Genomic DNA, 144,179 nt, shown 5'->3' on the forward strand with positions numbered 1-144,179 from the left:
ATCGCTCAAGACCACCTCAGATAAAAGAGCACACCAGACCCCCATTTTGTTGCTGTTCGTACTCGCTACTTGCTTTGCTATCCTTGTGTATTGTATTAGTTTTTATGTTTTGTCACTTGCCACCACGTGTGTTGTTTTTTCGTTCCCTTTTCCCTCACAGTGTAAAACATCACACGTTATGTGAGGCCGGGGAGAAGTGGACAGGTAAGAACGTCACGTGACATACGCTACAACACGTAGAAATCTGCCATTGTATATAGTACATCAGGTTAGGGGCCCGTGACACCCCATGTACTCTTGTTTTGCCTGAGCAGGTGTAGTTTAGTCAGGGCGTCTCGGATGCTGAAGACATTTTCCTTCCATATATTTCAGTTTCTTTATAGCTTAGGGGAAATTAAGTAGCTGGAGGCTGTTTCGATTTGTTATTTTCTTTGATTTAGCACCGCCCTCGTCTCTTCTTCCCGTTCCCTCCGTCTCGTGTATTGTTCATCTAAATACTGTCAATAGTGTACATCTTTATAAATTTTCCTTTTTGTTTTGTCACCTCTAAACTTTCAGTATTTAATAATCACAAACAAAAATAAAAGCATTCTCTTGCACTTTAGCTTGAGGTGTTTTCTTTGTCCAGCACACTATATGCGCGTTCTTTACTGTCTGTCTTTTTAAATGTTATACCCCAGTACCCCTAGACCTACTCGGGGTCGTGGCATCTACTGAGATACATGTAAAAGTCTCCATCTTATCTCAATTTCTTATCTCGGATGAAAAATTTAGATATGAAAGAGATCTCATTAGTGATTTTTTTTTTTTAATGGAAGACAATGCAAAAAACAAATGAGATATAAATGAGGTCTCATTAGGGATGTCGTTATTAATAGTTAGTAAGGCACTTGTTAAGTTTGGGTATTGGGTAGGATTGGGGATGTAAAGTCATGTAGAATAAAGCATTAATATGTGCTTATTTACTGATAATAAATGACTAATGTTCTAGTAATAGTTAAGAGACCTTAAAATAAAGTGTTACCGTGATTTCTTACGAAGACACATACAAAGGTCTCCATTTGATTCCACTGTTATCTCTTTCTAGGAGAAACAACTGAGATATCATGATTTTCATATTGTGGGAATGTGACATAGTTTGAAACGTGAATTTATTTCACATGCTATTAAAAAAAAACCCCAAAATGCAATACGCCAGCAGTCCTTTCTGAATGTAGCCCACCTCTCTCCCTCTCTCTCTCTCTCTCATTTGCTTTTGTTCTTCCTCTCCTTTTTGTTGTTTGCTGGTTCTACAGTCTCGGTTTGCCTCCAGACACTCTATCTTTGTGTTTCTCTAGGGAGTATCCGACTGAACCGAAGGGTCTGTTGTTCACAACTCCTCCTCGGCGCGAGCACATTTAGACTTCTGCTCTGATCAGCTGCTAACAAACACACAATGCTTCACACAATCCCGCTGTACGTATAACAGAACACACACGCAAGCCGCCTGTTTTAATAACAAAATGGTGTACAGCGCAACGCCTTCAAAGCTTTGTGTTTCCAAAACCATTTCCTGCGCAAAATCAGCCGTGAAAGGCAATATATTCTGATTTCCCAGGACAGAACGAGCTATTAAAGAGGAATGCAGACAAAGTTTCTGTAATTTCAAGTTTCCCCCAACACATTCAGGCTTATCTTAGCTAAAAATTCCCTTTAGTTCGAGCTTGTGTGTGTGTGCGTATGATTTGGTGTGTGTGTGTGTACTTGCAATATTGTTTGCGCCGATCCATGTTAAACGTCTACAAATTTAAATACAACTCACTTTCTCTACTTTTCTCCCCAGAGGAAGAGAGAAGCTGTGAAGTTCAAACAGCTAAACCCCTGCAAAGCCCTGATGGGTTGCTTATCAAGAGCTAAGAGAGGAAAGAGTGACACTGTGCTCTGGCTCTGAGTGTGTGTGTGTGTGTGTGTGTGTGTGTGTGTGTGCGTTACAGTCTGCAGAGATATTTTCAGGAGGCCTGGGAGATTTCTAGCGCTCACTCACGGGGATCTACTCCAAATGATGAACAGAAAACGCTGCTCTCCAAACGGCCCAAAACCCCTTGAAGTCCCTTCAAATAAACTCCAGTAGTTGTTTCCCTAATACTACTTTATTTGATCAAATTGGGGATAGCACTTAATATTTATTCTCAACGTGAGTAAAAAAAAAATATTCAAGATGCTAAATAAATGTCAGATGCTAGGTATTAGCATAGCATAAAGCTGGATATATTTAAAAATTATTATAAGAAAATGCATATTATGTGTGGACATGCCACTACTGTGTTTTGATGCTAAAGTGGTAGCATAGCTATAGCCTATAAATTACCTTTTAGGTTCACAATTTCCTTTTCTACAGCACCCCCCAAAAAAACCCCACATACTACTTACTCTTTGTGTCTGTATGTAAGCATTAACGTGGGTAAAACTGCACCTTGAATAATTGTCATAGTATTTTTTATTACTTATGCTAGCATGCTATCGTGTTTGTCATATTTGTTCTGTTTGTATGTAAGAATGAAGCTAATTTGCACCTTTAACATGTCATAGTATTTTTAAACATTTTTGCTAACGTGCTTCCATATTTTTATACCGTCCCTGTTTTTTGTACGCATTAACATAAAGCATTAACATTAAATTTGCACCTTGTAATGTAGCACATCTGTCATAGTATTTTTATTTTTAACACTTACATTGACTTCACAGTTGAGTTCAGGTTTCTACAGGTATGCATTAGCAATCTAAATTCATTGTTAGCTCTGCCCTTATGAAGTATTCTTTAAGTAAATGCATTATATATATATATATATTATGTTAATGAAGGTAAGAGCATATAAAGTATTAACTATAATGACCTGAGCATACTTTAGTAAACCACAGTGTTTGGTAATATAATATTGGGTAATGTAATTTGCTTATATTACTTATTACTATAGTCGTTGTCTTACCAAAGCACCTCAAAAATGTATTAATAATTAGTATAGTATAGTATAGTCTAACTATAGTATAGTTCAAAAACACTGTTGTATTTACTATGAATTACTAGTACTAGTACTTGGGTACAAGTAATTGCACCTTGGGTAATTTTTACTATAGCAAAGGATTATAGGTAAAATTATGTTGGTTGAATCTCACACAGTTTTCTCTTTGGAATGCCATGCTGTGCTGAATTGTGCACAATGACCGGGCAAAGTGTTTTATGAAAGTAAACTGAGTTTTTCGAATGTGATTTCCTGTTGATTTTAAATACATATTACCTTGCTGAAGGGCTTTCTTGGGCAGGTCTCCCTCAACAGTACACTTAGGTGTGTCCTGGTAAGGTAAATACAGAGAAAGAATATGTTCTCATTCTGTCTCTCAGACGTTTGCAATTTTCCCACCAAGGTTTTGACTCCCGGAGGGTACCTGCAAAATTGACTGAAAGGAGAAGATAGGACCTTAGATGAAGTAGAGCTGTCAATCACGCAGCCCGACCAATCAGTTCTCACTGATTAAATTCTGATTACCACCCATTTACTTCCTGTGACTACACATTTCCCCTCCTCGTTGCTGCTCGGCTCCAACCATCTCTCAAATGTTGAATGCTAAGAGCTATTTGGGAGTGTGAAATCATGCTAAATATCCTTGAATTAACATTTTGAACGCTAATTAGCATAGGAAAAGTTGCCTGCAGCAGTGCTAATTAATATAGCTGACAGGTTTTTATTATTAAACAAGCTGTCCATCTCAAGCTGGAGGCAACTCCATCAAAGCACAAGTCAATAAAACTGTCCAAATCCGAATTATGTAAAGATGTTCCTGTTCTACAAGATTTTCATGATGTTCCTCTTCCATTTGATCAATTGTGGATGAAATAAGCTGCTACATTATCATAACTCAATTTTTTGCCCCTTGCTTGGAGAGCAGGTTGGCCAACTGATATTCAATCTTGCTAATCAAATTGGCACAATCAAATCTTTCCCTTGTATGGCCATCTAGAACAACCTCAGGCTAGTTGTTTTTGTATGATAAGCGCTAGAGTGAAATAAATAAATAAATAAAAATGAAAAAGAAGAAACTGTTCTGGAGGCGACAAAATATGATGGAAAGTGGGTAATTTTGTCTTGTGAACACAAAAATTAACTTGGTTTGTTGACTCATTTACTGTTGGATCCATCAATCAAATTTCCCTGTTTTTCCACTGAAATGTTCATTAAATCATTCAGAGTCCAATAAATCACGTTTTTTATGTTTATGCAATAAGGTTGTACTTTATTGTATGGTCACGGCTAAAAGACATTGTTAGCTAGGAAAATTAAAAGTTTCTGCAGTCACTTTAGTTTTGACTTTAGTTTATTCCCAAATATAGAACAGCCATAATGGCCTTATTATTTAAGCATAATAAAAATACCTATAATAAAAATAGTAAGTACATTTTTGTATTAGGCTAATTAAGTGTCATTCGCTATAATTCTACAACTATAGAATTCTATAACTACAAACTAAGATTTTGAACACTGTTTGATTTCTAAGTACATATTATCAAGATTTATCTTGCTATATAGTACTTATATAGTACCATCTTGAACAGATTTTTTCCCCAGAGTTTGTTGCAGTGCATTATGAGGCCTTCTATGCAAATAACTCTTGCAATTATGCCTTAGAAGGTATCCAAAAAAGGTATCTTACACTTAATCATACTTGCTTGCTAAGCCAAACTGCAAATGACGTACAGTACTCTGTTAGGATGTTGCTAAGCTCATATGGGGATATTCTAAACCATTGTTTCTCAACTGTTCAGTTGCTACACAAAAGTGGGTCGCGAGACCAATCTGAGTAGGTCAAGTAGTGAACGGCCAAAGAAATAACTTGAGCAAAAATTTAATTTGTAATTTTTCTGATGCAAGAAGTGTATAAACGTGTATAAAAGCTGTTGATACTTTTGAGAGATGCAGTATTAGTATAGTACTCGAGGAAAACCAATTCAGTCCCAATTCAGTGTCTGTGAGTCTACAGGCTTATGTCAGTGTTGTTATAATTTTTATCCGTAACTTGTTATGAAATAAAAAGTCTCTTTCCTCAGAAAACTGTTCTGCACTGTATATTACTTCACTAAAGCACAAATCTATGAGCATGCAACATTAAATAAAATTATATTACTAAGAAATCCCAAGGCTTTTTGACCACAAACAGAAATATAAGCTAAATAATTTTAGATAAAGGTTTTTTTTATATTTAGTGTTAAGTACTGAGTGAATCATATGTATATTAAAACATAATTTACTTCGCTACACTATGTCTGCTATTTTAGCTTTTTTGTGTGTTGTAGTGCATCGTGGGGCTTGTGGATACTGCCTTAAACATGGCTAAAAATGGTCCAGCAGAAGTTATATTTGCCTTTTGTTACAGTCAGGCCACTTTTAGAGCAAACTAAGGTTAATAGTTGGCCACAAACTGAAAGTCTTTAGGATTCCAGAAAATGTGAACAGAAAGTTCTCAAGATTATTACTGGAAGTTTGAAATGGTTTCAGCTGTTTATCAATCTCCAGTCAAGAACATTAGTGATCTAGAGTGGACTTCTCGTATGGAGTGGATCTAAGGGCCGATCTTGACTACACCCTTCAGAAGGACCTGCAGTTCCCCGGGGTTTCTGGTGGCAGCTGGTAATTGCATCGGCCCAAGCTGTCTCCTGCTTGACTCGTCTCTCCTCTTCTCTCATTTTTTTCCCACCTCTGTCTCTCCCTTGGCCCGACATGTTGATTTGTTTGCTCGTTATTTTTAGGCAACATATCTGATGGCAGCGACTGCGCCATTCATCAGTGTCTCTGAACTCCATCGTTTTATCATCTGTACCCAGCATCCTTCTCTCCGAGGTTCATCCCTCTCAACTTCCATCTTGCTGATTCTTGTGTTGTTTTTCTTTGCGATTGGGCAAGAGCTTTAGATCATTTCATAAAGGATGCTTTTCCAATGGGAAACAGAAGGAGTTATTCATTTTTAGACTGCTTATATCAATACAGACAAGGACCGCAGACTCTGGCTGTCTGTCTCTCCTCCCTGATGCATATGAAAGGTTAAACCCTGTTAATGACTGCATGGTGCCGATGGGAGAGTGTAGGATTGTGGGTAAAGGTCAGGACTGCATACAAGCTGAGCATAAGAAATGCAGGCTCTCTAGAAGTAAATGTTACTTTCTGTACCGCACACACATGTAAACTCATTCACAAATACACAAAAATAGCAATTGCTGCTATGAAAATCTTGTTGTAATTAATTGTTGGGGAACTAGATGGGACTATACTAGCATTGCCCAATTTCTAAATAAATCATTATTTGAGTTAAAAAAAGACTCAACTGTGAATTGATAGAACTGGTTCACCAAACCAGTTTGAACCATTCATTTGCAAATCTTGCTTTACCTTGTTGAACCAACAACTGTTTCTTCCAGTCAACTCCAAAAAAGACGGCTTTTCTAAAAATGCCAGACGACGTGTAAAGCTTATCGCAGTAGATTTTCCGATTCCCTTTCATGCTGTTCAGCATATATTTAGTCTACAAAACCGCTTTACATCAAAACCCCACACAGTGTGGGGCCGTAGCATTTGACTACAGTTAAAAAACTGCGGAAGGAAAACATGAGGAGAAAAAAAGCACCTGCCAGGTTTCACAGCTGGAGTGGTGCATGCTGGGATTGCAAAACCGGGAAACGTAGAGGCCATGCGGTTTATCCCATATATGAATCATTAATTAATTACTGAATTATTGAAAAATGAACCACGCTACCTCTACCACACAATGTCTTGGACATGACATGAGGCTTGTTAAAAAAACAATTAGCTTCTTTTAAGTAGAGATAAAATCCTTGATGTGGTGTGACAACTACTGTGAAAGGCGTGGTAATTGTATGCTAACCGGAGCAAATGCTAAACTGCATTATTTACAGCATGACGTGATGGACAGATGGGCGCCTCTGTGGGTTCCACCTTTGTGTCACTGCTCTGATAATCAGAGCATTTCTGAGAGCGTTTGATGATGGGGAGCTCGGCTGGAATTAGTCATATAAGGCTGAGGGATCAATATGTCTCTTTGAAATAGGTTGATGGACTACAAAGAAAGAAGTGGAAAAAGCCAGCGAAACTCTTAAAGTTAGAAGGTTGTTACCCTTGAGTCACCATTTAGAGAAAACTTTGAAGAGCAAAGTAAAAAGCCATCAGGGTCAAGAATGCTGTGACGTCAATGCTATCATCACAGTTTTTCTAGCACTATGGGAAAATGAGGAAGAAGAAAATATGATCGCTTATATCAATTTTACAGTATATACATGTGTATCTAAAAAAAATAATATATTTTTTTTACCTATTACATAAACTGAACATTTCATATATTCTAGATTCTTTACATGTAAAGTAAAACATTTTAAATGTTTTGTTTATTTTAATTTTGGTGATTAGTGCTTACAGCTTCAGTATCTCAAAATATTAAAATGTGTTCTAAGATCAATCAATAAAAAGATTTGAAAAACAGAAAAAGCGAAAAGCCGGAAAGAACTGGCCAATAAAGCAGAGTAATATTGTGGTCAGCAAACCACTTGGAAGTGCTCCAAAATCTCCTGGTAGATGCTAAATTGACTTTGGACTTGATAAAACGCTGTAGACAAACACCAGCAGAAGTCACAGCACTCCAAATCACTGACTTCAAAAGCCTTACACTGGACTTCAAGTAGCTTGGATTCTGTGCCTTTCCAGTTTTCCTCCACATCTTGATTTTTACAAATGAATTCAAAATGTACTTTTATCTGAAAAGAGAACTTTGGACCACTAAGCAACAATCCGGTTATTTTTCTCCTTTGCCCGGGTAAGATGCTTCTGACATTGTTTCTGTTTGAGAAGTAGCTTGGTAGCTCTTTTCCTGAAGACGTCTGAGCAAGAGACTCTTGACTGGAGACTCCAGCTTCAGTCCATTTCTTCTGAAGCTCTCCCAAGTGTTTGAATCATCTTTGCTTATCAGTATTCTCAAGCTTGAGGTCATCCATGTTGCTTGTGCACCTTTGCCTACCCAATTAATTTTTTCCAGTCAACTTAGTATTTAATATGCTTTGATACAGCCAGCCCTTTCAGTAATGACCTTCTGAGACATAACCTCTTTGTGGAGGGTTTTAATGATCATCTTCTGGAACACTGCCTAGTCAACATTTGTCCCCATTATTGTGGTTTCAAAGAACAAGAGGTACCCAAAATTCATACTGTATGGATAGTCATTAAAAAACCCAACTGTAATTGAGAACTCCTGAGCTATAAAAGAACAAACTTAAAAGAATTGAAATATCCACTAGGATAAATAAATAAATCAATAAATTAAATAAATAACATGTGTTTGGTGCTTGTACAGCAGTGTACAGCAGTGTCATTCATCTATAATTTTAGTAGTATTACTCATAGGTAAGGTTAAGTTAGGTAAGGTGTAGAGATAGCGTCAAGACAAAAATTTTGGATTAAAACTTATTCTACTAACCTTAACAGTCTACTCTGTCTAGAGAGCAGATATGTAGTTTCTAAGTAATGAGAATTAATTTACATGTAGTTACAAAGTTACTTATAGTTAGTAGAATGTCTAAAGTGGACTATCAAAATAAAGTGTAACCTGATAATTAAAAGCAAAATAGCATAGTAAAGTAAAGTAAAATAGCGTGTTGAAACGGCTTTGAATTATGGGCCACAATGTACATTTTTCCTTTACTACACAGCTTATTGACATTCAGACAATCACATTAGAGCTGAGGTGATTCCACAGACACAGCGCTAGCTGAATAAGTACATCTCGCAGCCCAAACTCTGGCCTGAAATATGATGACCTGGAAGCATTAGATTTCATAGGGATTTGTATCGCTGTGAGCTTGCATTAAAGATACCCTTCATACAGCTGTTCCTGGGAAAAGAAGCCGTCATGCAGATTTTTCTGCAAGCGGCTTTGAGCGGACAAACAGAAGATGCTGCCTGCTCTATAGAAATTCTCCTGGGGGGGGGGGTGCAAACCTGCAAGTGAGGAAGAACAAAATGCTATTTTAATGAGTCTAACAGAACTGTTCTGAACTGTAAATGTATAGCTGGCATTGAGGAAAGAGTGTTTATAGTTTGAAACCTATAGTACACTCAAAAATGCCTTTGAGATCTCATTGGGTTTTATTAGAGTAGGGGCAAAGGCCTGACTGCATAACCAAGAACTGTGGTCTACAGGAGGTTTAAAAGATTGTTTCTGGGGCTCAAGGATTATTCAAAGTGAACGTACAGTTACAAGGATAGCTGGACTTGACTGTTATAGACGTTGGGTAAAGGAAATGTTCTGACAGAGCAGCTAATGCTAAGCTATGAAACGTCTTTCATAAAATCACCTTCACAATGTCTTAAATTTCCAAAATGTAAGCTAGTGATCTGAATAAACATCTAACCCGCTGTATACAGCGACCACACCAAAATCTTCTTGAATCTAGAAAATAACAAGCTAAAAATTCAGGAGCATGATCACAATACGTTTTCTAAATCCTACGAATTGATAAAAGTTTATAAAAACAAATGTTTTATATAGTCCAGTGTGCACAGACAAAGAAAAAACTAAAAATTTAATTGTGATTGACTGTGAAATTATCTTTTAATTACTGTATTATTAATCTAAGAAACCACAGAAAATACATGCATGGAGATATAAATAATATATGGAAAAATGTTAATAGTAGAATATGCAAAATTGTAATTTTATGTCATTTTACAGTATGCTGTTGGCTAGATACTTTGACTTAAAGTAAACTTTAAAAGTACATACTTTAACTTAAGGTATGCTTTTCAATTCCATTTTACAACCCTGGAATTTACTTGTATCCAAAAGAGCTATTTCTATACAACAAGACGCTTTGGTCATCCCTTCAAAGCTGAAGTGTTTTTTTTAGCCGTTTTGTGGCTGGTCATGCATAAATGAGAACGGCGTATTCATCTGTAGCACAAGAAAATACAAAGCTTGTCAATCGAGCTAAATCGACAGAGCACGGTGGATTCTGCGAGATGACTGAATCGAATCTGTGTGACTGCATGAGCTGCCAAAGCTTTTCGAAAGTCTCATGTAGGAAAGAGGAAGGAATTGCGGTCATTTCTCTGTAAGAGGAAATGCATTTAGGCCTGTGTGTGAGATCTCTTTTGTCCTTGTCTAACTTTCTTTCTAACATTGCCGGAAAAATAAAGAATGTGCAAGAGTCAGAGAAACAGAGTTGAGTGAAATGTAAATAAGTGTGAGTACAGTATGTCAAATTTCAAGATTCCAACTCTTTCATTGAACTTTTCAAAAGCCCAGAGAGAAGATCAATATTAAACATTCTCGAATGCATTTCAAAGACACGCTTCCATTCTTATCAAAATAAATGTTATCTTTTAACTATAAATAAACGCGCTGCAGGGCATTTCTAGACACTCTTTGGCTCTCACACGTCAGTCTTCCGAGAACAGCACAAAGTGCAATATAGGTTGCATTTAAATAAATCAAAGCATGCTTCTATACTTTTTGTCGGGGACGTGGCATCCTAAAACAATGCAGACAGAGCGAGAAACTTGGCAAAAAGAAGAAAGGAATATAATAGACAGATTATATGCGCACCACTCACCTCATCCCATGGGTGCGACTGAATGATCTCGTTTTTCGGGAGTTTAAACATTTCAAATGAAAGAAAACATGCCTCACATTCGGTGTTTTCATTCCTGAGAGCAAAAGCAAAAGATTTCTCACCTTTCTTTTAAAAAAGTAAATGTTTTTTCTGTCAAGATATTGAACAATTCGAGTTGATAAAGTAAGTACGAGTCATTCACTGAAAACACAAGCCTGGTTGGTGTCGGATTAAGAGATGACAGCGGCAAATAAATTAAATAAAATAAGAACAGGGGTCATACCCAAAACATATTTAAAAGTCAAAGAACTCAACCATCATTCAAAGTTCTATTTTTTTCTGGTACCAAGCAACTAACAAACTGCATAACTACAAATATTTGGAAACGTGTCTGGTTGGAATCAGAAACTTGTGTTTCTTCATCAGAAGAGATTTGGAGAAAAGACAATAACTGATGAAACGGAGCTGTCGTTTGGATCGCTTGTGCATTATTGTGATGTTTTTATCAGCAGTTTGGACTCTTATTCTGACGGAACCCATTCATTGTAGAGGAATACTTGTGATGTTGCATTTCTCCAAATCTGTTCTGATAAAGTAACCAACTCATCTACATCTCAGATGGCCTGATGGACAGTATATTTTTATTTTTAGGGTGAACTATTCCTTTAAATTGGCTGGATGGTCTAAAATTGCCCATTGGAATTCCACTATAAAACTTCACTTTTATATTATATGTGAAAAGTAGAGAAAATGAACACTCATACCACCACCCAATCAATTTTTCCAATTTTCTATGATGGTAATGGAAAAAGTGTTCCGTGGGCCAATTTATCATAGGGGGCAGCAGAGAACAAAAGGCATAATTTCCCCTCCTTAATTTCCTTATAGAACCCACATTAACCATAAACAAAAGTGATTTCTTGGGGAGCAGACCCTTCAACTCTCTTAAATATTTGATGAGCCCACTAAAACAGAAGAAAAAAGAAAACTTTGCCACTTGTTATCTAGAAATCAATTTATTCAGACCAGAAATATTATAGATTTCCTGCATTACATTTTCTAAAAGAACAAAGCTAAGGGAAGAAGTAGGACACAATTTTCTCATGAGAAAATCTGCAAGCATTACAGGTTCAATATACTGTTATATTCTTCAACAACATACACAAATACGTTGCTGTTAGCAGATTTGACTATGATGGTAACTTGCTTCTTCAGAGTGAAAAGCAAAGAGAAAAAGTTGATAGATAAAGTTTAAAATAACCAAAGTCACAGTGTGAGATATAAAATTATCATATAAGCTCCAAGACATATTGGGACACAAAGTCATATCTGTGAGACAAAATGGTTAAATATGAAGCCACAAATATAAGGGAAAAGTTGCTATTATGAGTAAATGTACAATTTGGCATAATAACTTGATGAAAGTCATCCAAAACAGATTTTACAATCTTGGCTTTAATGACGCCAACTGCAGGGGAAATGCGGTTTGCTCATTTTCATAAGGTTGTCTAATGCTGCTGGTCCGCAATATGAAATTCCCTATTGGGCCGTGTTATTGCTTTTAATTGGCTAATTCATTTACGCTAATTCACTTACACTAGCGTGGTATTCTGTAAAGTCTGCACACATTCACAAGACCGCACACACACACACACATTCAGAGCTGAGTGAAGCTCTACGCCGAGACTCTACAGCGACTCTCCTGAGGGCATTTTTACCCAAGAGTTAATTATACGTGCACTCGTGGGCTGAATGTTAAACAGCGCTGAATGGAACCGTTCTTGGCTGGAGTGTTTGGTTTGTATTGGCAATCCATCTGAAATGGTGCATGTTTAAAATCAATAAGTCCAAGTAAACCCATACACGACTGCCCCATCATGTTAAAACGGACGTCCACTGGATTACTATGGAGAGTCAGCCATGTGTCAAACTTGTCAGCTTAGCTTAGCATTTCGCTGTGAAGAATCAATAAAGCAAACCACAAAGCAAGAGTGTTTTTAACAATGTACTTTAACTCGTACTGTACGAGCGAAAATCGAATGCTAATTTTTTTTCCAAAAACACAAGCGCCTCAATACAGCATCATTGTCATAAATTCCTTTTTATGACTCATTTCAAAATCGTCCACGAGAGTCTTGTGTTGCAAGATGTTTTTTTTTTTTTTTTTTTGCTCGTAAATCCTCGACTTGTCTGTTCGGGGAGAGCAGTTCAATATCATCCTATTGTTGCTAGGTTTTAAAAAGCTCTATGTGTGGTAGCCTTTCAGCTAAGCAGATTAAGCTAATTGGTTCTGGTAGCATTGATGCTTAAACTTAATGAATGTCAAAACTTAGCCTGATTTATTTCAACTTAAACCCCAGGGGATTGGCGTTCATAATTTACGATGTTGTTGCAATGCTATGAATTAGGGTTTAATCTTACTTAGCTCTTCATTAGCTTAAATGTTTAAACAGAAAAAAACTTGCTCGCGCAGTAATGTTTTGGAACATGTTAGGTGGTTCCAAACAGTTCATAAGATGGAACAACTGGATTTTGGAATGTTATAGCTAGAAAACCAGCTACCATGATCCAAAGCATAGCTACTAGCTTTAACAGGATTTTTAGCGGGGTATTACCCAGCACTACCATATGCTAAGCTGCTGTACTGAACATGATGCTAGTAACACCAAAGTAATCATGGGCTTGTTTCCCAGGGAATGCACTTGGTGGATAAAACCAGCTACCAAATGAATGAATATAAATGTTAATTTCTTGCAGTACTAAGAGATTTCAATTTCATTCCATGTTAAATTAAAAATGGGTTTGCAGATCCAAATTTCTTTTTGTGAAAACACCACCCTTTTGAAAATGTTCACTTTAAAACTGTGTATTTAGGTGCAAACTGAATCTGATGTACTTGCATATGCAATATACTTTAAAGTAATAGTTTTAATTTGACACTGTACGAGTACTTACGGATTCGTGAATATTACCTCAGCCATTACAGCTTTTAAACACTTTTAATATTTGAAGTACACTCCAAGTGCGCATTCAACACAATTAGGCTTACATCATTCACACAAGGGTGCCCATACGGTACATTTATTATTTTACAGATCACGCCTAATATCTCAACTACGCATTTCTAGGTTTTTCCCCTGGTGACAAATGGTTTGTCTAGCGTAGCACCATCTGTCTACTATTAGACCAATTCTGGAGTATCACTGCTGACGAAAGCTGTATAAGTTGACAGCCATACAAACTGTGTTGGGGCCCTCTAAGGTGAAGAGAATGATTGGATATACTAATACACCTAGGGTGGCATTTCAACAAGACATACGTTAAAGAAACATGGATCAAAGACAGTTGAAGACAAATGCTCAAGATGTACTTGACTGCTCCTTGAGGTAAATAAAATTCCTATGGTGCAAGATGTTAAATAACATTTAACACTCAAAGAATGCTTGATAGGCTGCGGTGACATGCAGCTAATCAGAAATGTTAGGTTTTTTTATATCTTGCACTGCTGTAATCTGTTATTATAGCGCCATCGCTGACAGTTACCACCTCGCCTCATTAAATTAGACGTCATTCAGTTCTAACCCTCAACACATCTAATTTAACCAAAGCTGCCTCTCAGTTTTTCGTTGACGCTCTTCGCCTTGAGTGTGAAGATTAGCTTAGCTGACAGTCAGTGACAGCTTTTGTCAGTTTTTTTAATTCTTAAGCTGCATGACAGGTACTATTCCGGCAGTGTTCTTGGTTGAGTTCCGGGGCTAATCATAAAACCAGTCTTCTCATTATTCTCTGCCTTTCAACACACGAACATAAGTGTGACAGAAGATGCTTGCTCATGCTCATCTATAATGCTGCCCCAGTACACATGGAAACGGCAATATTTTGATCACTTTTGAGCTATATGAAAAGCACCCTTATCTTACCTCAGCTACTCTGGATTGCTGAGTCGGTCTTGTCCAGCAGCAATAGTCCAGGTGCAGCTGAACAGCGAAGGGAGGGGCGTCTGAAGCTGTAGGTGGTTTGTTTTTTTCTCTCTACCTATTTGGATAGATGACATGTTTCTTAGGCTCGTTCAAGGTATAGATGCAATAGTCTGGAAGACTGGATAATGGTCAAACAATGGTGGACATTGTACAAATGGTCTGGAAATGGATTTGTCAAGCCTTCACAGAACAGTATGCATCTTACATAAACGATTAATCCAAGTTTCAAATGTGGTCAAGACAAAAAAATCTACTACTTAACTACAAACGAAAACTACAACTACTGTAAAGCTTGATGCAATTAATAATGTCAAAACCAAAGCTCGAGACAACTATTATCTACTACTTAAAGGGTTCATGAACTGCCTTTGTTGTTTATTTTGTAATGTTCTCTGAGCTACTTACAATGCTCTCAAGCTCTTTACATCAAAAAACATAAATTTAGAAATAATAGGCTGTGTAACCCCCATCACACAAAACAGTGTGTTTGATTAGGCATTGTGGATTGTAGACTTGGAAGTAAACACCCACTGCTCTGATTGGGTTGTGTATTTGACAGTCTACATTTTTCGCAGGTAGACACTGCTGTGATTTACATTAAAAAAGCACAAATACTCAGTTCATATCAAATGATCTGTAATAACGCAAAGCAATAGCGATCGCGTAATGAAAACTGTTACTCACACTTGTGTGGTGCAATATGTTATCTAATATAGTCAGCACAGCATTGTCTTTTAGTTTCAATCTTTTGAAAATCCTGCATCGAATTGTGTGTTGTTTGTAAACAAATGTATTTACCGTATGAAGTGAACAAAGGACTAGGTACTTACTGATGCAGTCTGGCAGTTTATCATTTGGTTTCTGTGTATACTTGTATTTGCCGCTCTTGCAACTTACCTACTATATGTGTGAATCGGTAGGCGGGGCTAAACAGGCTATAGAAACGAGCGTCTTCTGCAAAGGAGCATATTAGCATATTGTTTATTTATTTGTTATTTACATGCATGCATTTTGCACCCACAATGCTGTACTTACACCACCTACCTGCAGGGGCAAACAAACCCATGCTAACCAGGCAAATCTGTGTTGCGTTAAAGCTAAAGCACCAAAAAGATTCTGTGAACTCTTAATGATGGTAATCTGTCAAGTCCTGATTATTTCTTCATACTTTTATTTTCCTAAAGAGGAATCATGACTTAAAAGCTGTTTTTATTAGCATAAATGGTTTGCTATTGTCAGAGACCGACTGTAGTACAATTGGGTGTCACCTACTAACAATAACTGCTGTTATCCCCAAAGCACTGTCTGGGTATTTTGGCTCCTCATTCTGACATTTTTCTCCTGACTAATGCTTTGCCTTTTAAACAAGAAAATTATGGTATGCCTTGAGCCCTTTATTTATTAAACTCTCAAACCTTAAATGTGTTTTTTTGTCGTATCAAAATGTGTCTGACAGAGACTAAGTCAAATCTAAATGAAAGGGTTGACACGGTCTATTGAGCGCTGCAATTTAGCCTTAACAAAAGCCGTCTTATACAAAGTGAATCATTCGTGATAACAACTGCGATTGGAAATCTTGTTAAAGTCCCTCTTCTTGCAACCACACACCAGCCAACGGTCACAGTCCTGTCTTGGTGATCAAGTGTGACTCTTAAACTTGCATTCGAGTCCTCTGACTGTGGTTGTAAACGTGTGATAAATTTTCTCCATGTTATCTTTTAGCCACACAAAGGTGCATCCGGTCCAGAGACGGCTTCATTTGCGTCTGGGTGAAATAAGCATATCTCTATTATGCAGGAGAAGGTCTCCGGCATAATGTTAGAAGCAGAGAAATGACCGAGTCTGGTTCCCCGAATATACCACTGTAATTTGGAAAGTCTGGACAAAGGCGTAACCCCATTTCTTAGTGGAAAATAGCCTCAAACGCAAGCAGGGGTGCTCTGTTCTCTCTATGTCATAGTCATTCTTTGGCAGAAAGCTTTCTTTAACCTGTTAGCTCAGGGCAGAAGGAAAGATGAGATTGGAGGCGGAAAAGAGGATAATTAAACTGTGAAGGGTTAGAAACTAGAGCTTCAGTTAGAGTTATCAATGAAGAGACCTTATTACATCTTTTAGGTTATTATTAATGTAGAAGAATACAGGCTGTGATGTTGGTGACCAACCTTAAGCTACTCAGCAACCAGCCCTGAGCTACTCATTTTGCTTACATAATTATTTGTGTTCACGAGGGAAACAATGTTCAATGAGATTTTATAATTTTTTTTTTACCGTAGGTCAGAATTTTTATCTATTTAAGTTATATTCCATCTAGGTTGAGTTACCTGGTCTGGCATTATTGTGCTGTTGGCAAAAAATAAAGTTTGCAAGTTTATAGCAAATTATTATCTTACAGTGAAACAAAGACATTTACAGAAACATTAACTGAAGAATACATCCGCAGGATGTGTACTGCAAGAAGAGTGCGCATCTCACATAAAGAAAACAGATAAAAGTTCACCTTTCAAATGTGGTCAAAGCCAAAGGAAAATTGCTAACTATTACAAACAGGAAGGTCTATAATGCAATAGACGAAATACAAAAGATAATGGCGATCATTACTGTGCTTATTTCTGTCATTCATTGTCTCTTAAGAATCCATTACAACCTGATTTTACACGGTCATAGGGTCAATGAGAACCATCAGGCCAATTCAAGTTGACCTCATTCCTTTGTTCACCGTTCTTGTCCTTCTCTTTCAGTGTATCGCTAAGCTCCTTCTAGGTCAGAAAGCTAGAGTCCTCAAGTACAGTAATCCTACTAAATGGTTTATTATGGTTCTCACTAGCAGTCCATTAAAGAGCGATTACAAAAGGACAGGAAAATGTGAATGCCAACGAGCCAGAATCAATCAAGACCCGGTGTACAACTCAAATAATAAAGCCTCAAATCCTCATGAAAATTCATAGCTTTGGGTAAGACGTAGCAGGCGTATCGTTAACTAATGCACTAGCCATCCCAGCGCTGTTTGCTCACATATCCCATTGCGTCTAACGAGAGGCAAAAAAGCATTATTGAATTAATTTCTGCAATCTTTGCTCTCTTTGAGGCCATGGTCCATATGTTTAGCCATTTATGGCTGGGGCTAGGAACAGTGAAGTGGAGCTTTTGAGTTCCAAAGGACCGTTCGGCCCTCCTACACAGCTGTCAGGGTTGCCAGCTCCGGTTTTGACTCAGGTCATCCGTTCCTCTCAGCATGCTTGGCCTGCTGCCAGAGTATATCGGCTGTCCTCGCTATCGAAATGCAGAATCTCACTCATCTGCCACCATTACCTTGGCTGCCTGGAGGTCAAACCGAGTGCAATGCAAGCTGTGTGGAAAAGAAACAATGCCCAAATGTCACTATGGTAACCTTGTTTCATTGTTGGTGCCTTTAGAAAGTTGCCATTGTCAGGTATAAACACCTGAGGCAGGTCTTGGCATTTGAACATTGAATATTCATGTAAATACACCCCTACTATGCACTACTCATAAATCTATTTGTCTGTCTGTCTATCCCTATCTATCTATCAGTATGACTATCCATAAGTTAATAAAATTAATTTGTCAGTTTTTCTCACTATCCATCAACCCATCCATCTTTTCTACATGCTAAAAGTTTTCATATAGAAGAATATGAGAAAAAAAAAATCCAGTTTGCCCTTTTGCTCACAGAAAATGTGAAACATTTCAAAAGCAGACATGGCTAGGTAATAATGTCATGCTATACACTCCGGCATTGGCTTTGAATATCTGAAAAAGAGACAGACAGAGAGATTTTAAAGCTTTGCTGTGTAAAAAAAGCCAGCTCTGTCTCTTCCAGCATGTCAGTATTATGCACTCTTGGGGTTTGAATCTATTAAAATGGATTTGGGAATCATGATCCAATCAAACGAGGCAAAGCTCATGAATGAACGCTGGTTTCAGGATTTTATAATGGCACACACTATAGCCCTAATTAGCACACAGGTTGACAATCTATTTGAATGGCACATTGATCCCCATTAAGGGATGGTGAAATTCCCAACATTACTTTCTATGCCAACTAGCCTCTAGACACTCATATATACCATAAAAGCGTGTGCTTTATAAGGCCCAATTTGTGACATAATAAGAATAGCAGAAAACATCATTATCTGACACTCTGCCAGATGGAAATATCACTGGAACCGTGGTTCACAAACACGCTTGCACATATTGCATGGAAAAAAATAATTAAAATCAATTAATTAAATTACAATCACTCACTGCTCGCTTGTCTTTTTGAGAAAAGTAAGAACAATAATTAGCGTTAAAGACCACTCTGCTTTGTAGACAGCAGGTGGGAATTAAATTAGAATCGTGTAGCTGTGGAGATCTAAAAATTGATCGGCGCCCACCGCTAACAGTGAGACATAAATACAAGCTTAGCAGAAAAAATACACAGCCATCAGGCCCACAAGAGGAATATAGACAGTAATCTGGAACTTGCAACTGTGGCGTTTCTAGTCCCTGAGGTGGCACATTTTCCCTGAGTAGCTCATCCTCTGCAAACGGGAAAGACACACTCAGCTGACCCCAATATCTGAAAACCGCTGCCCGTCCAGCAGGTCAGCCACACAGACAGCTAGTAGGAGGGGGCAAAGGTCACAGTGGAGATACAGTGCACAGAATTCAGTGCATCATCTAACCACAGTTAAAAAATACATCAGGCTTCATCATATCTTTGCTTTGTCTTCAAACCAGCAGAAACTACTGAAAATAAATACAAGTGGGATTTTATCTGTTGGGAATGGATAGTAGGTGTGTTACATAACGAAACGAGTTTTAGCGCTTTAATCTCAACTAATTCACGAAATGCCAATGTAGTATTTTCAATTTCATACAAATTAGCCACTTGTCAGTCAAAACGTAAAATAGTTACGGATGGCCGTAAGTTTGTGTTGGTTGTAGGAAAGGGATTTTATTAATTTTGTTTGAATTTCATTAGTATGAATTAAAATTTTAGCAAATTGGTTCATTTCGTATGGATTTGCACAAAGTGAATTGTATGTAAATATGATTTCATAAAAAAAAAAATCAGCATGGTGGTCCACAAACAGATTGTATAAAGCTGGACAAATGTAATTGTCCAGAGGAGATTGTATGACTTCGTAGAAATTCATACAAAGTGACATACGCATGTATACGATTTTTAGAAAAACTACCATGTGGTTACGCTGGTTGTATGTGATTACTTACATATAAATCAAAAACGTTATCAGTTTAAAAAAACGAACTTTTTGTAAAGTTAAAATAGCATGCACTGACAAATCTGTTGTTGTAAACCAGAGTGAGCCATTTTCTAAGCCATGCAGGAAAGCGGAGACCATTCGGTGCAACGAGACATTTTAGATTTATTTATATTTACCTGTTTGTCCATTCAACCTTGTTAGTTGGGTTAGAAGGTGAATGGAATGATTTCCTCAGAGATATGACAAATTGCAGTTGACATTTCATATCACAGTCTCTCGCGAAACACAAGCCAAATCTTTTTAAATTAGTCTGGTCCACAACGAAAGAATTCTCAAGTAAACAGATTATTGTCCGACTGCAGCATGCTAACAGAAGTAATGCCACCTGTGTGATTAAATCTGACATTTTCACTGACATTTAAACAAAGAAACAAGGAATTATTACTATTACTGTTATTATGTTTGAGATTCGATACTTTTGTTTATATTTTACCTTGTTTCTTACTAAACGTGGTGTGGGGACACCCTGCGAGGTCTTATATTTGTGTTTTGGTGGGGTAAGATGAGTTCATGAACAGCATCTGACAATTATATTGTATAGCAAGGTAAGTTAATATTAGCCTCACTGAGAAAGGAATCTGGATGGTGATCGCGAAGGGCTGCAACATATGCAATAACAGCAAAAAACAAAAAAACATAATAAAGACAAAACAAATGTGTGACTGTTGCATACATCTTTTGAGTTTTTTAAGATTATAAACATTGTAACAACTTTTACTTATTTTTCATTTATAATATAAAAAAACAATAAATAAATAAATAATATAGAATAACATTGTTTTTATAGTAACATTGTTTATAATAATAACAATAGCAATAATAATAATACATGCTAAATAATAATAAATAATAAAAAAATAAATTCATAGAATTTATTTTGAATAAATAAAACATGCATTATAATAATAACAAAATATTTTAAAGTAACAAAAAACATTTATGTATTTATCCATTAGATTTTACAAACATTTTTTTCAGCAAAAATAGCTAACTAGACTGTGAGCACTGTTTGTGAATTAGTACATATTTGCTTGTACTTTCAAATACAGTCTTGTGGACTCAAACAAACTACTAATAGTGAGTTTAAAACTTATCAACATGATAGAAGCTACACTGTAAGAAAGAAAGTTGAGCCAACTTAAAATTTTAAGGCAACCGACTATAGCAGATTTGTGGGTTTTCACAACTGCAAAAATAAAAATGTAAATTTTAAGTTGGCTTTTATCATATTGCTAGGCTTTCTACTCACTGTTAGTGGTTTGTTCAAGTCCACAAGACTTACTTATATTTACTAATAAACAAACAGTGCTTGCGGTCTATTTAGCCATTTTAGCTGCTAAAGATTCCTCTTGAAGTTTGAATTAGCAAACTGACATGTTAAAACAAACAACACCTGACAGATTCATTACGGAGTTGTCACACATTTTTCCCAAGACTCTGCAAACTGGCCTAAAGAATTGAAAGCGAAAACACTCAAGTCACCCGATGCAGCTAACACAATTACTTACAGCTGAGAGTAAAAAAAAAACAATAAAAAAACATTATAGTACCGATTACAGTGCAGAGAGATGCTACAGCTAGCTAAAGAACAGTACAAGTAATGACTCCTTTTAAATGTATTACCGTTTAGCATTTAACTAGCTGCGGAAAGTGAGCTAATAACCAAATTGCTTAGCATTTGCTTGTTTAAAAAAAGTGATTTATAATGCTAGTATTTTATCACTTTTTTAAAAAATCTGCCAGCATGTTGTAGGTTCTCCTTACAGTTAGTAGTTTGTTCAACTCCTTATTTTAAATTAGAAGCACATATTTACTCTACAAGTAGTGATAGCCATTTTAGCTACATTCTTCTTGCAGTTTATGAGGTAGCAAAAGAACACTGGTGTGTTTCAAGTATGTATGATAGCATGTTGCTCTGTTTTCTACTTATGTTATAAGCGAATATACTTTACAAGTCGTGCTATTTAGCTGTATTAGCTGCTAAAGAGTTCTGAAGTTTGAGTTAGCAAAATGGTGTCTTAAAATAAACACCATACAGATTGATTCACTTGTCACCTCTTTCCTAAGTATTTGCTTGGCAAACTAGACTGGAGAATTGAGATGAAAAACACAGCTAGTTAGCTGACACCACATGCTACAGTTAGCTAATAAACAGTGTAAGTTCTTTAAATGTCCTTGACATTTAACTTGCCCTATACGTTATACATGAGGCTTAAAGTTTGTATTCAAGCAATTAAGCACAAAGGTAGTGCTAGCAGTTTAGCTGTTTTAGCTATAACATTCCTCTTAAAGTTTGTTAGTTAGCAAAAATGTGTATGTGTTGTGAGTAGAAGTTTGTAGCTGCTAGCATGTTGCTATGTTTTCTACTTACGGTAAGTAGTTTGTTCAAGTCCACAAGTTTCAAGTATATTTGAAACTAAAAGCAAATATTCACAAATGTGCTAGCAGTTTGTTTAGTCATTTTAAGCCATCTGGTAATGATTCCTCTTGAAGTTTATAAGTTAGCAAAATGACATCTTAAAATAAACAACTCCTGACAGATTCATTATTCAGTTGTCACATCTTTTTAAAACCTCTTTCCTAAGGCAGCGTTTGCTTGAGACGGAAAACACCGCTAGTCAGCTGATGCCAGTGACTGCTAACAACGCTAACCCCAATTACTCGCAGCTGAGAGTTAAAAAGAAAAGGGGAACAGCTAAAATTCCTGATTGACTGCTCGAGGGACTGGACACTAATGAAACAATCTTTCCTCCTCTAGCTCGCGCTGACAGGCGGAGAAATAGAAGTGAAAGGGAAGACACCAAATTACCAGGCACCTTTATCTGCACACTCCCAGGTTGGGTGTGATTGTACATTATGTGGGGTAATGATCATGACTGCAGGCGAGTCTTTATATGCTAAAGTGTCTCCGTCTTTTAGGCCCGAGCCTGCGTCGTCGGCTGAGTGACTTTGATCTGGCAATCAGCAAGGTGGAGAAAAAGAAGATGAGGAAAATGACATTTTTAACAGCCTGCTTCGATTTGAGGGATGCAACTTGAGGTTTGGATGTTCTGTATGGATGTGACACAGGCAGTTACTTTAGCAGTATCGAAATGCTATTCTGATAAGAAAAGGATATTTTTCTGTCTATGCGAATAGTTCCTTTTTCTTGGTGTAATCACATTCCCTGGGCCAAATTAATCACAGTCCACAGACTACCCACAGTCATTGAGAACACTAGATAGATAGTAGGGCTGTGCAAAATATTGCATGATATATTCACGCACTTCTCGTCAGTAAAGCCAGCTCTTTGATTTGTTTTCAAATGGAGCGGCAGTTAATGCACAGATTTTTCTTTTTTTTTGAGTGTACACAGAAACATTACTACACAATTTCATAGCGACTATTTTTACACGAATAAACAACAGCTATTTCTTAGTACTTTCTGTAGCAAGTCAAATGCCAAATGCAACTATGACCCGCACAGTTTATTAGATAGCTGCAGCATATGGACTATTTTCTCTCTTTAAGTTATCTCTCTGCACTTTAATCAATGCTATCTATATGTACTCTTTTCTTTTTCAGGCCCTTTGTTGCCAAGTTGCAGGTCATCTCTGCTGACGCTTTTAATTGATTTTACTGCCGGCAGAAAAGAGCACAATAGGCCGACTAGCACTCTAGAGAAATCGAATGTAATATAGTGCAAATGTCCCTTCAAGAGCTTCAATCAGAGATGCCTCTCCTGTAGACGAACTGTACACGATCAATACCGATCTTTCCTCAAAAGGGTCTCTGTTTCCCACACAAATACACCAAACACAATCCCAGACACATGCTGACATGTGAAACTATTTCCTAAGGGCTAAATTAGTGCAATCGTACAGCTTGTCACAAGCAATGTATGTGAAAGTTGTCGGCTCACATCCTGTCCAAGTTTTAATGACAAGTTCTCAAAAGCAAATTCATAAAAAAGGGTTTATGTTTCATATAAAGATCATCTTCAAATAAATAAGGAGCCTCAAAGAGGCACAGGAAATATTGTTTTCATTATTTGTTATTGCACTGGAGCTAATGCCATTTGGGCAAGAGTGCTGGCAGTTTAGCTGGTGGACAAATACTGCACATATTGCACTCACGATTACTTATCAGGAGTACACAAAACAGCTTTTAAATCTCATATTCATTTAGTGAACCTTTCAAACTGATGCGGCTGATTATATAAATGGAGAGTTGACTGTTAGATTGTTTTCGTCTTGAATGGAAAATCGATTTTTCTATTTTCAGTTAATTTATTTACTTTTCAAAGCAAACTAATGAACTCCCCTGGCATCTATGCTAACTGACTTTTTTCTACATTATCAAAGCTGGAAGAAGGAAAAAGTGCATATAAGCCTCTTTTTGTTTTTGTAGAAATCCAAACAAACTTACATATAATGTTACGTGCAATGTATGTTATTATTATTTTTTTATTTATTAATAGCATATCATTCTGACTGATGTACAGAATGTGTGCAGCAAAGATTTTTCTCCCTCTATCTATTTTTTATGCATAGTACTTATATATAGTATTATTTTGCATTCTGTAGTAAATCAGCCACTAAAAACTAAATATCACATTTATATAAATGCTTTTTTGCTTGCAAACATAAATACAGGGTTAAAAACTACAGTTTCATGTTGTACAGACCATAACTCACTCTCAAAGACGCGATGGCTTTATAAGGTTATTATGAATTGTTCAAGTAAAACTCAAATTCGTACAAATTAGCCACCTTGTAAATATATACAAATTGCCATGAGATTGGGCTGAAATATTGCACTAGAAATAGTAGCTCACAAGTTACAATTGACCCTTTATTAAAAAAAAAAACAAAACAAAAAACACCTTGCTTAGTTACTGTTGATATGTCCGATGAACATTTCTGCTCTCACACTACACATCATGTTCTCACGCAGTGAAAAATGCATTGTGGAGCAAAGACGAAACTGCCAACACACTAACACACAAAAAATAAAGAGCAGGCTACTTTTGATATAAAAAAAAAGGTCTGAGCTTTCAAATTATTTCATTTTTTAAAGAAATGTTTTGAACCACATGAACTGTGTGTACAGAACAGGATTAAGCACAAAATGTGAATTGAATACCAAAATTAACTGTAGTTTAAAAATGATATAAAGGCATTTTCTTAATCTAACAAAAGTATACAGATTATCCAACTAACTAAATTAACACCAACAATTTCTAAATGAAACACTTTTTAGCCAATTAAAAAAATGTTTTGTTACAAACATGCTAGTCGTCTAGACGAGACACAGCGTTGGAAAACAATATCAGACTTGCAGTTATATTTGCCCGAACACATCCTTAGGGGTGCACATAATATTTCACATGGAAATAAGTGTGAATAGTAGGTTAGAGAGAGATAGAGAGAGATAATGAGACAGCGCGTGGCTGGCGGCTAGCAGACCAGCCCAGAAGGCTGTTGATTTCTCTCAGGTGCTTCACAGCAGTGTTTTTAAGGAGCCAAATGCAGAAATCTCACGGGGTTGCCGGGCAACCAGCAGGGCGAGGTTGGGAAGAGTCACAAATCTACGCCGAACACTGACTTATCGACTCGACAAGAAAAACGGAGAGGTCTGTCCTCATATTCTTTGCTAGAAATGTCACATTGACTTTTAAATTGCGCATAATCAGCATTGTCTTCAGGAGTGTTCCTCTTAAAGTATCAACCCAAATAAAGCAAGAAAGCCCTTTTTTAGCGAATAAACTCTGGTAATTTGTACTGCAGCGATTTGGGTATCCTGAAGTGATGAGGGAAATGACACAGAAGATATCAGAGAATTGAGCAGCTGGTCTTTTCCACACGTCAGTTTAAACGTGTTAATTTATTTGTGTTGAGCTCAGGGAATACCACAATTCCTACACAGAGGCTGTGCGACCGAGCTATTTTCACGTCTTTATTTTGCACCTCGTTGACACCTATGTGCAAGAGTTGTGATTTGATAACAAGCCAGGACTTGTAGTGATTTAAATCTAACGTGATGTACTAAAGTTTTCCCTGTGTGAAAGCACGTCATTTACAACTCTATTTCCCTTTGATTTCAAACGAATTGTATTAGATTTCTGTCTTCTGCTGAACTTTAAATATATTTTGAACGATGTATCTAACCAGTTGAAGTCTATAGACTTTCCCTACACTATGGAAGTAACAGCAGTTAACTGTTTAGTAATACTCTGTTACTATGTCTAGTTACTATGTAAGTACAAAGGTATTAAGAACAATATAAAGTGGGGTCAATATTTCAACTTCATATTATCTTTGCATTCAGACATAACAAATAAAGATAATTATCTCTCATTTCAATTCATAGAAATTCATTACCTACTCCCAAGCAATGCAATCACACTTTGGGCTGTTTTAGAAAGTTGAACAAGAACAAGTTACCGAGAAATGTCCAGATGTACAGATTGATTAATTAGTGGTGCTAAATGAAATAAAGTCAGAAAAATGATATATAATCAATATTGAGATATGTAATGTCATATTATGATTGTGAGATGAAGTCATGTTATGACAAAGTCATATTGTAAGATACAGTGTTCAGTCCGCGAGATAAAAAGTCATCATGTAAGATATATAGTAAATAATTACTGAAGTATATAGATATCATATGAAATTTAAAGTCACGTTGGTATAGATGTTTACAATAGTGTGATAAATAGACATCTGTGAGACAAAGTCATATTGTGATGGTCAATATTGAGATTTAAAGTTCAAACTGTGAAATATGGAATCACATTGTGAGATATAAGGTCATATTAGAAGAAATAGTCACAACTGAAAGATATACAGACATATCAGGAGATATAAAATCATATTATGAGATATAAAGCTCCATCTCTGATATATAAATTCATATTGTGATCTATAAAGCCCAATTATAAGAGTGATATGAAGTTATAATTGTGAGATATAAAGTCACAATTGTCTACTTTTTTTACTCTGACTCAGAAACAGTTTCCACAGGGATTTGAATCATATCTAGAGACTAGAACATCATGAATACTTTGTGGTGCGATATTTAGACTTGGACCATTAAGTGGCTACATCCTAACAGACACCTAGCAACCACCCAAAACCTATTAGCAACCATATTGCAACACCATTACAACTATCTACAACATTGTGGAAATGGGTTTTGCACAGTTGTTGTCTTCAGAAAATGTAAAAACCTTTACAGTTCATTTTTTACCCTGGTTGAGATCATTTTCTCATAAACGACAGAATGAATTGCTTTCAGAAGTATAGTGACACACTGCATCACCTTCCCCTGTTTTTTGTTTTTTTTTCAAGGATTTTACGTTTTCTCCTTTTTCCTTTTTCGTACTTGTCTCTTTTTAAACGTATATCGTTCCGGGAGGAACCTGACAGGTTTGTTTTCGGGTGCGTTTATAAAGTAGTTTAGTGCACCCTATCGCTGCTCAGTATTATGTGTGTGTGTGTGTGAGGCAAAGACGGCGAGGCATTTTAGAGCTGAGATAGCACTGTGACAGATGTTTGTCTCTTTTTTCAATGACACATTGGGTTATGTTCTACCTCTCTTCCACCTGCTCTGCTGGAACGTCTCTCGGTTTGAACGAGTCAGCATATGTCGGGGCACAGAACCTAAAGAATGTGGTAAAAGACCATCAAAACAACCTTGTTGACTCCCTGATAAACTCTATTTTCATATTTTGTGATAAATGTCTTTTTTTTGTTTGTTTTTGCAACAAAACTTAACTGTGAAACAACAAGCCCAGAAAGCTTGTGGAAGACCATTGTGATTATTACCATCTCAACTTTACCTCACATATTGCTCCTAAAGTGCCTTATTTGAAAGAAATAAGATGTCTGACACACAATAAGAATATAAACATATAAAATAAATGTTCATATTAAGATTTCAGACTTCTGTCTCTTGGCAAATCTAAGCAAATTTGGAGACAATGTTGGGATATCTTCTACAGCTTTGAGATTTGAGAGAGAAGTTTGAGATTAAAAGATCCATTTTTTGATCTTGTCGAATCTGAGAGAATTTTGAGACACTGTCTCTTCTGAGGTTTTGCAGGAAATCTCAACATAGATTTTGAGACAACGTGGAGATTTCTTTTTAAGATCTAAAGGTGGCAAATTACAGGGGGAGTTTTTTCTTTAGTATCTTGAAAAATCAAAGCGCATTTGAGATTTTTTTAAAGCTTAAGGACAAATTTAAAATAGTTTTTCTTTGTCAAAATGTGCTCAGATTTGTCAAGATACCAAAGAAAAAATTCTCCCAGTAATGTCAAATTTGCCTCCTCCAAAGCTTTAGAAGAAATCTCTATGTTGTCTCAAAATGAGATCAGATTTGTCAAGAGACCAATGTCAATTATATCTTGTCAATTCTTGTCAATATCTTGTCAATTCTGAGACTCATTTCAAATTATTTTGACTTTTTTGTTATTGGTCCCTTGACAAATTTGAGTTAATTTTGGGATATTGTTGAGATTTCTTCCTATTGGGACCCAAAACTCAAATAGCTCATGTTGCCTGAATCATATGGTAAATCAAACAAATAAAGAGAATATACAACAATTTTTTGTGATGTAATACCAACACCTAACTGGATTATACTTACTAACCAAACCTTGACTTCCTCTGGAGCAGGAATGACAATTTTCATTTTAGTTGAACTACTCCTTTAAAAAATGCATTTAGATACGGACATCATACATTTACCCATAATCCTCCACGTCCATCACATCTTTTGGCATCGCATGATTCAGTCTTGTCAACATTTACTCAGCTAATCCTGAACACTTGTGCAATTTAGCACTAAATCAAGCCTTTCTGATCCACGTCTGTCACCGACGGGTGGCACTGTGATTCATGCATGATATGCCCTTCACCTTAAGAGGGAGAAAGGAGCACAGAAGGAAAAAAAAAGGTGGGGGAATAATGCCAGAGGTGTGCATTTATAAATGATGACGGTGTGAAGCCATTAGTTGGATTTGATCTGAACTGAGAGGCAGAGGTTTTAGGCAGGAGACAGAAAACCAGAGAGATGATCGATCTCACGAGAGGGGTCGTACATCAAGGAGGAGAGAGTGTTTCTGCTGGTTTGAGTGATGACGCCAGATAGTTACGGCTGAGTTCAACTCCGCTCTTGGACTCATTTTAATGAAATTACTGGTTGAAGGCCCAGCTTTAAATTAAAAGCTGATATGTGGCCACAACGGCTGCCATCACTTCTGCTCTGGTTAAATCCCATCTATATGCGGTGAGTGGGAGTTTGATGCTTCGTAACACTTCACCTCCGCCCTCTCAGACGGCTATTTTTTATCCCCATCCATTTTTCAAACTCTATCACACAGTAGGAGTCGCTACTTTTTAATTTTAGCAAGCGTTCGATGCAATTCGTAAGGGGAATTCAATTCTTTATCTGACAAATAAATGGATTATCATGGGTTTTTGTGATTGGAACTGCGGTTAGTTGCACATGGTTTATTGCTACGTGACCCTGCTAGCAGTGACTCTAGCTATGCTAGTATACACTAATACATTTACACTTTTTCCTAAGCAGAGTGATTTGTTTTTACACAGTTTGTGTTCAAAGCAAAGCAAAGTACATACATTTTACATTACTAGCATCATGCTAACAACATTTCAGCCTTTGTACAAAGTAGAAAATGGGTACAACGAGAAATGTGACGCAACTTGTCATGTCAAATTGAGCTACATTTTGCATGTATTAAAATACAGCTATTTGAAGTACATTTTTGGATGAATGAGATTTCAATGTGGGCTAAACAGTACAATGTGACAAATACAAACTAGCAGTCCTGTTTTGTTTGCTTTAATGCACTGGGCTGGAACATTATGTCATGAAGCTTGAAAACGACAAATAAAAATCCTGCTTTGGAAGCTGGCTGAAATGACTGCTAGTTTTGCATATGAACACATTCGAAAACTAACACATTAGCATACATGCAATGCTAAACTGTCTTATGACCCAGCAGTCCCTTACTGCAAACAGAACTCTTTTTCACCTATTTCAGTAACATTATAATAAGTTGAGCCAAATTACATATTTAAAATAAACAGAAAACCCTTCACCAGCTTGTAGTGGGAAGTTTTTATTAGCAGCAGCATGGCATTAGCGATAAAATAAACACCTTCTAGCAAACGTGTCAAGCTCTCATGTGGTTCTGCATAAACTACATAATTGGGAATCATTTTCATGTTTCAGGAGTGGAGAAGATTATAAACAGCTTATGTTTTCAGGTAAAAGTTTCGATCAAAAGAAAAATCCATTTTACATAAGGAGCTTAGCGCAATGTTTCTCACACTGGATCTTAAAATTAATACTTTATCTTATACAAATCCATAAACCATAATGTTTAATCAATATTACTTAATAATCAATAATATAACTGCACTAAATGAAAATCCATTCAGAAAAACTGAATAAATTTGGAATCTGTTAACTGAAGATAATTGTGAGCTTCCCTGACATTGTATCATTAACCTGTGGTTAAAAATATTTACATCAGAACCTTAAAGATAGATGTATAATTCAAAAGAAGATCACTTTAAATGATAATCAGCAGGATTTTAAATCACCAAAATAAAATAAAATAACTAACGTTGTACAAAATCTCTGTAATAATCACTTTATACATTCCTGTTTAATATTTCTGGCCAACTGAATATACCATTAAATAAAAAAACAACAACAAAAACACTTCACATGGTGGTAGTAACATGCATAGCGAACACTGATTCGTGCAAACTTTGCGTTTTGGTAGAAAAACTCAATGCAGGAACGTATAAAACTGTCAAGCTGGTTTAAGAGTCATTACTTAACTACAATAATGACACTGCCAATGCAAACGTACAAATGTTAATAACAAAATACTAAAACGTGAAATATGACCTGCGGTACTTGAGGATGAGGGGGTGGAATCGAATCCCGGTTTGAACCGAACAATTGAACCCTAGCACTGAAGACCACCTGCAAACAGCAAACTGTGGGAGTATATATGTTCTGCTTGTCTACTCATTACAGACTTGAATTGTCTAACTACAGTTCCCACTTCAACAGCCGTACTCCCACTAAAAGAGAGAGGACTTGACATGAGCCAGACAAACCATGTGAAAATATTAATTCTCCCTATCGGAAAGAGATGGGAAGTTGAAATGACTCAATAAAAATGGTGACATGAATCCCGCCTTATCTGCCTCCACAACAGGGCGAAAAGGGAAATAAAAAGAGCCTTCAATTTTTCTCCCCGTTAGTTGATACACTCAACCTTTTGTCCTACAACTTGTTAGATGGTTGCTGTTGACACAGTATCCCTTCCTGTCTGTCTTTCTGCATTAGGGACTCAGAATTACCTAGATACATTCACCTGGACTTTATTTTCCCTGACACTCGGATACCTGATACAGTCCCTAAAGTGCTGCCTGCATCGGATGCGGAATTCTCCTCCAAAAGCTTTTAACCGATCTTCATTTATTTATTTTTTCTTACAACATCAGCGTCTGAAGCTTTGTTGCATCGGTATGAAGAAACTCGAATACGACTGTCATCCCAGGTTCAACTGCACGAGATCATATTCAATGGGATAGTAGCAGATTCGAAATCCGCAGTTCAATTTCGAGAAAACTGATACACGAAGCCTTAAAACGAGAATCGACTTTAACAGCAAAACCCGGCATGGGACTACGTTTCAGCAGTCTTTTACAGAAAAGCAACCAGAGAATCACCAGAAAAGTTTCCCAAAAAGTAAAGAGCTTGAAGAAAATCAAACGTCAAATCACAAGTGAGATGCAAGCGTCTTGAGAAGGCTTTAACCACACAGTAACATCACAGCAATTTGCGTTTGAACTAGTTCAACCTTTATTATTTTGGTTGAAAAAGATGCACACAATAACATCTCATTGGCTTAAAATTGTGCTGCACGCGGTTTTAGGTTTTGTTCTGATTGGCTGCTTATTTTCGCAATCAAAATATTTAGCTTTCAACGCAGACAACAAAACCAGTAAAAATTGCTGTGTTGTGGTTAGTTAAGACAATGACGATCTTTCTATAGCTCGAAAACGTAATTGTTTTAAAAAATACCGTATCGACACGAATACGATTCCACCCTGATTATAATGATCTCCCAACATACCTTTCAAGAACATAACTTATTCAAACCCTAACCCTACCAGTCTACTAATACTTTACTAATACTCAACTTGACATGTAGGTGCAAAGTTACTTATTGTCAACAGAATGGTTCATAAGGGACCATCAATATAAAGTGAAACCTAATTCGAGTCAATACTGTATTGTGGCAGAAAAACACTATCATAACCAGGTATGGTGCGTTAAAGTATAAACTGCTGCAGTGACCTCTTGTCTTTATTTTTTGTTATGTAATGCATAAAAATCTATAAATTGTAATTGGTCCAAAATCCCAGTTTTTTGACATACAGTACTTCGCTTTCACGGGCAATATCAACAACAAAACTACTCAAATTGTAAAGCTTTCGGGCTATATAAAATAATGTATCTCTCTCTTTCTGCAGCTCGAAAAATTTTAATGAGAAAAACACAGTATCATAACCAGGTATTATAGATAGTGTAATTTGCTAACTTTTTTGCCATGTCATTCATGAAGCCCCGCCTACTGTGAAATCTCATTGACCAAAAATCTCATTGAGTATAGCTGGATTTCTGACATCAAATATATTCTAACAGGCTTTAATTTTTTTATCATTAGTTTGCCAAAGACAGAAAAATGACTAGGAATGACTAACGTGTACGTACCTGTTTCAAACCTGAGAGACTGCATCCATGGAACAATAAGGTAGACATTTGCAAAAAAACATTCATGCTGCAAACAGTTGCCCAGCAGATATCGAGCTACAAAAAAGCTACACAAAATATAACTCGCTGCAAAAATAAATCCAGTGTTTCCCGTGTTTGTCTTTGTACAGTTCCACAGCAGACATTTCTAACACTTGACACTTGCTTAATGAACGCAAACCTGCGAGAACAAAACTCATTGTTTGTTCTTGTCAAAACCGAGACAGATTCTCAATGCATGTCAAGATCTTTTCTAACATAGCTATTACTAATAAGCGGTTAGAAGAAAAGACGACACAGAAATGTAGCACATAAAGCTACCAAAAATGTCTGTTTTTTATTATTAAATATACATTTATTTACAATACACCTGTATAATTCTAACCATATAAAACAAGCTCAAAATAAATCAGTGTATATTATAGTCCATAACATTGTCAGTGATTTGTCATGTTAATTAAAGATTTAAATGCACTTCAAAAATGTGTTTAGGCAATGGACACCACAGTTTTTTTCCCCCGCAAATATAAGAATCCAAGCAGACCTCTGGCATTCAGGTGAAGCAATGCCACCAAGACTGTTTGGATAACAAGATTTTAGCTCTGTGAAAGGTGGGTTATTTGTTAGCGCTTTCTGGGGTGGTGGATGTTCTGGCTTGTTATGGAGAAAGCGAGATGTGTGTCTTACGTGACAGCAGCTTGGCGAATTCTGCGAATTTCAGCTAAAACCAAACATCTACAAAACACCATCACAAAACTGCCACGGCTACAAACACGATACTTCGGTCCTTCAAATACAGCAGCTACTACTTCATATTCCAGCTTTCGGAAAAAAAAAAAAAAAAAAAAAAAAAATCGCAATACGAACAGCACACATGGCCGAAGTCCCCAGGGCTGTGGGAACGAATTGATAAGCCTTATTAACCCGACTCATTAATAATAATTTTCAATCCCACAATATTCAATGATTTTTAATTTAAAATAGGCTAAATAGGCTAGACTGGTATTAATGCAAGTGTGCAATGATTGATTGAGTCATACGTTAGTATCCTTTTAATTTAGTTAATATTAGTAATAAAAAAGAAAGATATTTGAAAAACAATTAAATAACGAAATTACTAATGCTAAACTAAAGTGAGAACTGAAAATGCAATAAAAGTTCATTCCATATTTATATAGAAATTATAAATTATATTTATAAAGAAAATAAACTTCTTTAATATTATATATATATATATATATATATATATATATATATATATATATATATATATATATATATATATATATATATAGATAGATAGATACTGGTAGTTGAAAAATAATAACATTGAAGATGTATTTTATACATATGTGTATGTATATATATATATATATATATATATATATATATATATATATATATACACACACACACACACACACACACACACACACACACACACATATACATATACACACACACACACACATACAACAGAATTAAATAGATAATAAAATATACCTTATTTCTCAGTTATTCTAGTTATTTCCCCTGCATTCATTACGGTTGTTGCAAATCTGCACTGTAAATAATTTTTCCAAGTAATAAAACAAAAATTAATGGAGGAACATTCATGTTTAATTCAATGTGTCACTCGCCATTTCTTTGTAATTACTTCTAAATCTCACTAGCAATTTCTGAGTGAAAATTGTTTCTTCAGTAATTTTTTATTTCTGTGTGCATGTACCGCCACCATTAAAAAAGCTCCCATTTTTGTTTTTCTTATGATGTGTGGCTTAATTTAAAAAACCCACACACATCACAACTTCCTGTGAGCTGCTAAAATTGCTCGGTAAGCCATCCCGCTTCATTTCAGTTTCGCTAGCATGAATATCTGAGATTGAGGATTCATTACCTCGGCGAGACGCAGCGAAATCTAATGAGAGGAATGAGCCAATCGTGGTACAACATTCCGGCTGGTGTTTATCCACGCTGAGATGGATTTAGCTGTAAATCGGACTCAGTTCTGAGCCCAGGGCTGTTTGAGAGGGGATCCATCATCTCTGTTCCATCGCGGGAGTGACATTTACATAGATCACGGCTAGATAAATATCTAGCATTACTGATTCTTTGTCCTGACGCCACTGAAAATGACAAATGAGGGGGTTGGGTGGGGCGATGATTAGATACCGCCTCGAAGCTCCGCTCTGGTGCATTGTGGGTATTATCGGAGGAATCTGCACATCTTGACCCTTTCCTGTGCTATTCTGTTCAGAACATTTTTTTTTTATCATGTTGAGTCCGGGAACCAATTATATTTAGATTATATCTCATAGCGGCGAGGAAGCAATCATAATATGATCTAAGACATATTTGAGGCTTATACGGGAAAGACCTGGCAACCTTTAAAAGGCTGTGAATGATATTTTGACTCCATTACTTGGTTCCTCAGGAATATAATGCAATAGATTTAGGTCCCACCAGTACAGAATGAATTCTCATATTCCCAGTCTAAGAGTTTATTGTGGACTGGTTTGATGCACTCCAATGCGAAACCTTCCTTCCACTGCAACTGTGATTCACAGGGAACTTTGTGTTCCCAGAAAACACATTGTGGCCATTTCGGATCAGCATACGAAACTTTAGATGCACATACAATTAGAGGTCTCTTCTGACTTGTTCGGGGAACATCGGCGCCCCAAACAAGACGTATTAGTATTAGCAGTCGATTTTTTTTTGTTCAGTAAAAATAAGGAAAATATGTTAGGTATTTATGATAATATTGAGAATATATCCATTTATTTAGAATATATCATTTATGTATTTATAAATGATATTTATTATTTATTTAGCAGAAAAATAGATTCATCATTAACTCAAGAAACATCAATGACAGAACTATCAATAGAATAATAAAATTAAACAATTCATATAGTCTTTATAATCTTTATTTTATATCGTTTTAATAATGTTTCGAGTTTTCTAAAAAACTAAAAAGCTTATTTTTAGTAGATAGGACCATGTGCACTTTTTAAGACCCACTTAACGTCTTCTGGAACAACATTTCTTGAAACCAATCATTGACTTCAGATTTTAGGAGTCACATTAGGACCTGTAAAATCTTTATACTGTAGAGTGCATCATATGTACACTTCCAACAGTAAATCTGTAAGAGCATGTGGTAGAGTGATAGCACCAGAAACAGATGCACTGAACGAGTGAGGCTTTAAAGACAACATAAAATCAAAATTGACCGTATAACTTCACTTAAAGACCCTATGAAATCAAAATTGGAGTTCCTTGGCTTGTAAGATCCTGCCTATTAGCTTTGAGGCCATTTATATAGTAGCACGCTTTTAAAAGTTGACTAAATAAACGTTAAGCACTTCTACGCATTTCAGATTTACAGTCTTCTAGCAAAAAAGATCAAGAACTGAAAATTTGTCTTGCAAACTACACCGATTTGTCTCCGAATCCCCTAGAATGAGAATTTCCCTTCCCGAGATAACAATTACAACTGATTAGCAACATCATTTAACCTGCAAAGTATGCTGTAAAGGCTTTCTGATGTTTAAAATAAAGCACCGACAGGAAATACTCAAAATTTCTGCGTCAAATCATTTTATGGGGTAAAATCGTAATGAAAATTGACAATAGGTCTAATTTCTTAATAAATGATCCAGGTTTTATTGTGCATGAATCACTTATTCCACAACTGTTCTGCTGATGTAACCAAGAAAAATAATATTGATCAATATCACTCCTACTGTACTTTTAATAATCCGATCAAATCCCGCTAAAATAAAATCCCACCCTACGTTTTCTCAGTTACACTCTGAAATATATGACATAACCATGATTAAATGGTCTCATTCGGAATGATTTTTAGTGCAAATTACTCCAAATAATAATAAACAAAGTCTTTGGGAATCTTTATCCAAATGAAATAACTTGCTCTGCCTCCTTTTCAAATGCTATCATCAACCTCTCCCCTCCAATCGCTCGCCTCCATTCTGAAACCACTATTTATCGCAAACCCGATCATGGATACAATCAAGTCATATTTCCTCTTCTGCGAATTGTCACATGACTGTTAGGCTAAATGCATTACGAATGCCGATTCAAGCTGTCCTTAGGAAAGGAAACAAGGAGGGAATGTATGAAGGAGAAACAGAGCAAAGGAAGGAGGAAGTGAAAGAGCCCCACTGGTAACATCACCCACTTTATTTGCATCACTACATCGTGCTCGCCTGTGGCTGAACAAGACCATTCGTGCTGGATTAGTACCGCACCAGAGCCGTTTGATTGGTCACGGTCCACAGACTGGAGACCGTCGAGTGTTTGTTTGTCTGCCAGAGCGATTCGCATGTGTGCGCACACAAACGATTCTGTAATCTCTTTGTTGTCTGGTTAAATAATTAGCCCTGAAAGCAAAAGAGTCGCTTCAAACGTTTGATTTTCCATCCTCTACGAAGGGCTGAAGGCCATGTTTGGGTACGGCTTCTGAGCTTTGAAGCCACCTGATCTTCTAACTCTTGGGAACATTTTGTCTTAAACCCGGTCTGTTAGAATCCGCCACGCTGCCTGTGTCCCGCTGTAATTCTGTGTTATGTACTTTCCATTCCCTGAATCCTGGATGCTAAAGGACAGTGGTTGGGAGGGTGAAGGGCACTGGCTGTGTCCACAAGGCTCAGCTGACTTCCTGTCCCCAATCCCTGTCCACTGAGTTGGCGCCGAACGTTAGGGTCGCAGCGACTCAGTGGGGGTCACGAGGTTCGTACGACACAGGTCAGATGAAGTACTCTTTCCTGCTGTCTCGCATGGCACTGTGGAGGTCCAGTTCGGCCCGGTATCTGAGTTCTGGCCTGGGCTGGTGATCTTTCTCCTTGACGGAGGCCATCTGCCGTGTACGCTCGTGTCGATGACGGTACAGGAAGCGGGTCATCACGGCCACGGCGCAGAGGGTAATGAGCACTACTGCTGCGATCAAACCTACAAGAGACAGAATAAGTAAGTCGCACTGGTGCTGATGAAAGATTTCCTCAACCGATTTAAGTTGCTGCACTGACCAACAGAAAGCTGCTAGGTATGAACGCAACTTCTACGAATTGTCACAGGTGCTATTAAATGAAACACTGTTTAATACACTTTTAATTACTTTTGCATGGAAAAAAACTAAATCATCGACAACTCGGCACAGCAACGTCAACATAGTGCCGTTTATCAGCCACAGGGACACAGGGATGCATCACAATGTAAATATTCGTAAAAGACATATCCTTGCGTCACAGCTGACACAGAAGTGCATACACTATTTGTGACCAGCAGATACTCTACATAACCTTGGAAGTGTCATTTATTTGCAGTCAATGATACAGATATCCAAAATATCTTTACGGGTTTGGAATGGCATGGGGGTAAATGATTAATGGCAAACTTTTGTTTTGGGATGGAGTAACCTTCTAATGATGGATCTTTTTTGCCCCTGAAATTTTGCTAATGATGCTACCACACACATTTAATGTCACCTTTTTCACCTTCAAGATACCTTACTGGAATTGGAAAGGTATATTTGTGTGAATTTTTGAAAAAGGTTTAAAGCACATTTGCCTTAAGAAATGGAGCAGCACCTACCCCCAATTACAGCGGAGTCACTTTGGGCAGCATTTGTAAGCTTTTTCCCTCTACTTCCTGTGTCTGCATGATCTGTGAATAAAGTTTGTTGTTTGTACACCGACTCCATTCATTTTGTCATTTCTTGAAAGCATAAGAAGGTGCTTTTACCTACCGGACAAAGATCTGGATGAAGACTTATCAGCCAGCTCTCCACAATTCGACTCTACCAGGTTCCCGAGAACACTGACCAACGAGCTGCCTCGATTCAATATGGCCGCCTTGAGAGGAGCCAAATGGTTAAACTGAACTGAAGACAGACAGCCAATGAAACCTCTCGATCCAGCCTGGAGAACCTCCTCATCTACACCAGCTCGACCTGACAGGGGCAAGAAGAACATACCTCAGGAAGTTCTTATTTGCCAAACAAATGATGCTAAACTAAAGCAAACTAATGTAGGTAGCGCTAAACGAGCGATTTTTGGCCATCCAACTATCTCAAGGTGGCTCTGTGTGGTGAATTAGTCAGTTAAGCACAAGCTTGCACACCCACAGCTTTAATCTTGGAGTTTAATTAAACCGCCTACCTGTGACTTTCCCCAATGTCAAAGACCTTATCGTGATCAACTCTTTGTCCGTGGACAGGCTGTATTTCAGATTGGTATCTTTATCAATCTAAGAAGGAGAAGGATACAGAGAGAAAGAGAGAAAGAGAGAGAGATGCGGCGTGACATTCGCAAGATTCTACAAATATTTTATTGGTGTGAGACAAAAGCCGCCACTTGTTAATCTGCAACACTGCGTGAAGAATACTGATGACATCCTTGAGTTTAAGCACTGCTCATAAAGTCTCTGTTACCAGGGTACAAAACTTCAATGTATCATCAGCCGTGCACATCAGGGTACTTTATTCAACTCAGACTGAAAACAAATCTGATCTAAATCAACTGAGGGGAATGCGATTAATGATGTTACAACTTTCCCTCAGCAATGACGGAAGTGAATCATAAAACACCAGTGATGAAAACTTCTTAGTAAATTGTTTGTAAAAACCGATCTTATTAAAATGAAAGCATTCATTAAATTTCTATGTAATTTATCTTGTAAAACCATTCTTATGAAAAACTGCCTCAAGAATGTGCGTTTTAGAATTATTCTTATGTAAACTGCAACACACATTTACTTTTTTTACAATTTATGAAAATTATACGTAAAACCAATTTACAGAATTTGTCACAAAAATGAGGAATTGCAATCTTTAATTTAATTTATGTTTAATATATGTGTAATTATTAAATATCTGTACTTTTTTTTTGTAAATGCATGCAACAAACATCTTTAATTGAATTTGTGTTGCTTTTTGTTTTCTAAAAAGGTTAGTAACTGCCAAAGAACTGACCCAGTTATTTGAAATATATGCAAAACTTACCTGGACATACATGTCCCGTCCTTCTCTATGGATCTGGACTCTGTGGAGTTCTCCGTTGGCCAAATTAATGGATGTAGGAGTAAAGATGTCCGGCTCTTTCTCTCTGTTTAGCCGATACCAAATCTGCAAACTTCCTGCGGGACACCAATGAGACGCGAGAAACGCAGGCAATTTGAGACACAAGTAAGACAGAATCAAGTCAGCACAGCACACTGGATGGCTCATTTCCTTCCCCACTGATGAGGGTAATTGCTAGCTTGACCGCTGGTTTGAAATATGCGGAACACAGAAAAGGATGCTACTCTCCAATCATCACCATCACCATCATTGTTGTAATCATCTACTGACAGTTTGAAGGGATTTAAAAAACAGCTCTGATTGGCCAATACAGTACTGTGATTTGCCGCATGCAGTAACAGGACTAAATCTTCAATAAAAAAAAGAAATATACAATTTTCCTGCTGCATTCAGTATTGTGATTGTTATTATTTTCTGAATTTTCTAGACTATTTTAACTAAATTAAATTTAGCCAATATCTGTTAAACCTGTTATATATTTGAATTCCCATTTCCGTAATATTCCTCTAAATCTCAAAGCGCTTTTAATTACATGTATGTTAAATATTATACATTTAATTTTACATTTAAGGCAGCCGAAAAAAGTTTTGTGCATTAGAAATCGTACTTTACCCACAATAAGCAAGTATAGGGCAGCACAACAAACTATGATGCATAAATACTATATAACATAAAGTCTTGCATTAATATGCTTTCTGAATAAGTGAAACATTTGCTTATTTTTTATTTTCTTTTTTTAATGAAAATATGGGTTTTTCTGGGGTTTTTTTCAATAATGTACAACAATGTCTTTTAAAAAAAATCAAAATATGATGTATTATTTTTATTATTTTGGGATGATACACCGTGTGACCAAAACATGTTCTAAAATGTTTTGAGAGATTCACCCATGTATACAAAAAACCCCAAAAAGTAGTAATATTATGTTAGTACCATTGTGAGCCAAAATAACGGCCATGTACTGTTGATGATAGGTGTTGACTGTCAGAAGCATGGCAGGCGTTTGAGTTGTGAGGAAACTAAAGGCGATGCTCTCTCGTGAATTGCTGCTTTGGGCGAAGATAGCTGAGGACTGACGGCTGTGGTTGCGCATCACGGAAAACGGTTCCTGGAAGGTGTAGGTCACCGAGGACCCGCTTTCAAAGGACACGGAAACTTCTGAAAAGGAAGAAAACGCAAAAGCGTGAAAATGTTGGTGCAAATGCTTGTGGGCAGATCTTAGACGGCGATTGGCCGTGTTTTTGTTTCCCTATCAGCATATTAATGCGCTGTCGAACACCAAGGACACGCCGCTGAATGGACAGAGTGGAAAATGCAGAGGAAATGAATCATTTAAACTTTAAATGAATGCAAAATTATGCTTGGACTGAAACCGACCCCTGGGCATCTCATGGTGTTCATTTACTCATAATATTATTAGAACAGAAACACCATCACTCCAGAGTCCAATAAAGGAAAAGCGAAGGCAAGAATGCCGTCTCATTCACAGAGCGTTGAATGGCTCGGCTGTCTGGCATATCAGAGGATCAAATGTGATAAAGGCTGTATTGACAGCAGAGAGGTTTAGAATTGAGCGTGATGGGCAGGGAAGGTCCGCTGGGATTGGTCAAGTTGCAACCCTTTGAGCGAAATTCATCTAAACAACTGCGGTTCACGGTCATGGACGCGAGCCATGCCGAGACAGTGAGACAGACAGAGAATAGCAGAACTGCACTGAATATCTCATGTTTTATCCAGCTCAGCTTTGATCAGGTGCAATCTGCGGGCACAAAGCAGTCTTCAGAAATCAAGGTTGCCCGGCTCCTAAACGTCCTCCTTCTGGAACGCTCTTTGATATGCAGTAGAGGAGTTAGGAGGATGACAAAGTTGAAACAAACTGTTTTTGATGAGGAACTGTTCCCTTGAACTACAAGAAAACCTAAAACCCTGTGTGTCAGAAATAGACAGATGTGCTGGTCAATATTTAGCCGATTAGAACCTTAATTTTAGTTATTAATATATGGTATGTTTACCATTGGCAGTTGAAAAACAAGCGCAAAAAAGACTTGGTAGTGCCAATTCAACAAAATCAAGCACGCTAAAGAAAATAAGCATTTTTAGCTCAAAAAGAACATAATTAAGTGCAAAAAAGCACTAGTACAAAACAATAAAAAATGTATTTTGTAAATAACAAAGCTTTGTAACAAAACTAAGCATAAAACAAATAGTTAGCTTCGTTAGCATTTATTAACGCAAGTTCAACAAGCACAAAAAAAGACTATGTTTGTTACAAGCCCAAATTAAATGCAAAACAACAGGATGTTTTGTTACAAATTCAAGTGCAGGTTATTTTTATTTAGTTGTTTTTTTACTATTTTTTTTGCGTCGCCATATGTAGCACGATGGGAAATTTTAGGAGAACAGTTTAGCAAAACAATCATAAACAAGCTAAAAGCAAGTGTTATTTTTAATCAGAACCCGTAACGTGCAAGACATCAGCGTTCACAATAAAAAAGTTCTTATGGTCATTAGCACTTCAAACTAGATTACACTGTCAAATTCGAATTCGAAAAGTCAGCTCTTCGATAAAAATCTTTAATGCTGGTATTTTATGACATTGTGGTGGTGGTCATGTGCATGATTTTGGATCAATGGATATTTGGATATTTTAAAAAGCAAGAGTACCGTCAATGCAAACAAACTCAATATCAGTGCAACAGATTTATCGCTAATAATAGCGTACCTTTCTTGCAGTTGGGTCCTCCGTAGGCTGAGTGTGTGCAGTCACAAACATAGCCGCTGCTCTTCTCGATACATTTCCCCCTGTTGTGACACAAGCTGTTTTGGCTGCTGCAGTGACCGGGGCACCCTGAACTGACCCCAGGGGTCATTTTAGCCCGCTCCTCAAGGTCAAGCGTCATCCCGTTTATGTTTAATGACCTGATGCACCCTAGAAATCCTCTCTGCCTCGAGGCTGTGCCTCCTGCACAAACAAAAATGCAGTCATATTACAAAGAAAGCTTTGCTAGCACTCGTGCAACAAATGTATGCAATAAAACTTTGGTAGCACTAATGCAAAAAATGCACTAAAATAAGAAAGATTTGTTAGTGGCTTGTACAAAATTAAGCACAAAAAGTCAGGAAGCTTCAGGAAGTCATTTAAGACGTACGATTTTACTTTACTTGAGTTGAGTGAAAAACTTGCAAAGTTGAATAGACTCAAAAAAGCTGTGCAACAAGTTGCCTTCAAAATTTAAGTTAAACTAACTCAAGCTAAATTCTGACTTTATATCTTGCAATTGTGATTTTATACAGGTTATATCTCACAATTTTGAGCAAACAAGTCAGAACTGCGAATTTGTACAGTATCAATTAATTCTGAGAAAAAAAATTGTGAGATAAAAAGTCAAAATAATCTTGTTTTATTGTTTATTCAGTGGCGGAAATGGGCTTTTATAGAAAGCTTTGTTAGCACTACTGCAACAAAATTAAATGCAGAAAGAAAAAAAATTGATGCTAAAATAAGAAAGCTTTGTTTGCACAAAGAACTGGAAATGAATACAAAATATTTTAAAAAACCACAAATTGTAAATACACTTTACATTTATATACATTTGCACTCCTGTTCCAAAATTTAGCACAAAATAGACCGAAATCTGTATTAGCGCTAATCTAAGACCTGCAATAAATTATGAAAGGGAATTTAATATGGAATTATTTAGCATTTAAACTCTATTAGCAGCATCTGTGTGGAGGTACAGGGATATTATTCTTTTACGCCCCGCTGGCACAGAGCTGTCACTCAGGGCGGTGCCTACCAATGAACAGCTGGCTGTTGAGCTGAAGGTGGGTGTGGCCTTCAGACGGGGCCTCCAGGAAACGCAAGGGCAGCTGGTCCACCTGCAGCGACGCCTCCTTCACATTCCTCTCCGCTCGGACGTAATGCCACTGCTTGTCGTTCAGCGGCACGTGAGACTTCACCGTCAGAACCACCGGCCCGTTACCCACATCGAACGTGAAGGTCACGACGGAGGGGGCTGCAGGAGGCAGAACAAAACACACGAATCACGGCAAGTGTAACAGTGTATTTGCGTATATCATACTAATCGTACGTACTTTTAATATGCATGTACTTTTTTATGCAAGCACAAGGTCTGCTGTGACATGGAACAATACTGTAATGCAACTACTTTGTTTACATGGAGATAGTGTATTTTTGCAAATCTGTGTGGAAAAAAACCCCATCCCTATATTTGGGGGAAAATATATAAAAAATATGAAGGCATGCGGTATGATGAGGATGAACAGCCTCAGTGAACTGTGTGCAGTAATTACACAGCTGATGGTTTCAGAGGCACAGTTCACTGAAACTGCTCTTTCCACTCAAACTGACTACGTCCTCCTGTCTTTGCTGCAAATACTAATGACAAGGCATGAATATGAGGGGCTTTTACCGTTTTAATTCCACATTTGCGTCATTAAAATAATAGACATAATGGTTGAAGCTCACGAAACCTGCGAAGGAACGCGTCCAGATCATATTTTTATAAATTAATAAGTAAATACTGTAAATAAATAAGTTTGTATGTCATAGTAAAAATTATAGAAATGTAATCTATTTTAAATAATTGATTAGAAATAACTGCATTCATTGAATTTATTTAAATTAAGTGACCAAGTATGTTAGTGCTGTCAGATTAGTCGCAAAAAAACCCAACAAATTTTGTTTACATGTGTGTATATTTATTTTGTGTATATAAACACAAACACATAAATGTATATATTTAAGAAAAATATGTTATGTTTATATTAAATATATCAATGCATAATGTGAATATATTTGTAAATATATGTATATGTATAAACATAAATATTTTCAAATACTGTGTGTGTGTTTATATATGCATAATAAATATACACAGTACACATACAAAAAAAAAAAAAAAAAATATATATATATATATATATATATATATATATATATATTGGATGTGATTAATTGTTTGACAGCACTAATGCACTGTAAAAAAAGATATACATGTTAGTTAATAAAAATACAGTAATTCATTGTTTACGTTAGTTCTGTGCATTATCTAATGTTAACAAACGCAGATTGTGATTAATACTGCATTAGTAAATGCTGAAATTAACATTACCTAATATTAATAAATGATGCAGAAGTATAGTTCATGTTAACCAATGTAGTTAACTAACAAACCTCATTATAAAGTGTTACCCAAATAAATCTTCTTCATTTTGAAAAGTTGGTTATTTTTACTTTACTCTCAATATTAGAGGTCTCACCGCTGAGCTCCACTCTAATGAAGTCTTTTGTGCCCAGATTTTCCAGGAAGACTCCGGAGGGAGCTGTGGTTTTGAAATAGAGCGAGATGTCGACGCTGAGCTCGGCCTGAAGCGTTGGGAAGTGCAGGTAGGACGACTCCTGGTAGAAGGAAGCGGCGTTCCACAGAAACCCTGAGGAAGAGGAGGCCGATTACAGTTATCATTAAATATTCTTATAACAAGACTTAATTATGACCAGCAATTCAATGAGTCTTGATATCACTCTTTTATAGCCAAGGTGTGATAGACCGTGCAAGTGAAGTTCTAGATAGACACCAATTTTTAAGGTTGTTAAAATGAACACGCATAGGATTAATATGACTAATGTGTTAAAAATGCACAGTTTCGTTTAATTTATTACTTACAGGAGAGCAGCGCTAAGTTTCGGAGGCAGTGTGTAAACGTGACTGACATGATGAATGAAATGAAATACGTTTTTTTTTCTGCCAACTGGCAACCCGGGGGGACGAAATACAATTGCGTTTCCTGGCAGTGGTACTCAAACCAAAAAAAAAGACAGTTATTCCGGCCTGGAACGCGTCTTTCAAAGGAGAGTAACTGACTGTAGCATTGTTTGTCGGCTAAACAAGCATGCTAACTTACCATGTTTCTGAAATATCGGCGATATTATTCGGGTAAATAAATATTACAGTATTTTCATACTTTAATAGAGTCCAAAACACTGAAGTGTGATAAAATGAGATATGTATGCTTACGTACTGTCCCCGTAGCAGTGCAGAGATCCCACTCTGTAAATGGCTTCTGACCCGCTTCTGTTTGTGTCTCCTACCAAGATCTCGGTCACTGGTAAGTGCTCTTTGTAGGACAGCACTCCTGTGTCATTCTCCCTGTTTTCGAAAAGCAAACAATAGCCGCCTTTACACACTGTCTGCAGCAATTGATACTCTCAACATGGGCTGAGATGGCATTCAACAGATCTACGCTCAATCTAATAAGAAAGCAGGGAAACGGTGACGGCTCGTACCATGAGCTGCGGTCAGCATCACAGTTGCAGAAGTGGTTCATATCGATGCAGTTCTCATCCAGACTGCAGGCACACTGCTGCACCCCGGGGAGAAATCCACCCCAGTACGTCCTTCTCTCTCCCGCCTGGTCCAGCCACCAGGACAAGGGCGTTCCATCTGGAGCAAACACATTTTAGACAACACGTTTCTTTATTTCGCCTGTGACATCTAACACTGCTTGATAACAAAAAACGCCTTAGGGATGTGCCGATGTAGAAGGTTAATACTGACAGTCAATGACTATTTTTGTGTTACGTCTGATAAACATAGTTTGCCCAAAGATATTTTATAAACTACTGGCACTTGTTTCATGTTAAACCGGATGTGAAAAATCTCGGAGAGAGACAAATAAAAATCAAATTAATACTGTCAATTGTTTTTAATTTAGTGTTAATTTACATTAAAATGAATGTATTTTATATGGATATTACATGATAATAATATAATTAATAATATAATATAATTATTACATTTATGTTATATAAATTAGAAAAATGCTGAATTGAATTGAATATTAAGTAACACTTTATATTATGGTTACACCTGTAATCACTGGAATATTAAACATTTATTATTGCTAATTAGGCACATATTAAAATGAACGAGTACCTTAGTAACTATTAATAAGCAGCAGTTAACAAGTGTTACCTATTCTAAATTTTTAAAGAATATTATATTATTACAATTGTTAAAAATTGTATAAAAATACGGTTATACAGTAATCTTCCAAATGCAAATGCATAGTTTTGTAATTGACAATAATGATAATCTCAGAAATAGAGCTGACATAAGTAGGAGCTGGAGGTTTTTGTAACTGTCATTAGATTCCTCTGAGGTTAACAGATCTGAAAAGTGTCCAGTCAATGGAGATATTCCCACAAGATCCAGCCACCATTATTCCACACGTTTAGCCTTTCTACTCAATATCCCCCAGGAAAAATCAGGCCTATCGCTGTTCCTTTGCACTACAGCCACCGGAGCGCAAGAACAAGACCCAACTTCAGATCTCATTATGCAAATATTTCTGTGCCTGGCACAAACTGATGAACAATTTCAAGGACTGGCTAGTTTATAAATGTCGCCATTTCCCATCAATTAATATTGTAATTAGATTGGGGTCAAGTCAGATTATAGATCTGAACAAATTCCACTTTGGGTAAATTATCCAATGAGCTGAGACGTTTTAATCAAGAATAAGTGCTTGGAACGAATGCAGAGGAACTGTAATTTTACAGGAACAAAGTTTCTATAACTTCTATAATAACACTATAACTTTTACTGTTGCATTAAAACATTAGGCAGTGGTCAGTTATATATTATCAGGGTTTTCACTGTTATAACTGTAAAACTTTAAAAAAAACATCTGGAAATAAAGCTAAAATAATATATAAATATTGTGTGTTGTTGTTTTGGCAACTAACATAACTGAATATAAAAAAATTACATTTAATTGGAAGAAAATACTAAACTAAAACTCAAATAGAAATTAATAATAAATAATTATACAAATTAATAGATAAATAATCAAATATGAAATAACCTGAGAAATTTAGGAAACAAATTTTAGAAAACTGAACCAAAAATAAATTAAACCATGTGAAATAATATTGCGTTTTTATTCAGACAATATTCTCAGAATATTCTTGCGACGTTCAATACCCACCCCATGTGTTGAAGAGGCGGGACTTCTTGCAGAGATAAACAACTTCCTGCTGGCACTGTTCAGACCTGCCCACAAGCGTCCGCAGCTGTTCCAGAGACGCGCTGTAGTTGAACCGCATCACGTGGGGCTTCTGAAGCGACGACCCTTGAACCCTCACCGTCTCTGTGCTGTTGTGATTTACTACGGTCCAAACCTTATCATCTGGAAATTGAAAAACTGTTTAAAAATCTGAAATAATCCATGTTATTTCTTCAGACTGTAGCATGCATGCAGCATGTCGCCCATCTTTTCTGATCTCTCAACGTCAAACTCGTACTAAACTGATTTCATACCACTTTATACCCCCTCGGTTCAAAAAAAGCGAGCCATAATCCAGATAATAACGTACACAAACCTTAATGAGAAAAGAGCGCGACTTCAATTAGCTTTAAAAATAAAGCCGTGCGGCAAGTCTCTTCCAACCCAGACTTAAGGCCAATCTTCGCTACACCTTTGACGTCAGCTTTCATTTATCCGGCAAACACCTCAGCAGGGGGGTCATGTTTATTCAGCCAGCAGGCACTTAAGTCTGCGTATGCCAAGCGTACAGTAATTTACATTTCACGCGGTATTTCTAATTGAGGTTGGCCGAAGTCAATGGCACTTTATTCTCATGGATCCCGAGCCAGCGGATGTGTGTGTAAGAGAGCGATGCTTTATCACAATTCTGCAGGAGATGAGTAATATTTCACAGAACGAGCAGCGTGTATAAAGGTCCAACAAAATGGGCCCGGCTGAGGTTTCCCCCGGACAGACCCGTCGTTCTGCTCCCTGGGACCCAGACAGCCCTGGCAGACAGCGCAACATCCATCAGCCAACGGACAAGTTCAAGCTTTGATTAATGACATTGCATTGGTGTGGATTCAAACAGATTTCCCCTGGCCGAAAATTGCCTTCATAACCCAACAGCTCTGTCTTTAAAAAAAATAAAAAAATAAAAAAAAGTTGATAATCTGACAAAATACAAGCAGTTTTAAGGAAGCTTTTTGACAAGGACGTGGAGATTGAAAGTCAAATCATCCTTGAGGCAGTGGCTCTTTGCAGTATAAGTATAAATCCAAAATATACGTATGGATTTTTTCATATTCGTCATCCTTTACTACCAAAATTCAATTCAATTATTTCCTTAATTTGTATTGAAAATAAATGCCTTTCCGATGTGATATGAAATGTGAAAAGGGAGAAGAACGAGTTTGGCGAAAGGTGGATTCTAGAAAGTCAGAAAGAACAGTTTTTTACCATCTACGCCGCTGAAGGTGTTGTTTGAAAGTTGTTTTTATAGCCCGATCACATGCTGGTGGACGAAGTTACTGTTAGTAGTAATAACCTCTTCCAACATAGCTGGCTATTTACACTTAGTTTAATAGACATTTTAGAAAAAATGCTATGGAAGTCAATGGTTATCTATATATATATATATAAATATTTTTTCATATTAAGATTGAAATTCTTTCAGGTTTGGAACAACACTTTTGGGTGAACTATCCCTTTAACTAACATTAACGAGTTTAACCGTATTCCAAGAGTTTCAAACAAACCAAAAGTTCTAGAAAATACTATAAACAGATTTAAAAATAGATTGGCAAGCTCGAACTTAGCTGCGAAAAGAAAATCGCATTCACTGATGGATGGATGGTGTTTTCTTAACACATACAACTTGAAAAAACTGCATGTACAGTATGTTGGCATTTCTATTTTTATCCTACACTTGCAGTATTCATGTTAACACTTGTGTTTTTTTAATCCCACAGAGGTCTCACCGGTTATGTTGCAGTATACGACGGTGGATTTGAGCGGTCCGCTTCCATCGGGATCGATTGAGAAAAAGCCTGAGGCACTTCCTGTGAGCCGGTGGGCCTCGCAGGAGGGTTCAAAGATGGCTGACCAGAAAAACAGCAACAACACCTCAAGTCATCAAAGAAGGAAAACTGTTTATTAAGCATTGTATAGAACGCCTATAGTTGCGTTGCATTTTTAGCGAGTATTAACTTCAAAATAACGGAACAATAAGTATGTTTAAAACTATTCGTCATCAATGTAAAAGACCTCAAATAGTTGAAAGAGTTTGTAGGTGTGTTCTCAAAAAGAAACTAACAAACAATCAAATGTTTTTGTAATCGTTGTTGTCGACTCACAGTTATGACACGTGGCTCCCGTGTATCCTGTTCCCGAACAGTCACAGTAGAATGTGTTCCAAGACTGAGAACATTCTCCATCATGCTCGCAGTAGTTAGGAAGACATCTGCAGGAAAAAAAAAAACGATTTCTGATCAAACTTTGACAGTACATATAGCAGGGTGGAAAATACATTATCAAATTACACAAATCACACAAAGACACACTGCGACACACGGTACAATACCAAACGGTAATGCATTTTGTGCTCGGAGGGATTTAAGGACGTGGCATCAATCAATAGCCACAAGTGACTATTAGGAAATAGATGAGCGAGGCTGAAAGCTCACGAAGGAGGCATCAATTTTGCGACAGACTGAATGCGCAGTCAAGGATGAGGACGGTGGACAAGTGATGAAAGATTGTGAATGCGATGAAGTTAAATCTGAAGCCAAGAACCAAACTTTCTCTTGCTGTCTCTGCTGAGGATGTGTCGAATAGGTACAAGCAATATATCAACTATTAGAGACTCTTCATAAACAAGTTCTTAACGTACGTGTGGCTTCCCGTGTTTTAATTGCAAATAAGATGAAGTGTATCTACTCTTTGATTCCTCTCTCATCGGCAGGCAAACAATTGTTATTCATATGATGCATTACTCATAAAAATCTAATTGACAAACAAATAATTTCAGAAAGGAAACTTCACCGAAATTAAATTGTGAAAGACAATAATACACAAGCGATTTAGTGCAAAGCATATGGTAAATACCTGCATGTAAAAATGCTAATTAAAACTGTAAAATGACTGAACTCCCTTGTTAAAATATAATTCAACAAAATCTTCTGGGTATGTATTTAGCTCAAAAATTACGATCTCTTCTGAAGCGCCTCTTTGTCGGCGATACAAAGATGGTTGAATCTGCAAGATGTTAATGTTGTAGTAGTTTCTGTCATTAGAAGAAAATTGAATAATTGAATCCACTAATCAAATGCTGTACAAAATATTAATACCTGCAGAGGTGCGGAAAAAAGAACTTTAAAGAATCTTAGATGCTTGATTGCTACTTTGATTAATTTAGAGTAGAGAAAAGGAACAAAAGACCAGGATAATGAGAAGAAGAAGAAAACACAGCTGTCAGACTCCATTGTGGCAGAAATAACTCATATCCATGTAGCGTGTGATGAGGGAAGGGAGGAGAGAAATGACAACCGTCTCGCCTCATAGGCCGCAGGATTGCGGCCGTGTCTGGAACTCAGCAGAGGTCGATTCTAAACCAGCGTGAGCTGATCTCAGCACTAATGGATGAACAGTGGAGGATGAAACCAGACTGAAGTTGAACCCCAAAATATGTTTGTATATTTTGCTTTTAATTTTATCTTTTGGCAGTTTCTGTTGTTGACGCTATACGTCATCCTTGAGAACATCTTGACACAGCCCAAAACCAACGTCTAAATTTCAACTGAAAATTAAAGTAACCTTATTAACATTACTTTACTGCATTAAATATTGACAGGATTTTAGAAACGCTGTATTAATTACAATAGCATGCCAAAACAATGTGGTCTTCGAGCTGTTTTAGGGGCATAAAATTACAAAGACATTAAATCATTTTAAATAAACCAATGAATCGTGCACAATAAGCATGATGAGGGAAGGGAGGACAGAAATAACAATCGTCTCGCTGCACTGGCTGCAAGATTGCAGATGTCTCTAAAACTCAGCAGAGGTCGATCTACAATGGTGCCGGCTGATCTCAGTGCTAACCAACGAACAATGCAGGATGAAACCTGACTGTTAAACCCTGAAATGCGTTTGAATACATTTTAATTGTGTCTTTTCTGCAAGGTTAAGCACAAGAGTAAAAAGGCCAATCTTCTGGGATGGGAGGAGTGCTTGGTACAGAAAGGTTAAAAGGAGCAAAATCTAAGAGGTCACGGATGGTAACTTAAAGGATATCTAAAGTGCTGTGGTGCGGATCTTCATTCAGCTAGAGCGGGTGTGATTACAGATTACCATCACTCTCTCATTCTCATTTTATTCTCTGCTTACTTCTGTTATGCATCTCATGAAGAGCAGGACGACGTGAGTAGCATCACCCCTCACGATCACCAAGGATGGCTAGATATATTCACCCACAAACCAGTTCCTCCACAAAGGCGCAATTAAAGGCAAGGGGAGGGGGTTTTCTGGCAGGAGCTGAGGTGTCTTGGCCCAGTGGCCGCTGTCCAAATCTCTATTGATCTGTCTTGACGTATCAAACTGCAGTCAGCTGGCGAGGACAGGGACTTCGGGCCTAGCCATAGGTTAGACAGGGTGATAAAGAGACAATGAAAGGGGTGGAAAAAAACAGGAGATGGCTAGATATAGCTAGAGACAGGGAGAACGTGTCTGAAGCACACTAGTCGAGGTCTATACAAATGATTTAGGATGGTGATCAAAGGCCATCAGAGAGGAGTGTACCTTTTTGAGACTTTCTAACTTATTCTAGAGGACAGCCAAAACCAACAACTGGCCTCGCTTATCTTCATTTGCTCCGGCTGATAGGCTTTACTGAAGCGAAAACAGGCACATCTTCTAAAGCCTTGGTACTCAACTAGCTTCATGTGGCTCTTAATGATGTTGCACCTCAAAGGCTCATTTGTCCCTCAAATGATTCTTTATGTATTTGTCCTTGGCTTGGCTAGACAGTCATAAGTCAACAGCGTTCAGGATCGTTGCAAGATGACGTTCTCCTACTCTGTCCCACTTACCAACCAATCAAAATTAACCGACCTATGACAATAATACTTTGGGTCTAACCTTTAAGAATTAGCAACATTCATCACTAGGAGATGGGAACCTATGTCATTGGAAAAAGTGTGACAATCAATGGACGTCAATATGAATAACTTGCACACATTACATCAATTTTGGTCATATTTAGCGCTGTTCGGGAAAATTTTGAGGGAGAAACCCAGTCTTTACAATATAAATCAGGACTTTTTTGGGCAGACAAAACATTTCCCAACATCTCCTCTTGTTTAAGTTCCACATAATTTCTAGTTTAGGTTGCCCACGTGATGACAAACAGAAAGCAACTTGGTTTAAAATCTGAATTCTTTGTGAGCTGCAGTTTATATGTTGCTACCATACTGACAATAGAGGGACCTTTCTTGCCAACAAATTTTTGGCAAAAGTTCGCTATAGTGGCCAGAGTATTTGTGGAGGCTGTAGAAATAAGTGAGAAATGGCAAGTATCCTGCCTGTCGCAATATTCCCAAGACTTCTCGTTTTCCATAGCAAACTCTAAATATAACTTTTACCAAAATGACTATGTCAGGGCAAGTGCGTCTGAAGACACTGTCAAGGCAGTCAATTTACAAAGTGATGAGCTCTTTCAACACTGAAGCAGTTCAGCGTATTGAGGCATCTTCTCCAGTGACTTTCATTCAAACTGAACTATCCTGTCTGCCTGTTGAGATTACACCCCGTTACACCTTTTTGAGTTAACCTTGAAAGCTTCCCTTGCAGGAAAGGCTTGGATGACGTGCCTCTACTCTGGATGCTGTGTATTGACCAATCAGAAAACACCATCCATAAACATGCACCTATTCTGGATGCTGCTCACCTAACCATCAGAATAATAGGATTAGTTCATTTCCAGAATTAAAATGTCCTGGTAATTTACTCACCCACATGTCAAAATGTTTATGTCTGTTTTTCTTCAGTCAAAATGAAATTAAGGCTTTTAAGGAAATACTCCAGGATTTTTCTCTATATAGCGGACGTATAGGGACCAACAGGTTGGAGGTCCATTTTAGTTTCAGAAGGCCTTACATGATCCCAGAGGAATAAGTGTCTTATTAAGAGAAGTGATTGGTATTTTTTAGTTGATTTTAAAGTTGCAATAGAAAGTCTAGAAATAGAAACTATACTGAAACTGCAATGTGCACCTTCAGCCCGTTGGTCCCTGTTGAAGCAAATATGGAGAAAAATCTTGGAATGTATTCTTCAGAAATCTTGATTAAAAATGAAGGACCATTATTAAATTAGCTGCCATTCTCCCATGGTCTGAATATACTTCAAATCTTTAGAATAACAATTACTACGTATTTTTCTTCTCTGGTTGCGGCTCACTTTCCCGTAAGAATTTATTCAGCATGAGGTAACTCCTCCAATGAATTCCATTCAGTCAGAACTACCTATTGTCTGCCTGTCAGGATCCTGCACCGTTTTGAGCTAACCTTCAAGGCTTCCCCTGCGGGAAGGTCTCTGGTGACATGGCCCAACTCTGGATTTTGTTTACTGTCTGATCAGAAATTACAAGAACTATGGCAAGCACCTGTTCTAGATGCTGCTCACCTACCCATCAGTATTAACTACCACCCTGACATTCCCTATGGATCTTTAGCAACCCTTTAACCATCAACAAGATGAACTTTATTTCTGGATGCTGCTCATCAACCCATCAAACATACTTTCATTTTGACATGCCCTTACTTTGGTTGCTGCTTACCACTCCGTCAAAACTTTTTATTACTCTGACATCCCTCTACTTTGGATTCTGCAGACTACTCAAACAGAAATTACTAAGATAACAACATCTCTTACTTCACGAGCTGCTGACCAATCAATTACAAATGATCATGCAACAAGTCTGGATGTCACTCACCAACCCATCAGAAATTACCCTCTTTCTGACATGCCCCTACTTTGGATGCTGGTCATCAACCCATCACAATTAACCTTCACCCTGATGTGCATTTCACTCTTTTAAGTGTTGAAAACTGTCAGTAACAACTAGAATAAGCTAGCTAGCCTATATTATATTCTGAAAACTCAACTTTTTTTCTGTCAATCAGTGTGAGAGTATGTACTCTCACAATCTAAAAGGTCAGAATTTGGTCTTGAATTGAGGTCTCAAAGTAGATCGAGTAAGAAAATTAAGCCAGAGGGAAGAAACCTTAAATCTAAATGTTTCACAACATATGCTGTAATTCAACAGCTGCTACCATGAAGGCCAAGTTGGCTTCTTGTGAACAATTAAACTTGTCACAACACAATTTTGGCCCGTTTTAATTCTGAGGTGATGGTTGGTCAAAAGAGCATTTCAAATTTAGTTTGACAAGGGCACATCAGTCTGAGTGGGTCATGGATGCACGCCTGGAACTGCCTTTCCCCCTGGAACGTTCACAGCATGTTGGCAGAGCTAAAATCACAATTCATCCCCACGCCGGCCCTGCCAACAGTCATTTGCCCAGGTGCCAGGTCTGAGCATTTGCTCGGTGAAGAATGTGGAGTACGTTGCCAGAAAGACCTGCAGAGACGAGATTGACAGCAGAGAATTTACGATCTCACCCCCTCTCTCCTTTTCCCTGGCTAGTGTTTCAGCAATACTCTTTTCCAAACATGGCTATCTCTCTTTTGTCCCCTAACTATCTTTGTCCTAATGCTCTAACCTAACCTGACTAGCTAGATGGCTTCCTTTTTTGACTTTCACTGTGTGTAAAGCTCTTATCTTATATCAACTACATATTTCTTTTCTTTCTTCTTCAGTGCATCCACCACCTATCAGGCTTTCTTGCATAATGTCGTTAATTTTTCCATCATGTTTTAACCCCTTCATTCATCCACTCTTCATCCATTTATGTTTCTTTATTCATCATTTTATTCCATTTCAATTAGTTTTTTAACTCTCTTCCTTCATTCATTTTTTTCTTTTTCATCCATTTGTTCACCCATCAATCCTTCCTTCTTCCACCATATTTATTCTTCCATGAAATTAGCATATCTTCTTTCCTTACCTATTTCTTTCATCCCTATTTCATTTCCTTTTCAGATCCATTAATTTTCACTTCCTTCCTTCCTTCCTTCCTTCCTTCCTTCCTTCCTTCCTTCCTTCCTTCCTTCCAGTAGTCTCTTTCCATCCATCCATCCTTAATTCATTCATTCAGTACAGTAGTCTTTTTCTATCTTGTTCTTCAATCCATTTTTTCTTTCTTTGTGATATTGCAACCTTTAGTATATTAGTCTTTCTTTCTTTCTTTCCATCAGTAAATTAGTCTGTTGTTCTCTTTAATCCATCTTGTATTTCATCCTTTTTAGAGTCACTTTCGTTATTACTCAATCTTTTCATCCTTCCTTCTTTTACCAATCTATCCATTATTTCTCTTTTCTTCTACCTCCTACTCTTTTCTTTCACCCTTCATTCTTCAGTACAAAAGTATTTATTTTATTCTTTTAAATTTTTCTGTTTATTTTTTTATCTATCATTTTTTTTAACAATTCATCAATCCATAATTTTTTTTTCTTTATACATTATATCATCATTCTTCCCTTCATCAATTCATCTTTGCTACTGTATTATCTTTATTTTTCCATCCCTCCATCCTTTGGCACATTCGCTTTTCTTTCAGCCTTGCTTTCTCTTTGTCTAATGCTCTTACCCTAACCTGAATGGCTCCCCCACCATCCAAACGCTCTTATCCTCACCTGCCTAGCAGTCTGCTTCTTTCTCTGCCATTCTGCCTCATATTTATTCCTCCCTGTTTATCCCCCGCTTGTGTGTGCCATAAAGTAGACCATGGAAAACAGGCCAGGATGCTAAGGGATGGAGGATAATGGAGGAACTGTCTCATCTGCTCATTCCCTCTATTCATTTAAATCTGTCGTTATTCGCTCAGTGCAAGCAACAGTGTAGAGCACTTTGGTCTTATTTGCACAATGAGAACACACGCATGTAGAACAGCAAGCCATTGCCCAAAAACATCTTGAAACAGTACTTTTTTAAACAGTTTTTGAAACTCTGATCTCAGTTTTCCCAGCTTGCTAATTACTTCTAATTTATTTCACTCTGTTAAACACCGAAACAAACGTGTTACAAAGGTTGCGTCCTTGTCTGATGCTGCAGCTTTAAACTTTGCCCACGGCTTTTGCACTCACACACAATAAGCTATCATTAAACAAACTGTACGAGGTTAGATTTTTACTCACATAAACATCACATTAACCATCAATCCTCTTGGGCAAGGTGTGAAACGTTTTCACACATTTGAAGTTTGAGGCAAAAAAGGTGAATCCCAATTAGCTTGCAAATCACTGGCATGGATTTTGCCACTACGCTACGTTGTTTTGAAACTGTGCTTGTTTTTTGTCATTCATTATCTCGTAATGAGTGAATTGCAATAATTTATTTAAAAAGCTGCTTGTCATTAGCATTTCAAACAGAATGACTAATAAATATACCTGTCACAAATGCCACAGATGTCAAACTGGAGCTTGCTGTAGTTTCCCAGCAGGCCTTGCTGCACCAGGTAGAAGTTGATTGGCTGGTTGTTAATGATAACAGAGCGCATACAGCCTTGATAGGCCAGTGTCGGATTCCGGCAACCCTGACTGGTTAATACTGATGGGCAACCTGTAAAAAAAAATAGAAAATAATAGATCATGGTTGTGTAACCAGGGTCAGTGTAGTCAACTAAAACTAAAACTTAAAAAAAAACTTTAAAAAAAATGTATTTTACATTTTTGTTTGGTTTAACTTGATGTACTAAAAAAAAAAAAGAAGCTAAAATTGAAATAAAAAATGATTAAAAACTACATAGCATAACAAAACACACACAAACTAAATTAGCTAAATTACCTAAATTATAATAATTGCCATATAGTGAAATAAATCATAAAATATACATATAAAATCTAATTCAAAACTTTAATAAAAAAATATACAAGTATCTCTGATACTAAAATACTAAAACTGATATTAAAGTAATTGTGTGTAAAGAAACGTAAACAGAATCAATTAATTAAAAAAAAAGCGCAAAAGCAATATAAAGCAAGCTTTTCACTGATCACTGATTTTTCTTTTACAATGTCCCATGTAACTATGTTTTGACTATATAAGCTTTTTCAGTTATGGTAAGTCTCAATAATCAATATCAATATTTTTTTATATACTTTTTTACTAGCCCAGAACACAGAATAATAGAAAGAAATCTAAATCTCACAAAACAGGACCACATTTCACATCAAAAAAATATTTAATCTTCCTTTCTTTTCATTTTGGGGTGAAATATGTGTGTATTCTTCACAATTAAGCATCCAGTAATCCGCGATAAAGCTTGCAGGATGAAGAACTGAAAGAAGTGGATTTTGTAATTACAGCCCACACAAATTTTATTTGTAAAACTAAGGCTTAATTTGTTTGTTTAAATGCACTAGTACCCTACCTCCAATTAGCACGCTCCTCCCGGGCTGCGCGATGTCCTTCAGCTGCATGGTAGACGGTGGCTCGTCGTCCACTGAGAGGGAAACCTGGAAACCTCCCACGCTAATGGACACCGTGTGCCATTGGCCGTCACTCAGAGCCTGACCTGGCAAAGGAGGACACGGAGCGATGTTACGCCTCAAATGCTGCGCATTAATCAGGGCGAATGATTGACAGATCTGGGGTTTGTGCGCTGGAGCTCAACGAGTTAATCTGCATATGTCAGCCCGGCAGAGAATCCACTATTCCCCTTGAGAGGGACGTGCAGAGATTCAGTTTGCCGTCTGCGATGGCAGACTGCCAGGCAGCCGCATCCAAAATTCAGTTGACATACAGGTGTGCCTGCCAAAGAGTGTTTTACAACTAAAAATCCTGTTTGAATTCTCGGTAAACGCTTTTAGGGTGAACGTACACACGTGGGATTGGATTTTGTTCATGTTGTTGTACGGCGGAGACGCAAATACGAAGACAAGTGCATAACCTTCTTTTTATCTCTTGGAGGTTCTTCCCTTTAACATCTGTTGTTCTTAATTTAAGCTAATTATAATTAGACTAAAGGGGCATTAACAATGGTATGCAGCAAAAAAAAAAAAAAAAACGAAAAAAGGAAATTAAATGAAGGAATAAATTAATAGAAATATTTTTAATCTTTAATAGAATGATAATGATGATGGAGACTAATTGTTTATTATTATTTTATTAACATTATTTAGTGGGAAAAAGATTTGGGCTGACAAGCAGAACAAGATTGAAAAGAAAGAAACACATGTACACTAGTAGGCATCTCACCGATGACTATATCAGAGCTTTGCAATGCTGATCTGTGGTGTGTGAGTCTAAGCTGGCCGTGAACGAGAAGCAAAAGCAGTCTCTCCGACTCCCGCTTCAGCCAGGCCGACAGCAGCATCCCTTCCCGGTTCCACGTCCGGAACTGGAACGTCACTGACAGCGTTTCCGTGGCAGCATCCAATGGAAGCGACAGGAAACTGCTGCTGGAGCTCAAGAAGGTAGTGGATACTAGTTGAGGCTCTGAGCAGGTAAAAGTCACGTTCCCCTGAAATGACAGGTTGTAGGAAGGGTTAAAATAGAGTGCTAGAGTAAAAAAAAAATCAGGATATGGGTATGTAAAGGTATTTTTGGTGTAGTAAATATTTCACTGTTTGCACAATAACAAACAATTTTCCCCGAATCTAAACACAAATCCATGCAAAAACATGTTCTTTTCCTTCTTTGACAGGTTTCGCCTGCAGGCAGGCAGACTGAACGACAGGGGAATAAACAGCAAGTCAAATGTCAGGACTTCGAAGACTGCAGGTCTCCACGGAAACAGAATAGGGGTCTGTTTTTAGACCAACAGTCCAATGGTATTGGACTATATAGTGGACAATCCATTGATCCGTCTTTCTGTGTGGTCTCAGACAGCAAGCCACAACAGGACCGGCTCCAGACTGTCGGCCTATCGCATGGTGAACCGCTAGAGGAAAAAGAACGTGTCTGAATTCTTTAAGTAAGAACGTGACAGAGCGCAAGCTGAACACAATTCAATAAAACCCCAAACACCACAGAAACGCCTCCAGCCTACGTATGGCGACACACTTCCCTTAGTCAGTCACAATATTCAGCTGGGAGAACATCTAGCAACTAATTAAGTTAATTGACATCAGGTCTGGGATGTATTAGAGAAGCAGAGTCTCTGAGTTACTTATGTCAAATTGCAAAGGCTTTTCAAATCTCAACATCTACACTGCATAACATCATAAAAAATTCGGAGAAACTGGAGAAATCATAAAAGCGTAAGGGACAAGACAAGACTTTTGTTGGATATCTGTGGTCTTCATTCCCTCAGATGACACTGTATCACTTGATTACTAAATGGGTCCAGGAATACTTCAATAAATTGGTGTCAGTAAATAAGTTTAATTCGCTCGTTATTATCAAATGAAACAGGCTACAGTGTGACCCACCATATCAGCACAGTATAGTGACTGACAAAACAGGATAATTTTGAACAAATTTTTAGCAACATATGGCCTGACAAAATCTAATCTTCACTGTTTTTCTACTGAAGCTCCTTGTCACCTGTATCTTTTCTGCATTCATTTGACTAACACCTGTAGCTGAAACAAAGTGGAGTGTGCATCTGAAAAGTCAATGTGGTCATAAAGGTGATCTCGCAATTCTTGAGACTGAGAAAGAAAGAGACAGAAGTTGTGATTGCGATTGGCCAAACCTAGCTCTGTCCGTGCATTAATTGCATTAAATATTTTTACTGCGTCAGACTGAAAGAATTAATTGCAATGGTTAACATGCTAATTATGACATCGCTAATTCAAATGCAAAATAACAGACATTAAGAAAAGGTCTTAGACTTTCTGACCCTAGTAATCCCAAACACAGTGTATCCCACATATGCTCTGAAGCCCCCGGTATGATCGCGCTAGTCACTCAAGAGACACCACGCCTCATTGCCTGACTCTAATTGGGCTCCAAAGGCCCCTTAGGAGTCTGTATATTTGCCTCACTGAAAACTTACTGCATAATTGAGAGAGAGCGGAGGTGTCCGCTGTGAAAATCTCAGAGGGTGGCACGGACTAAGTGGGACTCGTTCCTCTCCGTCATTAGTACCAGAGTCCCGCTGAACTCCCTCCCGGTCCATTAAAGGATGCAATATCCAGCATGTGGGCCAGATTAATGGCTGCAGTGATTAGCTGTGCTCTGGTGTAGTCCACTGCACTGATGTGACATGATATGACAGCCGACGACAAGCCATTACACATAATCACAGTGGGGAAACAGCCGCTAACAATACGAGACCATAAGAATGGGAACTCGCAAAAGTTGCTTGATTTAGAGGACTGTGATTCCTCGAGCCTCAGAACTGGGAAAATGTGGAACAATAAAGCAGGGTGGATTTATATTTGGGTACTGTATCATAAAAATACTTTCATTATCACGGATTTATGTCCAAATATTCCTGTTAAAACAGCTGCTTAAAAAAAAATCTGTCTAAAAGATAGATATTCCTTAATCTACATCCATCTAAGAATCCATCCATTCATTTCTTAATCCATATAGTTCTCCATCCATCCATTCATATCCATCTAGTTCTGCAATCCGTTTTCATATCCATATAGTTCTCCATCCATGTTTTCATATCCATATAGCTCTCCATCCATGTTTTTATATCCATATAGTTCTCCAATCCGTTTTCATATCCATATAGTCCTCTATCCATCCATTCATATCCATCTAGTTCTCCACTGCTCCATTCATATCCATCTAGTTCTTTATCCATCCATTCATATCCATCGAGGTATCCATCCACCAACCATCCATCTATTAATTTCTTAATCTATATGCATCAAGGACTCCATCCATTCATCGTCTCTCAGTCTACAAGGCCATGAACCTTCAAATTTCAAATAAATTAATCATTAATCATTAAACATGCCTCCGGTGACTTATTACTTTAATCTACAATTAAAAACTGTATATTTATGGCTAATATCTCAATACAACCAAAACAATATGAACATCACACTTGTGGTGCAGTCAGATAAGCAGAAACATATCATTAGACAAAGCCATCCCTCTCATTAAAACCCCTCCTTTATTTCAAAATGACTATAATTTAGTCCCTAGACCATTGTGAGGTGCGATTTTATAAGCTATTCGTCAGCGAATCATTTATGAGGTGTAATCTAAGGCCAGAACAGCTCTTGGAGACTGATTGCCCTCCTTTTAAAAGATATTTTAATGACACGACTCTCAGCGCTGTGGGAATAATGTGGACAAAACCACAATTCATTCTCTTAAAAAGCTCCCTTGTGGTGCCATAGAATACTGGCGACGGCTCGGAAAAATCCAAATGGCTTCATTTCACTCCCTGCTGACCAGTTCCACAGAAAACTAAACCAGTGGTAGAATGCATATCTGGAAAAATGCAGGTGAAAACAAATGAGAATGAAAATATAAATCAATTTCTTTACAAACACTGTTTGTGCTCTGACTACCAAAATTCATCACAATCCACAGACTTGGCTTTAGAACGTTTTGGCACCTTTCCATGCTGGTGCTATTAAGGGAAAATCACTTAATACTTTGGTCCAGAACCATCCATTATGGATAGGATGGGATGGGATTGCTAATTCAGCAAGGCCCGGGGAAATTTTTCTTATTTTATGGCTTTTTCATGGCCCTGACGACAACAATAACAAATGCATAAAATGATCAATAATAAATGTACAAGATAAACATCCTCACCACGCTGTAGATCTGAGGTTTGCGTCGTTTGGCTAAGTCAATGATGTTGACTCCGTTGTAGTAGAGGTTCTCCATGCATCCATGGAAGTTTTTCCGCAGGAACGTGCCTGGTTTTCCGGGAAGAGGGATTCCTCCAAAGCTGAGCTTTGTGAAATGAATGGGAAAAATAACAGCGATGGAGAGGTTTTACAACAGCGCGAAATGTTTTCCAATCATTAGTCGAGAGATTTGGCGCATGAGATGTTATGCTCTAATCAAACTTACATGATTAAGGTCACATGTCTCTCCTCTTAAACAAACATGTTACATGTAGACTTGTTCCAATTTGCAGTACGTTTTGCACTTTTAGACCAATTAAATAAATAAATATTCATTTATTAATATTATTTTTATATTTGTAAAGCATTTAATAAAATTCTCTTTGCGACATTATAAAAAACAAATTAATAATTAATCATACAATGCACTTCAAACCTCGATACATAAACAACATAAATAGGCAATGTAACCAAAATCATTCTCACCTCATAATCAACCTCCAGCGAATCATCCAGCCCACCCGTCCTCACGTGTTTGGTTAGTCTGTCCACGGTGAAGTTGATCTGTTTGTTAAATCGCTCGATCAGGACGGAGTGCCAGTGCTGGTCGTCCAGAAGACTTCCCAGAAACACAGAGACATGGCCGCTGCTAGGGTGCGTCTTAGCATCGTCTTTAGAAAAGAGGAGAAAAATTTGAAACATAAAAGCATTAAATTATACTTCAGTGTCAATGTTTAGTGTCTTATTTTAGCATTTTATTTACTGTTATTTATTAGTATTTTAAATTAGCTTTTATTTTATCTTTTCACAATGACTTTTATTTTTACATTTTATCAGTTATTTTATTAGCTAATTTTACAGCATCTCTATAATGGGCAACCTTAGAAAGAAAATTATCAAACGGTCTCCTTTTCGGCACGATTTCTCAAAACGAGCCATAAATAGCTTAGGAAAGGTGTGCCTTGTGCCGTCTCCTCTGTTTGATCCTTCTGAACTTCCTGGAAAGAAACCTGCTGTATTGATGATAAAAGAACAGAAAGAACAGCCTATCTTGACAAAGTGAGAGAAACCTGTCAGGAACACGTTCAGCTCATATTTCACCACAAATTCAAAAGAAAAAGTACGAAATTATATTTTGCAAGAAAAGTAAGCTTATTTTCAGCACCATTAATATTCGCTGAATTGTCAAATTAATTGCATATCAATTAAGGACTTTTTAATAAAGGAGAAACAAAATTAACGAAAAAAAAAAGAAGTAATTTCTGTCATGAAAATTGTCTCACAAAGCAAATTAAATATTAATAATATGCTTCATTTTCTTTAAGTAATTGCATCCTTTTCTGGCTGTGGAGCGAAATATAAAACAGACGCATTTTAGTGACATTCATCCAGGAAGGAGACGATACACGGCATCTGAAATTAGCTTTAAGAGCTTTTTTGTGGCTTTCAGAAAGGATGAATGCAAATGTAAAAGAAAAACATCGTCCTGATAAACAGCATCAACATCATCTCGGTTCGGTATAGTTAGCAATCAAAGCTCGCCGCCGCTCTTAGCGTAACGTGCAACTTATTCCATCTGACTGCCGGTGCTAATTGAACACAAGGCTCTGGAAAGCGTTGGTACTCTACATTAGACCACTCTTTGTGACAGATCGATACACTTATATGTGATTACGCCGCAGATTTGGCCTCTTAATCAAATCTTTGTTTCACAACTGCCTCTCATATAATTACGGTAAGATGCCACAATTGTGTCTGTGAACACATCCTCTTGCTGCACTGTCAGAAGAGCTCTACAAAACCCAAAGACGCAGTAAAAAAAAACCTAAAGGCGCTGCTTTGAATCTCTCCGAAATGGGTGTTTTGTGGCTTTTTAATCCATGTGTATTAGATCCGAGGATCATTTGTACGCGAGTATACACTTAAAAGTTATTTTGTGCAATTTGCATACGATCTTTCATGAATGAAGACACTAATATTGTCCCAGGATGCACGAAAGCAAAACCATTCGCAACATTGAAATGGGCTCCTTAAGTCATTATCGCCATAAAAGGAATATATCTCTTTTCCACTTAAAAAAATAAAAAATAGAAATAGTCATAAGGGTTATAACAACAATAGTAGTCCTGAAAGAATGCCAGTGTCTCCATTAGCGCCCCCTGTGGCGATGCTGAGGCTGCAATACAAATGTCTGCCACAATTCTGAACGAGAAAACGCACGAAATCAAGCTTTTTCAAAGCATTTGTGGCATCGAGCTTGCGTAGAGTATATTTCAGGCCTTCGTTTTGAGTTTAAAAGGCTATACAAGGTCTCACTCACCCAGATTGATATGCAGGGCCAGTCGGCCCTTATGCAGCTCTAGGGTGATGTAATCGCCTCTTTGTCCCTCTCCATGCACAAGGACCCCATCTGCACGCTGGCTCTTAAACCGTAGAGAGATGACGTCTTTCACAGTGCTGGTGGACTTCTGATTAAACCGGTACAGCAAAGAGCTCCTGCCGTTAAAGTCTGCAACATCCGACTCTGAAAAAACAGAAGGGAAAAATAGAATTCATCGTGGTCATAAATACTAAGATAAACCTTAGTTTCTTGTTACAAAATGTACAATTTATTAGTAGGTGTTCATCTAAAACAGTGTATGCTTTTACATTACTTTATAAACACAAAACAAAGTGAAAAAATAAATAAAAGCGTAAAGGAAAAGAAAATAAAACAAAGTGCAACGAAACGAAAGCAACGCAATAACAAAAAGCAAAAGAAAGCAAAACTAAATCAAAAGCAAAAACAGAGCACACGACAACACAAAAAAGCTAACTAAAACAAAAATAAAAAACAACTGCAAAAAACACCAAAACAAAAATAAACAACAATTAAAATAACAAATGTAAAGTAAAATAAAATAACAAATAAATAATAACTATAATAAAAATAAAGTTAAGTTCAAATAAAACAGCCATCGAGCTCTAGTACAAAAAATTATGAAGATCCAGAATAATAAGAGTGTTAGGAGCCTGTATTAAGAGTTGGGGTCGGTTTATTTGATCTTATTACCTTCTTAAAAACTTCGTTCAGATTTGAAAGAAATATGAAGCCTGTCTCGAGGCAACCCTTCAGAACAAATTCGACCCTGGGCAGTAAAAGGCAGGAATGTGGATTTTGACCCGGGCTCAGAGTTCAGACATTACATTTTTGCTCTCTTTCTCCATCTCTCTCCTCACCGGATGCCGGAGTGCGAGAGACTGAAGCTAACTAGCCGTGACAAGCAAAGCCTCGCAAAGAGCTCGGAGCCGTCTGCTGAATATAGAACTAACACAGAGGGTCCAGGAACATCAGCAAGCGCAATGAGGCCGAGTTAGATAAAGTGGGGAGATCAGACGAGAATGTGTTTGGTTTTCGTTTTTTTTTTTTTTGCATGAGTTGCCGTATTGATGGAGGCGCAATGAGTGTCAAGATGCAACGATAAGGAAATATAGCTTTATCTCAAAGCCTCTCAATCAAAGAGGCACAACAATAATCACCCAATAACCACAGAAGTGATATAAACGATGACCTTGAGAACAGAGAGGATAGAAAGAAGAGACGTCGAAAATACTGCCAGGTTTAAGGGGGGGAGAAAAACTAATGCATATTGTATAATCGTTCCTGAGGGGAAAGAACAAAAACAATGAAGTTCAAACTGGCGACTGCATCTGAACTCAGCCAGACGGCTCGCTAAACACAACACACGGCGGATTCACGTCATGATTGAATAATTTATTATTTAGGATTGCAGATGGCAAAATAAACTTATATTCTCTTACGGCCTGCATGAAATGTCGGTCCACAGAGATGAGAATAAAAGACTAATTTGAAAGAATACTCATTCAAGTCTGAAGCTGTATTTCTTGCACATTTCTTATTTATTTTTGGGGTATTTCGATTTTTGCTGACTTGAATAATGCTGGAATAAAATAGAAATAGTTGATTAAACTACAAAGCAAAAAAGCAACCACCGGAAATGCTGTCTTTGGCAACTAACAAAAAAAAAATGTTTTGGTTGAAGCACGCTAAATAAACTAAAGCAGAAATAAAAATGTAATCTAAAAACTATATATATATATATATATATATATATATATATATATATATATATATATATATATATATATATATATATATAAAAGAAATAAAACAAAACTATAAATAAATGTTAATTCAAAATATTAATTAATTATACAAAAATAATATTAATATAACAATGAACACAATCAATCTCAGATGGATTAGTTAGAAATATGGAAAATAAGTGCTGGGATTGATATTTAATACTGACAAAAAGTGTATTTGAATTATGATTTGTATTTTGTTGATGTCTTTTGCTGTCTATTTAATGTTACTGATTAAAGCTGATAAAAGATTAAAATGCAATAATAACCTATTATTATTAATAACAATTCACTATAATAGTAAATTAATTATAGTTAATTGTAATAGTTGATTTATATTAAATCAACTATTATAAACAATAATGATAAATGATAGTTTAAATTATTTTTTATTTTAATTATTTAAATGTACCTCCGATAAATAATGAAATAAGAAATGCTGATCTTGACAACCCATGGCATCAGACTGAAAAGAAAAAAAACCCGTGCCATATTTATATCTTTTTTTTTTGTTTGCAAAATCAATCAGCACAGAAAATGTGGGTGAAGAAGCTTTATATTCTGTGTGGGCCCGCTTGCTTAAGAGACACACAAAGTTGTCCGCAAACTCAGAATTAGACCTCACTTTATCTGTGGGTCTCTTGGCGGCATCAACACAGCGGTGCTCCAATGTGAATTAATGACTGTACAGGGACACACACACACACTTATGCTCTTGCAACACACTCCCCATTTCAGACATACACACACAAACAGTTTATACCACGAAGCCACGGCCTTAAATTGCAGTTAGCAGCAGAGGAGCTTGACAGATTTAAAACTAATTGACTTCAGGAGCATTTCAGCAGTGCATGAATAAGGCCAACGCACCACCGAGGACGTCCGGTTTATCCTACAGGAGACAAATATGAATAGAGACCATGCGCTATACCGAACGTGTGCATACACTTTCTGTCTCTCTTTTTTTTAAGACTCAGACGTGTTTAAATTTCCCGTTTGACGCCACATTTTCTGTTTTCCCCCTTATGTTTGTCCTCTGTATTTCTTCCCTTGAGTTCAGTTAGCAGATATGTTCATACGTCCTTTGTGCTAACATTGAGCGTCCCTGTGTGAAGCCATTGTATGTTTGGCGCATACTAGCGCAGGGCTAATTATAAACGTAATTACCGAGCGCTAATTCACTCCTTGATTCATTCACGGCTCTTCTGGAATGCAAGCCGCGCTAATGCTGATGCTAACCTGCCAGCGCTCTGACTTTGAGAAAGCACTAGCGTCTCCGTTATCAAACCCTATTACTGAAATACTGTGTGGTCAGCACCCACTTATCATGTTTGATCAACACGGTAAACCGAGTCGCCCCCATCGGTGTCACATTCCGCCCTATCTCACAAAATTAACGTTTAGAGAATAAACATGACGGTGATAGGTCGCAGAGTCAAGCTTTGAATTGACAATTGGTCTTGCCAGTGCACAGACTGCAAATACAAAGCACCTGAGGAGAGACTGAAAGAAAGAAACAAGGAGGGAGTAGGGGAAGGAAAAAAAGACAGAAAACGAGCACTAGCAAGCCTGCGTTATAAATATTTCAAGCACAAGGCGTGTGGCGCTGGCTACCCTTGAGGTAACCGATTGATTGTTACTCTGCACTTTGATACCCAGGGAAGGCAGGTCTAAACCAACTCAACCCAACTGCAGTAAAACAACATTACAGTGAACTAGCCAGACTAGCTGAACTTTTGAAACCAGAGCTTTCTTCCTTCAAACCACAATTGTATGTGGAGGACACACATGAGTGCTTAATTTAATGTGCTGAAGTTTTGAAGAAAAAACGAAATTCTGCACTGGAAATACATTTAGCTGGTTGGCTTGTACGATAAAGCTAAAATTAAAATAAAATTTCCCCTCAATTCTCTGTGGCAGCATAAAGGCCTGTTCACGCTAGCAAAACAATTCTGATTTTCACATGCGATTTACAACCAAGCACAAATATAAAAAAATGGCAGAGAGGTTGTACGAAAATGCTAATTCACTATCTGATAGTAGGTTTTGCTTTTGAAGCGAAATAACCTGGTTGTTCAAAATGCTACATGACTTTACATTTCAGAATCCATTTGTATTTTCAAACAGCAGTTCATATTTTTAAGTTAACTATGTTTGGCAAACAACACTAAATACAATATTACAAAGGAAAAACAGCTGGTTACAGATTCTTGATTTTTACTGTCGCTTAGCCAAATGTACCAAATGTGACATTTATTCCAAAACAGCAACTCCAGGCAGTAACCGTTAAAGCAGTGTATTTCGTTTAAAAATTAAATATTTTTCTGTTATATTGTTCATTGAGACTTATTCGCGAGCGTGGAAACACATGAACACAACCCGTGGGATTCATCGCATGAACCAATTGCATCCAGACATAATCAGTCATATCCAATAATATCGCATTGCCTCCTCTCACATGACTTTCCCCCATTCATTCTCAGCTAACCCCCCACCAAAGTCACGCTTCAGGGGGTGTGTTAAAACGCAAGGGGCTCAGGGGAGCCAAGATCCAATCCAATATTTTGAGGAGTTACTGCCTCCCCTTTGCACTGACAACATGCAACTGCTCATGTCAGTTTGAACGAATGCATTAACATTCTTGAATTCAAATTAAAGTGTTTATTGCACAAAATTTGCGCACTGAAAATCTGCATTGTCATAAACAGGTCTTAAGAATGTTAGAGTTGCAATGTATTTCATATTGTGACATAAATTTGAGTGAAACGACGCTATGTAGAACAAACAAACAAAAATTAACATGAACAGGGATGATGCATTAGTAATAAAATCAATAAGATGAATTTAGAAAAAAGACTAAATGAATTTCCATTTCATCCCAGCTTTCGTTGGGAATACATAAAGTACCAATTAGACACCAAATGTACATTCAGTACTCACTGTATGCACAGCCGTAGACCTCCACTCTGAGCCCCATCCATCCCCCGGGACTCCAGTCCACCGGCAAGAACCGCAGAAATCGTGTTCTTATGGAGTGTGAGAGCTTGTGGTGAACAGTCCCATCTGAATTTGTATTTCCAGGGAAAGTCTACAGAAAGAAATAAAAATGGTTAGTTTGCCCAACAATAACTTTTCCGAGATCTGGCCTTAGTACGTGCACCTCATGTGTTAATGAATCGATGTAACATCAAGCAAGGTTTTCCTGCTGGATGAAAGGTCTTAGTAGAGGTTCAGGTTTATTTTGAAATGCGTGTCTGAAATGCAATTGTTAGCTTTGTACATTGTTGGCTGTCCTGCATTAATGTGGCAAGTTAGCATGTGCTTTCTCATTCTATTTCTTCATTGTCTGCCCTGATATTTGCTAATAAAGGTCACTTATAGAAGTCGGAAAACTGATATTAAAGTTACTGGGAAAGTATGTTAGCTTTCTGTAGGTACATTAACCAACTTGGTCTCAATTAGCATATATGTTTACCTCAAAGAAACTCCTCCAAAGTCAGAGAGTTGATTATCTATACATAGAGCTGAACTTTTGCCAAGCCGCATTTACCCAAGATTTAAAAAAACTAACACATAAAGTTAGCGGGGCGCTGCTGGCAGCGTTAGTTTCTTTAAGCTGCACTCAAAGCGTCGCTGCTAATCTAAACCTCCAGGTTTAGAATAGCTGGGGGTCCTACCTCCAGCTGTAGAGCCTACCAGAAAAATGGCACGACCAGGAGGCACCTACCGCTCTTTAAAAATGTTCCACATCTTTTAATCTTCTGCTCATTAAAATGCTTCACACCTTCAAAGACTTCCATTAAACTCCGTTCTCAAACTAATCAGCACCTTTTTTTCCTCCCGCTGGGTGGAAGATAAAAGAACCAAACATTAAACCATCAACGAACAAAAAATTAAATAAAAATAAAGTTGTAATGAGATGAATTAGCCGCAGAAAACGTATACACCACCTCCACCTCCTCCTACGGCTCTCAGTGTTTGTTTTGCTCCGATGATTACATTAGCAGGAATCCAAGCTTTCGTAATGAGAGACGACGGAGATGGCAGGTAAGATCTCAGTAATGTTTCGCCCCAGATCTCTTCGAGCCGAGCTAAATAAGAATGCCGGGGAATGATGGAGCTTTGAAATGACTAGTATTGATTCAGAAGAGGAGGGTGAAGCCCATTTGTTTGCCTGTAAGTGTGGAGGCAATGCAACCGCTGTCTCTTGTGGCGCAAGGGCCGTGCCGATCGATTCCAAAGTTGTCAAAATAAAACTACCAAAAAAGAAAACGTAATTTAAGTTGGGTAGACACGGATTTCAGCTGGACTGCCAGTGACCGGTGAGGTCAGGAGACCATGAAATAAGTTTTGTAAGGGATATAAAGCCACGTCACTCAAAATAGAGGGTGTATTTAATCTTAGTTTAGGCGATTAAGTGAAATTCAAGTTGGTAATTAAAATTTGAACATTTCGTGGGTGGCTGGTTTTTGATGGGAAGTGCAGGGGAGGATGAATTAATTTATCCTAGTAAATTATTATGATTTCGTTAAAGACACAGACGCTTAATGATTATGGGTGTGCATGCATTTTATTCTAGTCATAAAAGCCCCCCTGATCCACATTATCCAGAAAGCTTTTACAGTACTTATTGCACTGGCTAAAGTACTAATGCATTATAAATATAATAAAAGGCTGGTTTATTTATAAGAGTACTTGGATAACTCACCCCTATGTTGTCCTCTTGTCTGAACTGCTTCCAAGCTCTTCCTGTGTCACTGTACAGCAACATGTAACTCGTAACCCAATCAGGGCTTCCGAAACGACCCTGGGTCGCCACAGCTGTGACCTCAACCCGTTCTCGCAGATCCACCTGTAGCCATCTTAGCCTGTCTGTTCGTTCTGGAGCCCAGCCACCACCTCCTAAGACAAGAAAAGAAGAGGTATATTGTAAATAATATTGTAATAATTCTCTCTAGTTCTCTTATTTTATGTCCAATTTCATACTGGGAAGCTTATATTTTTATGTATATGCAGCAAAAATTCGGCATACATTCAGCAAAACTGTTCACACAAAGGTCACTTTCAAACCAAGTAAATTTGTGTTACTTAATGCGACAAATACCCATGACCAACTTCCAAGAGCGTTGTGAAATCTGTAAGGGAATTGTTTTGCCATTGCGAGAATCTGTTTAAAAAGTTAAAAAGTTTAAACCTATTGATTACAATTACCAATAGAGCTGTATTTACAACAGACTTCATGCATTCACAGTTGTTTCAGAGCACACCATGAATATGGACATGAGGAAATGATGTCACAACTACAAATAGTCAATAAAATGATTCCGAATTCCCAAAACATCTTGACAGATAGAAAAAGAAACCTTGGACATTTTAACTTAATGCCAGCTAATTTGTGCACAGCACAATGTTAAAAAGCAGCAAAATATTGTGTTGTCAAGCTAGAATGCTATTTATAAGAAAAGGTAGCAAGCTAATGATAAAACAGCTCTTTTGAAAATGCATACTGCCATGCAAGTAAAATTGCATTGCTACTTTCGGCTAGCTTCTGCTCAACACTGTAGTTAATTAAGAAACATTCCTTTATTAACAAAAGCTAAACTTTTAATTACAGACAGAAAAGGTATTCGAAGCATTTAGCAGCCAGCCAAGCCTCAACTTCAGACAAGCCTGCCAAGTGAGCTTCTTTTAAGCTTGCCTGTTCACACTAATTAGCTCTGTAAATCTAACTTACATTGGCACTGTATCTATTAAAAGGCTGAGCAAATAGACAGCAAACCCAGCGCTAGTCATAGCACAAGGAGCTGCTCTACTAACACAACCGTACTGAGCCAAGCAGGTCAGTTTCACATGGGTGTCACTGTCATTGTCAGGGAGCAATTCACTATTTGGTCTCCTTTTGACCTGTAGGTCAACTAAATGTCAATCAAATTCACTCTAAATGACTAAGTAAGGATGACTAATACAGTATTACCATCACTTTACAATTCTGCCAAGGTTTTTTATAGGAATATAATACAATTACTTGGGTACTTTTTTAATATTTTAATGCTGGGATTACTCACCATCTCTTCTGTTGAGTTTGGCAAAATACGGCAACTGACTGTCGGAGGAAGATGAGGAGCTCTGGAATGATGTGGGAGGAAGAGCAGAAACCAGTGGCCCATTGCAGTGGTCTAGAACAGCAGGAAATAAATTAACCAATCAGAGTTGACATTCAAGGTTTGTGATTGACTGGTTTATTCTGGTTTAGAATGCCCACCATTGTAAAACCAAACGGCTTCCAATGGGTAATTGACCAAGTCCTCTCTTTTGCATTTTCCCCATTTTGCAATTCACCAAGCATAAGGTGGACTGGGAATGTTTCAAATCTAGTAATTGTTAACACTCTCAACCTTGGCTGAAGATACCACTTAATAGACTAAAAAAACAGCCTGTGAGACACACTGGGCAAACTTCATTTATTCAGCAAAAAATGGGAACTTTCAACATCCACTCCTCGGGTTAACATGTGGACCAAGATAACGATGAGAAGGAACGAGTAGAAGGAGAGAGAGTTAGAGAATCTGACAACAGCTCTCATTTCAATGTTTGAGAAAGCCGCACCGATTTCTCAGCTAATTAACCTTTCAAATGCTTTCTGAATGAGCCTGACATCAAATAGCTTCACTCACAGAATTGCAAATGTATTCCGGACCAGGCAAAAGGTGAGACAGGGAGATGAGATGGAGAAAGGCAGAGATAAAGAGACAGAAAAAAATGAAATAGTGAGTATCCGGGTAAGGTCATAGGAAGGATATAGCCCGGTAGCTAGCCTCATCTTCTTTCTAACAACGACTTTGAGAGACAGAGATACCTGAGCCAGAATAAAACATCCTCTGCTGGCTCAATGGTATATTTAGTTTGGGAAAAATCCCTAATAAACAGGCAACTTCCAAAGCGGGTTTCCTCTAGACGAAGCCACTTAAAAGCCCGCCCCATGATGCATTTTTCAACAGGGAGTCTCTCTCTCTGACTATCTCTCGATCTTTTCCGTGTAAAGTGGGCAAATTGAGCAAGTGATGTTTCTGAAACTCATAAATATGAATGATGAGAATGACTGACAGGGGCTTCCGCTTTTACTTGCGGTGACGGTTGTGTGGAGGAGATCAGCAGCATTGCGTCCACCAGCGGAAAGAGACCAGATTAGATTTTTCCTTGGGCAGGAGGGAAGTGAAAATGACCTAGTGGCTGCCAAGCACCTGGTGCTCTGATGGTACAAGAGATGGGAATCGATACAGCATGACCAAAAACCAGCAGCTTCATTTCTTAAGATGTTTGTAGGCACACGGGGGAAAGCTCTGATGAAGCATTTGATGGACAGGAATGTGTACAACTCTTCTGAGGGAGTGGAAAGCGCCATGTCTATTTGAAGTCACACAGGAATTCGGAAAACACTATAGGATCCTATTCTGGTAAACATTAAAATGTTCTTAACTTTTGGTGGGATGCCAGTTCGTCAGTTTTTCCTTCCACAACCTTCCAATATGCTATTCCCTATTGAAGCAACTGATTTACCACTTAAAACTACAAATCTATATGTTACCAGTTTAACTTTTTGTATCACTTTGGCTGACCCTTGCTTCTTCTACAGTACATTTTTGCGATGCACAGTGCCATTTGAAGCCAATCGATCCATAGCATTCGCTTATGCAAACTCAGAAGCGCCTTAACAGTGTGGGTATTCATGTTATTCAGCGACTGGAATGTTTTGACCTTAAGAAATTTATTTGACTGAAGAGGTCGAGGTTAAAAACCACTGCAGTTGATAAATAAAATTTATGGATACCTGAAGAGGTTTTCAGAGAATGATGTAGATCCATTAGTTCCAAAGGGCATTGTGCATTGCAAGGACATTGGAGGAGGAAGGTTCGATGAAAGCGATGCTCAATCAGGCAACAAAAGTTGCTGCAACATACTCAGCATTGAGTGTCCTTTACCTATCCTAAGCTGGATAAAGTACATACAGTTGTTCTACAATACATCCATGACTACATGACACTGCATGGTAAGACACAACTTGCTAAAGATTACAATCCACAAACAAGGTCAGTGTCCCAACACCAGATAAGTCCAAATAATGAGTTGTTTCATATCGCCTGCTTTTTTAGTCTTCAGAAATAAAGTTCTCCAGAGGGGGGTGGGTGGGAATATTGCTTAGATCTTGCTCTTTCTTAGCTCAGAAAACATCAAGAAAGGACTTTTCAGTCATGCAACAACGGTTCTCCTAGAAGACAAAAAGTTATCACAGGAAACTTCATCAACCTTTCAAGATAAGAAAAGCTTGAGTTTATATTAAGATCCATGACTTTGGTTGCTTAAGCTATTCTTGGGTTTGACAAATCTGAGTATAGTCTGACACAGTGTTGAGATCGTTTTCTTCGGAGCACGATCTGGGGGGCAAGAGACTTCTCTCCATGTAATCTAGTTGATGCTTAGGAGAAGCAATTAATAATTTATTCAACCTTTTCTATTGGTCTACAAACAGTTAATCAAGGAAACAAAATCAAGATTTTTTTTTTTTTTCAAACTGCCTATTTCGATTCTGTAATATTTGAACTTCTGCCAATCATCAGAATAATCATTTATTCTAATCAAATACAATGACCTGATTGCTGCATACATAATTGGTTAATCATGCTAATATTAATCTCAGCTTAGCTTATTAATTAGTGGAAATGAAGTGTACTCATGTATGCATGTCATTTATAAAGTTGTTTAATGGATCAAGAACACTGCTCACTTTTTTAAATAACAATTCACGATAAGAGTGAAAGCAAAAGGATGTTAGCGCACACAAAGGGCTACATATTGAACTGTAAAAAACATTGTTTTTCCTCCATTTGACAAACACACTACTCGTAATTGTTTCTACCGGGATCAGATGGATGCTCGGCATGAATACGAAGAAGGGTTGGAAGGGTGGGGGAGATTAAATTTTTATGTTTACCTTGGAAATTCTCCTAGTCAGCACTGCCAGATCTACTGACATATGCATGCTGCGAAATTAATGTTTATGGGAGGAAAACAACTCAGCAGCACTGGTATTAGCTTGAGGATAGGTCGCCTAATTCGCCGTTTTGCTTGCTAGACGGTCAAATGGCGTGAAATGTTAGCATTGTAACAAAGAGTTGGCTGTTATTCACAAACATTTACAAAAGCAAGCTCTCAGAATCATATAAAACATCCATTTGACAATACTAACTCAATTCTCTACTTTTCGCAACTCTTTGGACTGTTTAAGACTCAAACCTTTCAAGCAAATGCGGTTTGGAAGAACAAGTATGAGGCTATTAGAGGATGCAAGAATCCAAGAAATAGCATTTCTAAGCCGAGGTTTTTTTCCCCCTCCCATGCGGTATTCTTACGCTTTATTAGACGTAAAAGCAGGCTGGTGCAAACCCAGCACGACAGTCCATTTTTCCTGACCCCAGCTGCGCTTTTAAGAGTCCGCACCTTTAATGGAATCCCTGGATGTCCCAGTGCATCTGCGCTGTGACAGAACATGTGATTTCTAATGCAGTTTTAAAGAAGCTTTTCCCACATTGAATTGGGTCCGGTGCCTCCAACAAACTTTTCCAATGGAGGCATAAAGACGGAATGGGGGATGGGGTGGTTAGATGGAAGCTGAAAATGCTGAACGCCTAGACATCTGTGAATGGACACCTACATCCTGTAGAAACTGTGAAACACTCATTTAAATCCTGTTGGAGAGTTTGCACGGTCCCGAAGTGTCCCAGATCTCTTTGTACACAGAATACAATCCGTCCTCTGTGGATTAAAGCTTTCTTTTCCAAATGCCAAAACTTGTATTCAGACACTAGTTAGTAGGCCAAAACTCTTCAACATTTAAAAGTAGCTAAATGCATAATGTTATGAGCGTTTTTGTTTATATGAAGCTATAAATATAAAGACAGCAAATTAATTAAATTAAATGACACAAGAAACACTAAAGGTTACCAAACATAAACATAATAAACAGTTAATCTACCTACACACACACACACACCTATATATATTTATACACTTTTTTTGAGTTGGCTCTATAATTAACAAACACGTCAAATCAAGTTCGTAATCTTTTGGATTGAAAAACCAAAACACTGCATGACTGCATGAAAAAAATCACGTATACAGATAAATCAACTATAAAACAATTCCATGATGCTATCAAATCACTTCTACTAGCATTCAAAGCTAGTACATTTGATGACTGTAGTGCAGAAGTGACACACTTCAGAAAAAGATACTGATCTGAAGAACCAGGTTCTATCCACTGAAAACCAGGCTCTCAATGATCATTCTAATTCTCCTCTTCATGCTATGTGATAAAGAATTATTATTCCCAACACGTTCAAGTAGTTTAAGAATTGTGGATCATTCCTGAGCCTCGTGAGAGAGGTTTAATCTTGCATGTGAAGATAAAACTAAGAGCAACATATGTATAGATTAAACATCAAGAAGATTCTGCCTTGTTTGTACCATTTTTAACTGGAGTAATGTAGATTTGTTAATAATACCAATATAATGTAATATAATATATATATATATATATATATATATATATATATATATATATATATATATATATATATATTAGCAGCATTTTAATTATTTAGAATAATGCTATTGTAATAATATTAATAATAATAGTAATAATTTCTATTTAAATTATTGCTATTAAAAATACAAAATTATATATATTATATACAGGCATAGCAGTATTAAATATTTGTAAGTAAATAATATAATATTTATTATTATTATTATTATTATTATTATATTATTGTCATTTTAGCATTTGTTGTGTGAAAACAAAAAAAATATGCTAAAATAAAATAATAAAAACAAAACAGAAAACAACTAACATCCTCTTTTTTTTCCACAATAGCGCTTCAAATTTAGACATGTCCCATTTACAGTAGTACCTCAGACCCCTGTGCCCTATCTCACAGCATTTTGGGTAATTAAAATGACTCGGGCCACGTTTCTGCTCCCCTCTTCAAGCTTGGCATTTAGCTCTGACCTGATTTTACTAGCGGTTGCCCATGGCAGCGAAGGCTGATGTAATAGAGGAAAATGAAAGAGAGGCTATTATTTAAACCTGACAGCGACACAGAGAGACTCTTCACTTCCATTGTGACACTCGACGCTCTCCTCAGCAGGTAGAACACAACGAGAAGAGCCTAACAAAGCCCACATAATTTACGGTCACCTACTTAACTGAGGATTCGATAGCAAGATGAGGCTATTACATCATGGAATATGAATGGAATATTGGGAGACGTAAACATAAAATCAATTCAGCCACACTGTTTGACATTTTTGTTTGGTTTACAGGAACAAAACCAAATTCTGTCATTATTTAAATACCCTGATGTTGTTGCGTTGTTCTCGTGTGTAAATCCATATGCCGTTTCGGAGTAAGCAATGACAGAATTGCTGCGTTTTATGCTCGTTTTCTTATTGTGAAACAACCTTAAAGCACAAAGGACTCCTTCATTCATCACACATACACTGCTTCTAAGAGTTTACGCTGAGAAACTCAATCAGATCTCGATTGATCCGGAGTCGGTTCAGAGATGTACATGTCAGAACATGTGCATGTATCGACTGACACTTCAGTGAAAAAGAAATACTTTCTCTGAATAACAATTTGCGTTCTGTGTTTATTTTGTACGAACCTATTCTGCGAAGGAGCGCTTTTATGCTTTGCGCCCAGTTAAGGCAGAAGAGCAGCCCGGACGTTCGGCTAAATAGCTGCTTTTCGTGGGTTTCCGCTAAAAACAACCTTAAACCTGTGTGTTTTAAACCGATTTGAGCTATTCTGCTTTATATAAAACTCAATAATAATGATTTGAAGTCTCAACTGCAAAAACACAGCGGCGGCCCCGTGATAGTAACTAGTAAAACACAGATGTGAAGATATAATCTTCTCTCTCTGTCCTCCATTACACCATCCTGCAGTGCGTCGGATAGGTAGATGATCTGCACTGTGGGAATGATCCATATTGCTTCCACACTCGTTTTAAGTTCTTGCAGAACACCGCATTCAATTTAAAATAGCAGTTTTCCAATATGGACGAGTTTTAAAAAAGTGCCGATTATGTGTTATCGTATATTTAATCAAGAAAACGTGTTATAAATGAGTGATAAAATGAATAAAAATGCTAATCATAAATGCTTTATGAGATTTAATGAAGTTAAATATCAATTCAAAGAAAAATATAACATCTATATACAATTAATGAATACCGTACACAATTAATAATAATGGTACTACTGCTAGGAATGATAGTAATACAAATAATACAATGTATAGCAATTTTATTGTTATATTTATATGCTTTTATACCAATTTAACATACTACCACTACTAATACTACTACTAATAATAATGGTAATATACATAAAAACCTGTTAAATATAAATAATAAAACATAAATTAATTTTTAACTACATTACATTTTTTATTCATTTATTTTCATAAATATTCTGAAACAACTCAACTTCAATGCCCTTGACATTAGAGAAAATTCACGGACTATAGTTTACACGGGAATCTGGAAGTATGACAAGTTTTGAGCATTAATATTGCAACAGCCGAAGCCGCTTAGTACGCATATGGCCAGATATAGCTGAGCGTTTTACACTGTTGGTGTTTTTCCCCTTTGGTTAACACAGCGGTCTCAGAAAAACAAACTTATAAAGGCCTCCAAATGGTCATTGACTTAAATAAACAGCACCACACAACTGGGACACCCTCAAAGCTATGGAGATGTGTTTACTCAACCTTTCCTGCACTGATCAGAGCAGGGAACATCTCCGGTGCCGTTTCACGATGAGTGGGATGCCTGCAGAACTTTCTGGGATATTCGTGAAACGCCATTAGCGGCTTGTTAAGAGTTTCTTGTGCTTTGGATGATATTTACGAAGCTGCGGAGCATATGTTTGGCAGACTAAACGCCCACTAACACAGACTGAACAGCATCTCATTAAGGGAAGATACATTAAAGGAGTCTGTTTTCAAGTTACTGAACGTCAGCCGGGTTCAGGTTTATCATCGCCGGCTTTTGCTTTGATGGATTAAATCCGTCAATCATCGAATGGCGGTTCTCTGAGAGGTGACGGCTGGAGGGTCCTGGTTGAGGTGTGTGTTTCGTGAGAACGTGTTAAATATCTTTTATAAACTCGGGAGATTTTCTTTGCATGTGAGTTTTCGAAGTTTGCATGCTGTATGTCTGCACTCATTCGAAAGGTTTTTGAGTTCATGTATATTTCGAGTCAACAATGAGAACTCTTTACTAGTGGCGTAAAGTTTGGTCCTTCCTGCCGCTTATTATGTTTAAGAGCCGCCCACCTGACACGAAAAGTGACCGATCGCGTTTTGTTTTAATGCACCCGCATTCAATTTTTACTCAGACACTGTTAGTAAATTTCAAATAATTACTAAGTAATTACTAAGTAATAAGTAACTTGCTGCGTTAGACGAAACGTGAAAATGAAGTATAAAGGAAAATAACAAAGATTAATGGATTATACTTCACGATAAAATAGCCTTCTTCAAAGTGACGACTGTACCACGTTTACAGATTAGCATGGACAAAATTAGACCGAAATTGTTTGCGCAACAGTCTTTACAAACGATTAGAAAGAAAACACAACAACAGCAGAGAGAAAGAAAAGCATAAAAACTTTAAAAGTAATAATTGTGTTAACTTATTTATTTGCACATGTTAATTTTTTTTTTTAAATAAGCATTTGCTACTTTAAAAGTACTAAAAATTTGAAGTAAATTTAAGCACAAAGTTAAATTTGTGCAAACCAATGATTAGGAAATGAAGCTCGTTTTATGCACTTAAGGAACTCACGCCATAAACCAATCAGATTGAAAAACTAGTATGATCATACAGCCTTCTACTTTAAAATTCCAGGTTTAATTTAACGCTTTACTTGTAATTACTTCATGCAATCATTTGCGAAACTTACAAGCAATTCCTCAGTGAAAATAGTTTCAAATGGATACCTAAAACCATTTATATTTTTTATTCAGCCCTTCAGTTATAAACTATTTTCGTAACATTCAATACGGCCGCTTACACTTCTAAGCAGCTGCTAGTCGATGTGACGTTCTTACCAACAAAACAGAACAGAACAAAAAAGAACAGAACTTGTTTATATAATTAATATCTTGTTATTTCACTAGTACCAACATCAGCAAACCAGCAGGGGTCCCTGAAGAGGAATTCCGACTAGATTACTTATCTTTTGATTACCGGTTCACGATTTTCTATGGAATTTGCCACTTATTAAAAACCAAGATGTTCCTCGGCTCTCTCAGAAAGAATCTTTGCCTTTTTTCTTCATCTTTCTCTCATTTTCTTTTCTTTTTTTTTTTCAACCCACGCATCTTTCAGAATAGATTTTCTGGCATTTATAAAATGTCTTAAAATACCCAATGGCGCTGTCGTGATAAACAGTCATCGGCAGTGAAAATCAGACAGAGGTACGCGGGCTAAAGGCCATTTACGAGCAGGACGGGAGTTTGGAGGTGGGTGATGGGGTTGGGGGAGGAGGGGTTTGTTTGTCTTTAACTTCTAAGGTCAGGCTTTTACAGCGACTATGGATCCGCCTCTTGTTTGGGGCCAAAATTACAGCTGACACATGTGCTGACAAGATAGAGGCAATTATTGAGTTAGACAATGATCTACTGTATAGTGCAAGCACGGCGCTTTTCTTTTCCTAGACAAGGAGAGAGAGACGTTTGAGAGTTACAAGGCCAGACGAGACGCCCTAACCGTCCGTGAACCAGCTAGTTTTTGTTCTCTCTCATAGTTCGCATCGGGTAAACTGAATGAACGTAACCTAATTAGCGTCCTTTTTACATTAGAACGGTTCGCAACCGACGGGTCGCTAACCAAAAAATGCGTGGCACTGTACAAAAAAATAAAAAGCAACTATCATGCATAATTTACACAAGCCTCAAAAAAAAGGACAAAATTGTAACATGTATTGTTATTAATGTAAAATATTGATTATGACTTTTTGGTGCAAATTCATCGATGACTTATTGGGTTTTGAAGGGTTAAAGAGTACAACAACAAAAAAATTCGTCCAAAATGTCCATATTTGACTGACTGTGTTTAAAATGGGTTAAACAAAACTAAAAATACTTCATATGCAACTTCCTTTTCATCGAAAACATCAATATTTTAGACACCATTTCTTGACAAATGTAGCATTTCTGTGTGGAAACACAAACCACGGCTCTACAAACTTTTATTTTACTATCCTTATTCTATAATCTACAGTCTATTACAATTTAAGAGCAGAATAAGGTCTCTACATTTATTTTCCCTCTTTCTCTTCGGAGTTAGACTTTATAGATGAAGTAATTAAATAGATAAAAGCTTTTAAATATTGCGAATCAAAAACTATTTTTTTCATCCAGTACAGATTGGGATTCAGAGTTAAAATAAGAGTAAAAAATTGTAATTCACTTTTTTTCCGTTAATGTGCGTTTGATTTCACTTGCTGTCAAATATAGCAAATAACCAAAGAAAACTTTTAACCCAAAAATTAGTTTTTGGATAAATTCTTCTAGGACTGATTGAGTTCACAGGGTCAAACAAGAGTGGTGAACAAAGAACCTTATGTGAAACAGAAGGTTCTTCAGGTGTTAAAGGTTCTTTATGGAACCATTTAGACCAAAAGGTTCTTCTATGACGTCGTGGACACCTATGTTTTTGAGAGTGTAGTTTATGCACAGTGTTTTTCATCGGAAACATCAACACATTTAGGTCCCGAAGCACCAATCGCAGCTCTTTATCTTAATGACTGGAGAAGCAGACCCCAAGTCATCATTTTTTCGAAGTCTAGACTTTCCAGATCAGATACTTAAAAGGAGCAATCAACATTGTTGTGCTGTCATACACTGCAAATCAAAAACGTGATCATTTTTGCACAAATCGAGTTGTTTGGTTTTAAAGGATTAAAGAAGAATAATTTTTTTGTTTTGTTTTGATTGAATCTGAAATCTATAACGGTCGATATTAGATTTTGTCGCCAGTCGTTGGCGAACACACCATTTGGGGTCCGAAAGCACCAACCGCATCTTTACAACCTCTTTATTTTCGCGATTTAAGAGCATAGAATAAGGTCCCCGCTGATTTTTCGGAGTCTGGACCTTCCAGATCTGGTAATTAAAAGCAGTAATTGACTTTTTCGGCTGAACGCTGTCAGGCATGTTCGATCAAAGCGGAAAGGGGAAATCTAGGCCACCAACTACAGACTCTCTCAAAGACACTTTCCCCTCATTATATTTAATAGACTACAATCTTTTCACCTCGCAAGAATACCTATCTCCAAATCATTCACAAACAGCACTAAATAAAGTATATGGAGGCGTTGTTATTTTCAGTGCGGGTTTCTAGGCCTCGCTCCAGTTCCGCATTACATTACGAGACTCACTTCTATCTATTTGCAATCTGTTGTATGAAGAGTTTGTTAATTATAATTTGTGCAACCTAATGGGTTATGAGAACGGCGCGGTTAGTGCGGTTATTAATATCAGCAAACTGCTCGCGCTTAACCACAGATGGTTTCGTGCCTGCAACGTCCTGCAGCCTTCTGTTATATCTCTAATCTATAATTATTATCTAACACTAATATTTATTTGGCCAGAAAGGCGCTACTAATTATGCCACAAACATGAAGCCATTTCCAGTCAAGGATGATGTGCTTTTGAGGTTACGGATCAGACGGAACGTGACGGGCCAATCAAAGCTGATATTTAAAAGGTAAATAGCCATTTGATTGGCCAATTCAAGCTTTGCATTGTGAAAGGCAATTCTCAAGTCTGAAGTCTCTCACACCAACGACTCTGCACGGGCTTTGCGGAGCCGAAACACGCATTAAAAGGCAATATGCGCACAACCACACACACAACACGTATGCAATTAACTCGAATGAAATGACAAATTATCTCACATTTAATATCATTTGTTTCGGCAAACTAAATAATCAAAAAATGGTATCTCGCTTCACAATTAAATGAATGTTACATCAAGCACGCCTATCTAAAAAGCATCTGATTAAATTAAACGAGAATTATTATCTACTCATCTATATGAATTCTGAAAGTAAAAAAAAAAAGTTACATTAGGTAAAAAAATAATAATAATCTATCCACCCATCCATATGTAAAATAGAAAAGTAATTAAAAATAAAAATGAACGATTACCTATAAAGTATTTTGCTAAAGAGTGAATAAAAAAAAAGATTATCTGAATTATGCAAGTAAAACGAGTTAAATCAAGTGACATCTATCCATCTGTGTGCACATCTAGTTACAAAACCTCATCAAATTAAATCTATTTTTATGCAATTAAAATATATAAATAACGAAATATATATATATGATGGATAATGCTGAATTTCTAACATTAAATTAACTGTCAAGGCACCAGTCGCTATCCACAAACATGGCCTGGATTCCAACTTGCCAAGTTTTTTATGGATGTTATGTTTAGACACATATGCAAATGAACCATAAGGGATTTGCATATTCATGTTGGACAACCCCGAGTGCCTAACCAGAGTCTGAGGCAACAAATCTTCCTCAGAGAGTAATGCAAATCTCAATTCAACAGATATAAGAATCACATTTACAAGTGTGGAAATAAGTTTTGCCAAGCGTCGCCTGCCTGCTCCGTTTATATTCCTTTATATGGCCGGGTCGCCAGATTTTCTTTAATCAAGCCGTTTAAAATCAATCTATGCAGTGTGAATCAACTAAAAATCGAACGTTGATCTTAAATAACCTGTGGCGGTGTACCGCGAATGTGCGAAATTATAGGCTTTTAAATTGTGATTACGATTATTCCCGAGCCATTTAGTCCTACTGCAAAACTTTTCTTTTAAGTAATGTCCTCCTACGAATTACATAAATCTTTATAAGTGCCACTGATGGTATGTGCAAGGCCCTTGAACACGACGCTGACTCATTTAGATGTCAATGGCATTACAAGCTGATCTATGCGAGGAAACAGCGCCGCCTAGCGTTCAGGAACCTCTCTGAAGCGGAGCGCAGGAGCCCCTCTTTAGATCTCACCGATCGATGCAGAAATCTATCTATTGATTAACTTACTCACAGTCCCGAGTCTTTAAATTATGGGAATCGCGTGACGTGCGTTTGCTTTCTGGACTTAAAAAAAGGAAGGAAAAAAGGAAAACAAACAAACAAAAAAAGCTTCGCATGAATCCAGTGGAAGAATCCGAACAGGCAGTTAAAAAGCATCGCCCACAGAGATGCGCGGATAACAAATGTATGCTGTACAAAAGCGTAAAAAATAAATAAAGAATACAAATGATGATGATGCATGTGCGGTAGCCTCATTCTGAAAGCTGTGCAAAGACACTAAATCAGTGAGTGAGTGAGTTTTGCAACTTGAAAGTTAAGTATGATCCTGAAAAAAAGAAAATCTGCTGACAAAGACTGTATTACAATTCCACTACTCTCTAAAGTTTTAACTTTAGCTTTAAATTTAACTAGCTTAATTGTAGTAAATGCTACATATATGCAACTTCACGCACCAGATTCCAGACATAACAGTATATATATATATATATATATATATATATATATATATATATATATATATATATATATATATATATATATATATAGACACATATGCACATTACATTATTTATAACATACATTATTTTATAATTCTTAAAAGTTAAAATGCTAATAAAAAATAAATAAATATACATAACATAATAAATTACATTAAGAATTCTAAAGTATAATTTATTTATTAAAATTTTATTAATTTTAAAATACATTATTATTATTATTATTATTATTATTATTATTATTATTATTATTATTATTATTATTATTAAAAGGCTACTCACAGTTGTTTGCTGCCAGTGTGGCGCGTAGCGCGCACAGGAGCGCGAACGCGTGGAGACTCAGCGCGTCCATCAGCACCGCCTTCGTCACCTCTCCAAACGCACAACAACGCTTATCCAAGTTGCACTATATTCCCAGCCAGCGTAAAATAGCTCCAAACAGCCAGTTCGGGGTCGGCTCCAGCGGCTCTTCGGCTAGTCTGTCCGGTGATGAATCGAACGAGACGCTCCCCCCATAGTTCCTCTTAAAGACATACGTTAGGCTCTTCCCACGAGACTCTGCGCGCGCTAAGTTTTTTGGGGTTGGTCTGGACGCCTTCAGATCTGCTTCGTATTCCGAACTGTTCAGGTCCAGCTGAACTCGAGAAGATGCTGAGGTCAGAATGAGACTTTGCGCGTTTTGATGAGCGAGCCGGCGGACGCAGCGTGGAGAGGTTGTGCGCTGTGAGCCGAATGATACGATCTGTGGAAAGCGGTTGAGTTTTGAGAGAGAGAGAGAGGGAGAGAGAGAGAGAGAGAGAGAGAGAGAGAGGGAGAGGGAGAGAGAGATTTCAGCAGCACACATGTGGACAGCGCTCACCGACGCGCTCCAGTTTCACACACGACGCTGCTGAAGCGCATCTCCAGGTGCAAACGTCCGTAACGTTTATCACGTTCGCGTATGTCTGACAGTCTAATACACTGTAGTTTAATGCTGTGTAAATGAGCTAATGTTAAATACGCGGCGGCTCTGACGTTTGTCCTAAAATTCCCTTGATTGCGCGGGACTTCCGGTTCATTGGCAGCTATAAGTAAAAAGTGCAAATAAAACAATTTGCTCTGCAAACCATAGTTTATCATTATGTGGTAAAACAATGGGGTAGCAAATACAAGCAGTATCAAGCACATTATGGACTTGTTTACAGTTCAAATGAAACGCAGGACACCAGGTTTGGTTAAAAAAACAAGATGGTACATTAAAATATAGATATAAATAAATATGAAATATAATATTTTTAGAGAAATACTTGAGTTGGAATTGACATTTTTGGAGACATACACAACCCACAACATAGCCTACTGGACTTGTGTTTCTCCTCCTTTTTTTTAAAAACAAATTTCCCCATTGTTTTTCAATGGGAAGCGGACTCTTGTGTCTCGTTTATGACACTGCATTAAAAAAAAAGCATGTCTAGACGTTTTCCATTCTACATCTGGAATCTCGCGTTTTTTGACCACAAGCGGTAATCCAGTGAACGGGTCTAACTCAGTCTGGTCCAATGACATCATTATCACATGGCAGAGCTGATTGGTTCTCTGCTGTATCTGTCGCCAGTGAGCGCTCTGCTCAAAATTCAGACGTATCTCTAGTGTTTGGGCGCTTCAGAAACCCTCCACCTTCCCCAGTTCCACCTGTATAGATGGTGATTCGTGTATGCGGTTATACAGAAATGGACTTGCTTGCTCTGTAACTCAGCCAGCATGAAATTGAGAATGAAGAGCTTGACTAACGACGAAAGGAATGAACGATGAGAGAACGAAAAAGCTAAAGTGGCATGCTTGCGTTTTTTTACGTTACATTCACTTTTGGTCGTACTATTGGATAGGTTTAGGTGTAGCACATATATTACTTTACTTGAAAACATCACAGCGCTTTAGAGTCAAAGCGCCACTCAGCGGACATTTCAAGGCAGATCTGCGGCGAGGCACACAAAACTAACATCGTTTGTTACGTTATCTGTTCTAGGAAAAAAAAAAGTACTCTTTCAGCGCATCGAAATATGTACGCAATAACGTACGTCGCGTATTTCGCGTCTTGCTAAAAATTACCCGCAGGAACGCTTTCGCCGTAAGATCGGAAAAATGTGAAAATGTTCTCTGTGCGTTTAGTCGTTTCCAATCGGAGACTTCAGCAAAGGCCTCCATTTGCTCTCCTTTCGCTCCTTGTCCTTTCAAGGACAAGTTTCCATTGACTAAATAGACCGCTGGCTGAAAACCATCTGACTCTAAAAATCAAGCGAAAATGCAGTTTACCTACAATTTTAAAAGTGACAAACCCGAGGCTTTCTACCTGAAAAATGTTGTCTGCGAACTCTCAGAGATTAGCATCGCCGTACCACCGTTTCTCTCCGGGATGCTAATGCGACGCAATTCCTTTGAGATCGAAGAATTAAAGTTGGGGTAAGTGAGGTAATTATTCTCCGTATCATCTAAAACACAAAGGCGAGTGCTCGGTGATCCATCATGATACACTACGCAGAAAAAAACCAAGTTGAAGTCATCATGACGCGACTGTTTTATGAGCCTCACGTAACCGAGGGAGCTCAAGATGCATACGCTGAATACACACGCACATTAGTGTTAATGCATTTCACAAATGCAGCGGTAATCTGTCGGCAGTTCATGGGGCACAATGGCATGTGTTTGAGACTGGATTATTGGAATCCAGAGTACAGGGATTAGAGCATTAATCCCAGAGGTCATTTGGACGGAGAATGACACCGTCCTCTGTTCAAAGAGCAAAGACCTACTTTGATACAGCCTGCGCACTGATAGCGGTCAGCCATGCGCACAGTGTTTATTATCTGCATCTTCCGGGAGATAAATATCTTTTTCTTGTTCATACATCAACTTCCAACAGAAAGCGTGAACGTCGTCACAATGGAATTGCGGTCATTTGGTCACAGGGAATTTTTAGGTACATACAGTGAAGGTGTTTACGGAAAAGAAAGAAATGCATAGATTAATAAGCATGCAATGCTATTAAATGCAAAGAAGTGCATGAATCATATCTATCTATCCATCTATCACGTATCTATCTCTCATACACGCATACGGATTTAATGTTTACTTTTTAAATACACTTAAATACATAAAATATGAAAGTCCAGCACTAGATATAGCTGTAGGTGTATTTATAATTATTTTTATGCAAAATAATGCAAATGATAATTCACATTTCATGAGGTCAGAAACATTAACACCGAGAACAGCATGAGTCATCATATGCTTTATGAACAATATTTTGAAGGACAAAGGTTAACGATTGGCTAATTTTCTCAATTCTCTCAGATTTTGAATTTTAAATGTATACATATATAAATTCACGTAATAAATGTAAACGTAATTACAAGTAAAACTATTATTATTATTATTTTAACTTGCCCATTAACTGGTCATAAATTCCACAAAATGCCCTCCCCACATTTTCATAAAAGTCCAATTGAACTTTAAATGTGTAATTATGTAAATCCATAAGAAATATAATTTTTTTTTTAATTATATCAAAACAAAACTATGGATAATTCTATTCGAAGCTATTTTGTCAAATAGAAAATAACATTTGAACAATTTATATAATGCATAACATATTAAATCATTTATTTAGATTTAAAACAGTTTTCTAGGTCACATATTCCAAAGTGCGTCTAGAATATTACAACCCATCGTCTGGAATTCTACTTCCTAGTCTCCTCATTGGGAATTCATCCTGGTCTTCTCTCGCCGGAGATCCATTTCCTGCCTCATCGTTTTTTAAAGTCCCATCATGCTGTGGCTCTGATCATGCTTTTAGACTTACAGATTAGCGGCTTTTAATTTACTCTCCCCGCCGGCTTCTCACGTCTCGCGTCTTCCATCCGCGGTCAAGGTTCTCGCCTTGCACCTGTGGTTGAAAGCGTTCGGATTTCATTTGGTTAACCTCACTTTAATAAGCTGGGTAATGATAGACTGGACGGGTGTCATCCAGTTGCATGGAGGTGAGATGAGAATGGTGTTGGAAAAGCCATTTCGAAGATGTAGCTTGCCATGATATGAGCTACTCACGAATTCAAGTAGTTAATCTACTGTCAAAATGCACAAAAAGCAGCTTGGAGTTAAAAAAAAAAGGAAAAATGTAACTAACTTGAATTAAAAAAATGGTAAGAAATTTTACTCGGTGAATTTTATTTTGAAATTTTGGGTAATTTAGGACAAATGAGGCCAGAGTATGGAGTGTTTTAGGATAAAGTGATTATCTAAAATGGGTCAAACATTTGAACAGAGTAGTAGGATTGTTTAAAACGAACTAGTTCACTAAAGCAGCAACTGAAGCAGAGAACATATAGGATTAAGTGCTTTAGTACAATGAATCATACATCAGACGTATGAACGAGAACTGAAACGAACCAATTTTCTAGAACAAAGCAAACAAAGCGGAGATTGAAGCATTTAGGATAAAGTGGTTCGCTAAAACGAATCAGACAATTAAACAGACTTGAACAAGGGGATTGTTTAAGATAAGCAAATCCACTAGAAAGCAAATAAAGCAGGCAATTATTTACTAGAACAATGCGATTGAAGCAGATAAAATAAAGCTTTTGGGTTGAAGGGATTCGTTAAAACGAATCAAACAATCCTCTTGTTCACACGTCTGTCCAAATGTTTAAGATGAACCAACTATGAAGTAAACAAAGCAGTCAATATAGCATTTACGCCAAGCGATTCATTAAAAAGAATCAGACGTGCACATGAACAAGAGGACTGTTTCACTAGAACTAGAAAATATTTTGAGGCCGAAATTTTTCGCACGTTAAAAAATAAATACGACCTGACTTTGTTTGAATCGCATTTATACACTCAGTATAGAGCAACCTTGAGTATGATGCGACGACGCACTGGAATAAAAACAATAGATTTAAATAGATGCTTCCACATTCGTATCTTTTCATCTCACGAATTCATCCCAGACTAATGACATAAAAGAAAGAAGTGAACCAACTCACTAAACGAATCAACATTTTTCAGCCCTACCAAGTAGTGATTTAAAATGCCATATGTTACACTGAGCTGTACAGCAATATAACGTTGGAAAAAAAAAAAAAAAAAAAAAAAAAGATTTGATTTTAAAATTCAGTGTATTTCTTGAAAAACAGCTGATCTATTGTTGTGCTACTAATAAAAAATGTGCTTCTAACTCCTCAACGCTGCATGAGAAACATGCTAAGAAGTAGAGAGAGTGAGTCTTTCTGTGAAAAGGACACCGTGTTTATCTCCAGGAGCAAAGCTTTGGGAAGAAAGGGTGAGCAGAAAAAAAAAAGATGAAAGACGGGAAGAAAAAGAAACGAGAGAAACAGACAAAAGAGACAGGGTGAAAAAGCACCTTCAGTTCCAGCAAAGGTGAAGCCACACACAGACAAAAGAGTAGAGCAAGAACAGCCATTAATAAATAATGACATTATTTATTAATTACATATTATGGATGATGTTTCCTCTTTTTATGTTCTTCATTTTTTACCTCTCTTTCAGTCTTTCTTCCTTTTTACGTGTGGTTTTGAACTCTGTGTTCTTGGTTTTCCTTCGTCATTAAAAATTAAGAGGTTCAATACACATGTCCAGGTTTTCATTATCGTGAACTTGATGAAGGTTCACGCATCGATTTTAATGCACTGGCCTGTTTGGCTCCTGTATATCTTGTATCTAAAAGTGACTACTTACAACAATGAAAACAAATAGTCAGCACAAGTCATCAGAGACTAAGAAACACTTATTTTATAACTGATAAAGCTTGTCTTCCTGACTCATTCTTATCTCTGACATGCCCAAAATGAACCTCGGCTGCTCTGCAGTATCTTTAAAAGCTACTACTCTCTGAAAGTCAAACATATATACACACACACATATATATATATATATATATATATATATATATATATATATATATATATATATATACACACACACACACACACACACACACACACACATATATATATATATATATATATATATATATATATATATATATATATATATATATATATATATATATATATATTTCTTTATTGATTTTATGTACCTATGCTTATAATACAACGTCAAGTTGCAAGTAAAACTCAATTAATAAATGTAAAAATCAGATAATAATTGAACATTTCTGTTACCTGCATCAGAGGAGGATAGACTTCAACTGGAGAAAAATGTATAAATAATGCTAAAAAAAAAAAATCATAATCCACATGACTCGGGTCTATGAATTAAGTATAAAAAATCTCAAAAAGGTCCTCTATCCATTATTTTAATCCAAAAAGTCATTTCGTCTTAACCAGGATAATAGATTAAAAAAAAGAAGCATTACGTTTGGAATATGTCGAGATGCCCTCTAGGGTTAACTTGATCTTCAAGCTTGAGATCCTGGTTGAAAAACATCCACATTCAGATCTATTCCTATTCTGGCTTCAAACTTTTGACTTTTCAGTAATCAAGTCCTGAAGAGAAAAATCCTGTTGTACATTTTCTCTAATTGGATACTCGACAAAAGGTTGGACAAAAATTCTTTTCATTTTACAAAAAAGGTGTTATTTGTAGGAACTGTTCAATGAAAGGTTCTTTGGAGAAAAAAATCCTTATTTTGTGGCACTACTGTAAATGCCCTGCCTTTAGAAAACATTATTTTTTAAGAATTTAGTTAAAATAGTACATCGTGAATACAAAGTATGAATGTTCATTGCATGAAAACCTAGTGGTTTTTTTTGTCACATCAAGGTACAAAATCACTTTCCAGAATCTTCGCTGTTCTTCTGTGGTGGAAAAACCTTCAACAACCATCTCTTAACTGAACCACAACCATGAATTGCTTCCTTCTTTACATCAACAATAGTTATTTTCTCCTTTTCAGTATTTCACTACTTTAGAGTACTACCATAACACTTGGGCCATCGTTGACTCCTATGATAAATTGTTTGCGCTGCTATTTATTTGCTTTGCTATTCATTGCTATTAAGTTGCTTTAGATAACAACAACTGCTAAATTGAACGTAAGCATTATTTTAAATGCTAGTTTATGCATTCCTCTAATTGACAAAATCAGGGACGAAACATAACCCCTGTCAACCAAATTCATCTAACTTTTAAGTAAGAGCTGAAACCATTCTTCAACTCTGAAACTTGATAGACTCTCCTCATTCATCTGTATAGTCCAGCAGCAGATGGGTATTGACAGCTGGCTGACATCCAGTCAGAGAGAGCAGTGTGTTCGCTCTCCTGTAGATTTTTCTGTCTGTCTAGGCGCTGGCTGTGTGAGTTCTTTACGTCCGTGAGGAAGAGTATTGGACTTTAATTACGGCTTCTGTTTGTCTTGGATTAGCTGTACAATCTCGATTGAGAGAGCTACTGCGCGACAACAAAAACAACAACTCGAACTCTTTAAACTAGAGATTTACATGTTGTGAAGAAACTGTGAGCGGTGTTTCCCGCTGCAAAAGTAGATTTTCATATGTTTTTTACTATGCTATACTTATGTTAAATTTACACCCAAAGCAAAATACAATCTTTTGACATTTCAACCCGTACAGTTCTAGTCCGACGAGACCCAAAGTCCCGAGTTTACTGTAGGGAAATCAGGGCTGCGCTGAAAATGGCAAGGAACCAAGGCGGAGGAACCGTCCTATCCGTCACGGATCATTGGCTTCCACGGAGAGCTCCGTGTGGGGGCTTGAAATCATCAGTACGCTAACAGAGTGAACCTACCCAATGGGCCTTATGGCAGCCCATCACATCGACACTTACGAGGCACGTGCGAAAAGTGCGGATGCTCAGATTCATTCACCACAGCATTGCCGTCGCTCTCCTCCGTTGGCGCGCGAGTGTTTTGAAAGGGCGCTTCAGGTCGCGTGGAAGAATCGCTCCTGCGTGCCCCTGCTGGAAAATAGCTGGCTAGGTGAGGGAACATCTGTTTTCAATGGATTCTGTCCCACCTCTCTGGGAAGCCAGATGGAAAGAAAGGGAGATAAAAAGGGAAGGAGAGGATGTGCTGAAAACGCCGTCTACAGAGAGAAAAAGCATTCAGAGAGGTGACTAATTACGCTTCTGATGTCTGAATTCAGACTGTGAAAGTGAATTACACATCTAACAGGCTGTGACTCTAGAGAACCTGTGTTTGGCTCCTTTGATTGCTCAAGGTATTACAAATATTTCACAGATTTTATTTCCCCAGAAAGAAGAGCTGGACGTGCTTCCCATAGATCTAAATTCACTTAATCTCGTTAAGCAAGATGCAATACAGTTCGGCTGACAAAGCACTTCAGCCTTAATGGAGATTCTCCTCAGCTTGAAGACCTCTGGCTTGCGTTTCCGAGAAATCAGCACTCATTATCTGGATCTGGTTATGGTGCGACAGCCTGACGTTCCAGTATCGCGGCTTTGTGGGGTAAATTTACGGAACGCTCCGCCCGTTCCCGAAGAAACGCCATTAACCTCATACATTAGCTAACCCTGAGCATATGCTAAAATTTATTATCTTTTACGACGGGCGATTACGATGATAATTTCCATTATAAAGCCATTATGAAGCGCTTCAGTAAATGCCTGAGATTTGTGACATAATGGAGGAATTACCCAACGGTTCATTCATATTGAGTAGCTGTGGGCCTTTGTATAGTTAGCTTCATTTCGAAGTGTCTGCAGAAGGTGATCAGGCCAGAAATTAGTCTCGTCACTGTATATGAATTATTTGCTTTTGATGAAACCGAATGGTCCATTTCTCTGTTAAATCACAGCGTCTTCCGCTGAAAAAGAATGACATAAGATCTATTTAATATCTCGTTTAATTCTCGTAAACCAACAAATGAAAACTTTCTGGTAAAGTGCTGAGTCCGAATCACTGAAATAAGTCGTTTTTTAAAATGAATCCCAAGCTTTTTATGTTGTTGTCCACATGAAACGTTAGCGTATTGCATGCCCACGATCTTTTCACGTTGTTTGAATGAAAAAGCAAATTCATTCTTTGTCGCTTTTGGAGCAGTAAAAATTGCGATTTTAGCTTTTACTATGAAATGGAAATGAAATCGACCATTCAGATCAATCGACGCAGATTAGCATACACAAAGGAAGGGTTTGGAAAAATGAAGCGTTGAGCAAATAAGAGAAAAAATGCGTATTGTAAGAGTGTTTTTAAGCCTTGCATGCACACCAGCCTGTTGACTCTCAAAACTAAAATATGAACCATTCATTGCCTATAATAGGGGCACTTTAGATATCTAAATTGTTAGCTTTGAGATTTATTGGAGATACAACTATAACACTTGTGTAATTGATTATTTTCTCCGAATAACAAACCCCCAATAATCTCAACTAGTTTTTGAAGGGCTCTCAATATGCCTCGTGTCTCAAACTGTGCCATTTTTGAGGCAGCATTTCAATATGAATGTCACATTTTTCAGCATGATATTCGTGTCATGCTATTCTTTGCAATGCCCGCTGGTCCATATTACCATTCCACACAAGGCTACAGGTGTCAGAGTTACTTTCCTCTGGCGATGTAGCGGTCTGTCAAAATGGGGCGGGGAAGGTACGGTTGTTTATACCAGCTTCCTCTAATACGTTCACACTCTACTTCTTTTTAATTTCCTCTCTTGTTAAATTGAAAGAGCCCCCCACCCACCCCTCTCTCTGAAGCTGTCACCATGGCATTTATGTCTATGTTGGACTTCAATAGGTCGAAGCACTGTTTATCAGACACTTCTTTTCCTAAAAGAGTTTCAGACTCACCACCACTCATGTGTCGTCCGCCCAGGGGAAGCTCAGGCAGTTTGTCAATAGGCCCATTATGCGACCTGTCAAGGAATATGACAAGGGCCCATGGCTCCCTCAGTTACTGTCTGGGTATTGAGAAGCTCACAAGAAAATGCCACACGTCCCTACAAGAATTAAACCTTGTAGCGGTGTGATATTTTTCCTATTATGATAGCAAAGAAAGAGATATCACTCCAGAAAAGCATCACTGGAAGTATGGCGACTTGCGAGTGCTAACAAGGTTTTTCTTCTGTGCACTCCTATAACAAGTCTAAAAATGTGGCAGTTTTTAAGCAGCAACCAAATAAACAACTGTGTGTTAATTAACAAAATCTCTTGTTTTGTTCCGGTTTCTTTAAATGAGTCATACCGTGCCTTTTAAGATAAGTGAGATCTAGGGGTTATGCATCTACCATATAAGTTTCAAAATGGTCGATCGGCAGCAAATGGCGCACAGCCTGCATAAGGCAGCTGTGATTTTTCACAAGCCATGGTGACCTGTAAAAATCACGTCTAACATTTATAGTAAAGACAAACTCACAGTGTCTGTCTAGTCATGGCAACTATTTTTACAGCTACGTTATTATTCTAGCTACAGCTAATTATAACAATGCATATACAATTACACATGATTATATATAAATCGTCAGTTTGTTGTTTTACACGCATGCACCCATAAATGACATAGTCGTGAGATGCGAGAAAACCTTACAAAAGACAATACTTTATCAAACCTTTTTCTGATAGCAAAAGTGTGTAAACTCAAGCATTTAGTCCAAATGCTCGTTTTATCGTATTTAACCACAGCCAGTGGCATCAGGTATGCGATCATATTTCTAATTACGTCAGTTCTGGCACCCAGCATCACAACAACATGATATTTTAAGCTCCTTATGCAGCCAAATCCGTGCTGTTTTGAATGGGCCACCTCTTTCTTCCCTTTGTTTTGCATCCAGCTAAAAAAAAAAAAAAAAAAAAACAAACAACAAAAAATGGCCAATCAAAAGAGAGGCTCATGAATATTAATTAGACAGGCCAAAAGGCATGTCCGAATCCAAAGTTAGCTTCACTTTCTGTCTCATGAGATACCTTCATCTGATCAATTTTTGAAGGAAGCATAGATGTAGCCTTCGCTGCCTTTGATATCCCACAATTCTGTGCATTGCATCCCGTGACGGTTGAGCTAAAAAATAAAGATGGAATCTAAAAATGTAAACGTATATTTCTGAGTAACTTTTTGATGCTATTTCTAGCGAGAAATTAGTATTACAGTAATTAAACATTTGTTTAGTTCACCAAAGGTTTTGTTGTAGGTCATTAAACCGTCACGAGGCGCCTTCGCAAAAAAAAAAAAGAATAAAAACAATCACTGAATTCAAAAGCTTTGGAAAAAGTGTATGCTTGAATAAAACAATAGCTACTCAGAAATTTGTAAGCGACTGCTTTGACAGCTACACTAGTTTGGACCGCTGCTGTCTGTCTGGTGCCTCAGGAACAGTTTCCAACAGCTTTAAAATCATCAGTTACACAACAAAACATGATATACCGCGACCTTACAAACAGTTCCACTTTCACAGTCCGGTATTAAAGACGAATCTTTCTTTACTTCGGCCTCCTGGGCTGCGCAGAGTTAGTACAGTTGTGCGAGGAAGACGGTGGTGTTCATTAGCTAAACAGGGTCAACACTATGTCTATCCCTCCCACATGCAGAATCCACCAAATCAGCTATACTGCCGGTTCCCCCTCGCAGCGGCCCACACAGCAGGTGTTTATGGGTAATTGCTGTGTTTGGCACTTTAGATTGTTTGTGCTGATGGTGGCGGTTCCTTCCCAGGCATGACTATAATTTTAGGATAAACACTTTGCTACTACGCATACATTTTAAACAGAAAAACAACGCTGGTGGGTGTATATGCAGTCCATGTGAATGGTTTCAAACTACTGTCGAGGTATAATTCACGATCCGAGGGAAAGAACATAAAATTAAATGATTTGCCTAATAAAATACAGATTCAGACGTCAACGAAAGCTTTTATTGCATCATGCACGGCATTTCACCTCACTTATTGGGTTGATTTAAACCCAATAAGTAAAGAACTGCTTGAAAATAAGCATTTTTTTTACTTAGAACAGTGCATCCTTCAAGGCATAATTGGATACTTATTCAAAGGGAATTGGAGATTCGAAACCATCCTACTTAAATCCGCTTGTTTCGTGAATTCGCTGCAAAACTTTGCTCAGAAATCTTCCAAATGTTACCTTCATCAGCGCACAAACCCTTGAGCTTTTGTTTCTCCGCTCGTCTAGAGGTTTCCGGAGGGCTTCACCTCATCTGATGACCTCCATCCAAGCGAATTCTACATCTCTTGGACGGCGCACGCCAAAATACTGAGGGTTAGAGTTGCATTAGACCGGCTCTCCAGACAATACTGAGCAAATAAAGCATGGATATGAGAGATCTCAAAACCTCCCATCCAGCTGTACTTGAGTTAGTCTTCCAGCTGGGCCAATCTGGCGAACGTGAGAGAGATACGAACACCTGAACGTATAAGAGGAGTTGTAAAGACACCTGGAACGAAACAAAAATAACTGTTCTACTTTCACAGTGGTATTTTTGATGTATTTCCACTGAATCCACAGGTGGGAACTGTTGCACATGACAAGTGTAGTATTTTAAATTCTTCTCATTGCTGCCATTCCTGTTACTGCAGTCATGTAGCGGCGTTAAATAAATGAGCACAACGGAGGAAAAAAGCTCAACTGTGTCGAAAAAAAAAAACTAAGTAAAAGTTTCAAAGTCTCATCTTAATAGGTTGTGCACACTCTTGATTATAATGATTTTTTTAAAAGCTTGTGATACATTATAAATTCCTTAGAATATTGCGCTGGTTGTGAAAGAAAGAATGAATTTAAGTAATTCAGGATTAGGGATTTAACAGTGTTGTTATTATTATTATCGTTTCTGTGAAATTTTTATAATCTAGATTAGTTTAATATTTATTGATAAAATAATTTCCAATTTATTTTCTAACAATAAGGAAGTTATTATTTTTTATATTATTATTATTTTTTTTTTTTTTTTACTATATTGTACTGCATAATTACTATATGTGTATGTCTTATTTACATGGCTCATTTCACCAGAAAATAAAATAACATTTTCTAATTATTTAATTTTAATTTAATATAGTATTTTTTTCCTCCCAAAAGGCACGGTAGTTCATTCCTTTTTATTTTAGAATATTGTTATTAACTACTGTTAATGACATAAATAAATTAATGTATTTTATATCTTGTACCTGGCCGGTGCTTAATTAAATTGCTAACCTACTTCAACCTAACTGAACTATTAACGTAATCTTTTACAGCTACAACATTTTCAATAATATTTCACAGTAGGGCTGGGCACTATATGGCACGGTACATTCATGCGCATCTTATCAGTAAAGCCGCTTCTTTGATCAGCGGTAGCCCTATTTTACAGTAAAATGTTCTGTTGTTTATATGTTAACATGTTTTTTTCTTTCCTTGTTAATGTTTCCAGAACTTCTGACATCCGCGTTATTAAACAGCAAAATCCTTGCAAACATTTTCCTTCAGTTAGTCTACATGATTAAAAAGTTTTAATTAACACCAGTGTCCCAAATATTATTTATTCAACTGAAATGTGATTTACCGTTCACGTCCGAAGGAAAAGGCACCTTCCCACCGTGCTCCGTTTTTATTTGCGACTCAAACCCGGACCATCCATAAACACCCCACCTGTGAAGGAAGTTTCATTAGATTATTTATTTGTTTGTCTGTTAGAGGAAATGAGAAGAAATGGAACTGACCTTGCCAGCCAAAATGTTTCTCTTTATAGATAAGGCCGGCTGGATATGCTGTCCCTGGGCTATTGTGTTTAATGAAAATGAAGACCCTCAGTACCCCGCAGAGGACTCTGCAGGTGCCAAGCTCTGATCTATTATTCTCCGACAGAAAGCGAGAAAGAAAATGGCACGGAGAACGAGGCAGACCACCGTTTTTCAGGTGTTGTGTGATGAATTTGTCTGCTCCATTCTTGAATTCTGTTTCCCGACGTACAATCATACTCGCATCGCTCCGAACGAAGCGTTCCGGCATCAGCCGCTTACATTAATCTTCATCTCGGATTGAATTTCACCAGGACTGATTCATTAGCGAAGGGCCCGGTCGGGCTAGAGCCACGGCTGACGCGCCTGGATGAAACCCATGATGCTTAGGTTGCGACTGCATCGATTTGAAACGGGGCACGGAAAGATCCGCACATCGGGATCGGGGGACGGCGGTTGATAATCCACCCACAGTTGCGCCGACCCCCTGAAACCGAGAAAGCGAAAAACTGCAAGACGACAGCGGAGCACAGAACCACATGATTGCGGGCGACATGAGTTCAAGAAGGTAGACTAGCTACATTTCATACCGAGCTGGAAGTATGCAAATACACGTACAAGTATGCTAATTCTTGGCTGATGCATTGAAAGCATGTAATTACACATGCTTAACGTGCATTATTAGCTATACACTTGTCAACAGTTTAACTAAATGACTGTAGTTAAAAGCATTTTGCGTAGTTTGTTTTGAGGGTAAAAATTTTCTTGTTTTGCATTTCAAGTAAAACCTAAAACGGTGAATGATTTTTAGTAAACGTGCAAGGCATTCATTGTCTTTATATTAGAGCTCACAGTGTGTAGCTAAGCATTGGTGAAGTTTATTTGAGGTGTAAAAAATTTAACAAATGTATTTTTAATATTTCATTAACAAAATAGCAAGTAACCTATTTAACGCGCGCTATTAGTTAGAAATATCAAAAGTTTAATGAATGTGCATTTTTGTACTTTTTCAAGGGTGAATTTCTTTTTCTTGTGTTGAAAGAAACAAATAAACAAATAAATAAGACCATGGAAAACATTTGATTTCAGCAGTTTATTTCAATTTTAAGCCTTAATTTTTTGGGGGTTGATGAATATTACACATTTCAAACTGCAGCTGTTTATTTTGCAGTTTAAATGAAAGAAAATATTGTTAAAAAAACTAAAATTAAGTAAAAGTGCATAGGTCCTCGTCTCATGATAAGGCTTTTACAGCTAAAGGTGTTTTGCATTTAAATGCACGTAAAATTAAAACTGGCTGTTAAATCTGTAAAAACTAAACATGCTGTTTTTGTCTACGTCTTCACAAGAAAAATAATAATAATAATTTTAAGTCTAAAACAAACTTATGTACAGTATATACCCACTTACTCAAGCAATATATCAAAATAACGTTATTTTGTATTTCAAGTAAAGGCGTTTTGTAGTAACCTCTAAAGATTGACTTATCTCAGTGACATGGTTCACTTTGATATTGTCCATTATTTTATTTTTTATATTTCATATAAGCAAGACAAAAAAAGCTACTTTCATTGTTATGTAGACGAACAAACAAGTTACCAATGCAGGAAGTAAGAAATAAGTAATAGTTTCCTCTGTCATGATGTTCATGAAATTTAAAGAAAAAGAAAGATGGGACAGCATCACCTCAATCTATGTCTGAACTCCGCAGGATTTGTTTTCTGTACGAGAGAACAGAATAACGCAGTTATACGGCTGTTTTCAGACTCATGCAGGTTCCTTAGAGTCATTCGAAAGAAGCGCAGAACGAAACGAAGAAAGAGAGTCCCATTATCACAGAAGCGAATGTAATGTCGGGAGCACTCGTGAAATATTTGTTTTTCCTCTATATATCTGTTGTTTGTCTACATTATCCTGCAACATCTCACTCGAAATCTCAGTGCAGTTCACGGAGTTTGTGCTTCATAAATGAAACCTCGGCAGCATCCTCCTCTGCGGCAGAGCCAATATTTGTTCTGAGACATTTCTGTATGTCTCTGGGCTGCGCATGAACATATCCAGGAATAATGGCCAAGGAACGTTTCCCATTCTGAGTGCTCACCCGAATTCTATTACAAGACCCCGCTGCGCGGAACCTGATGATGACTATCCGGTAGGGCGGCAATTATTCAAACAAATTAATCGATCATGACCGCCGTGAGTAACTAATCTGAATCTCACGACCAAAAATAAATTGGAAATTATGTGAAACCCGGCTTTGCATGCGTTGAGACGTTTAAACTACTTTTCCTTTTATAATACGTAGAACAGAACAGGAAAAGTGATGAGAAATTTCTGAATTAAAAGCTGAATTAAAATTTTCTCATTGGGCTAACAGACATGTGCATTAACCGCTTTTCCGTGGCATTTTAAATTTGATTTTGGAAGTACGTTTGCGCACCGACATTGTACTATACCTGAGTTTTTTTTCTTTGATGACAATGTTTTCAGTTTGACCCCCCATTCACATAGATCTGTGAAAATGACTAAAAAAGCTGGGTTTTGGATGCCAGGTCAATAAGTTGGCGATATTACTTTTTAAAGAAACACGGTAGTAACACAAAATGGTAGTGTAATACCGTTTTCACAAATCTGTGTTTTTGTAGTTTGCGGTTTACGATAACAGTAATTTTTTTCACCTTTCCACCTCAGGCCCACAAATAATTTAACAATTAAAAAAAAAAAAAAAGCTTTTCGTTGAAAACAGTAAGTTAGTTCACCCCAAAATGACGATTCTGTCATTAAAAGCACAAATGAAGAAATTTTTGATAAAATCAGAGAGCCATCTGACCCTCCACAGACAGAAACACACCTGAAATGATCCCAGGTCCAGAAACATAACATTAATAAAGTAAACACAGCAGTAAACATAACATTAGTAACTTTTGAAATGCTACGAGGATACTTATTTTTGCGCAAAGAAAACAAAATAATTTACTCAACCATTCTTCTATCCTGAGTTACGTCTTCAGACATTTTTACTGATTAATGAAGAACATATTTGACAACATATATACGTATATTACAATGTATATTACAACATATCGGTGTTGTATGCATTTGGAGGAAAAGCTTTCTAACGAAAATACTCTCTAACGGAAGATGTAACTCGGGGAAGAAGAATGGTTGGGTAAATTACGTTATTTTTGTTTTCTTTGCACAATTTTTTTTTTTTTTAGTTTTACCGATGTATTTACTACGTTTCTGGATCTGGGTTCATTTCAGTTGTGTTGCTGTCTATGGAGGGTCAGATGGCTGTCTGATTTAATCAAAAATGCCCTGATTTGTAATCCGAAGATGAACGAATTTCTTACGCGTTTGGAACGACGTGACAAATTTTCATTTCGGGGTAAACTAACCCTTTTAAGCAGTCCCTAAATGTGTTTGACATTTAAACACATTTTAAAAAGCATTTAAAACTTTAGTTAGAGCCACGGTGTAGTGGTTAGCACTTTGCTTGCAATAGTCTTATAGACCCTTAGAAAGAATAAAAGTGTGTGTGTGCGCGTGTGTGTGAAGACAGAAACTGATTCTATATTGCATTAGAGCAGAACTAGCTAGATATTCCAACAGAAGAACAAACTGTTCAGTTTGTTTGGGCCCGGCGCTTTTTGAGGAGGGCATAAATCTCTTTCAGAAGTCCCCCCACACCCAAGTAGATAATGCTATAATGCAATACTCTCACACTTTCCCCGCACAGATATTACCCTCAAACTTTTACTCCGTTTCGAGTTCCCAAGCACCAGAAATGCTAAAATCTGCGAGCTGCCTTTATTATGAATTTAATGAAGGCGGCACACTTAATCAGAAGAATTATTCACTTAATACACACGCTCGTATTATTGTGTGGTAATCACTTTTCCTGATAATTCAATTCCTTCCTGCAATTAGGCTGTTGAAAATGCACAACCAAGATTGGCTGGGTGCCAGAGTGTTGCTACGCTGTTGTTGTGGTGGTCCGGTGCTTTATTTAAGTGGGCTGCCATTCAGAACTGAATCGAAAATGGCTTGTAAAATTCAGATCAATGGAGTGCTGGAAGTTCCCATCACACTCGGTCCTTCAAGAAAACCCCATTTCGAATTGTTCCACTGGCTTTTGGATTGCAGACGTCAAGCTCTGTGACCAACAGATGTTTAATATTTGCATGTTTTGTTCGACACAATGTTCCCGACAGCCTCTTCAAGACAAGTAGAGAATTCTCATGTTTATAGGGGTATAGAATAAAATATGAAATGAAAATATCTTGAGCTCGTGTTAACCGCAAACATCGTTTCAGCCATTTTACCAAAAAACTATGGCGGTTTTCTCCACAACACAACAACATGAACGCAACGTAAACCACCGCTCTCACTCCCAATTCATCACATAATGACCCCTTGGTGTCACTTTTAGAGTTATTTTTTGACACACAGGAGCATTTATCGCAAAAGCCGACTATAAAAAAGCAGTATAAAAGCATTACAAACAAGTCGTATTGCATTCCAAGTCTTCTGAAGCCATACGATGCCTTTATGCAAGTAAAACATAAGGTTTTAATCACCGAAAAGGTTCCTGCTCTGGTAACGTGCTTACATTTCATTCAAAAAGATTCTTTGCAAGAGCCAATGACATTTCACCAACAAGGCTGACGCAAGGCTTCTTCTGGCGGCACTTTTTGAATTTGCACACGCACAGGATCCGAGGCACACTTCGCCAAAAAGGGACGCCAAAGAGTCCTGGACTCCTGGCCAAGCATCAGTATGTGACGAGTTGGAAGAGAGAATGCGTTGCGGAAACGAGCTGCAACACAACGAAACGAACAAAACAGAAACAAGCCACAGCACAAAACTAGCACAACAGAAACAAGCTGCAACACCACAATGGAAACAATTCACGATACAGCGAAAGAAGCACGACGGCAACAAAATATGCATATGGAAAAAGGTTTTTCAGGTTGTGGAGTATTTGTGAATTTTGAAATATGTTGTCATTGCATGCATTTTGTCTGAAAGCAATGAGAAATGATTCACAGACTCATAGGCTTCTGTATAAGTGTGTGAACAGTTTTGAAAATGTGGCTTCGGTATAGAACAATGCTTGTTAACAAATGAAAAAAAAAACTGTAAAAATGTATGAAAGAACTGTAAAAACTGTATCTTTGAAGTTTGAGAGATTTGTCACACAGGTATTTCATTATTGGATAAGTATAACATCTTTTAATTTTACCTACTGTATTATAGCATAAAGATCAAATGAGAAGAGCAGCCTACTTCTAACATATTTCTTTATATACCAAAGACAAAACCCATCAAAATTGAGACACTCTTTCACCCACCAGTGTGTCTTCCCTCATCCGTGTTTCCAAACAAAATCATTCGAAAGACATCCATTTATCAAAAGATAACCAAACTACAAAGAAAGCTAGAAAGAAATAGAAGTAGAAGAAAACTAAAAACAGGACATTTGGCTTGACTTTCAGCTTAAATTGCATTTAGCCGTGTTTGGAATAATTATTATTCAATTTCATAATAAATATTATTGAGATTTCAGTATAATTCATGCGGCTTTTAAATGTAAAGTCTGCAACACCAAAGCTGCAAAAATATATATATATAGTCTTTGCAAAGTGTGTTTATTTTTTTAAATAAATGTTTTACATTTTGGAGCTTTGCTGTTGGCAACTTTACATTTAAAAGTGGTTCTACTTACTTTTTAGTCAAGCACCCAGTTGAGATGGATGCGCGTGCTTTAGCTTGCTCTTTGTCATTTTTTAATATAATTCCTGCAGAAATGGATAGTTCGCCATTGTTCCGAGTTGAAAATGCTTTTAACACTTTTGAAAGCCAAAGTGTGTTTGAATCTGAAAAATATATAGGGTTTTTCGGGTCGGAAAGTATGAAAGTGTTTGTGGATTTTGAAAAATGTGGCCATTGCATACATTTTATGGTGGCTTCAGTATTGAACAATGCTTGTTAGCAGCTGAAGAAAAACCCTGTAACTGTAAAATGCAAACTTCGTGAAGACAAATTTTGAATATCGGCTTCGCAAAGTCTCAAAACTCTGATTCAACTTCTCGAAACTATCGGCTAATTTAATTCAAATTCAAACTCTGCACTGGTTGCCGTGTGGTTGCTAGGGCGTTCTGGGTGGTTGTAATAAGATCCCACGTTCAATTCTCAGATATTCAGGTCTCTAGATACGGATCGTGTTTCTCCGTCAATGCAAGTCCATCGGGTTTCTGTGCTCGTGTCGAGAGTTAGATTTTGTTTTATTACAAGAATCTCGGGACTCGAATTACTTCAAAATTGCTCTACAGCCAGCTGTCGGTTGGTAGGAGGTCTGCACCATACCGGGTGATCGGACACCTTTTGCGAAAACACGCAGCTCTTGGACTGCTGTTTTCGCTCAAATCTAAAAAAAAAAAAAAAAAAAGATTTGTATTTATGATCACGTCTGGGAGTTTATCTTTAGCGAATACAGATACGAGGACTGACACGGGCGAACGGGGGTTTCAGAATGCTGCGCACAAGAGAGGTTATCATCTATTGCCATGCAAGCGTGGAATAACCGCCCCAATTATCCCCCGTGTTATTCATTTACACTACATAAACTGCACTGCGACAGCCTTCTGGCTACGTTCTGCGTGTTTAAAGGATGAATTTCAATTTTAGTCACTTTTTTCCCCTTTATTCGTTTTGCCGAGGGGTGCAGATGGCCTACGCTACACCTCCTGCTAGGTGTATAAATGTAGCTCGTTTTGTGTTTTTGCACCACTGTGATGCTAAAAACAAACAATGGATGAAAAAAAAAGAGTGCATAATTAGTTTTATTTATACCGTCTAATCGATGCACCTCGAACTCCCGCCAGTCTACCTCGAATTGACAAAACCGTCTCGTTAATTGATTGAGATTCTTCGATTAGACGCCTAGTCTTCTTTGGGCTGAGACGCAGAACAGATTTGCAGAACAGGTTGATTTAAGCATGATTGTTTGCCGATGGTTTGTATGATTGCAGACGCAGATGTGGTTTTAACCGCATACTGTATTTCGTGCAAAAAATTAAAGTCGCCTTCGTTTCACGCCGCACGAGGTTCTTTTGTCTTCGGAACACAAAAGAAGATGGTTTGAAGAGCGTTCGTGCTGCACTTTTCGCTCTCCGTGAAGGACTATATACAGTAGTGGACGACAAATGTTAATAAAAGTTGTCCCAAGACAAGAAAGCATTTTGTTTTTAGGTTTCAGGACAATTTTGATGGAAGTTTTTGATCCATTTCAAATGTTGACAACAGTATACATGCATCCGTCGTTTTATCGGTCTTAAAAACACAGGGTGGATAATGATTGGCTGTCGATGTTTTTATCGTTTATCAGATGTGTAATTAAACACAGTGAGACAAAAATGTTAATTACACAATTATATTCAACCATTTCGCAACATTTAATAAACGTCAGATTACTGTACATAATTTAATGAACATTACCATGTTGCAATCGTGTAAAAAAAAAGTTACTGTGCATTTTTACTGAGCAATTTTATATGAATTCTATTCGGTCCCCTCCAATCCTGATCATTTAGTCACATTCTTATTTTCAGAAATCATTTATACGTGTTTTTCCTACATAAATGTCTTCTAGAGAGATGTCTTTGGCCATTATGAAGCGTCTCTCAATGCTAATGTTTTTAAAAGGCTGTCATAAAGTTACAAAACCAACATTTTGCATTCCATTCAATACCATCTAGCTTTCTGAAACGCAAGCGCACATCATTTTGACGCCCCCCCCTCCCTTTTAAAAAAAATAAAAATCATCAATCATCAGTCTCCGCATTCAGGAAGATAAAGCATTTTCTTTTAAACAATTAAACAATGATTTGTCCTTTCTATAATGAATCTTTTATTAATCTTCACTCCACACAGCAGATTCTCAAGAAACCCGACTGGAGCTAAAGCATTGTTACGCCTGGGAATGAAACCATTTGTAATGATGACACAAGTAATTTATGGGAAAGTAATTTTTAATGCATTTATAGCTTATGAGTGCCGAGCATATAATGTTCTCCTTTTAAAATCCCTTGCCTCTTATGAAGTCGCCATTCATTCTCTAAACTGCAGCGGTAATTGCGGCAGTGGGTTATTCGAAGGAAAAAGACATCTCCGTTTTTCCACACCTCACCTGAGTGAATGGCGATCGGTGGACATGTGACGTGCCGCAATTTGCTGGCCATTGTAAAGAGAGCAGGTCTTTATCCCTGTAGTTTCATTTTCATTTTCACAGAGTTGAACTAGAGTCCAGTTGCCGTTCTATATTCAAAGGAGTCGCGCTGGCGTCAAGCTTTATTTTGAGGGTTATTGCGTCCCGCTTACCTGCAGCTCTCAGTGGGTCGGTCGTCTTTTTCTGATTGCTCTGCCTCCGACAATGAGAGCCCGAGTATACTCACACTGAGAAAATACATATCAGTCCAAACTATCAAACAAAACCAGACCAGGCCTTTTCTCGGTTGCCAGCCGATCCACTTTTCCTCTCGATTTAGCACCACAAAAGCCATCCTGATCATCTCAGTGTGGGCCTTTCTGGCAAATAAAACAAGGAGAAAAAAAAAAAAAAAAAAAAAAAAAAAAAAAAAAAGCCCGTCTGTATATGATTTAATTGAAATTACTATTGTATACTTACATGGCAACAAAAATATTTTTGTTCACAGGCAAAATTTAACAAAAAAATAAATGAAACGAGTAAAAATAAGGTGGAAATAGTAAAAAAAAAAAAACAAAAATGAAAATTTATGAGAGTTACGTTACATATATATATATATATATATATATATATATATATATATATATATATATATATAATTTTTTTCAAATAATATTTTGAGAACTCGCTTTTAATTTAAACAATGAAAAACATTTTGTTGGATTTGTACAAACACATTTTATATGCCATTTTAAAACAACATTTATGTTGAAATTTGATTCAATGTTTTTATTTTTATTTATACTTGTTTGCAATTTAAAATGTATAAAAGCAAGCTCATTTTTTTAAATCAGTGGGACCAATAGTTCAGGAATAAACTAGCCAATTACCTAAAAAAACAAAATTATAATTATTATTATTATTATTATTATTATTATTGACACAAATGGAAAAAAACAAATAGCCATAATGCTTTTTTTAAAAAAATTCTAGCTAAATGGTTTCGAACATATTTGTTCAGGAGACAATTCGCTTATTGTAGCGCCACCTAGAGTCATGTTGGTGTGCGTTTACGCTTACATGAGTAGCGCGTGGGACTTGCAAACATACATTTTGGCATTTTTAGTATGTATGGTCTCCGGCTCCAAAAACAATAATACAGAATACAGAAGTAAACGCACTACTTGTTGGAGTCGGCGTGGTTTTTCCAAGACAGACATGAAAAAGTGCAAAACTATACTAACCTTGGCTCTCGTCACAGACGTCCATGTAGACATCGATGCCGTTATGGTCCATCCGTGACGTTTGATGTGGCGTCAGAGGATTGCAGCATATGCGCGCCCAGTTCATAGTGCCGCTTGTTTACAAAACGCCAGGAAGATGGCACAGTTTTTGTAATAACATCATCCTTCAAGCCGGTAGCCCCGAGCAGGGTGTACAACTGGAGCAGTCTGCGGGGTCCGCCGTGAATGATGTCTACCCCAAAGAGGACGCTTTGGGGGGAGTCTGGGTATCGATCTAAAACCAAGCTTAAAATAGAGACGGCGGAAGAAAAGGAGCTCCGGAAACACGCCGCGCGTGTCGACAGCCTTTTTCGTGATTCTCAGCTCTTTCGAATCTCCAATTCCGCGGCTCGGTACTTTAAAACCAATTAGTCTCAACCGGTATTTAATTAGTAATTGATCCGCAACCTATTTTCCTCCGTTGAAAACCAGCAGCTCATACACCCCTACAGGCCCGCGCTAAAAACGTGCCTTTACGTAGAAAGAACCCCCGTTTCCTCAGGCAGTCGAATTTACGGTAATTACCTCAGAATAATGTAATTGCCCACGTATTTAGCAGACGCGGATATGCGACGAACAAAGCGCGAAAGCAGTTTTACGTGGAGTGACTCTGACGGGCCGCCTTCCAGCTGTATTGCGCAACCTATAAATCTTCCCGCGACGTTTCTTCCCCCTCTAGAACCAGTTAATTAGAATCTTTTCAATAAATTAACGAACTTGAGGCACCTGGCATAAAGAAATCCAGAGAAACGGAGCTCAAAGCGCTCGGAGCTCCTGGGAAATCGGATTCGTTCGCAACAATTAGTCACCGATTGACACGCCGACCACCAGTCAGACCCACGGCGATGCGGCGCACGCTGCGTTCGTTAAACATTTTGACCCAGATCCAAAAAAAAAAAAAAAAAAAAAAAAAAAAAAAAAACATCGCTGAGTGTATTTGGGTACAAAATAAAACTTTCTGCTTTGACAGTGTATTTCACGATGCATAATTAATCACGCAGCGCTTAATTATTTACCACAATGCGGAGGTTCTGCGTTTTCCCCCAGCGTTGAGGGATCAGCCGTGTATACATTTGTCTCGACTATAGATCCTGTTTGGCCTCTGCTGACACTTTTAATCACCCGCTCATCTGACAGAGAAAGGCCTGGAAGTCAGACAGATAACATTTTCCATATCGTGATAGTTCAAGTGAGGCGGCGTTCGGAGGCCTTTTTTCCTTGGGAGTCTGTCGCAGTCTTTAGATCCTCTTGTGGCGCGTGTTAACTTTATAATTAAAATTACTAGAAGGAAGTTTGTTGGAAAAAAAAAAAAAAAAAAAAAAAAAAATGGCTTGTAGCTTTTTGATATCGATAGCTAAATTGATTAACTGAAACGCTTTGCCGGCAGGTTAAAATGAATTTTGATATAGCTGTCTTCATATAATATGCAATCATATAAACTAAACATTTTAACATGTAACTAGTACTTACTATTAAGTATAAATGCATATACAAAGTGCTAATATATATATATATATATATATATATATATATATATATATATATATATATATATATATATATATATATATATATATATAAATTAATGCATAATTTATGTTAGTATTTTATACTGAAAACATGCTTTTTATGTGTGTCTCTACATTATATAAAGCAAGTATCATGCAAATTAAAGGATCAACCTAAAGTGAGATTGAGGAGCGGGAGAAAAATGGAAATCTATGTGACCTCTAAATGATTAATAGGCCAGAAAAAAAATGTAGAGTTTAGCACACACACACACACTTCATGTGATATAAAAAGACAAAATCTACGACCAACACAAAAACTATACAAATTAACACTGGCCAGTGTGCGTTTTTCCTTCTTGTTCACTCTCAAACTCTTACACAAATACACACCGCTCTTCTCAAAGTCAAGGGCATCATCTGAGAGATGTGAATAAAGGTGACTTACTATAAGAAGCCAACATCAAGTTGATTTACTTTTATCTCATTTGACCTTTCAGCATTCGGCTTTGTATTAGAACCACTCTGTGTTCACTGAACCCAAGGGATCTTAAAGAGATAGTTCACACAAAACGGGGAAAAAAACCCCCCCAAAAAACGCTATCATCATTTACTCGCCCTCAGGTCGATCCAAACCGGTTTGACTTTCTTCTGCGAGACACAAAAGGAGCACTCCGAGGAATGTGCTGGCAGCTTTATTCCGAGCATTTACATTAGATGTAGACTAGAGCTTTCGAGCTTCAAAAAAAAAAAAAAAAAAAACACTTGGGAGAGTGATTCAAAGACATTTCACAATCAAATGAAACATTTTTAAGCTCTCAACACGGGTCTTGGATGCTGGAGTGCCAATGTTCATTTACTCGCCATTTAGCAGATGCTTTTCATCCGAAGCGACTGGCGGTACGCTAATTGCTGGGAGAATCAGTCCCGCAGGAACAACCTTGGGTTAAGTGCCTCACTCAAGAGCCCAACGGTGACGGACTGCAGCGATGATCTCAATGACTCCTGGGTTTCAGGGTCCCATTCCATGTAAAACCGAACCTGCAACCTTCACATCAGCGGCCAAGATCCTTAACCAGCACTAATTTGTCCGCTCTGTTGTTTGTGCGAATGTGCTGAAAACAAGGCAGCTAGTGGAGATTAGCTACTTCAAAGACTCACTGCTAAACCAAATGAAAATGTCATCATTATTACTTAGCCCCATTTCGAACTCGAGAGACGACGAAATGCTGAATTAAGTTGTTATTTTGATTTCTTCCCATACAACAACTCTTCTCGTCACTTCATAAAATACAGATCGAACCGGTAATGGACTATTTTGATGATGTCAAGCATACATTTAATAATTAGATCATAATTCACACTCAATACGTTATTACTGCATATTGCTTTATAATGAACTGCAATACTGACGTGCAGATGATTGCCACTATTTGCGATAAATAAGATAAATGGCTTAATAAAGTATTATAAGTCTTAAATAACAAAATATTGTGAAACCAATGAGTTAAAGTATTGTTCCGCAAGTCATAAATCGAAGTCATAAAATATAAATGAAATGTCAAAGTAATAAGTTCCAATCAATCATGTTAAAATATTAAATAAGTCATAAATAAATTGAACAGCCAAAATAAAAGCCGTAAAGTCATAAATTAAGTTAATAAATCAGTATTTAATTCCATAAAGTCAGTCATTACATTTCATACATAATAAAAAACTAAAATACTCAACCATTATAATTCTACAATTATTAGTCATAAGCTATAAGTTTAAAAATATAAATAAAAACAAACATCTAACAGGGTAACAGTAATAGTCATAATAAATAATCGAAGTCAAATGAATGACTTAAAACAATAAATCATAAATTAAAAAAGGCATAACAGCTAAATAAAGTTAAAAGAAAATTAATTGTAAAATTTACAAGTTATAATCAATCATTACAGTCTTAAATAAGTCATAAAAATAATTAATAAGAGTAATTATTAAATGAAGTCGTAAACTGTCAAAGTATTAAAGTCAGTCAGACATAAATGTCAAAGTCATAAATAAACAGGGCAAAGACAGAAGATACCACAGTCGTTTATCTTGACTGCACTGCCATATAAATGTACAAATATAATATAGAAATTACAATTATGCGATAGAGCAATTTAAAATTTTATACTAAATTCAGTTCAATAGCAACATTATATAAGTTATGAGTAAAAATAAGTGACAATGCAAAAAATACGAAGTTCTGAACCAAGTAATTTTGCTTTATAGTAATAGTTTAACAAAGCAATCTGACATCTTCAATACAACACAACCAGCCATCACAGGCTTACCTGACACTGTGCCACATTCATTATTAAAGATGTGCAGCCGTGCCCTTTAAGACGTCTCGTAATGACTGGACACGTGCAATTAAACCTGCATACGAAAGAAAGCTCCTGTGAATATATATGTGTGTGTGTGCGCTTCTAATTGTCAAGGACTATTTCACAGCTACATGCTTCAGCACCCAAAGGCCACTTTAAGGTCGCAGGGATGGCAGCGATCTGACAGGACAGTTCTGCAAGGCGCCGGAGATTGGTAAACCCTTCCAGCCCGGAGAGATTTCAAAACAACGGTTTTATTTATTTTTTTATTTTTTTCCCCGCGGTATCATTCTTAGAGATTACAGCGCAGTGCACACACTATCTCACAGTCGCTGAAGGACAATATGGGATGAGACAAGGGTCAAAGAGACCAGAATGAAGATGAAGGGCAGAGATTGGTGTGATAGGTGTCATGCTGAAGTGCGAGGTAGATGTGTTTGTGTGTGTGCGCGGCAGGCTGAGAAAAGTCCTAGTGGAGGTTGCTGAGTGATAGAGACTGAGATCTTCTGTCTGACACCTTCACAAACACAACCCGGCTGGTTACTTGCGACACTGTAAGTCGAGCCAAGATATACACACAACTTTCATCCGTCCATCTGGGATGTGAAAAACGCTTCCAGGAAATAAAATCGCTCTCGTGAACTTGTGCACAACAATATTTAGCATAACATATGTGATGCCGTTTCAGAATGCATGGTTTTCATGGTGTTGAATATGTACGTTTGCTGCGTTAATTAAAGAGGAAGCCTGATTAAAAAGTCGACATGAAGAACGGGAAAATAGTCGTTTACATAACCGGGTTCACCTAAATGTGAAAATTTGCTTAAAATGTTCTCTCCATCAGGCCACTTAAGATGCAGACAAGTACGGAGAAATTTAGCATTATTCACTTCCTCGCCAGCAGATCTACTGCAGTGAATGGGTGCCGTCAGAATGTCGGTCCATACAGTTTGTCGTTCATTCACAATATTGCTTCTCCGTTTAAAATGATGCCTCATTTAAACAAAGAGAGCAATATGCACAAATTTTGACGTGAGAAGACTGGAGGAAGGATTGTGAATTACGGACTCCTATCCGGATTTCTTAAAAACACGCAGCTTTTCACTTCACAAGATGGATTTTAAAGCCAAAAAAAATAAGATGAAATAAAATGGCCAAGCAGGCTTATCACAAATACAACAAATATGTTTTAACAGTGCAGGGATTTGAAGGAAATTCTGTTGCCCCCTTGAGGTTTGTTACCACCACAAATGAATTCTGTTTGCTTAAAGTAGCATATGTAAGTGGGTTTCTGAGAAATGAGTAACCTATACGAAGTAGGTAAAAAATAAAATATATATATATCAAATCTAAATGCCTACATTTGGTAGCATGAGAAAAACAAATGAATAGACCCAACAAGTTAAAGTGCTTAAATATTTGAGTAAACCAATAGTAATAAAAAAAAAAACCTCAACTGTATTTGTTCAGGGTTTTTTTTTATTATTATGGTATTTTTGTATTATTCAGTAAGCAATAGCACATAAGATGTACTAGTTTATCAAAGAGACTACCACTGTGATAATTACTGCTTTAATTTTTTTTTTTTTTTTTTAAATATGGATATTAAAATGCAAATTAACATAAAAATACTATCCAAATATATACATGCATAAATAAAATTATGAACTGGATGACTAAAGCAATGTTGAAGTGATACCATAAAACATCTTTTGTTCCCTAAAGAGCCTTTCAGTGCATGTTTCTAAAAATAACTTTTTTTTTCTCTCAGTGAGAATATTTAAATAATCTGAAGATCCTTTTGTTGACTTGAAAAGTCCTATAAATTTTAAAGGTTCTTCATGGAACTATTCATCACAAAGGATTTATTTATTTTTATTTTTTTATTTTGTTAAGTTTTTGTTTTGTTAGTCGTTTGAATTTAAAAAAAAAAAAAAAAAAGAGTCTGTAATGAGAATTGTAAAAAAAAATGAAAATAAAAAAAAAAAAAAAAACAGATTGGTTTATTTTTCATGTAGAAGGACCACTGTCACAGTAATTCACAGTAAAATTTCTTTGGTTCCTCTTTTTTTTATTTATATATAGTTTAACAAACACAGACTATTACTGTTATAGTTATTGCTTTGAATTAAACGTTTGTGGCTATTTAAATGATGACGGATGTTCAAAATACTATTCAAAAAATATCCAGAGGGCAAGCCACTTCTGAAAATTTAAAACCAAACGGTCACTTTAAATTAACTCAATTAAACAACACCACACTACGATCCACTGAGAAGAAACAACACCACCACGCTATAGAAAATATTTATTATCTGCGTACTGCCGAGTCTTTGTTTTGCCAAAACTTATTTAACATCAACAATTGTTGTTTTGGCTGGCAATCAAGAGCCGCTTGAAGTAAATTTAAAATAAATGAGCTTCCCTTGATTCCTAGCCAAAACAACACTCCAGATCAGAGACGTTTAGATGTCTGGAACATCTTCCCGACCGCCGACACACACACGGGCAGAAACTCATCTTCACATTAGCAATGTGAGTCATCATCAAGCTCTCTCTTACCACGCCAGAGTCTGATTGGGTGAGATTGAAGAAATTGCAGGGGCAGATTGCCCAGTAATGGCTTTGTGAAATGTGAGTTGAGATTCATCCTCATCTTCATCGTTCTCTGTCTAGCCTCTACATCCTCTCTACTCTCACTGATGCTCTAAATACTTTTGATGAATCCATCTTGGTCTGGGACTGATGGGTTCTTTTGAGCAGGTGGTTTTTGCTTGCTGGTCCTACCAGTAATTGTAGCCCGTGCACGATAAATACGTCTGGATCGAGGCACGTTAAGGTAGAAGACGTGTGAACAAACATGTAATATATCACACGGCGGTCCGTGGAGATCTCTGGTGTAATGAAGGGTAGAGAGGCTATGCAGCACGGTAATAGCTTGCAGCAATGAGAGACTGAAATGATGGTTTGTGTATGTGTGCGTGTGTGTGTGTGTGTTCATGATATGTTAGCTACTCTCACGGCAGTCAGACGCTCGATATGTTGAGTGGTGAGCTGTATTTGAGACGCCAGGGGTGCGGGTCTGTGGCAGATAGTCTTCCAGCAATTGACGCCAACCCTACACTGTGGGTGGTAGAAGAGGAAGTGTGTCTGTCCATTTCTATATCGACTTTCTGTTTTATGCATTTCGTTCTCAAAAAAAACAGCAAAATACAGTTATGGTAATAGCATAGTACTGTGTGTATATATATACACCTTTGCATGTGCATGAAAATATAAATAAATAGATAAATCAGTTTTGTAAGTGGTATGTAAATGGACTTGAATTGGACTTCATAAAAAACTGTTTTAAACAACATTTGCTATTTGTGCTTGGAAAGGTTAGTTAACCCAAAAACTAAAACTCTGTCATTAATTACTCACCCTCATGTCTGACTCATCTGACCCACCATAGACAGCAAATACACCTGAAATGATCCAGGTCCAGAGAAAACAAAAATAACAATTTACTTAACCATTCGTATCCACTGACTCATGTCTTCCTCCATTTTAGAGAGCATCACAGCATACAGGTATGCTTTCCTAGGTGTAAACAACCAAAAATTACGTACAAGTGTGTGCTTTCCCCAGCATATAAATGCTGATTGCGTCAAATACGTTACAGTGTGCGTATGTGTTGTGTTGTGATACTAAAATGGTGGAAGATGTAACCCAGGAGAGGAATAGAATAAATTATGTTATGGCTTTAAAAAAAAAAAAAAAAAAAAAAAAAAAGTATTCTCCTAGCCACTGATTTCACATGGACCGTTTTACTGATGTTTTACTACGGGATCATTTCAGTTGTGTTGCCGTTCATGGAGGGTCAGACGGCTCTCTGATTTCATGAAAAATATCTTATTTGTGTTCAGAAGATGTATAAACATGAAACAACAAGAGGTGAGAAATTAATGACAGAATTTTCATTTTGCTGTGATCTAACTCAACTTAACATGGTCTTTTAAAAACAATTTTTGTTGGATAATGCAGTTATTTCACTCTTACAAAGTGGTTATGCCTGGTATTATTGCAGGAGCTGGTAAATGTAGCAAAGCTAAAACACGTCTAAAACCTTAACAATAAAATTGTTTTACTCTTTTGAAAATTGAAGGTGACCAGTTAAAAGTTAATTAGAATCAACAGGACTTTATTTGTAGAGGGCAGTAATCTTTACGGCAACCTTCATTTCAGCTGTTTAGCTTAATCGTTTGGAGAACTAGCCCCAACAGACCACAAATGTCCAAGTTAAGGCAGAGACACCTAAATCAACCTCCTTCATACCTTACACTTCCAATTGCTCCAACAGTGTTATCTATGGGAGACGATGACAAAAACTCCTCCAAGTTTTTTGGAAGCTTCTATATATACTGTAAACCTTCACCACTCTCACCTGATAGTTTTATAGAGCTGAATTTATATCATGTAATGTCGAGGACCAGCGCTGCACCCACAATTCGATTAAAGTTTTACATACCGAGACGCCCGACATCAATTCCAGTTGTGCAATAAACCAGCACACCTTGGCAGCTATTTTCCCACCCTCCAATCAGATGTAGTGGGCTATGTTTGAGTGGTTTTCCTACATCTGAAACCTCCAGTGCTTGTAGTTTCACCATTAATCCAACTGTCCAAATCAACAAGGAGCTAATTTAGCGCTAATTTCTACAGTCAACAAGCTTATGGATGTTCAGCTTCTGTGCTCAGATTGCTAATTTGCTAAAAATAGCAGAAGAGTGGAAGAAATTAGGCCTATTTCTCGTACCAATCAGACACATTTGCATTGTGACATTTCTATATGGATGAATGTTGCATAAGGGGTGAGGGGCGAATGGTTTTGAAGTGGTGAAATAAACCATTTTTGCTTCCCCAAAGAACTTTTCAGTGAACGGTTCTAAAAGTAACCATTATTTGTTGTATTCTCAGTGAGAATATTTAATAATCTGAAGAACCTTGTTATAGAGGTCACTTAATAAAGATTTTTAAAAAAAGGTCATTGCGACAATTCTTACAATTGTTAAATTTTTATTCCCTCAAAATTGTGAGATAGAAACTAGCAATTGTGTGATATAAACTGACAATAGCGACACAATTGTCAAGTTAGAACTGCGACTTTATATCTTGGAATTCAGATTTTATAACAATAGTATGATATGAAGTTGCAATTCAGACTTTTTTTCTCAGAATTGTGAGAAAAACTTGAAACTGCGAGTTGTTAAGTAAAATTTTAAGGGGGAAAAAAAGATATGTTCTTAGAATTGTGACTTTATAATTCACAATTGCAAGTTTATATCATAAAATTCTGATTTTAGAACTCGCAGTTGCGAGTAAGAAAGTTTAAGAATTGTGAGAAAGAGTAGATGAGATAAAACGTCATGATTACCTTCCGATTACCTAGCTTGCATATTTTGTAAAATGAAAAGGTTTAATCATTTTAAAACATTATTCTTGCAATTATCAAATCACAATAAACAACTTGTCCGAAATGCATACATACTATTTTATTCTTAATGGCGGAGGACCATTGGTAAAGCAGGATCTTAAAATGTTTACATTTTTTGTTCTCTACTTTTATCTGTCAAGCCTTTGCACTCAGAAAAAGTACATGTCTTAAGTAAGTGGTTTTTAGACATGCACCATTCTAAATATGTAGCAAAAAGCTCTTCTATTATTTCTTTAACAGTGTGTCAAGCTCATGAGAGATCTACACACGTTTGCTGAGACATCTCATTGGTTGAGGCTGTACAGCAATTTACCGTTTCTGACAGAATTAATGGAGGGAGAGTGGCATAGAAATTATGTTAAATGAAAGACACATTTACATTTAGGTAGGTACGGAGGCTTTGATGGCGCTGGTATCAGCTCACACAACTCTCAGCGTCAAAGCGGTGGAACAAACGCTGCTAGCCTGTGAAGACTAGTGAACCAGGTCATGTTTATTTGCATGCAGGAGGCAGAAAGTATGTCAAGAAGTTGTCAAAATGCATGTGAAGCTCAGAAAAAAAGCTAATGTGCAAAATCTGACAGCAGATTAGAGTGAAAGGTTATGTAATTGTGGACTGGCTAGTAACTGTACCCACTTATGATTTTGTAGCTTTTCATTTTTCAAATATTCCGAAATCACAGACCAGCTCCCCTGAAATTTGTATCAAAACATTTGATCAACTCCTCCCACATAATATAAAGCTACACCAGTGATTGACAAATTCAGTGGGAAAAACCAGATGAAGACTATAAAAAGCTGCAGAATTTCACAAAACCTGTCAAGAACATATTCGGGCCGTATTTCACAATTTGAAATTAAACAAGAAGCAGCAGCCTATTTTTAGGACTGTCGGGATGTTTGGCTTTGTGACATTCTCATCACTCCAGCTGAAAGCATCTCACAAAGAAAAAAAAAAAAATACTAAATTAAATGCACTTTTGTTATAGCAAAACTAATTTAGAAATACAGAAGCCAATAAAATATAAATGAAAACAATGTTGCAGTGCAAAACATCAGATATTCGGGGAGCAATAAAGACCTACACTTATTTTCAATGTAAAAAATTAGACCTACTAACAGATGTTCTAAATTTTGCAATTGCACTAACAGCACTGAAGCAGATCAGATGTGTCCTGGTTATATTAGAGTCTTTTTTCAAAGGTAGAACAAACAAGTACAGCCTATTTAGAGTACATTTAGACAATAAGGTGGAGATAAATCCATATTAAAAACCTTTGTCCTGGCCTAAATGGCCCCCTCTGCGCTTTGGTCAGTTCACACTCTAATGCCATATGGACTGATGGGAGGTAGATTTATGCATTTCACACAAGTACAGACTTCAAAACAGAACACATTCAGGGTACTGCAAGGGCATGAAGAGGGAACTCGGGGGCATCCTTTTGAATCATTAAATGGCAAAGGGGACACCCTACCACTGTGTACTTCACAGAATTGGAAAAAAGCCACAGGGCCATAAGTCCGCATTGTATATTTTTTTGGAACAAAGCTACCTTTGGTATCACATTATGTACCTAAAGACTCAAACATAAGCCAAAGCAGAATGAGTGTGTAGAAAGTGGGTTCTGAAATATGGTAAGCATCAAATGTGCCCAAAAACTCTGAAAGCAGTGAACATACTGTATCTATACCTCTGATATCAAATGATGGACTTAAAGGTTCAATTAAAGGATTAGTTCACTCCCAAATTAAAATTTCCTGATAATTTATTTCACCCCCATGCTATCCAAGGTTTTCATCTCTGCCTTTCTTCAGTCGAAAAGAAATTAAGGTTTTTAAGAAAAACATCCCAAGATTTTATTTCTATAAAATGGACTTAACCAGGGACCAACAGGTTGAAGGTCCAACTGATTAGTCACTAAAAAAATTGTTTATGAAAATGTATACTTTATCCACAAATGCTTTGTGTTTACAAGTGTACAGAAGAAGAATGACACATAAACATGCCTTTGTGTTTCTGTATCTTTTGAAACCTAAATATGTCTTCTGCTACGAAAAAAAAAACATGACCTTCCTCGTGTGATTACGTAATTTGTGAAGTCACTGGCGCGTATCGCAGAGCTAGTGCAAGACAAGCATTTTTAAAGTATATAGATTTTTATTCGCTAGATTAGACAGTTATTCCTTAGCCAGGATCATGTACATCCCTTTGAAGCTGGATTGAAACTTGCAATTTGGACCTTCAAACCCCGGAACATTTTCATAAAAATCATAAATTTCTTTTTGACTGAAGACAGACAGACATAAACATCTTGGACGACATGGGGGTGAGTAAATTATCAGCTAATAGTTGAATGCATTTGGACAGAGCTAATACTTTTGATTTCAACTAGAGGATTTAAAAGACTCAGCTAACTCAAATTTAATAAGTAGGGCCTTAGTCAAGAAAGTGATGGAGTGTGGATTTGAAATAGGAATTTACTCATGCAAAAGATGCAAATCGGATAAATGCACAACATGCCCGAAAACTTTGTAGCGATACCACAGAGTCCAGTTGCAGGCATAATGACATCAAGACATCTTACTTTCTACCATGGCTTCCACGCTTGTCAGTTTTTCACTGCAACTACAGGCCTCTGTACAAGTCCCTTCGTATTTTTGCAGCATCCAACTAGCAACGCGGTATTTGGAGCGAAAAGTCAAAAGAAAATCCTGAGCTCATTGGAGAGATGGAGAGAATAAGGAACACTGAGCAGGGAGGCTGTTTCAATTTCATTTATCAGACATCATTTCTCTGCTCCACTGACTCAACAAATTCAGTCTGTCGGCTCAGTGTCACCCCTCCGGGTCCCTATGCCCTCCATACGCACGGCCGGTGACGCAACGTTGGTAAATGACTCTCTAATAAAGACCTAAACCCATCCCACCACTAGTGTACATCCGTTCTCATTCCAGTTATTGATCTGAAACTCATTTCCCCAGTTCCCAGATGAAAAGGACCAAAGGTGGAATGATTCCCTAGAGGTTGGGAAGGCGTTGTGTAAGTTATGATTGGGGAATGTAGTGTGACGGGGTGAATTTAAGACCAAGGAGGTCTATAATACCTGGAGTTATCTGTTAGAAATTCCATCCATCTCAATGGCAGTTGCTTGGCTCTGCATTTATTCCCCTGGCAATTTGATTTTTGTTTTACTTTTTCAATAGACTAACTCATCCAAGCTGTATGAGTGTTGGGCTATTGTCTCTAAATGATGAAATACATGGGAATGTGAAAAAAAAAAAAAAAAACCTCCAAAACAAATTCTCAAATGGGGATTGAAACAAGAATAATACTAGAAGAAAGTGGGTTAGACAAACAGGGATGTTTTGAAAGTGTACGACTCTCTAACTATCTCTTGGTCTTGTAGCTCGAGGTTTATGGATTCCAACAAAACTTTTGTTCAGCCTTCAGTCTCAATTTTTTCCCCTCTATAAATGCAAAGAAATGCCCAGAAGATACTGTATTCACTTGACCTATATGCTTGGCTCTTGACCTTCACAAACACTGGGACTTTAAGAAGCCAAGCATCATTTTGATTACCATAGAAATCAAAAGACTAAACTCTAGGCTATGCAACTAGAGAGGTTATGAGCAACCATTCCAATGATTTTCAACCACTCACTTGTAGATTCCTCAAATTACGGGGTCTTAAAGAACTATGGTGAAGTAGAACAGATATTTTTGTTTTCCAGGTGTTTCTATAGTTTGAATCACAGCTTTACCCAAGACTCATTCCATCGACACACAACTTGTGAATAAAATAAGTCCAAAGGATTCTACACAAATACATTTAAGTTACATTGTTATCTTCCAAAATATAAGTCTGCAAGGCATAGTAGGCATTAGCATACAACCAAAGACCATCTCTCTCATGTCAACTGTCACTATGGAGCAAAAGTCTGAAGGCAGTCTTGCTTAGTAAAGGTTGCTTCCACTCTGGGAGTTTAGTTTGAAACAGGGCGCAGTGTGCATAAAAAGATGGTAATGTGAAAGCTGTCATGCGGACCTGGGATCACACTGGGGTACAGAACCTGAGACTACTTGAAGCAGGTGGTGAGTTCGGTTGCAATCAAAGATTCAAACGGTTTGGTTCAAACTTGGATCATTAAAACTTGAAACTTACCGTATTAAACAAAAATGTAATTTTTAAGGCCCTATAAAAATTTTATATTGGCAGGTTGTTGTGAAGACCTTTAGGTTTCTCTTTTTATATAACATGATGCAAGTTTTACTTAGCATCACAAGCCTATTCTGTGTGTATTAAACAAAAATCGCACACATGCTCCATTCATTCATGCAGAGACATATTTAAACAGTATTTCTGTGGCTTAATATTCAGACACTAGTCCATATTACTTTTTTACTGTGTGTACTGACCTACTTTTGATATATCGATCCAAACTTTGGTAAATTCAGTTTTTAGGACTGGATTCCAGTTTTCAACATCACAGAAATCTAAGCACCCTAATTAAAATGTCCAAAAAGTCAAAACCTACTGCTACTATTAATATCTGGGATTTGGAATATGAATTAGCACAACCTGATAGATCAACATCTTTGTTGACCTTGGAACAACATTGTGATTAGCCAATCTGATTTGCAAACCATTTGATAATTCTTGTGAAGTTTAGCCTCATCTATCATTTCCTCTGATTTTAGGCATTACTCGTGGGTAAAGGTTAGGTTTAGGTGTAGAGATATGGTCAAGACTACATTCTGATTAAAATGTCTGATCAAAATATGTGGACCTAGCAACACGTCAAACTCCGCAAAATCAGGACGTGCATATGAATTAATCTCTTCACCAATGGGTCAAAATTCTGCTGAATGCACTAGAAGCAATCAGAAGATGTAACGTGTTGAAAAACACAACGGACTTACATTGAACGAGGGATAACCAGAAACCGTAATGTCATCAAGATTGGAGGTGGACTCTGTTGAATAGTGCATCAAGCGAAAACCCAAAATATTTTGTGTCTAATAACTGTACTACTTGACTTACTGTAGGCATGTATGTATAGATGTAGACCTGTAAGCGAGTACACTAAGGTCTCAAATGTCAGAGAGAGGTTTGGCGACACTGTGGCTGCGACACGGGGCACAACTGTCTTCTGGGAATAAGCCACCAGTCTCAGACTTCATCTCTCTATTTCTTTCTGTCTCTGCACAAAGATTCAATTACTACAGGACAGAGGGCCGATGCAAAACTTTATACATACAGAAACAAACACGATAGCGTGATACCAAAGAACGAGAGAGTCTCACAGTGTGAATTTCTGATGATCAGGCCTCCAGCAGAGATGAAAGTCACACGCTCAAAGACATGAAATCCATTTGATCAAGCACTACATAAAATACATATCAAACTCTCTAGGGAATGATGGACATCTCTACATAAACCAGAATATTTGTTATAAAGTCTCAAGTGGAAGATCATTTATCCTGATTCACATGGTGTAGATGCACTCACGTCGCGTCTTATTTTACGGTTATTTTAGTCACAGCACATCAAACACTGTCAAGACGCTGAATGTTTTTAGATTCAACCTTGCTTTTCACTTATAAAAATAAATGTTCCAATTAGAATTTTTTTAATATTTCAACATTCTACTGCATGACACCATGGACTGGTTCTCACCAGTTCTGTCTCTAGATTCAGAATTTACATTAAAAGAATTGTATATCATTAAAAAAAACATCCTTAATTACCACTGCAGTTAATATTACAATGTTCCAAAAACATGCAAGATTATGAACTTGAGATCAATAAATGTTCTGCTTTAAATTATATATAATTGCTTGAAATTCAAAATTAAAACAACGGTAACACTTGTTAACTATTACCTACGACACTTTCCTCAAATTCTTAATTTGCTGCTTACTAATAGTAAAGTAGATGATAATTTCAGGTATCGGGTAGGATTAGGGATGTAGAATAACGTATTAACATGTGCTTAATTTGCAATAATAAATGTCTTGGTAATTTTATCTTGATGGTCCCTTCCGAACAGTCTGTTAACAATAAGTAACTTTGCACCTACATGTAAACTAACTCTCTTTAGAGTATCAGTACACTGTCTAATTCATATCTGCTAACTCTTTATTGTGATGGTCTCCCAAAAGATATTCTACTGACTAGTAACTTCGCAAGTACATGTCAACTTATTCCTAACCTAACCCTACAAGTCAACTAATACTCTACTAACACTCTAATAAGAGTTAGTAGATATTTAGGTGTAATGTTACTTATATACTAAAAAAAAAAGACTTACAGAAAACCTTGACACTGTTCTTTTTGTGCACTGTTATTACCTTCGGACAATCCTACCAAGTTGCAAAGACTGTTATTTGGCAATGTTAAATATCCAATTATTAAAGTTGTGCAGGCACAGACGCTGAGACTGTCTGAAACATCAAAGAAAGGCGCTTATCAATATCATGATTGCCTGATTAATCGTATTACACTTATTTTTTTTCACTTTGCAAATTCCTGTAATTTCAGTCCAGACAGTGTAAGAGGTTCAGACCTAGTTACTTATTGCTTCAGAGAGCAAATCTGTGAAATTACTCTTAAAAATGCTACATTGTTCACAGTTAACAGACTGTGGCACTCACTGGGGCGAAAAACCCCCTCCCTCCAAAACCACAGCTCTAATTCCTTAATCAGGCAAGCCAAATGAATTTTGAAAAATGCTCCATTCTTTAAAAGACCAACTTTTCCAATTTGCATAATAGGTTTGGCATTATCAGTGCGGTGAGCTCCAAATGAAAAAAAAAAAAAAAAAAAAAAAAACGAAGAAAAATTGTCTCGTCTTCAGACACATGCAGGTTCAATGGAGAATGCCCCAGTTACCACCAAACAATTAGTTGCAAAGGAACTTGCGATTGTAGATATTGTGTAGCAAGCATGCTGGACATTGTGTTAGTAATAATTGGTCTTATTCAGAGTTTGTTTGAGTTTTGAGAGAAGCGCAAAGTTTTTTTGTTTATTTTTCCAATTAACTACTGCATTTTGGAATTATGGTCCAATAAACATTAAAAGATCTTTTTAAAAGATTACTAATAGGGCTGGTGAAAAAAACTGATGCATTGCAAGTCGAGAAATTCTGAATCGATTCGGAGATTTTCTGAATGCATCACAATTCATCGCAACCATCTCAAAACGATTCTGAGTTTATGCTTTAGAAACAGTCTGCTTTGCTTTGTGGTCCTTACAAACTTAAACCTAACATAATCGTTTAGAAACTTCGAAACGGTTGAAGCGAATTACAGAGTTATTTAAACTGCGCTGTGTATGCCTTAATGTCGTATCTTAAAACCAGTCTGAGGCGAGATGTAATTGCATTACTCGCGCAAACGCTCTTCTTTGGGAGCATTGAAATGTGCAGTTGAAGTTAGCTGCTGTTAAAATGAAACTCACAATCCATAAATCGCGATGCATTGATTTATCATGACAGCCCTAATTAATTATTGCTTATTAAGATTAATAATTGCCTAATTATTTTTCATTATTAGTTTGGGTTGACTAATGTAGTCCACTAAGTCTGCTAAGGTTAACTAATGTCATTGTATTAATATCTGTTTATAAGGACATTTGTCTCTCATTTGAAAATGTATGAATTGATTCATGCACATTTAAAATAGGCCTACTCAATTTATTCACAATATTGATTTTAAAGAAGTAAAAGTTTGTAAAAAGTTTTCCTTTAAAATGTAAAACATGTTTTCAAAGGCATAGAGCTTAAGGTTTTGTTGTTTTTTTAACTTGTGTGACTAGGATTTGGAATGTACTTAAAAAAAATAAAAATTGCATAAATGTGTTATTTTCCGGAGCATCTGGAAACACCAGTTTTTGGGTGTCTTTCTCTGAAGTCCCCGGAGCGAAGATAGCAAAGCATGCACTTGTGAAATTGTAAATTTAGTAAATCATCAAAATGAATCAACAGTAAAAATCTAATTAGCCCTGATCTAAGAGTCAGAAGTTATAAAGCAAATAAACACTTGTTTCAACTCACAAGCCACTTAACATGTACATTAGCATCAAATTTTTTATTTGACAAATCATGTGATCCAAAAACGTAAGCAGATTCAGCAAGCGACCCTGAAGCGGATTTTTACTTCACGCATTAAAATGACCATGCATATATTTTCATAATGAAACTGTAAATATAAATGTCCAGTGAACATTTTACTTTCTAGCATTGAATGAGGCCAACCACACAATACAACCATACAATGTTCAACAGCGGAGTATGAATCATAGATGACTCTTACATATGGAAGCAAAGAAAAACATCTTAAATTAATGATAATAGTCCTGTACAGCAAAGGAATAGCATATTAAAGGAAAGCGCATTCGCGTGATTTCTTTCAAAATGCCTACGCAGTACACGTGGCCCACAAAAAATGCATTTTCTTCCTTCCGCCTCATAAGGCATGTCTTTATTTTCATCATGAGAGATGCATTATGAATGCGGTGAATAGCGTTATGCTACAAAGATAAAATAATAAGAACATGAACGCTTCTTAATGTAGGTCATCTCTTTAAAAAAAAAAGAAAAAAAGAAAATGGTGTACAGACTCGGCTTCTGTTTTCAGAGTATAATTGAGTCTCCTTATGAATAGATTAATAATTTAAAGCAGCCAAATGAATAATTGATGCTGTTAAAATGCCTCTACTTTAAGAAATGCATTTGACTTTTACACATCTCTTTATAAATGACAGCGGCAGTCGCACCTCTAATTCAGGAACGGGTTTAAGGGTTGCCTGCTGCCTGTCTGCACGTCAACAGATTAACGTGTCCTTGTATCTCAATGGAAGAAGAAAATAGATGTCATTTTACAGTTTGCCACCCAGGTGTCAGAGGTCAATATGCAAAAAAAGAGCCATTTGAATGCAGCTATTGATATTTGGATTTTTAAAGGGATGCGTCTATTAAGAGCAAAGCAATGTCGGATTAAACCAAATGTTTGTACTTTTCTATGCCGGATTTGAAACGCTGACCTTGAGGAGGTAAGGAGTAGTTTAGCTACTGCAGTTCTGCACTTTACCAATAATCAGAAAGTGTTTGAGGCTTATCCCTTAAAATGAGACTCAAGTGCACAAAATGCCCTTTAAAAAGTAAAGCCTAGTCAAATTAAACTGTCACTGTTGATATTAAGTAATTCACTCAAATATTATTTTAAATACAACATTACATTAAGATATTCGCTTTGTTTAAAAACATTTCTTGTCTTTTTTTATAATATTTTTGGGTAGCGCATTTATAAGACAAAAAAAAAAATCTCTTAAAAAAATTAGTTCAGCTAAAAATGAAAACAACGCTGTAATTAACACGATCAATGCCTAGAAACGTAGCAAGGACATCGGTGAAATAATCCATGTGTCACCAGAAGTAACAATTTTACGAAGCTACGAGAATATCAGCAGCTGACACAGAACGGCGTGTGTTGAGATAGATCACCCAAACTAATTAATTACGGTCCCTCATGACGTCCCAAACCAGTAAAATCTTGGGAACACAAATAGAAAGCATAATATGTAGAAAGCAATGCAACTGCAGTGTTCTCAGGTCCAGAAACGTAGAAAGGATATTATTAAAATAGCCCATGTGACATTAGGACAAAGAACAATCAAATCAGAATTTATTCAATGGTTCTTTCCAAGTTAGCGTCTTCTGCCATTTTGGAGACTACCTCCGAATATAATCAACATAATATATTTATGTCCAGTAAACAACGCGTTATTTTTTTGGACAAACTAACCTTTTAAAAGAATATTTCACCCAAAAAAAAAAACGAACAACGCTTTCAAGTTACAAAACAACTTTTCACTTATCAAGAGATTGACTGATAGACTGCGGTGTAGATTTTATCAGCTGTTTGGACTCTTACTCTGACAGCTCTCATTCACTGCAATGGATCTAATGGTGAGCTACTGAGATGATGCTAAATTTCTCCAAATCTCTTCTGACGAAGAAAAAAACTCATCTCAGATGGCCTGAGGGTGAACTATTCCAAGTGATTTGTTTTGATTCAGACGGTGTGTTTTTTTTTTCCCCCAAAGCTCCTTGGTCGTCTTGAAATTTTGTTACTGTATGTTGTTTTATTCAAAAGTCCCCACAGAGTATTGAATGTTTCAGCAATGGTATCTTGCCAGCTTTGCTGCCCGCCTGTCTGTGTCACTGCTGGAACTTTCTGCAGTTTTAGCGAAACCCTGGTTGAAGCAGCCACCAGCAACTGACGTATTTCTAAGATGTTTGCCCTCGTTTTCCCTCCATTCGGCGCTGGACTGTACATCCTGAGCTCAGTGAACAAGTGGTCTGAATGATCTAGAGGGTGGCAGAAATATAACAGGTATTTTTTTTTTTTGTATGAATCTAGATCTAATACTAACGAGCTGCGCGCAGTAAAAAGCCACTTTGTTTTCTTATACCTTCTGTGAATGCTTGACCCTGATGTGCAAATGAATGGCTGTCGTGTTCAATGAAAAATGTCATTTCTTTCATTGGTTACAATGGGATACACAGGTGAAGCCGGTGAATGACAAAGTTTCTGTCTGTGTAGCTGTCCTTGAACAAGTTTCTGCTCTATGACTATGTAACACGGTGAAAAAAAAGAGAAAAAAAAGAATGAAAAAAAAGAAGACAGATGCCAACTCGATGCACACATTAATAATAATTTTGATGATTTATGCTACTAAAACAATAACAGAGCAATAAGTTAACAGAGCAAAATAGTTAAATCAATAATTGAGGAGCTTAAAAAAATAGTTAAATAACTAGATAAAAAATAAACTTTGTCATTCTTTTTTTAAACATGTCGTAACTCAAGAAACCAATGTTAAGAACGGTTTCAGATAATGAACTACAAATAAAACCAGCCTGTTTAAAACATTACAACTAACATTTTAATATATAATATTAGTATGTTATTAGGGGTATTTATACACATTGTAGTATTTTAAACATGTCCTTTTCTTTTTCAAATTACAGTATTCACAGTAATGAGAATCTAATGACAACCGCCATTGAGGATAATGGGAATTATAATGCGCTCGTTTGTCACCATGGCTATAAAAAAAAAAAAAAAAAAAAAAAAAAAAAAGAGGAGGCATACACACACATATATATATATGCTGCATTGTGTGTGAAATGTTGAGGTGAAATGTTACCTGGACGCTTTGATTTTTCCTCACTTCTCTGAGAGTTGCTCTCAAAAGTGTTCAGCAGCAACCAAAGTGTGATTTATCTTCACGCCAGAAGAAGGTACTTGACCCTTTCGTTGCTTTATGCAAATAGAAAAGCATTTAGATGTAAAAGGTTGTCGAGATAAGATTGCTGTTGAATTTTGATGCCAAATTTTTGGGAGGGGAGGGGGGTGTGTCCACGTTAAATCCCGCTTAATATTCATGAGGAGTGTTGCCTGAGAGAAGCAATTATAACAGGGGTAACAGGGTTCAGCTTTAGACGTACGCCGATGACCTTCATGTGTTCGTCTCATCCCTCATTTGCTATTTAAATACACTCATTTATCACGCCGCCGCTGTCACACAGTTGTCACCAACGCAGGTGTGTTTCTGATAAGACACATGAAACAGCTTTTCATTCGTAACTCTGGGTTTTTTTACGGTTTATCACATTACGTCGTCTTCATTCTCACCCTCGTCTTCTGCCTTCTTGCATCCCTGTTGGTTTCCAGCTTTTTTTTTTTCACCTCTCACTTTCCCTCTTTTGCTTGCTGTCACCATCACCAAACTTATGAATTCTGTGTCGGTTCACTTTTTCCTTTTGATAAAACAGTTATCTGCGCAGTCAAGTGCAGCGAAGTTGACGCACAACAGTTGACATTTGGCAACCAAGTGACAATTTACTGAATTGTATGCTGTATTTTTGCTTGATCCCAATAGGATATCTCAAAATAATGTAAATGTATTTGAAGCAGAAACTTGTTTGCAGGTATGTACAGTACACCTGCACATTCGACATGTAAAAACTAGTGCTGTCAAATTAAAAAAATAAATAAAATAATATTATAAAAAAATACATATAAAAAATTATATATATATATATATATATATATATATATATATATATATATATATATATATATATATATATATATATATATATATATATATATATATATATGAAATAAAAACATCAGAAAATAAATGCTTATACATTTAAATAGGTTCTAAATATATACTGTATGTCTTTGTATTTATATATTCATAATAAATATACACAGCACACCCACATATATCATGAAAATGTATATTTTGGATGCAGTTAATCACAATTATTAATTTGACAGCACTAGTGAAATGTATTTATGATTAAACGCCATGCCAGAAACAATGGCTATGATCATGGCAAAAAAAAAAAAAAAACCTTACATATACATATATATATATATATATATATATATATATATATATATATATATATATATATATATATATATATATATATATATATATATATATATATATATATATATATAGTTTTTTTTAATAATATTATTTTATTTATTTTTATATATATGTAAATTAATAATTTCAACATGTCAGCCTGTATTTACTTCATCTGCATGCAAACTAGTCGTACAAAACATCCTTTGGTGCCAATAAAATAATCACCATGACAGGCCTCCACAAACCTTTTTTCCGTCGCTACAAATACAGTAGCAATTTATGGCTTGTGTCATTTCGTAAGCGGTTGAATAGAGAGACAGTCATAAATAACTGTAAGTGATCGCTGACATTCAAAGGTGAGCGGGCAGTGAAAGTGAGTGGAATATGAAGGTCTGGGCCGTATAAAGCTCATCTAGCCCCGGAGCACCAAGACTTATCCCTCATTCAGCTTTCTATTAAGTTTAAGTGCTGACAGACAGACTCACTGCCTTTCCAAAACACTTGATGAACTTCTTGTGTTGATCGTTTTCCCATCGGTTATATCGCTTTATTTTTTTTTTTTTGAAGAGTTATGACGCTGGGCCAGAGTCGAAGTGAAGCAAACGTTTTTGAAGACGAGGTATTCCTTTTTCTACCTTTATGACCTTGGTTGCATCAGCCACGCGTATGTTACATCTTAGCTTAAGTGTTGCATAAGCTGGCAACTTCCGGAGCACGAACACCGACAAGTGACTGAATCGCTGGAGATTTGCATGCGTCTCAGAGATATTGATACGCTGTATCTAGCTGTGAAAGATACAGGTCTACAATTACAATAGCAGTAAGCCTCTGCTCATTTGCACGAAGTTGGACCTTAAATTGACATTCAGATTTCTATAAATAAAATGTAAAAAAATAAACAGAAGGAGCCTATATGATATGGGACAAAAACTGATCATTTGCATTGGAATCAAATAAAAGTTGATGTAATATTGAGGAAAAATAGCATTACTTTACATGAAACTGACCTTTCAGCTAAATCTGGTCTTAGCAAATTAAAAAAAGCAATAGAGAACCAGACGTTCTGCCAAAATGTGTAATATATGTTTGTCCTCACATCAACAAGGTTCTACTGACAAGGTGAATTTGACCAATTACACATGAGATTCCTTTATTTACCCAAAGCACGCGAGGAAAAACTTATCAAAACCTCAAGGTGACGGCTTCCACATCCTAGTCCGGAATCAAACTTTTTATTTTTAACTCCCCCCCAAGCAAGTACACTGCTATTACCGGACAAATGTGGACAGAACAATGCAATCAATCACACGGACACCTGCCGCAACAAGCTTTGGGACAGAGCTGAGAGCTGAGGGCCTACTTCACAACACAGCCCGTCTGGAAGTTACAGTCCACACTAACCATTACTAAGAAGTGCTCAAAAGACCTTTTGAGGCTTCGTTCAAATTCACAAAATGCTTAATAGTATTTAAAAAAAAATCACGATTTACTCACCTTGACATATCGTTCAAAATCTTCAAAATGTATCTTTGCAGGCTTGCAACACGATGAAAAAATATTTTCCCGCGCAAATTTTCACCATTCACAATCTTTTCTCGTATCCCGTCAGATGTAACTTACCCGAACTACGGACACCCGAATCGCGGAAAAATTATTTTGGGGGAGTTCTTTTCTACGAATCCTTTAAAATCAAGCGGCTTGAATGGGGTTCGCTTACGACTCGGAAAGCCGCTCACGCGCTGAATCATTTGTAGCTATGGAACGAGTCAGTCTGAATGATTCGGACAGCTCAGTCGCGCATTGAATCATCTGGAGCGGTGGATTGACAAAACGGTCTGAATCGTTTAGCGAATGGGTTTACATGATTCGAACACACGTGGAATCGTTTGGAGTGGTTGTGCAAAAAATGAGCGTAGGATTAAGTAAGTTTTTAAGTTTTTGCTGAGAAGCATTTTCCTTACATATCAGAAGTCAGCCACGTGCTGTTTTCTGTCCGGCTCTCAATTAATCAATTGTCTGGGTAGAGGTCTTAAAATGAATCATTCGTGAGGAACATTTTTAAATCATTTCCGTGATTCAGTGTAAATGAATCGGACATCTCAGGCAACCGTTTGGAGCTTTGGAGCAGACTGTGCACCTACACAGAAAAATTTTGGTCAAGATTTTTTAGCATTCATCCAATCTTATTTTGCGAGTGACTTTTACTTTTGCTTTAAAGATGCTTTCTTTGGAATGTATGACTATTAAAAAAAAATATTAGATTAAATATTACATAACTTTTCTGTTAGCTAAATTTCATATTCATAAACAAATGTTTACTGGCTCTAAACCTCTGTTTTCTTTGTTTAAAATTGATTTGGACAAATGTGTCTTTTGTGTCTTAAGATTTTTGTTTTTTTTTGTTAACCCCCCGGCAAATCTGAATGTATATTCTGTTGTTAGTAGTAGTATTATTTTAGTCTTTATGTATAATTGTATCTATGCTATAAGGTTTGTACTGTTCAATAATAATAATAAAAATAAAAATAAAAATATTTTTTTAAAAAGAGCTTTGGAGCAATCTTTTGGTGCGGTTTCTCCCTCAGTGAAACACAGTAAATGAAAAGAGGCCTCGATGAGGATATTTGCCTAAAACCCATTGAAACCAAACTTGCAAATGCATCCTATCGCTGATAAAGCGGTTTTTATTCAACTCCATCCCTCTACGCTGCGGGCAAAACTAAAGTAAACACAATACACGAACTTAATATAGTGTTACAAATTATGTCGTTTGTAGTTGTTGTTGTTTACCATGCCATTGGTAGGCTACGTGATTTAGTTATCTTATCATATTGTACACGAGGCTATTTTTAGTCAGGCAATTGTGAGGATCTGTGCTGTGTCACATCTCTTTGGAGCATGCTTTTTAATCATACCTGAATTAATGTTACAGTGAAAAGCAAATGTAAAAAAAAAATGCTCCCGGCATGATGCTTGGTGCTGTATTTCCCCTGGATACCTAGGGTGCCAAATGGGCCAGCATGGACTTGGATTGGCATGAATGTGAGTAGATGAAGTGGTTATAGCTAGCTACATTTAGCTCAAAATGGGTCAGCAATGGGTCAACCAAACGACAACAGTTTGGGGGTGTGAAGAACAGAGTATTAAAATATATACAGCACATCTTCTAATTTTACAGCAGTCTTATTTATAGTGTGAATCGCTGCAGGATCTACAGCCAGCAGCCATGTCCTCTTTGGCTGCTGAGCTGGATTCGGGCACCCAGGGCCGATATAAACACGTTGATTTGTGTGTTCCTATCTGTTCATGTCTGCGGCCCCGCATTGATTTCATATGAACTTCACCTTTAAGGGCTACCATTTTGTGACAAGGTCCATTTTCTCTTTTAGCATTTACTGGATGACGGTTTCACATGTAGAAAATATATCGAGCCTCTTTTTATTGATATTGAGCGGACGCGCCAAGCAAAGTGACCTTCCTGCGAAATGGCTTGAAAAGGGATCGTCTTGCGATAGGCCGTGGTAGAACAATTTACATTCAGAGCTTTTAAAACATCCCCGCAATTCACTGTATGCATTTATTTATTCGTTTTAATGAAAGTGATGCATAAAGGATCTAATAAATTTGGAGATATAGCCCTCTGGCTAAATGATTTATAATATTTCACAGCCTTGTAAACTACAAATGATCTGGAGGAAAGACATTGTTTAGGTTTACAAGCTGTACACACCATCTGTGTTCGGAATGAATGCTACATTGCTGCTTACTGAATTCTGGGCGATATATAGAGTGTGCTTACTAGTTTTGTAGAAATATTAATTGCACATTATGCATCAGAAATGTTTTCAAATGTTGGAATGTAGTTGGCATGCTAATTATCTCAGAAATGTCCAAAAAATATCTAAATCTGGTGTTTTTGGTCAAAAATGTCTGGCCTTTTGAACATCGTTTGTAAATTTACCAATGTATTATCATCAAATGTCGGATTCAATCTTTTTGGCAACTTATTAGTAGGTGCTTTGTACATTTTGGAACTTATTAGTCTTATGCTTTATTGATCTGAGCTTATGCTCAGATTATTTTTCAATTATTTTTGAATCGTTTTGCTAATACTGGCACAAACGCTGAGATGCTTGAACTCAATATAATCAATCGGTTCCAAAAGGAAATACAAAACCTGTGCTAATTAAAAGAAAATAAGCTGATAAAAAAAGACTGAATCCAATATTTTGGTAATAATATAACATAATGAAAAATGTCATTCAGTTTTAGTCAAACGAGATCAACCACAATTTTTGAGTCAAAGAAATCAAAATGACCAGAACACAATTTGTTCTTAAATGTTTTTAAATGTGAGTTTTGTCCAATTATGATTATTTTTATTTAGCGAAATGTGCATGCTTTGCAGTTTGCACAATATATACCATGAGAATAGTGAAAATGCTAAAATGCTTTTCCGAATATATCCGTGGAAATGAAATGTGTGTTTGTGAGAGAAAGGAAGCAATCAAGGTGTGAAGATTCAAATAGATGGATCCCATAAAATTCCCCATTCACCACATCCTCCCTGTTCTCGGTTGAAACCCTGCATGGGCTCTCCCCTCTCCTTCAATTTCTTTTTTTTTTTTTTTACAGTGCTGCAGCATTTGCTGATTGATGAGGGGGTGCAATTGGACTCATCCATCATGACTTGGCCAGGTTAGGTATCCTTCTCTCACTCACCCGCTTTCATTCTCTCTCCTGCTTACAGCCACACGTCTTGATTGAACCTCGGAAGAAGCGGATGTCAAACTTTTTGCCTCTTGCCTGTTCGCCTGCTACATCTCGCCAGACCTACAGCTCAAAAATCAAATCGCTGAACCCCGAGCAAGGTGTCTTCCTTCCTTTCATCAGATTTCACTCTTGCGCTCTGAGGAGAATTAGTAGTATACCGTGCTATATTCTGTATGCTTGCTGGAGTAATGCGGCAACTCATCGGACTTCATTAATGAAACACAAGCTGAACGAATTCATCCATAAATCCTCTGTAAAACCATTCACACATTAATCGTTGAATTACGTAATAATGTTTTTTTGCGAATGATTCACTGAGAAATGTTCGTGTTTCGTGAATGAGGCCCGGTGGGAGATATGAGGTTTGCTGCCGTACTCTGCGCTGACTTATTAATGTGTCTCTTAATAATTCACATTATTCAAAGACAAAGTAGATGTTTAGATGCACAATGGACTACAAATACATCATAACTATGTACTATTTTTTAAATTATATAACAAAGTTTTAATACAGCCATGTTCACGACTGCAGCACACCTGCTGAGATGAAAAAACATTAATATTTATTCCTGGTGTTTTTCTGCATGATTCATAAGTACATATTCTAAAATGTGTTTGTCTTTATAGTCATTCATCAACTTTTGAAATTTTTTTCTATTTCAGCTTATATCCAAGATTGAAGAGGATTATAATCATATTATTTATAAAATTACTTTATGCTACAATTTTAATTGTTAATTCAGTTTTATATTTAATTTGTTGGTTAAATTTTAAGATAATGTATATTAGTATAAATTTGTTCTCTCTCTCTCTCTCTCTCTCTCTCTCTCTCTCTCTCTCTCTCTCTCTCACTCTCTCCCTACATATATATATATGTGTGTGTGTGTGTGTGTGTGTGTGTGTTTTAAGAAATTGAGCATGAATTTGACCTAAACCTCCATGTTCGAGGTTAGAAAGCCTCCCTTTGGCATTGAACAAATCCTGATGGATAAACTCCTGCAGACTATCCCAAAATATATTGGCTCACACATGTTGTAAACAAGTGCAACATGCCAAGTTTGAAAATGCCAAAGTCAGATAAGATCTAAGACTTTACAGCAATTAACAACAAGTCACCATCAGATATATTTCCAAATGTTATTGGTCTTATTGTAATTTTGCTGCTTGTAATTTTTAATCATAATATCATAGCTCGACATCTGGTCTTTTTTACTCCTGAACCCCCTTTTTAGTATTTCCTCCAATCAATACAATAGTAAATACAATATTGAAGAATTATTGGGTGCTATTTCCATTACAACTTAAAATTTTGATTTTAGAATACATTGTAAATATGGACCACTTTCGTGATACATTCTTTTTGGACGTTTGCATATGAAGGTAATTAAATGATGATAAATTCACTATCTATATATTTTTAGTGAACAATTTCTATAATGTGACCAGAATTTATTTCCCATCAGGCAGTAGTAGAATACTGACAGCAGAATTTGTACAGACAATTCCATCCCGTTGTGCCGTACCTGTCAAACGTGTAAACATTATTTAAAAGCTTGGCAGTATGATATATCATTCTTTTCCTGCATTAAACAGATACTGTCCATCAAACCATGGTCCATGTGGTAACCACATGACCCTCTACATCAACCTAAAGCAGCAGGAAGACAAGGGCGTGATATATACAAGAGGTCGAGATGGAGAACACCACCATAATAAAGGCGTGCGAAAACAGGATACAGAAGCACTCCTAGAAAAAGATGACCCAGCTCCCTCTTCCGTGCTTGACGTTAACAAAGCCAACGGCATTATGGGATATATGGGCCAGACAACGTGAAAAAAACTCAGCCTGGTTTTCTCATTCCCATCACCTGCTGCTGTCTCAGGAGGAAAGAGGTGCTGGTTTTTAACCCCGCGTGATGAATGACCATCGCTCTCAATTTCTGCTCGCGCATCACCTCTCAGTCACTTGGCATCAGACCATCACGCGGCTGGCAACGACGACACCTGGGGCGGCGATAGACGGAAAGGTGTGAGCCGAAAGGAGGATGCCTGGTCAATAAATTAATCTGTCACTTTATTCTCCTCATTTCTCTATTTCGTTTTACACCTTCAGGGACAGGAGGAATGAATACATAACGGGAGAAAAGGGCAGCCGGTGCGATCAGAGTTTGACAGCACAGAAGAGACCACTAATGCCCCAGAGATCCCCACGGGTGACTCTTGCCCGTTCCAGGTTTTAAGGTCAAAAACAAGGGGGACACTGTAGATTTGCATATATTTGCATGTCACAGTCCTAATCCGAGAGCTATCCTAGACATGTGAAGGTGTGCTTAACATTTAGCCAACATGTTCGACACCCTTGTTGTTCCGGGGCCTGAACTAATTCTATCAACCTGAGCTTGCAAAGACACAAACTTACTATTGCTCAGTTACACTTTTTTAAACATCCAGGGTGTTTTGATTCAGTGTTCCCTGCCGGTGGAGGGATCTTCCTAACCATATCTGGAGAATCTCTTTCAGTAATCAAGAGACAACTGCAAACCTTTACCTTGTTCCTTTTAGGAACATTCTGCAAAACACTTTCTTGTTTGTTTTGACTATTATTATATTCCTCTTCCTAGTTAGTAATATTCCCAAAAGTAGCTATGGTATGCAAGTTCCGTGATTACCAAAAGAGTTTAATGGAACTTGCAACCATGGTTCCCTGGGCAGTGTTTGGAACGTCACCTTGTTAGCACTGTTTGTGTTTTGCCTCATATCAGATTGTATGCCACATTTTTGAAATATTTTGAATTAAAACATCTGCTTAGTAATGAAACCTTTGCTGAAAATTTCCTGATAATTTAGTCACCCCCATGCCATCCAAGATGTTCATGTCTTTCTTTCTTCGGTGGAAAAGAAATTAAGGCTTTTGAGGAAAACATAATTTTCTCCATATACTAGACATCAATGGTGGCCAATGATCGAAGGTCCAAATCGCTTTCAGTTCAGCTTCAAAGTGCTCTACATTTAAAGTCTGATAGTGAACCACTTGTTTAAATATTAAATGTTTCTGTGTAAGGCCTATCAAGTATGTGAAGATTTGCTGACAATTTTATCTGTGCAATTTTAACTGCACACATTTTCACATTCCAAAATCAGAGCAAGCGAATGCCATGTTGCCGCAAAGCATAAACAGATTCCTTATATAATCTATTTGCTCTTCCAGGCCAGCTCCTGTTGGCAAAGTAATAGTTTTAAGAGAATCTTGCTAAGCTAGTGTGTAAAAATGTGTTGAGGTAGTTGACAAATAAAAATTGGACTATGTCCTATTGAGTGACATTGCAAAAATGTAGAGAAAAAACACTAGAAAATGTATCATTCTTAGAGTTACAAATAGCATGAGTGAGATTTATCTACAATGTTAGGTAACTGCCCCTAAAGTACTTACTACGTTATACATAGACCATTTCTAATCTCTCTCCACAATAATCTCACTCCACACAATTTTGCACAGAAATGAATGACAAACCATAAGGAGACATGCGCTTTTACTTTTTTTATGTGACCTAGAACGGCCAAAAACATTCCCATTGACTTACATTTAAAGAGGGACCTGACCCATATCTTGGGGCGAGAATATCATAGATTGGACTGTTCACGGACTCTTTCTCGCTCAGGCCAGAAAGTAACCACCTAACAACCGCCCGAAACACCCTAGCGACCAAATAGAATTTTAATGGTGAGTTTTGCATCTGCAAGAAGTTGTTCACCCTTTTTTAAATCTTTGCTCATAAAATTTTTCTGTACTTTGCAATTTTAGCTATGATTGGGTGACTTCTTTTTCAGGATCACGTCCTACTTGGGTAAATAAGGAAGCATTTCTGTGCAATTAGCCCCGAAAGATGACGAATTGGATGGTTCCAGCACAGAGTCAGCGTTGAAGAATCCTGGCTGACTGTGGGTCTGGACCAATGACCTCTTCAATTTTCCCTTGGTCTTTAGTATGATGGAGAGCAGCTTATGGTTTCGCACAAACACACACACACACATTTCGACATCTCACCCACTCTATCTCTCTTTCACACACTCTCTCACACACGCTCTCTCTCCATGTCTCCCTAGAGTTTACTCTGTCCTTGCCTGGAGCTTTCTTGCGAGAGTCTCACGCTGTAAGTGATGACCTGAGAAATTAATCCTGCCAGTGGCTCATAGACACCAGCCTTCTCAAAGCCACTGAAATCGCGGCTGGGGCATCGTTAGATACGGATGTTTTAGACAGATGAAGATAGAGAAGGAAGTTTGTGTAAACATACAGCACGCAACTTTAGCTGTAGGACCTAATGTGAACGTTTCAATAAAGCCATTTATTTGCTATAACATATTTTCTACATTAATTTAGCTAATTTTAAACCCGTTAGTGGTTTAACCAACTTCTGAAATGAATGGGAGTCGCAACGATCAGCTTTTTTTCAGGCGGCAGCTCGAAAATAATTGAAATAAGGCATAATGTAGCAGTGCTGCATTTTAATGAAAGGTTGCGACAACAAACATTTGTTTGCTCCCGAATGATGTGCGAATCGTTCACAAGAACAACAAAAATATGTATCGATAAGTAAACAGAATCAATTTCGATTTCACGTTGACTTAAATGAGTAAGCTGCAATTTACAGCCACTTGCGGAACGGAAATTGCAACGTAAACCTTATATAAAAGCACCGCGGCTTTCAGATTTGCTACATTGCGGCTGTCATATATTTAATGTTCCTTGCCCTGATGAAATGAACCTTGTTTGGAAACCATTACAGCACAGGGAACATCAACTCCCAGGGGCGCAGGCATCACGAAAAACAAGCAGCGGAGATCGTAGAGTTCCAATAGCGCAATATCATCCTCACCATTTAAAACTAATCAATTCTTCATCAACTCCCTCATTTTACCATATCATCCCTATTACACAACAGTCTGAGATTTTCTTGCAAGACTGTCAAATCAATGGCTGGTCACGTTGATTGTGTCATTTTGTAACACGTAACCATGCATGCAGCAGGTGGTAAGCATCCAATGCGTAGGTAAGCGATCAATGATCATTTGCGAAACAAGACTGCGCCCATACCCATAATGCATTGCTGTGAATACATAGCCTTATTATGTTCGTCCCATTATGTCTGCATTATTTTTATGTTTCAGGGAGACATAAACGTCTCTTTGGACAGGCTGCCATGGAGAACCAGCCACATTATTAATGTGTTGCCATGCATTTCGCGCATTTCCATTTGTTTTATCTTTATGTGGCAGTGAAGCAACCTTTCAGCGGTGGTCTTCATAATTAGTTATCTCCACGAAAACAACTCTGTGAAAAACAAGGCCTTGGGTTTCACTGAAACTGACATTGCTAGTTTGTTCCAAAAGCTTAATGATGCTGTAATGTGCATATATGCCTCCACCACACCAGAGAGATGGTGAAAGGTTAATATTTGAGTATTGTAATTGAGTGCATCATCAGTTGACGGTGTCGTTTTTAGATTAAATGTGAAGCGGATGGTTCATAAACCTTACAGAGACCTTGTTATCTCTTGAAACGAGGAATGTAAGAATCTTTTCCAAGCACCGCATATATTGATATGTTGGGTCATTTTATTAAACAGATTTCTTTTTCAGCGTATGTTTTGATCAGACAAATATGTCTTTCTAACTTTCACTAATTAGTTTTTAATTAGTTTGAATGTTTTTCTTTAAGTAAAAATAGCTTTCTTGACATTCATTTACTTAAAGCGACCCTGAAGATATTTATAGATTGTATCTTGGTAATTAATGCCTTTGTTTAGTACAAACAGCTTTTAACTTAGGTTAAGATGTTTATTGATTGACTGGATGTCAATTACTTGTGAAGGATTCTGATATTTTCATGAGCTGTTAGGACTTGTTCTGATGGCACCCATTTGATCTTTTTGTAAGGAAAAGATGTAATTCTACATTTCTCCAAATCTGTTCTGATAAAGGAATAAACTCGTCTGCATCTTGCATGGTTGAGTACATTTTCGGCTAAATAAATAACAATAATTTTTGGGACGAACTATTACTTTTAAATAAAGTAAAAAAAAAAAAAAAGACATACATTCATATTAGTGCAAAACAGTTCTTAACAGTCACACTTTATATTAAGTTGCCTTCACTACTATGTACTTACATTAAAATTTATAATTTGCATTTATAACGCACATTGTGTACCGTTGTTTTAAATACCTATGTGTAATTTTTGTACTATAGCAGCAAATGTGTTTTGCAGTACAATATGAACACAGTAAGTACATTGTACTTTTTTTGGTGTAAGTGAGACTGTCTTATGCATTGTTTCTTCTCTAATGATCAGATTTCAAGGATATTTACATAGTTTAATTGGAAAATTAGGCAAAGTACTCAATGCACAAGCTGTGGTTATGAATACATAAGATTTTACATCTTTAAAGGACAAAAAAGTGATATAAATAAGAAACTGAATTATGTGGCGCACAATAGAAGATAAATGGTGCATGCAACTTGTGATTTCAGTATTTTTATGACTTCTTTATTAAAGTTTTAGCATTTTCACATACCCTGTTCACCATCTAATGGAAAAGAGGGGATTGAACATTCTGTTAAATGTCTACTTTTGTGTTCCACCAAAGACACAAAACATCGCACAACTTAATGGTTAATTAATGATTACAGATTTCCAGGTTTTACCTTCAAAAAGAAAAGATTTCTTGGATTTTTATGTTCTATTGTATTGATTCCAAACCTGTAATTTCATCAGTTTAACAATATACCCCCTGGCAGCTTTCTGACCTTCACCAAAAGGGTATTAAGAAGTTCTATTAAAGAATAATCTGGTATTGCCAGTGCAGGTCCACACTTTCATTAAAATCAATGACTTTCATTCACTTAAGAAGCGCTACTTTTTCCCGGAGATATCCTGTAAATGAATTCATCTCTGGAAATGCTTAAAAAAAAAAACCCTCTCCGGAGAGCAAAGGCATGTCTGTATATATAGGCTACGTGTGTGGCCGCATGCAACATTTATATTGATGGGGCCCCCAGGTCACAAGACCCGGAACAATGTTCCCGGTTGTCCTTCCCTCAGACGACGGCCCCCGCTCGGCCGTTTCCCGCAGCTACGAATCTCTTTAGTGCACAGCATTTATTTCTTATGTTCTCCGCTGACAAAAAAAAGCCAAACCCATCTTCACGCATCATTAAATTTCATTACCATTTTCGAATTGCCTCCCGACTGCATGTTACCTCTGTCTCGCTTTAATCGCACAAACGCGCAATCAATCCCCGCCTGTCCTGCCGCGCCGACTGTTTATCTTGTCATTCGCTGCCCGTGATGGAGGAGGTTCCCCGGAGACCACTGAATAGCGCTGATAACACAAATGACCATATTTAGATGCCTTCAAACAGGTAGGGTTGAAGTGTGCGTGTACGTGCTCGTCTTCAAACATTTTTCATCATGTTTAAGAATCTCTCGCTCAGGCGAGGATGCGAAGGTTACGGAGCACTGAGGCCTAGTAGTTTCGGGTAGTTTGATATGATAAATAGCTGCGAGACACTGCACCATGTGTCGCATGAATGTTGCTGTTATGTACGAGGGTTGAGGAACAGATAACAGAGGCACAGACTCAAGTCTCTGAAAAACAGTGATTATTTAATGGATTACATGTCAGATGGGGAATAATTTATGACAAATTTAGTTTGTTTAAACACATCAATATACGGTTGACTAAATCATAATAAAGTAAAAAGACTAATTATGACTGCAAACATGATCAACCTTGGGGTTAAACGATGAAGCATTTTTAATGTAATTTTGTAGGGTGTTTTTATTGTATTTTTTAGTGTCTGTTTGTATAAAACTGATTATATTGTAGCATTGTTTAGATATGAATTGTATTACATTCTGACATTACACGCGTGATTACATTGGTTTATAATACATACTGGTAATATTAAAAAGTTCTCTTTATTTTGTAATGTGACGTATAAGTTTGTGATTGGTCCACATGTAGTGTCGATTACATTTATTGGTGACAATTATTAATTTTCAAATGTCTGTAAAAGTATACATATGTCTGATAAACATTAGTCATTTTTTTCGATATTGCATCTTGATTCTACTATGCTTTTTTTGGACATTCACCATAGTAATACCATGGCATCCTTCGAGGGATCACATGTTTCTTTATATATCATCAGTACCATGGCAGTACCATCTCTGTACCACATTACTTGCCCAATACTTTTTGAAAGAGCAGTATTGCCATGAAACCATGCCTAAAAAACACGGTATTACCGTACTGTACTTTAACAAAATATGTAAATTGCCATTGTTTGTTGATATGAACGTGTGATGCCGGTGACATAATGAATGTATCTATAGTGTCTTACCATAAACTACATATACAATACACTATACAGTAGCAGCACATAAATTTTGGTCCATTCTACAATTTGACTGATTTCAATTTTAAACCAGATCCAACTTGATTGGCTGAGAACGTGCTGTTCCCAAATGAATGATGGTCCTGTTACAGTGCAGATAATGATAGACCTGTCCTTGATTCTCTCACACACACACACACGCGCGCACTTTACTCCCCATAGCTTCATTTTCTAGCAAGGCAAAATTGTGGTGGAATACGAAACCATCTTTTTTTCATTTCACAGATCATCTTGCAGTTTGTCCTAAAAATGTATGTGCACTGAGAAAAGAGAAAGCAAGCCTGAGTGAGAATCGGTGAGAGCGTGATCGGTGGAGAACCCTGGGTGTACGTGAGAGGCTGACAGAAATGGTGTGTTCCTGGAGAGAGAGACAGAGCGATGAGCCGGCCAGAATCTATCAGCTGCTGCTGGGTGCGAGACATCTGGAGCGGCCAGATGCCCGTCCGGTCACTAATCACACCAACATCTCATTATGACCATTGATCAATCAATCTGTCTCGCCAGGCCTGCAGACCGCGTGTTTACGTCTATAAAGAAAAATACCCTGCCTTACCAACAAGGGTGAAACGTCACCTCAAGATTAAGCAATATTTATT

At 37.1% G+C, this 144,179-nt stretch overlaps 1 protein-coding gene and 2 long non-coding RNA genes across 6 annotated transcripts; 1 reads left to right on the forward strand and 2 right to left on the reverse strand.

Annotated features, from left to right (window-relative positions):
* Nucleotides 1-7,681: 7,681 nt before the first annotated feature.
* Nucleotides 7,682-24,041, forward strand: LOC122328072. Of its 2 annotated transcripts, none has more exons than XR_006247774.1 (3): nucleotides 7,682-7,851; nucleotides 22,830-22,949; nucleotides 23,475-24,041. It is a non-coding gene; the product is annotated as an uncharacterized LOC122328072 (long non-coding RNA). The 2 variants fall into 2 exon arrangements; XR_006247775.1 differs by lacking the exon at nucleotides 7,682-7,851 and adding an exon at nucleotides 22,632-22,746.
* Nucleotides 24,042-37,302: 13,261 nt separating this feature from the next.
* Nucleotides 37,303-86,187, reverse strand: cntnap5b (contactin associated protein family member 5b). Of its 3 annotated transcripts, XM_043223786.1 has the most exons (24): nucleotides 85,684-86,176; nucleotides 72,789-72,899; nucleotides 71,432-71,625; nucleotides 69,664-69,811; nucleotides 64,898-65,101; nucleotides 63,064-63,248; nucleotides 62,540-62,683; nucleotides 59,066-59,330; nucleotides 58,239-58,382; nucleotides 57,256-57,427; nucleotides 50,049-50,155; nucleotides 49,674-49,793; nucleotides 47,875-48,075; nucleotides 46,172-46,328; nucleotides 45,907-46,034; nucleotides 45,148-45,318; nucleotides 43,662-43,880; nucleotides 42,587-42,826; nucleotides 40,798-41,022; nucleotides 39,787-39,920; nucleotides 38,945-39,032; nucleotides 38,533-38,736; nucleotides 38,379-38,450; nucleotides 37,303-37,736 (listed from the first exon to the last, which is right to left on the reverse strand). In XM_043223786.1, the coding sequence occupies exons 1-24, from the start codon at nucleotides 85,751-85,753 to the stop codon at nucleotides 37,534-37,536; spliced, it is 3,906 nt and encodes a 1,301-aa protein (XP_043079721.1). In that variant the 5' UTR covers nucleotides 85,754-86,176; the 3' UTR covers nucleotides 37,303-37,533. The 3 variants fall into 3 exon arrangements, with proteins under 3 accessions (XP_043079721.1, XP_043079722.1, XP_043079723.1); XM_043223787.1 differs by lacking the exon at nucleotides 40,798-41,022 and having other exon boundaries at nucleotides 85,684-86,187; XM_043223788.1 differs by lacking the exon at nucleotides 72,789-72,899.
* Nucleotides 86,188-93,073: 6,886 nt separating this feature from the next.
* LOC122327085 lies at nucleotides 93,074-98,957 on the reverse strand. The gene is made up of 3 exons (XR_006247596.1): nucleotides 98,885-98,957; nucleotides 95,185-95,249; nucleotides 93,074-93,396 (listed from the first exon to the last, which is right to left on the reverse strand). It is a non-coding gene; the product is annotated as an uncharacterized LOC122327085 (long non-coding RNA).
* Nucleotides 98,958-144,179: the final 45,222 nt, after the last annotated feature.

Source organism: Puntigrus tetrazona, chromosome 22, assembly GCF_018831695.1.
Source record: "Puntigrus tetrazona isolate hp1 chromosome 22, ASM1883169v1, whole genome shotgun sequence".
NCBI classification, from domain to species: domain Eukaryota; kingdom Metazoa; phylum Chordata; class Actinopteri; order Cypriniformes; family Cyprinidae; genus Puntigrus; species Puntigrus tetrazona.

What these genes read in the sequence shown, in the direction of transcription:
- cntnap5b (XM_043223786.1), bottom strand. Translation starts at nt 85,753, where the DNA reads ATGGACGCGCTGAGTCTCCACGCGTTCGCGCTCCTGTGCGCGCTACGC. An exon ending in GACAAGAGGACAACATAGGG is followed by an intron (nt 69,812 to 71,431) that starts GTGAGTTATCCA and finishes TTCTTTCTGTAG; the next exon opens with ACTTTCCCTGGAAATACAAA. An exon ending in AACCTCAGATCTACAGCGTG is followed by an intron (nt 59,331 to 62,539) that starts GTGAGGATGTTT and finishes CTGTCATTTCAG; the next exon opens with GGGAACGTGACTTTTACCTG.